Below are 144,179 nucleotides of genomic sequence, written 5' to 3' on the forward strand. Positions count from 1 at the left end.
ACTATAAATAAAATTCTCATTTTTAGTGGACGAAAATGTTAATACACAAAGTATTTATTTAGGCTTTGATTGGTAACATGTGGTGTTGTTGATTTACTTTGAGTTAGAATCTAAATCACTGATAACTCAAAAATGTTACCAATTATGCATCAAATTCATTTTTTTTTAATTTTAAATTTAATTTAAGATGTGTTGTAGTTGAGTTACAATTTTGACTTAGACCTTTTGTAAATTTGTTAACTCAAAACTTAAACTAACATCAATCAAAATTTCATGTTTCAGAAGTTAAGTTAAAATTTTTATTATTTTTCTGTCTAAAAATAAAAATGAAAATAATGAGTTTTCAAACTCCCGTGATCAAGTTACGTTTGCAGATTTTTTTTGTTTGCTTTGTAAGATTTTAGTTTTATTTATGGTTACAATTCCAAAATTATAGCAATGTGTAAGTTTGTTTTTCTTTGAAACTATTTATGAACATTTATAAAAATAATTTCGTAGTATTTTTTTTAATTTAAAGTTCATCCTATTATTTTAATTCAATTTATTATTAATATTAGAATAAATAGTATTATTAGTGACTATAATATTAAGAAATAATATATGTTGAAAATTACTTTTCAAATGTTTATACTTATTTAAAATTATTTTTATTTTTATTTAATTTTAAAATAGCTTAATGGTTTATTTATGTTTAGAAAATATTTCTCAATTTATACGTTTATATATTCAATTCTATTATTGAAAACTCATACTGCAACTTATACATAAAAAAAAGTATCAATCATAAGTTTCAATAAAATAGTAACTCTTAGTTTTATTTCAAACTTATCACATAAATTTACAGTTTATACTACATAGTTTTTATTCCAAGTTATATCGAATTACAAATCATACTGCAACTTAACTTTAATACTACATGTCACTAAATGTTAAATTTTAATAATAACCATGTAGAGTTGGCTTACAAAACCCTATCACTATATTTTAAGAATAATAATATGAGCTTTTTTAATAACAGTTGATCATAATGTCTCTGAGCTCTCTACTAGTCGGAATTATTAGGTTATTTACATCAAAATCTTTCATGCTCGACATCAAATAATCCACATTGTGAATTCTTTCAGTTCATATTAGTCAATGAATTTTTCAGTGATTTTAGAAATCATTATCATATGCATATCATTTTTAATTAGCAAATATTATTGAGATATGTAAATATCATGTGATATTGATAAATTGGCATTTGGAAATCAAAATTTTAAACACTATATAACATATAAATTTAATCAGATTGTAAGTAATTAAATCAAAGCATATATTAACTATATCTACTTGGTTATTGATAAAAAAAATATTGTAAATTTTGTACTTATATTTTAAAAAGTAATAAAATAATTATGATAAAATAATCAAATCTATTTATATAGAAATATTATACTCCATCTGTTTCAATTTTAAGTGTCATTTTGAGTTTGTGCAAACAGATTAAGAAAACAATTAATTTTGTATATTTCCTATATAAAAACACAATTACATATATACCTAACCATATTTCAACCAATAGAAAAATAAATTGTTAAACAAAATAAATAAATTTTGCTTTGAAAATCGAAAACGACACTTATTTTGTAACGAAAAAATTTCTGTACAACGACACTTAATATGAAACGGAGGGAGTAGTATTATTACCTAGTATATATCCTAGCATGTCAAAAATAAGTAAAATATTATGTTAAAAAGACCCACAAAGATGACGGAATTACGGCCAATAAGTCTTTGTAATGTTGGGTACAAGATTATTTCGAAGGTTTTGTGTCAAAGATTGAAAATTTGTTTACCAAGGCTAATTTCGGAGACACAATCGGCTTTTGTGGCGGGAAGGTTAATATCGGATAATATCCTTATAGCACAGGAAATGTTTCATGGACTGAGGACTAATAAGTCCTGCCAGAATAAATTTATGGCGATCAAAACGGATATGAGTAAGGCATATGATAGGATCGAGTGGAACTTTATTGTGGCTCTTCTTCACAAAATGGGTTTTGATCCTCGTTGGATTGACTTGATACTGGAATGTATTTCTTCGGTTCAATATAGGGTACTTATCAATGGTCAGCCACAAGGTCTTATTATCCCTCAAAGGGGCCTGCGGCAAGGGGATCCTCTGTCTCCGTATTTATTTATTATGTGCACTGAGGCATTGATCGCGAATATTAAGAAGGCGGAGAGAATGAAACAACTTACTGGTTTAAAGGTGGCAAGAGCGTGTCCAGCAATTTCTCATTTGTTATTTGCAGATGATAGTCTTTTCTTTTGTAAGGCAAATAAGGAAGAATGTCAAACCATTCTTAGGGTTTTAAAGGAATATGAGAATGTCTCGGGAAAACAAATTAATTTCCAGAAATCTTCAATTCAATTTGGACATAAGATTGAGGAAGTTAATCGTCAAGAGCTGAGAGATGTTCTGGGAATACATAACATAGGCGGTATGGGATCCTACTTAGGTTTACCAGAAAGCCTTGGTGGATCAAAGGTACAAGTTTTTGGCTTTGTACAGGAACGGTTGAATAATAGGGTTAATGGATGGACTTTTAGATTTTTTACAAAAGGAGGAAAAGAGGTAATTATAAAATCGGTGGTTACGGTCCTGCCAAACCATGTCATGTCTGTTTATCGGTTACCGAAGGCTACAGTTAAAAAGTTAACGAGCGCAGTAGCTCAGTTTTGGTGGAGTCCAGGAGGGAGTTCAAAAGGTATGCATTGGAAATCATGGGATAAATTGTGTGAAACCAAAGATAATGGTGGTTTGGGTTTTAAGGATCTCATGGATTTTAATACAGCAATGCTTGGTAAGCAACTATGGAGGCTAATTGAGAAACCAAATACTCTTTTCTCAAGAGTTTTCAAAGGACGGTATTATAGGAATGCTTCGCCCCTGGAACCGATCCGATCTTACTCCCCGTCATATGGCTGGAGGAGTATTACTTCCGCTAGATCTCTGGTTTGTAAAGGACTAATTAAAAGGGTGGGAACAGGATCATCTATCTCTGTATGGAATGATCCTTGGATCCCAGCCACTCGCCCGAGACCAGCAAACAAAAATTCTCACAACATTTATTCGGACCTTACAGTGGATTCCCTCATCAATCAGGAATCTCGTTCATGGAATGTACAGGCAATCAGGGATCTAGTGGATCCGAAGGACGCAAGAATTATTGAAAGTATTTCTTTAAGTAGGAACCAGATTGAGGATAGGAATGGATGGCATTTTACTAATAATGAAAAATATTCTGTCCAATCAGGTTATCAGGTTGAACGAGTTTACCCTGATAGGGTAAAACTTCCTGATTTTTATGGCCCCACAGTGGATATACTTAAAGCCTTCTGCTGGAAAATGCAGTGTCCACCGAAGATAAAACATTTCTTGTGGCAACTGGTCTCAGGATGTATATCGGTAATGAAAAATTTAAAGGCAAGAGGGATAAGAGGAGATATATGATGTGCTCGTTGTGGAGATCCGGAAGAATCAATAAATCATGTATTTTTTGAATGTCCCCCTGCACGTCAAGTGTGGGCACTATCCAAGATTCCGTCATCGCCCAATATCTTTCCTATCATCTCTTTATTTGCTAATATGGATCATCTTTTTTGGAGGGTGCAACCGAAAATGGATGATCATCAGTTTGCATGGATTCTATGGTATATTTGGAAAGCCCGAAATAACAAAGTTTTTAGTAATTTGGATATTGATCCGCGTGACACTTTAAAATTAGCTGAAGTGGAATCATCACTCTGGGCAGAAGCACAGGTAGGAAATGAACCAACAAGGGGGCTCTCGGTAAAAACCATTCCTCTCTTAGAGACACCAGGTCGATGGTGTTTTATTGATGGCTCATGGAAGGATAAGGATTTAATGTCAGGGCAAGGCTGGTATAGTACTTTACCGGGGTTTGATGGTCTTCTGGGGGCAAGGAATGTAAGGGCATGTCTCTCTCCCCTTCATTCGGAGGTAGAGGCTTTGATTTGGGCAATGGAATGCACGAAGAATTTAAGACAGTTACAGGTTACGTTTGCAACGGATTGTTCTCAATTGGTGAAGATGGTTTCGGAACCAGAAGAATGGCCAGCATTTGAAAGCTACTTGGAAGATATCAAGCTCCTCAAAGGAAGCTTCCTCAACTCAGACAACGTCCATGTACCTCGAACGGCGAATCTTCGGGCGGATAGCTTAGCACGTAGTGCAAGAAAGCAACTGTCCTTTGTCGTTCACATGGATGCGGAGTTACCAATATGGTTTACAGAGTCAACATGAGCCTGTAAATTTATTGCTGTCAAAAAAAAAAAAAGACATCTGGGAAAGCGAGGAAAATTTGAAGATGTGAAAGTGAGAGATTCATTGAACAAAAAAAAAATGAAGAGAGAGGGAGAGAAGTGAGGAGAGACAAAGAAAGCGAAAACGCTTTTATAAAACAGTTTCCTAAAATATGCTTAAAATTGACCGTTGAAAACGCGTCACTTTCTCTTGCACCTCCCTCTCTTCCCTCCCTTCCTCTCTTTGATTCCTTTCGTTTATGTTTTGACATTAAATTTAGATACCAAATCTAAAATAAAATTTACAGAAAGAAAAAGTCAATTCTTCAAATTTTCTGTTTTCATTTTTCTTTCTCGGAAGCGGAGATAATCTCTGGTTTGCATTAACATACGGCGATGGATCTGAGTCTAACTTTACGCATATTAGCAGCAGTTCTCATGGTGTTGATCCAATATGCTTGCGGGAATTTCGTGTTTAACGTGACGCATAAGTTTGCCGGAAAAGATAAGCAGCTATCGGAGCTCAAGTCTCACGACAGCTTCCGTCACGCTAGAATGCTTGCGAACATTGATCTCCCTCTTGGCGGGGATAGCCGCGCTGATTCAATTGGGTTATCTTCTTCTACATCCAAATTTGCGGTATCTGATCTAGATAGAATGTGATCTAACTTACATTATTGTTTTTGATTTGTTGTGTGTATTTCAGTTTGTACTTCACGAAAATCAAGCTTGGATCACCGCCAAAAAATTACCATGTTCAAGTTGATACAGGAAGTGATATACTTTGGGTCAATTGTGCACCTTGTTCCAAATGTCCTGTCAAAACTGATCTCGGTGTATGCTTGCTTCTTTCTGAACTTTGAGTCAATTTTAGATATAACATTTTATTAAAGATTTCAACTAATTTTTTTTACAAATTTAGGGACCTAAATTTTTTTTTGGCTTATGTTTATATAGTTTTCTTCAAAAATATTGAGGCCTAAAGCCAATGTTTCATTCGGTTTTGCCAAGGACCGTCATCCCTCATCATTCATATTCTCAACCTTTTATTGGTACGCAGATTCCTCTAAGGTTATACGACTCAAAAGCTTCCTCGACTTGGAAGAAAGTTGGATGTGAAGATGATTTCTGTGCCTTCATTTCACAATCAGACACTTGCGAGCCAAAGACGAAGCCATGTAGCTATCATGTTGTGTATGGAGATGGAAGCACAAGTGATGGGGATTTTGTCAAGGATAATATTACTTTGGATCAAGTCACTGGAAACCTCCGAACTGCACCCCTTTCGCAGCAAGTGGTTTTCGGGTGTGGAAGCAATCAGTCTGGGCAACTTGGGCAAACTGACTCAGCCCTTGATGGCATTATGGGATTTGGACAAGCCAATACCTCAGTCATTTCTCAACTAGCTGCCGCGGGTAATGTGAGGAGAATCTTCTCACATTGCTTGGACAATGTGAATGGAGGTGGAATTTTTGCTGTTGGGGAAGTGGAGTCTCCAATTGTCAAAACAACTCCTTTAGTTCCTAATCAGTAAGTGAGAGAGAGAGAGAGAGAGAGAGAGAGAGAGAGAGAGAGCTTAAGTTTATGATCTAGGAAGTAACTAACTACTCTCTCTTGTAATAATTTGATCCAACAATTTATTAGGGTACACTACAACGTCATTTTAAAGGCAATAGATGTGGATGGTGAACCTCTTGACCTCCCACCAAGCATAGCTAGTTTTGGTGGGAATGGAGGAACCATTATTGACAGTGGTACAACTTTAGCCTATTTACCACAGGATCTCTACAACTCACTACTTAAACAGGTGCCAAAATCTTTGTTTTCTCTCTATCTTTGTTTCTAGTTTATAACCACAGAGCCCTGACATGTTATTTATCTGCAAATAATATAGATTACTACTCGGACACCGGTCAAACTTCACATGGTACAGGAGACTTTTGCGTGTTTCAGTTTCACTTCCAAGTAAGATGACTTGCTTCCTGTTTCTAGCTTCTCTCTAAAGATCTGGATTATTACCTCTCTTTTTAAAAATAATAATAATTATTCAGTGATGTGCTAATAATATATTCTTCCTTCTACTTGCAGCACAGATAAAGCATTTCCGGTAGTCAATCTTCATTTCGAGGACTCGCTCAAACTTACTGTTTATCCGCACGACTATCTTTTCTCACTTCGTGTAAGTCAATACACTCCTTCCTACTTTGATGTGTTTATATCCCAACAGAACCTTCGTATTTTGTGTAAGCATTTTGGTCTGTCTCATCCACAAATTGAGCTCTCCCGAACAGGAAGACATGTACTGCTTTGGTTGGCAATCTGGTGGAATGACAACTCAGGACGGATCCGATGTGATCCTTTTGGGAGGTAAATTTCAAATCATACTTTCGGATATTTCTCATCTGCACTTGAAGCGATCTCTATATAGACTCACATGTCCTCCAGCATGATACATCCTTATACGATCATTTTTTGTGTTTTTTTGTTTTGTCCTAAAACGAAAGTTACATATGTTTGGTGGTAGAATTTAGATATAAACCATACCAAACAGCGCAAAGATTGATTATTAACTTATGGTCTCCCATGCATGTGTTACACTTGATTGGTCCGACTTCAAAATTGGTTTCTTCATATGTAGATTTGGTGCTCTCGAACAAGTTAGTAGTATACGATCTTGACAATGAGGTCATTGGATGGGCAGACCACAACTGTAAGTATCTAACACACTGAGAACAAGCACGACTGATCAAAGAAACCAATATGTTTTTTTGTGTGGGTTTGCTTAGGTTCGTCAAGCATCAAAGTGAAAGATGGGTCAGGAGCTGCTTACTCAGTTGAAGCAGATAATCTCATACAATCTGCTTCTTCGGTGATTAACAGAACATTTGTCCCATTATTGTCGATACTGATTTGGGGTTTCCTTTCATTTACTTCACAGTTTTGCTAAAACGAGATGGTTCATATGATCCTTTGTGGATGTCATTTGGCTTTTTAGGGTCATGTAATTTACAGACAACTAATTAACTTATTCTTATCAAAGATAAATACATATTGTATTGTTTTGGTCTACTTCTCGGCAGTAATTATAACATTGTACTATATGATAATCCTTGCGCATGCGCGGGGTGAGTTTTTAAAACTAATGTTTATTCATTAAATGGTTTTTACATTTTGCAACACTACAAACTTTATTGATTGTAAAATGACGAAGATAAATGTGTGTCTCTTAAATGTATCATCGTTGTTGAAGAGTTAACGTATTACAACTCATTTTAATGATTTTTAAAACTTCATATGAAAAAAAAAAAAATCTTAGCGGCTGACACAAATCACCAAAACCAAATAGTCAACATCAATTGTAAAATGACGAAAGGGGATTGAGTTTTCTATTCTCGATTTTTTTACTATTGATTCTCTATAAGTGATTTGATTTTCTACCTCTATAAATTTGTGGTTTTGTTCTCATTTCTTTTTCACTAATATGAGTTTTTTTTTTTAACTTCTTCTGAGAATTTAGTGAATCACATATGTAAAAAGATGGACATCTGTAAAAGTTAGTTTCACTCGAGATATATATCGAAGAATCAAATTTTTGAAAAAAAATAACTGGCAAACTCTATTCACAAGTTAGTGTTCAAATCTAATATATCAAGCTGTTATAAAATATATATGCAGATTCGAAATATAAATGTATGTCTAATATGTATTCACAAGTTCGGTCTAAAAAATAATCTAATTCTAGAACAACAACAAAAAAATTTTATTTTATTAACCTAAACTTTTGAGGTTTAGTTACTTAAGAGTATACCGATAAAAAATATATAATACTTTATTCTAGTATATGTAAACTATGTATAAATTAAAAATTATTTGATTTATTAAATGATAAACCAGAAAACTTATAATAACAGTTCAAATTTCTCATTCTTAAAATTATAATGGCTAGATAGGGTATTAGGGAGAAACAAATATGAGACGAATGATTAAATCTCTCATTCATCGAAAAACACTAGGAATAAAAATCAAGACTAAATTTTTTAATATGAGTGAAATATATATATATATATATATATATATATATATTCTTAAATACATTAATTAATTTTATATATAGCATAAAAATTAATATCTAAAATATATAAGATATTTTGAAGTTGTCCAAAATACTCGAACATATATACAAATAATCAAAAGAAAATGTCTAAAATAGCTAACCAATACTCAAAACACCAAAAATACTTAAAATTGTTATTGATTATCTATCCAAATATTTAGTCCAAACCAATTTATATGTTAAGTTTTGGTATTTTGATATACATTATTCAAATTTATATGTAATATATTATTTTATTTTAGATATTGAGAAATTGAAGGTATGCGTATGAATTAAAATTAAAAAAAAAATTAAATGGGTTATCCGAAACTGAACCAAACCTGAACCGAAACTTATAAATATTCAGATGTGGCTGGAATCCTTAACTCCGAAAACCCTAAATCCGAATAGATCCGAACCAAATTCGAATAGGTACCTGAACGCCACCCCTAAGCTTGCTTTTTTGGCAAAAAAGGCCAAGTTTTATTACAAGCAAAAGATGTTAGCTATTAGAGAACCAAACAGACAAAAGATGCTGACGTCCTTTGTTATGTCTTCAGGCAAGGGGTGTGTTCCTGATCAGTCTATCAATTTCCTTGATAACCGTTGCCACATTTGAAGGAGAAACCTGAAACCTCATGTTTCCTGTTGTTTTTTTCCGCCAAATGAGATTAACTGTTGCATGAGCTAAGAATTTTCGGAGTAAATTCTTTTTGAAAACATGCTAGTAGCCAAAAGCCAGCTAATAAAAGCAGGGACCACAGTTCCGTCGCAAATGAGCAATGGAAGAAAATGTGTTCCATGGTTTCATCACGTAGAGAGCAGAGAGTGCAAGAAAGGTTAATCTGAAGACCCCAATATATAAACCAATATGGTATTAACTGGGAGCCTATCATAATTAGCAACCCAGAATGTGAAAGAGTGTTTTGGCACACTGTTCTTAAATCATACTACTTTGAACCAAACTTTTGGAATTTTTCGCGCTCGCAAAGATTTTTCCATGTAGCATTAGTTGAGAAGATTGCTTTATGCTGATCTAGAGGCCCCTAAAAAAAGCAATCCGAATTACCCTAGTTGAGAAGACTATTTTACGCTGAATTTTGCTGAGAGTATTGCTAGGCTTTGTGGTATAAGATTGTAGTATTGACCACAATTTTGATTGTGTGAAGTGAACCCCATTGTGTGAAGTGAACCCCATTGTACAGATACGGTCAAACAATCTAGGAGCAGTAGGATTCCTAGGGAATAGCAGAAGGATGAACGTAGCAATAACAAGAAACCAGAAGCACATCGCAGTGGTGTGCGATAGCTCCACAATCTGTCAGATACATTCCTCTCAAGACTGATGTGTTACATATTAGGATATCCAGTTAAGTTAGATTAATCTTTGGTTAAGTCTCCTTTAGCTTAATCATAGGTTTATTACTGGTTTAGCTTCCTTTTACTAAACCATGTATGTATATATACAGGTTGTACGTACATTTATCAGATATGAGAGTATTTTACAACCGTATAAAAACTTTCTTAATATGGTATCATAGCTACTCAAGCTCTCTCTTCCGCTTTCACGGTGATTTAGGGTTCTCGAGCTTCGATTGAGCTATGATGAGTGCTTCCTATTGCCAATTGTTCATTCTTTTCATCTCCGATCTTCTGATTACGGTGTTCGAGACTTCTCTTTTCTTGATTATGTTTGCGATTCAGTTTCTTTGATCATTTCTTGTGTGTTCGTCTTGATTGCTCGTCTTCCTAATCCATTGATCGTCTCTTCAATCATTTTCTATGGCTTCTCCGGCTCACAATCGTTCGTCAGCTGAATTTGTTGATTGCGCATCATCTGGTAGATCAATATGAGAATCTGTACTTCCTCCATAGCTCGGATCATGCTGGATTGATCTTGGTTACTGATAGCTTGTCCTCTTGAGCTGAATTTCACTCTTGGCGTCGATCCATTCGAATGGTGTTGAATGTTCGTAACAAGCTCGGGTTTATTGACGGCACCATTCCTCAACCTCCATCTAATCATAGAGATTCTGGATCTTGGTCTCGCTGTAACGATATGGTAGCAACGTGGTTGATGAACTCTGTCTCAAAGAAAATAGGTCAGAGTCTTTTATTCATGTCAACCGCTGAAGCTATTTGGAAGAACTTGATGTCTCTTTTCAAGAAGGACGATGCACCTCGCGTATATGAGATTGAGCAACGCTTGAGTACTATCCAACATGGTTCTATGGATATCATTACGTATTATACTGAACTTGTTACTCTTTGGGAAAAGTACAAGAATTACGTTGAGATTCCAGCTTGTACATGTGGTAGATGCGAGTGTGACACTGCTTTGTTATGGGATGAATTGCAGCAGAGAAGCCGGGTTCTTAATGGGGTTGAATGAATCTTATGAACCTACTCGTTGACACATTTTGATGTTAAAGCCAATTCCGAGTATTGAAGATGTGTTCAATTTGGTCACACAAGATGAGCGTCAAAAGGTTCTTAAACCATCTACTCTACTTGATAATGTTGCTTTTCAGAATTTTGGCCATGTTGCTATGACACAGAATGTTCCTTTGGGAGGTTCGGAGACTGGAGTCTATACTGGACAGAGTTTATACTGGACAGAGTGATAATGCGGCGTGTGCAGCTGCTTTCTAGGGCAATCGCTATCAGAAGCATGTGTGTACTCATTGTGGGCGTATTGGTCACACGATTCAGAAGTGTTACAAAATCAATGGTTACCCACCATGTCATAAGATGCATCAGCGTTACTCTAGTTCTACGCCACAGAACACTCCGAAGAACCAGTTTCCATCTCAAAGCCAATTTCAATAATCTCAGAGTATGCAGAATACTGGTACAACTAATGCAGTCTCTACTACTCCAGCTTCTACTTCTCTTGACATCAATCAGTTTTCAACGGATCAAGTTCAGAGTTTACTCACTCAGCTGATTGCACAAACAAGAGTTAATGACAACCCTACATCCTCTTGTACAATAACAGAACATGGTTTCATGGCTTCTACATCTACTGCTGGTAATGTCTCAATTGTTTTTCCTTCTACCAATCTCCGTTTTGAAAATCATATCCTTACATTTCAACATCATTTCCTTTCTTCCTTATATTCCATTTTACCCCATGGATGTTGGATTGTTGACAGTGGTGCTACTTGTCACGTTTGTTCTGACCTGACATTATTCAGTGAGGTTGTTCCTGTAACAGGAGTCACAGTCTCTTTACCTAATGGCACTAGTGTACCCATAACTCACACGGAGACAGTGCATGTTTCTGATCATTTAGTCTTGCATAACGTTTTACATGTTGAATCATTCAAGTTCAGTTTGTTGAGTGTTAATTCTCTCTTACAAAATCATGATCTTTCGACTCACGTTTATCATGATTCTTGTTTCATTCAGGACCATATTTGGGACTTGACGACTGGTAGAGGATTACTTGTACATGGTCTTTACATATTGGAGCCTCATGTTAATGCTTTCTATGGATCCTTGGTTGATGGACATCTCTGGCATCAACGCTTGGGACATCCATCTTATACCAAGTTACAGCATATTCCCGGTATTCCTAAAGTTTCTTCTCCTCATTGTACTGTTTGTCCATTGGCAAAACAACGTTCTTTACCTTTTATTTCTAATAATACATTGTCTGCCCAACCTTTTGATCTAATACATACTGACATTTGGGGGCCTTTTGCTATTGAATCTGTTGAAGGATATAAATTTTTTCTTACTATTGTTGATGACTGTACTCGTGTGACTTGGTTATACATGTTACGAAATAAAAGCGAAGTTAAAACTGTGTTTCCTGATTTTCTTGATCATATTCATACACAATATCACTATGTTGTTAAGAAAGTAAGAAGCGACAATGCAAATGAATTGGCTTTCACAGATTTGTTCTTATCTAGAGGCATTATTCATCAATTTTCTTGTGCATACACACCACAACAGAACTCAGTGGTTGGACGTAAGCATCAACATTTGTTAAATGTAGCTCGTGCATTGCTATTTCAATCAGATGTGCCTCTCATATATTGGTCTGAATGTGTACTCACGGTTGTATTTTTAATCAATAGGACAGCCTCTTTGTTGTTAAACAAACTATCACCGTATAAGGCTTTATTCAAAAAGAAACCAGACTTTAGTTTTCTCAGATCATTTGGTTGCCTTTGCTATGTTTCTACTCTTGTTAAAAATAGACATAAGTTCACTCCCCGGGCTAATCCATGTGTGTTCTTAGGTTATGCCTTTGGTTATAAAGGATATAAGGTTTTCAACTTGGATACTAATATCGTTAGCATTTCTCGCAATGTCATTTTCCATGAAAATACATATCCATTTAAGAATGTTTCTCATTCTGAACCTGTTCCTGATTTGTTTTGTCCCTCTGTTCTGCTAATGCCTATACATGTTGCATTAGAATCCTATAGCTCCTTTGCATACATCATTGTCCCCGCATCCTGAAGCGTCATCTAGTGCCTCATTAGTGCAAGAGACTGTCTATTCCGACGCAGGATAACTTACGTTGAATAATGCTAGGCCTAAACGACATGCAAAAGCACCAGGTTGGCTTTCTGAATATCATTGCAATATGCTTCATAACCCTTCTCCATTGAGTCCTCATATTTCCGAGACTTTCAATTAAGCCATTCCTTTTCCTTTATCTCCGGTTCTTACCTATTCAAAACTACACCCATCATATAAATCTTTTGTTCTTTCTTGTACGATTGAGACTGAACCACATACTTTTCACGAGGCTGTGAAACTAAAAGTCTGGAAAGATGCTATGGGGGTGGAGGTTGTTGCTCTTGAGTACAAAGGGACGTGGACAGTTGTGTCTCTTCTGCCTGGTAAGCTTGTTATAGGCTGTAAATGGGTATATACTATAAAGTATAATCCCGATGGTACTATCTTGAAGTACAAGGCATGTTTAGTTGCGAAAGGCTACACACAGCATGAGGGGATCGACTATATCGATACATTTTCTCCGATGGCAAAGCTTGCTAGTGTCAAGCTTCTTCTGAGTCTTGCGGCTTGTTTTCGATGGAAGTTTACTCAAATGGATGTGACAAATGCGTTCTTACACGGGGACTTGGATGAGGAGATATACATGAGTCTTCCTTTGGGTTATACTCCCTCCAATGGAACTCCTCTTCCTCGTAATCCTGTATGCAGACTTCGCAAATCCTTGTACGGTCTTAAACAAGCCTCTCGCCAGTGGTACAATTGCTTTTCTGTTGTGGTCTTAGCTGCTGGATATGTTCAATCTCCGGTTGATAACACTTTTTTCATCCTCAAGACTCCTAGTTCTTTCACTGCACTTTTAGTGTACGTTGATGATATCTTGATTGCTTCTAGCAGTGATGTCGAGTTAGACGCTTTGAAGATAGCTCTACATAAAGATTTTGACATCAAGTATATGGGAACTCATCGTTTCTTTTTGGGTTTGGAGATTGCCCGTAACGCGTCTGGTATCTCTCTATGCCAACGAAAGTATGCTTTAGACATTCTCTCTTCCACAGGAATGTTAGCTTGCAAACCCGCGTATGTGCCTATGGATCTGTCTGTTCATCTTAGTAAGGACACATGGACTATGTTACCTTGTGCTAAGCCATATCAAGATTTGATTGGCCGTCTTTTATACCTTACTATCATGAGGCCTGATATCACATTCGCTGTGAAATACTTGAGTCAATTTCTCTCTTGTCCTACATACGTTCATATGCAGGCTGCTAATCGTGTTCTGAGATATCTCGAGTACAATCATGGTCAAGGATTGTTCTTTTCTGTTGACTCTGAAATTTGCTTGATAGCTTTTGCGGACTCTGACTGGGCGATATGTCTAGATTCCAGGCGATCAATCTCAGGATTTTGCATTTACCTTGGGAAGTCTTTGATCAATTTGAAGTCGAAGAACCAACAGACCGTGAGCCGTAGCAGCACTGAAGCTGAGTATCGCAGTATGGCCCTTGCTACTTGTGAGTTGTTGTGGCGTCACCAGCTTCTCCGGGACTTGAAAGTCATTGTCTGCACTTCTGCGAAGCTGTTTCGTGACAACAAGTCGGCTCTTCACATTGCAACGAACCCGGTGTTTCACGAGCACACCAAGCATGTTGAAATAGATTGCCACACAGTTCGTGATCAAGTGAAGAATGGTTTCATGAAGCTTTTCCATGTCTCGAGCTATAATCAACATGTGGATATCTTGACAAAGTCGTTATACCCCAGTCCATTTCATTCGATCATGCGACGTCTTTCCATTTCAAACCTTTATTCTCCATCATCGAATTCGGTTTGAGGAGGTGTATTAGGATATCCAGTTAAGTTAGATTAATCTTTGGTTAAGTCTCCTTTAGCTTAACCATAGGTTTGTTACTGGTTTAGTTTCCTTTTATCAAACCATGTATGTATATATACAAGTTGTACGTACATTGATCAGATATGAGAGTATTTTACAACTGTATAACAACTTTCTTAATATTACATGTGCTATTTCGGGAGCGCGAAGCATCCGGACCCTGGTAGCATGGGAGGTTCAGAACTATGCTTGGACAGAGTCGGGTCTGGAAAATATTGGGCAGAAACAAAAAAATAAATTGTCCATTATCTTCAAAAATCAGAAAAGCGTGACTAAAATACATATGACGTCCTTTTTTGAGAAAGGGCTTTACATATGACGTCCTTACCAGTAGAACTATATAAAATTCATGTTATTATTAGTCCTGTAAGTGTATATATATATATATTAGTTATATCTTGTTCAGTCGCAACGCACATGTTTTATTTACTTGTATTCATACCCCGCCCTGTTTGAACCCAATGTTGCCTTACCTTGGTTAAAACCCGCCAAATACAAAGTATGAGTACTGAAAAATTGTGTCAAATGTTTCCATGGCGAGTTGTTCGTTGTATAGGAAAATACAATGTTTTCAATTATTGTTACCACAGGAGGTAGTCTGCATATGAAAAACATTCATGTATATTTCATACAATTAGTTTATGCGGTAAACTATAATAAATTTTACCATAAGTCATTAGGTTATCTGTTGTGTCGTTTGGTGAAAAAAATAACTATTGAAAATTTTAACCATATTCTCCAAATTCACATTTTTAATTATTTTAGTTAGTTTCAGTATCACTTTAATGCTGAGTTAGAAGCATCTTTTGTTGGCTCTTCCAGCCCGTCCTCTGTTTTCTCTTAAAATGCAGTACTCTGGTTATGAGTTAGGGTTTAGAGATAAAAACAACTTTCTCAGCTTTGTTGGTTAATTAGTTGGATTGTACCAACTTAAACCAGCATTGTAACCAAACTCTCTTTTTTTTTTGATGTATAATTTTCACATTTCAACAAAAAAAGTTGATATGAGTTATCAGCAGAGGCAAAGCTAGTACAGTCACTATGGGGGCACACGCACGGGGGCGGACCCAGTCACATATCAGGGCACGTGCCCCATAGTAACGTTATACTTTTTGTTTTTAACACAATTTTGAGTATGTTAATCTGGAATATTTGGTTAAATTAGATCAATGGCGCCACATGCTACAACGTTTGACCATATTCATCCTTTTGTTATTTAATTTTTATTGTCAAACTTAACTTATATAATTACTCTTTGTTCTCATATTTATTTGTGTCATTTTTTGTTCCCTTAAACTTCATTAAATTAGTTATATTTGTCTAATTTGTTCAATTTTGTTGCGTAAATATCAATCTTGAAGTTCAAATTTCATATTTCCCTCATTCTATTTCTAACAAGATAAATATTTTATGTTTTATATGTATTAAAATATATTAAATTTTATAATAAATACATTATTTTTTTGTGATTAACTAATAGCAGTTAAGTAAATGTAATTATTATTGTAAGATTATAATTTTTAATTATTAACTCATATAAAATGTATTGAAAACATAAATATATCTTTAAAAGAAAAATTTTGTAAAACAATATTTTCAGAAACAAAAAGGAAATTTATTTAGCCGAAAGATTTATTGTAAGCATATAGCATTTAAACAATAATATAATAAAAACTGTAAAAAATATATATCATTGTGCCCCATATATTATATAAAATATTATTGTGCCCCATATATAATATTTTTCCAGATCCGTCCCTGCACATGCACCCATAATATTATTAATAATAGCTATTTAGTATGCAAACGTTCAACATAAATCAGTTGGTTGTGATGGTTTAATGCATAAGTGCACCCCCTCACTATCTCAGGTTCAATTCCCTCTTAGCCCATCTAAATTTCGTATATCTCATGCACCCGTTAGAAAATGATCCTTGCTCCGCCCCTGGTTGTCAGCAAAGAAAGTAATTTTTGTGCTCAACTCTACGAAAACGTTAAAATGTCGTTTGAACCACTAGATATGCCTCCGTTGAGAAGATTCAGAGATTTCAAGCACGAAGAACAGAAGGCAGGAGAAGGTAGAAAGAAATACTCGAATGCACATGTTTTTTTTTTTTGAACATAAACACATGTTATTTTTTGTTCATGTAGTATCTCCGATTAAGATAACCGAATCGTTTTAGAGTCTCATGTTGAAAGAAAAAAGTTTCAGTATTGTTGTAAATGATTGTAAGTGTAACGTCATAATGAAAACAAACAAGAAAGCAAATCAGTGCTAGTTATAAGTATGCCTTGATTTGGTCGCAAAGTAAGGTTTTCTGGACTATTTGTACCACGTAACAACAACTAACGACAGTCAAATGATTGTTTTGTTAATGTTAATGTATCTTCTTTTGGAAGGGAAAAAAGCTTCCTTAATTACTCTATAATGATTACAGTTTGGTAGATATGTTATCTTTGGAGATTGGTGGATCTACACGGTATTACTCGTCGCCCATCATTACTGTATATTTCATATAAATGTGTTATACTCCTCTATTTCAATTTAGTTTAACAATTTTTTTAGAAAAAAATAAAATGATGTTTTTCAATTTTTATATAAAAATGTTAATGTTATTTGATGTTTTTGACCATTTATATTATATTATATTATATGATTTTCTATTGGTTGAATTAGCTTTAGTCAATACAAAAAAATAAAATAAATAAAAGTTAACAATTTATTAACTGGTGTGGAAACTTTAAACACCAAGTAATTTGAAATAGAGTAAGTATGAATAACATCCATGTGTTAATTATTCCCTCCATTTAAAAATGTATGATATTTTTTAAATTTGAAATGTAATATTTTAATATTTAAAATTTAAAATGTAATATTTTTAAATTTATTAAAAGTTATATGATTACTCGTATTCAATAACGTTTCAGAATAAATGACTGAATTATTTTTTTTGGAAAAAAACTTAAAATGACAGGATTGGCTTATTTTTTAGTTTATATTTTGAATGATACTTTTTAGAAGAAAAAAGAAGTTGTTTTAACTTTATATATTTTAGCTAAAACTCTACACATTTTAAAATAGAGGAAGTACTGTATTAGGTAATTATCGAATCTAGAGAAACATAAATTGTCTTTTCAGTTTCTCTTTCAATTTTTTTTTTTGTTTGAACAACCCTCTTTCTAATTTCTATCATCACCGTTTTGTTTATTACGAAAAGTAGCCATGGGATGTGACACAACAAAAAAAGTAGCCATGGGATTGTCTTTATATGTTTCTGGTGGGAAAGCGATGGTTTATTGTAACCGAAGTGATAGTACCTACTGTCTACCATTTCCCATCTCTGAGAGCATGATTAACCCGGGGTTCTTATGATGAGGTTATTAGCGGAAGTTAAGAAACTGTTTCTTAACTTTTAACTAAAAAAGTTAAGAACCGGTTCTTAAAGAACTCGACTCTAAAATCTCAGGGTTAATCATGGTCTGAATATATCGAGTTTCACATGTTCTTCAGTTTCTCTTCTCGCATGGTAAGCTGATATCTTTTCTTATTCTTATAGATTCTCCATTTATTTATATATTTTAAATAAATATTTATATTAATATTATCAAAACACCGAACATTCTGTAGATGGGCGTTAGAACAGTTACAGTCTTCGGCATGGACAAAAGCCCGTAGATGGTAGATCTGAGAAATAGACTAGGTGTGTTTCCGACTTGTTCTTTGTAGCAAGATGTCCTCTACTTTCTTATTGTCTTGTTTTTTTTTTTTGCTAAAATCTACTTTCTTATTGTCGATTACCAAAACTAGTTTTTCTTGATATTTATTTATTGATTCGCTAAGTCCTTCTTCTACCCTCTTTGTATTTAAGAATAAAGTTAAATTAAAATATAGACTAAAATATAAAAATAGGTTGTAGAATCAATTAACAAAAACAAAGCTAAAAATTATTTTTCTTGATATATGTGAAAACCTAAAATCAGAATTTTCAAATCCATCTCTCAAATAGAGAGGAGTAGTATTTTCAATGATCATAAAAGAAATTTGTCAGTTTTTATTCGAAAATTGGAGCAAAATTGACTTTTTAGTATTTATTTCATGAAAATGTATTAACTGATATTTCATCATAACTTTGCTTGGAAATTTTCCATGTTCGATCTATTCTTCCTTTAAAATATTGTAAAAGAAGAAATAAATAAATAAACTTTTACTTTTAAAAAATAAAATAAAATAAAAAGACTTTTCCCTTTTAAACAGAAAAAGGCCGCTTGAAGTTTCAAATTAAATGATGAATGTGTCTGTCTAAATTCAAAAACCGTTTTTGTCATCTTCCTCTCAATTCTCAGATGATGAAAGTTTCAGACTCGTCTTCACCGACAGGAGTTCTCGAAGAGTTCTTCAGAACCGAAGAATTCGAAAGCTCCCAGACTACAACAACCAATAAGAACCCTTCCTCCTCCTCCTCCCGTTTCAGCAGGGTTGTTCATCTTCTAAGAAGCACGTCCAAAAAATCGCTAGAGAATCTGAAGGTCCCGTTTCAGTACAACAATTCCGTTACAAGCTCATTGAGAAGATGCAGTAGCTTGAGAGACAGTCTCAGATTTGGCTCCTCCAATGATTCTCCCGTTCTTGCACACTCTCCTCGAAGAATCTTTTCTTTTTCTGATCTCAAAACTGCCACCAACAATTTCGCTCCAGGTATATATGTCATACAATGTTAGGATTGTTGTTGTTTTTTAAGAAAATTAGAATTTCATATTATGATTATTCTTAGTCTAGTTATGAAGCCATAACTAAAATAAGTTTGACCATTAGTTGTAGGTAAATATTTTTGTTTTTTGAAATTGGGCAGAGAATCTAATTGGAAAAGGAGGTTACGCTGAAGTTTACAAGGGGAAGTTTTCAAATGGACAAATGGTAGCCATAAAACGGCTTATGCGTGGAAACAGCGAAGAGATCATTATAGATTTTCTATCAGAGATGGGTATAATGGCACATGTTAACCATCCAAATATAGCGAAGCTTTTAGGCTATGGTGTCGAAGGAGGAATGCACCTTGTTCTTGAGTTGTCACCTCATGGGAGCTTAGCTTCTATGCTTTATAGTAAACCCTCTTCCTTCATCACTACCCTTGCATGCCTTTTGTATTCAAAAATTAAAATAATTAATTGTTTGATGATGTGATAGGCTCAAAGGAGAAGATGAAATGGAGCATCAGGTACAAAATAGCTTTGGGAGTTGCAGAGGGCCTGGTGTATCTTCACAGTGGATGTCACAGGAGAATCATTCACAGAGATATCAAAGCCGCAAACATTCTTCTCACGCATGATTTTTTACCTCAGGTACAGTAGATACTTATTATATTTATTTTCAGTTCTTAAAATGTCTTTTTGTGTTAGATATGCGACTTTGGGCTTGCGAAGTGGCTACCTGAACATTGGACACACCATATAGTTTCCAAATTTGAGGGCACATTTGGGTGAGTCTGTGCATTAAGCATATATATGCTTCCTTGGGATAATTGTTCAGACATGGTTTATCTTTATTTCTTTCAGATATCTTGCTCCTGAGTACTTAACACATGGGATAGTAGATGAAAAGACTGATGTATTCGCCTTGGGTGTACTTTTACTAGAACTTGTTACTGGACGACGAGCTCTTGACTACTCCAAGCAAAGTCTTGTTCTATGGGTTAGTCCCAGAGAGCCAATATAATTGTGAGAGTTGAAATTCCACATCTGTTCTTATAGTTCATTAGTGTTTGTTTCTCAGGCTAAACCATTGATGAAGAAGAACAAAATTAGAGAGCTAATTGATCCATCTTTAGCGGGCGAATATGAATGGACCCAGATTAAGCTTGTGGTTTTGGCTGCTTCGTTATCAATCCAAGAGTCATCTTTAGAGAGGCCTGGGATGAGTCAGGTACATAGTCAACCAAACTGTCTTGTATAACAAGTAAAGATATCACCTTTGTTTTGATATTTTGTCTTAAAATTAGGTCGTTGAGATCCTCAAAGGCAACTTGAACGATCTCAAGTGCATCACGAAATGCAGAGTTCCCTTTTATCGAAAAGCTTTTAGAGATGAGAACATGTCAAGAAATATTGAGAAAATTAGATCTTGAAGAAAGGAAATGGATGAAACTCAACAAAGGGAAAAGAAGAGATATAGATGGCTTACATCATTTTTGAATAAAAATTCGTTATGCATCACTTGTCAACAAGATATTAATGGAAATGGTAAGCACATATAGTGAGTGTATTCTTTGTAAATTTTCTGTATTTATTGAAAGCATACAAGTATTGGTACTGAGCTAAAGCGAATAAAACCCTTGCTTTACGTTCCAAAATTATGTTATACTTATATTTCAGGGGCAACAGTTTAACTAAAAACGGCAATGGTGTAGTAGTTGGTGCTAAAACTTGTGTTACGGATGTGGTGGCTTTGATTTTATACTCTTACATTTTTATAGGCTATATATTTTATTGAAGGATTTAAAGTTGCTGGGCTTTAGGCGCCACGGACTGGCCTGACTTATTGCAGGCATTCTGACAATCTGTTTCAAAATTGGACATTTTTTTCCTTCTAATTTGTGTGCGCGTGAAACCAACACAAGTGTTACATATGTGTTTTTAACACTTTTAGTTTATTAAACAAACTTCTCAGGGATGGACACAAGTAAGATACTTTCCATTTTGGTATATTTGATATTTGACTTGTCCTATAAGAGTAATATAAATTCAGACTTGTACTTGACTTACTAAAAATGAGTATTTGTTATTTCGAGTACTTACTCAGAAATGAAATACTTGCAAATTACTTGCTACTTTAAAATACTTGCGAGTTATTTGCAAATATTTTTGAATACTTGAAAATTACTTACTAAATAATACAATAATACTCTACTATAAATAAATTTATATTTTATTTTGTTTATACTGTTAGAAAAATACGGAAAATATTCTAATTCAAATATTGTGCATATTGTAAAAAAGAAAGTGATCAGAAACATCGATATATACGGATATCTTTTGCTTTTCATAACAACAAAAATGTCTTCTATAGGCAAGTAACGAGTAATACAAACTGAGTAACAAATTTTTTTTCATACTTGTTACATTTATACTTGCAAGTATTACTTGATACTCGACTTGATAACGACGACTACTTGAAAAATCAAGACGGAAGCGGGGCGAGTAGCAAATATAAGATGAGTAACAAGTATTTGTGCCAAATTCTAATCGGTGATAATTATATATAAGGAAAAATCGTTTCTACGCTAAAGTTTTTCTGTACAAATCAAGATCAACGCAAATGTTACTTTTGATCAAATAAATTGATACGAATTAATTGGTATCAATGTGGCATCACATAGCTGTTATTAGAAGCAATAAACCTGAGTCATGCGACTTGGAAATTAAAAAAACGTACGCAAAGGTGTAACCATCGAAAAAATTAAGTATAAGGATGGTGTATCTTCCGGCCAATGTTTTTAAACCCGACCTGGACACTGAACCAGACAACTTGTCGGGTCGCTGGATTACTGGGTCGACCGCGGATGAACCGTAGACTAATAAATGAATTAATTTTATTATATAATAATATATTAGCTATGATAATAAAAATATAGAAACTAAAGTTTAATATTTTCTAAATGTTTTTTAAAACATAAAATAATAGTCTGGATATGTATATATTTTATGTTTTTTTAGACAATACTTAACTTTAGTTTTTATATTTTTATTTTTAATTGACATACAAAATATCAAAAAATAGTTTAGACTATTTAAAATTTTCTGTAACAAGGTAAGAGTTTTAAAATCTAAAAAAATCAAGACATAAAATTCATAAATATTTAAATGTCTAATATGAATAATAAATTAAATTTCAAATCCAAAATAAACCAAAAGTAAAAGATCATTGTGATAAATTGTCAATAACGAAAATAAATTAACACCAAATCACATCAGTCGTGCACTTCATTTTCTTCAGGTGGAGAAAATCACAAATATAAAACTGAAAAGTAAAAACATAACTTCTTTTTTATGTCATCACTTAACTTCTTAATTGAAAACTTAAAATATAAAACATAATCTAAAACCATAATTAAAAACTTAAAAAATAAAAGTTATTTATTGATTCAATCGGTGGTTAAACCGGTATCGGGTTCCGGGTTTTAGTGGGGGGCTTTTGCGTATTTTTACTGGTTTCTAAATATTGAATTTTTCACAAAGTCCAAACCGGATTTTTTTTCTGGGTCACCGGGTTTACCGGTTTAACCGCGAGTCAGGATCGGGTTTCAAAACACTGCATCCAGCCGTAGATAAATGAATGGACATAATAACAACTTATGTGAAATTATATCTTACGACTTTATAATCTTTATTCAAATGAATGAAAATTTAGGGATTGGAAAAAAAGAGAGAATAATTTAATGGAAATTGCATTCACCAGCCAAACAAAAAACCGTAATTCATTAATTAACTAAAATTCTTTACAAAATTAATTTTTTTTTATTTTAAAAAACATACTCCCTCTGTTTCTAAAAGATCTATATTTTAGAAAAAAAATTGTTTGAAAAAGATACATTTTTTACATTTTCAATGCATAAATTAATTGCAAATTGTAAACTTCAAAAAATATAATTTTGTTTATTAAAATTATATTGGTTAAAAGTTATAACCTAAAAGAGAAATACCCTAGGACAGAACTAAAAAAGTTTTTGTCACAAATATAGACTCTAAGGATCAAAATGACCAAAATGTTTTATTAAAGAGGTAAATATACATTAATACCCATAGGGTTAACTAATCCAAACCATAAAAAATAAATATTAAAAATTTGAAAATAAAAATTTTAAAAATAGTTTCAAAAAATATTTTCGAATTATAAAAAAAAAATTTGAAAAAGAAAAAAAAAATTCAAAAAGAAAAAAGAAAAAAATTTATAAAAATGTTCGAATTTGAAAACATATAATCTAAAACTATAATCTTTTTTAAAAAATTTTTATATATCTAAGGTATTAGAGTCTTTTTACTTATTAATTGAAACATGTTGGTTATTTTTCTCCTTGTGGAAAACTTGTTGTAATAAGAGCCATCATACAATAAGTAAAATGGAGATATAAGCATCAGTTAGGGTGTCCACGTCAGATTGATAATTCATACCAATTATAGAGTTTTAACTCGTCACGTCAGAAGAGTTTAAGACAAAACTGGTCATTCGTTTGGGCTGTGTATATATTTTTAAATGGCAACTCAAGCCCATCTAGCCTTTAGTCTCGGTAGCGTTGAGTTTTGATCTTCTGACTCTTCCACTTAATCGTCACAGCGTTACAACTCTTCCTCAATCCATTATCCTCTTTAATCCTTTGTAATTGTTTTGTTCCACCTTCCCCTCTTCCTCCTATATAAAGTGCTTCATTTGATCTTCAGTTCAACCCTGATCGAAAACCTCCACTGAAGAAGCTACTGCTACGGCCATGAAATCCAACGGAAAGTCTCCCGTCTCCACCGGGAAGTCACAATCTGTGAAATCTTTGGAACAGAAACCACTGTGAGTAAATTCAATAATTCTTTTACTAAAGTTTGAAACTTGGAACATTAATCTGTGAGTTGTGTCTAAATCTAGATGATTTGTTCGTTTGTCTTGGTATCAGACGAAATCAAGGCTACAGATGTTGATGTAATCCCCAAGATACCGTTATTTTGATCCAAATCGATCTGACGACCTCCGTTAGTGACGTAACTTCACATATACAAATATCATGGTACTTAAATACTCCCTTACACAATCGTGATATGCCTTTCTTAAATTATAAAGTTTTTAGTTTTTGATGAAAGACACCTTCTGGAGGCTGTTTCTGAAAGGGAATTCACATTGACGGTATGGTGTCAGGTGCCAACACATCACTCCCATACCTAATGATGATTAAGTTCCGACCAGGCTCTGTTTTCTTTTATATAAAAAGGATTGTCTTTTAAGTGTTTATGCAGGATGAAGAGAAGCGTAGAAACAACAGAATCTGTGACATGCTTTTCACAGCAACGTCTCATCGCCTTGCTGATTTCATCTTCTCTCTTGGAAACTATTGCTTGCAATTGAGTGACAGAGAGAGAATAGACGTTAAGCTGAAGATCACATCTGATCTCATGTTTGTCAATCAACTGAAATATAACTTTCCTATCTTTTCTCACTTCATGGTGGAGAATAGGTTTAATAGGGAGCATCACCATGGAGAATAGGTTTCTTTTACTGCTGCTCTCTTTGTTTTAATTGTGACTTGGAAGTTATCTTTTCATATTGATTTCTTTTCCCAAAACAACACATATGAGGCGTGAAAGTGCCAGTGTTGTCATCGTAGTAGTAAAGTACGTTGATCCAGCTGGTGAGTGGCATGACTTATTAACCTTCTTCTTCCATTATAATTAGAGTGCCCAAGTATTTTCCCTGTTAAACCCTTTGTCCCCATGTTATCTATTGAATGACAATTTGATTGCTCCTTTGTTCAATTAGACAAATCTTCTTTTTTTCTTGTGGTATGTAGGTAGTAATGATTCTTTTCAGCTCTTTGACAGTAGAAATACATTTAGCTCATACTTTGCAAGGTTCTTCTTCCCAATGTGCATGCAAAATTAAAGTTGCATTCGTTTCAGAGTTGCTGCTCCCGGATGTTTTTCTGTCAATAAAAGTGTTTCTTTTCTCTTTTACAGTATCTCTTTTATTTACAAGGTTCCACAGCTTACCACAACAATAGGGGTGATTCACAACGATAGAGATAATGTTGTAATTCTTGCACATTTTATTTTTTTTTGTCGCTTGACAAATTACAATTGTTGTCTTATTGCGGAATGTAAAAGAAATTGCAAAAGCTCATTTTTTATACAAGCCGGAAAGTGGTATAAATACTTTCTTTAAAGTTCACTTAAGTTAAAGAAAGAGGATAAAATGATCTCAAGGGATTGTGATGACAATGTAAAGCCTAACTAAAAGGTGAAGAAAAGTTAGTGTTCAAAAGTGTGCATATTTGTGGAATAGTCCAGTAAAGCTTATTCCAAATAGCTTTCATTTTTTTAGAAACACGTGAGTGTTGTTACGTATTTGCATGTAGAAAAAAAGATTTGACACCTTTCAAATGAGGTATATATAGAGAAGTATCTCTTGGAAGCTTTTGAGAAAGATAATTTAATTCAACCATTGTTATCTTTCAATAACCACTAGATCTTCTGCTGGCCAACTGAATGTATCATCCACTGTTATATTGGAGTGAGTGATTGACGATGGTAGCTTTCACTCGGAAACGATCTTATTTGGTTCACTACAAATCATAACATAGGGAAGAGGGGTTGACTAAGTCGAAGCTTAAGAACTCACTTTGGAGAGCGTTCTCTTTGAACTCCACAAACAATGATGTCTAAAAAGCCATGATTGTTAGGAATATATATATATATATATAAAGCTCTAGAAATCATGAGTAAGATGAAATCATGCAAAAAATATTTTTAGAAATCATATAATTTTCCAAAAAATAATTATGCTAACTAGCTAAGACTTGGTTCAAAAAGAATTATATATTACTTCGCGCATTCATTTACATTATATTAGGCAACAAAACCTATAAATTATGCAGCCTAATATTGTATGAAGCATAAATATAAATTTATATTTTTTGAAAATATATGAAATTTACTTTATCAAGAAAAAATATAAAATTAAACATGTTTTAGTAGTATTTTAAGGAATTTTTTTTTTAAAATAACAAAACATGCGTGCAATATTTTTAAAAAACGACAAATCAGCAAAATAATATGTTATAGTACTGGGTAATTCTATCTATGTTAAAACAAAACAACATCTCCAAATTATTTACCACTCTAGGTCTTTCTAAAATTAATTAAAAAAGTTTTACACAATTAACATGTTTTAAATACATCATAAAAATGTAGAAAATCTCTAGCCCATTAAACTGGATAAACCAGTAACCACATTGTTTCTCTTAAGTAAAACCCTATTGTTTAGCCTCATACTGAAAAAATATTTTAAAAAAACATTTGTCTCCCCAAAAAGGTGTGATCTTGCTTTCTTTCCAATCAGAGCCAGACAACTATTCTAACTAATTATATTTTATCCATAATAATTAATAATAAAAATTAAACTAGGAGGGACAAACTATTGAGAGCAAACTGCCTAATTTTATTGTAGACCAACAGAAAAAATGAAAACAAAATTATGAAATTTACAAAGTCTTAAATCTCATGGTACATCCAAGTGACATGTAATTTAGGGTGAGACCGCATCCACATATATAATACAGATCATTCAAGTAACAACAATACTCTCGATGAAAGGAAAATGTTTCCCATATATATATATTCATACAAGTACATTGACCATACATAACTTTACATAGTTAATGGTGCTATGGTATGTTTGGTTATGCGAAGTTTGTTTGGTTGAGAGATGGTGTATTTTTGAGTTATGGAAAGCGAGGGTTTATTGCCACCTCAAAGAGAAATATTGATGGTGAATCTATAGGCAGTAATTGTAAAGAAACTGAAATGTATTTGTTAAAGAGATGAAGTGGTGACTTAATGGTTTAAGGGAAGTGGAAATGTTGGACGGAGGTTGGAAGCTAGGATGAGAATCTAAGGAGGTTTCGTCGTTTTTGGTATGTATACATTAACATAGTGGACGACTAGCTAAATTTGAGTTCAATATGTGTATATTCGATAAAGCAAGTTTGCAGGCATGTAGTATATTAGATAACTCATCAATACAAAAAATACAATTATCGCTATGAGACATATAACGTTGGAGATAGTCCATTTTCAAACGAATATACTGTTCAAACCAATATAATTCAGTATAATATATATTAAAATACAAAATTATATACAAAATACAATCTTAAGATACGTAATATTTTATATTATTAATAATTATTTTCTTTCATCGTATATTCACATATAAGAATTTATATAAAAATAAAAATAAAAATATCAAATATGTATCATCTTACATAATTAATAATATTTGTTTGTTTTGATGTCACAACCTTTCAATGAAATTGTATGTTCTAGGTTTGCAGCAATAAAACTTAAAAAAAATAATAATGATAATATAGTTATCCAACAAGTAGATCTTTTTAAAACAATATAATTAGTTCATCACATTTGGAACAAATAAAAACAAAAACATCCACTGCCAATAAAATTCTCTAATAATTTAACGTGTAAAAGGAAACTGGTTGATAATAGTTGAAATAATATTGGACTACAAGGTTAAAACTCACAAGAATTGAAAATTTTAAAACGAGTTTGAATATCATTTAGTTAAGTTATTATTTTCATTATTTAGCCTGAATAATATGTTACAGTGAAAATACCCAAATTTAAGTGTTTAAACATATAAGCATTGTTTAATTGCTGCTAAAACATATTTAACCTTACATATTTAAACATACAAAAAATAATGAGAAAAAAACTGCATAGTATGTTTAAACATATTACATAGTCAAACAACAAAAAACAGAGTATGTTTCTCTTCGTATATTATATATCCTACGTAGTTTATATACATATAAAATTTTTGCAATATTTTATATTCACACAACAAAATTAATTGTAAAATTTTAAAAGTAATATCGGAAAACGATATAGTATTCTTAAAATATACGTCTTTGTAAAAGGGAGGAGTAATTGTAATTTTTTTGGAATAAACAGGTATTCAATCCATAGTTCCACTAATCTTCCGACTTCCGAGTCCAATCAGTAAAAACTTGACGAGTTTCTCTGAGAAATCCCGAAACAGCTTTAGGATGAGCAATTGCTGCTGCATTTCTCACAAATTCGCCGATGCAGCCTCCACTAACCCTCACAAAGTCGCCGTCACTCATTCCTCGGCGAGATTCATGTCGGATTCTCCTCAACCTCCTTCGCCTGTTCACGACGGTGACACAATTTTCACCTTCGCCGACCTATCTTCATCCGTAGATTCTCTCAGCCTTCGTCTCCGTCGCATTCTCGATGCTCCAGCCCAGAACGATCCTCAGCTCATCACACCACCACAACAATCATCTCCAGGTACAGATAAGCTGGAGCGTGGTGAAGCTGAGTCAGATGTATACATCCCAAAGGTGTTGGCCTTATACATGCCGCCTTCAGCTGAATACATAATCTCTGTGCTTTCTGTTTTGAGGATTGGAGAAGCCTTTTTGCCTTTAGATCCTTCTTGGCCGAGAGATAGGGTCTTGTCTATTCTTTCCTCTTCCAATGTTGCTCTTGTTATCGCCTGCGGCTCTTCTTTCGATCAGTTCGGGTGTCAGCCGCTTGGCAGATCGCACTGGCTTGTTCAAAGCAGCAGCGCCCACCCTGTGTTGTTCTTTTCCATGAGTGAGAGGTTGAGTGCTGAAACTGCTCGCCGCTCAAGCCTTGTTTTGCCTTGCAAGAAAGAGAGGCAAAGGAAGTTTTGTTATCTCATGTACACTTCTGGATCTACTGGAAAGCCTAAAGGAATATGTGGCACTGAGCAAGGTTAGGTTTCTTTGAGGCTGTTTCTGCGTCTTAAGGAACATTCGATAGTCTTATTACTTCTCTCTTTGGGATTTGTCAATAGATCAAATGTTTGACATTTAAAATGTGCCTTTTCTTTCTGATTTGAAAGGGGTTCCCATAGCTTTTTACATTTATTTCGGTGATTATTCTGTTATTCATTGTACATGGTATATTTATAGGGCTTAACACTAGTAAATAACTAATGGTAGTAGTAGTAGTAGTTTTTCACTTTTCTTTTTGTAGATTATTTGGATAAATTCATCTATAGTTTTCGTTTCTGATCTTCTTTTTCTCGTGAAAAGTGAATATCTGAAACTTCTGTCCTTTGATCTCCCAAGGACTTTTAAACCGTTTCATGTGGATGCAAGAGCACTATCCTGTTGTTGGAGAGCAGCAATTCGCTTTCAAGACTTCAGTTGGTTTTATTGATCATTTGCAGGAGTTTCTTGGTGCTACTCTCAATTCCACCCCTTTAGTCATTCCTCCTTTCACTCTCCTAAAACAGAATATGATATCCATCATTGATTTTCTGGAGGTAATAGTTATGGTTCCTTTTGTTTGGTTATGAAAATACAACCAACTTCTGTAGGTGTCATGCTGTTGAGATCCCTGTTTTTTTTTCTAATCAAAGTATTTTTTATAGATAATCTTGAGTCGTTTCTCATTTTTCTGTTTTTAATGTTCCATTTACAAATCGAGAAATTGGTTTAAGCATCTTCTCTAGGTTGCATATTGGGGATCAAATACGTAACTCAAAGCAATAAACAATGCAGAAAGTCCCACTGTATCTTATCTTAATCGCTGTGATGATAAATCCATTGGATACTATGTTGCATCATGATAGCTTTCTAGTTTCTTATATTTAACTCCAGTCTAGTCATGATTTATCCTTAAGAACAGCATATAGCGTTACTATATTTATTAGTTGGAGCAAAGTAAATCATTGTCATGATCAAGAACAGTTTTGTTGTTTAAGTTAAGGTTTCTTTCATTAGATTAAAACTGCTTTATCTTTCATTGTTTTACTTTTTGTTTCCATTCGAGTAATTGTCGTAAATTTTTTTTTATCCATGTTGATAGGCGTATTCTATCAGTAGGCTCGTAGCTGTCCCATCGATGGTCAGAGCTATTCTACCTACTTTACAACATCGTGGACATAATAAGCTCCAAAGTTGCCTGAAGCTGGTAGTTTTAAGCGGCGAAACCTTTCCTCTGAGCCTGTGGGATTCACTTCACAAGCTACTTCCGGACACATGTTTTCTGAACCTATATGGGAGTACAGAGGTGAGAAAATATGCTTATAATGATTTAATCTCAAGGTTCTTCTTAAGCTTTTGTATACTTTTAAAAAAAATTTAGCAGTGCCGGATAGTTGTTTTACCAGGCTTGTGTTAATGGTTTCAAAGGTGTTGATAAGTGGAGCTGGTTTTTGGTTAGAAAGATATTATATAATTTGAAGACTTCGTTGTTTTGCTTGTTTGATAATTAGGCTGAGGGTAACTGGTTGTAGCTAGCTGGTTAGAGTTCTGATAATATCCTTTCCACATTCTCTTGCAGCACTTCACAGAAATTGATTGTGTATCGATTAGCCTTTCATTGTGTAGGTATCAGGGGACTGCACTTATTTTGACTGCAGTAGGTTGCCAAAACTCTTAGAGACCGAGAAGATCGGTAGTGTTCCTATTGGCAAGCCGATTTCCAACTGCAAAATTTTACTTCTTGGTGATGAAGATAAACCGTGTGAGGGAGAAATATGTGTTGGTGGTCTCTGTCTTTCTCAAGGATACCTGCATTCCTCGATAGAGTCCCAAAGCTACGTGATGCTGCATAATACCTCACTCTGCAATCATTTAACCAGTGATTGTGGAAGTCAGCTTTATTATAGAACTGGTGATTACGGCCGAAAGCTTTCTAGTGGTGATTTCGTTTTTATTGGAAGAAGGGATCGAACTGTTAAAGTCAATGGACACCGCCTGTCCCTTGAAGAGATGGAAACAACTCTAGAACTAAATCCATATGTTACTGAAGCTGTTGTTATACTTAACAGAGATCAGACAGAGCTTGCTTCACTTGATGCCTTTTTAGTACTGAACAAGGAAACCAAGCCTGATGAAGATGTCATATATTCTATCAGAAATTGGATGAGAGAAAAACTTCCCTCGGCGATGATTCCTAACCATTTTGTTTTGGTGGAGTCACTGCCAAGTACTTCAAGTGGGAAAGTTGATTATGAAGCACTAGCAAGGTTGAAATGTCCTAGAAGTAGAACTCATGCTGAAGATATGATGCATATCAATGAAACTGATAGTCTACTGGATACTATTAAAAAGGTGTGAAAGCTTTCATCCTGTTTGTACATAAACTTTGAATTTCAATATTTGTTTGAACGTTTATGGCATTATCCTTGATTTACTATACAAACGAAAATATATAATTTCTTGATCTTCTGGTACAGGCCGTTTGTGATGCTTTAATGGTCAAAGAAGTTTCAGATGATGATGATTTCTTTGCCATTGGTGGAGACTCTTTAGCCGCAGCGCATCTTTCTCATAGTCTTGGTATTGATATGAGATTGATCTACCAATTTCGAAGTCCGTCCAAGCTTGTGATCTGTATGTCCGAGAAGAAAGGCAAGTTAAGAGAAGATATGCAACACAACACCATTCAGAAGCCAGACCACAAGACAGAGAGTCAGGATAGTAATGAGTTGGTTAGTAGACCTTCACGAATGCAGTGTGAGAACAACGTCTCTGCAAAGCGATTGAAAATTGATTCAGATCAGTTCTCTTCCAAAAGCATGAAAGATAAAATATCATGGTATTCAGGATATTCTGAAATGCAGTGTGCTTTCAGTCGGTGCAACAATGTACATTATCCAAACTCGTATGGTAACGAAGGGGGAAACCGAGAAAACTGGTCGGTGGAGTTGCCAAGGAACCAAATGGTCTCTATACAAGAGCTATGGAAAGTTCATATGGAGTCTTGTGTAGATGCCTCGCCCCTGGTTGTGTTGAAGCATTCCAAAACTTATCTATTTATTGGGTCTCACTCACGTAAATTTTTCTGCATCGATGCAAATAGGTATGCATCTTTAATCTTCGATATCAACGCATTACTGGATATAGTTAGAAGATGAGATGATTTGGGTTTAAATTCTTAGGCTGGACTTCTAACAAATGATACACTTTACTGTGCTAACTAGTGGTTCGATCTGTTGGGAGACCATTTTAGAAGGAAGGATCGAAGGTTCAGCCATGGTAGTTGGTGACTTTTCTCAGGTTAGTCTTTTGTATTGCTCGCTGTATCCTTTACAATTCAGTTGAACAGTTTTGGGGACATCTCCAATGCTAGGTCGTTATTGGATGCTACAAAGGAAAATTATATTTCTTAGATTTCTCAACTGGAAGCTTATGTTGGACATTCCAAGCAGGTGGTGAGGTATAATCCAAGCTACAAGTATATTTCTTAGATTTATACTTTGTTTATATACTTGTAACTTTAATTTCTGTGTCATATACTTTCTCATTTCTAGAAGTTGTTCTTAGATGGTTTAGCTGACTTAACACACTATGCTTTCCTTTTTCGATGAAGATAAAGTGCCAACCTGTGGTGCACACATCTTCACAACTGATATGGTACTATGGTTGATGACCCTTTCTGTTACTGTTTTATCTCACTGTGTGTTTACTTAAAAAAGCTTTATTTCATTATGTAGACCTTACATTCATACTTTCATGGTTACCAATGGTTGATTATGTTCTTCTTGTTTCTCATATATTATCCGTTAGCTACTTGAAAATTGTAATGGAAACTAATACGAGTGTGGAAATAATTATCAGGAGCAGCGACTGAAGTAAAAACTGTGTTTGCTTAAAAAGTTTTATTTCGTTCTGTAGACTGTATTTTGCCAAAGTTCTTCTAAAAGTTATCAACCACCAATCTTAAATTTTGCTCGATTCATGCAGGTGCGGATCACATGACCACACTCTCTATGCCCTTGACTATAGGAGCCAACGCTGTGTTTATAAGCTGCAGTGTGGTGGGAGCATATTTGCGTCACCTATAATTGATGAGGTGAAGTCTTAAACTACTCGTTCCACTTGGTTATGCAATAGTTGCCTGTCCAAAGCTAAAAGCACATCATCTTTAATGATTACGAGTTCTATTGATCTCACCTAATTCATCTTTAATGGTTGCTTCACCCAGGGTCATAGTTCACTTTATGTGGCTTCTACAAGTGGCCGCGTGACAGCTGTATCAATAAAGGTATGTGCCTTGGGATCCATAACCTTAGCTAAAGCCGTATGTGTTGTTACTTGAAAAGGGACAGTGTTTGATGATGAATTTCATTTGCCTTATTTTTATTGTATGTATGATATGAATAGGGCAGGTCAGATCTACAAAATATTCCTTGGAGTAATTGTTCACTACCAAATAATTTGGCCAAAACAGTGTCCTGCATGGTCTGGTCTGCCTTACTCAATAGAAATGTTTAGCTTATCTGTTCTGCATTACATTTTACTTGGATCTAGAAAAGAATCTGTTGTTTATCGATCAAATTTGGAGATGGAATTTTTTTATTCAGATAATGTTAGCAAATGCAGGATTTCCCATTTCACACCTTGTGGGTACTTGAACTAGAGGCACCGATTTTTGGTTCCCTGTCCATTATCCCGTCAAGCCGAAGCGGTATGTATGCTTTTCTTTTGCTTTTTCTATTTAAATCTTCATTATATTTCCTTGATTTCAGCATCACTGTTATTCTCTATTTTCTGTCGCAGTTATTTGCTGCTTGGTTGACGGCCAAGTTGTCGCAATAAGTCCGTCTGGAACTATTATTTGGAAGGTGTGTGTATAACATGATCTTAGTGCATTTCAGTGATATCATATAGCGTTTCTTTGGTTCTTATGCTATCTAGGAGATACTGAATGATGGTCGTTTAGGCATCTTTTGTTCCTGGCAATTTCTTTTGGTCTTCTCGCAGTTGTCCAACTACTCCGTTATTACTTTGATGCAGTATAGGACTGGCGGGCCAATATTTGCTGGGCCTTGCATGTCACATGTGCTTCCTTCTCAGGTATTTTTTTTGTGGTAAATTCTATGTGCTAATTCATGTAATCACTTGCTTCTTAAGTACAGCTACAATCTATCCTTGCTGACTACACGTCTATTTTTCTGCAGGTGCTCGTGTGCTGTAGAAATGGAAGTGTCTATTCACTAGAACCGGTACTTTCCTATTTTCTTTAGACGTTAATATACTTCACTTGTTGCTGTCTACTGTTTTTTTATTTTGTGAGAGAGAGGTGCGTTTTTTAAGATAGTGCAATAGACTTTATTTCCAAGCAATTACAACTATATCATGATGTCTCGCTATATTCCACAAGGACATTGATAGGGACGTTCGTGAGTATTAGTTGTTTTGGTACTCGTCAGGTCTCAATTCTTCAGTATCACGAGTCATGACTGTTTTGTGTAATTTGCTACTGCAGGAGTCCGGGTGTCATTTGTGGGAATACAATATCGGTGACCCGATCACGGCATCTGCATACATCAATGAGAATCTGCATTTTGAATCGCATCAGCTCCTTGTATCAGACAGGTATATGAATCTAAGCACATATGAATGTATTTAATCATCATGGATGTATGATGATGATACACATATTTTCTAGGTTGGTGACTGTATGCTCTAGCTCGGGAATAGTTCATGTCCTTCGCGTGAGAGCTAGTCTCAGCAGAGATTCACATGAATCAAAAGTAGGAGAAATAGCAAAGTTGGAGTTGCAGGCAGACATTTTCTCTTCACCGGTGATGATCGGTCGCCGGATTTTTGTTGGCTGTCGTGACGACTATGTGCATTGCCTCACTCTTGAGAGTTGCAGGTAGAAGAGGTTATACCTCATTTTGAAATGTTATATAAGTATATATAATCATGGAGGTTTTGAGTTTGATTCCGGAAAAGTCTTTATTAAATTTTGCTTAATATTTTAGAAATTCTGAATGTTAAATAAATTGTTTACTTAACTTTGAATGATCCTGTTGTACGGTGTTAACTATATTTTATTAAGTGGATTCGAAAAACGTGTATTGGGGAATAAGTCAACTTGAAAAAGATGTCATAAAACAAAGACTCATTCTTAGAGCATGATTAACCCGGATTTCTTATGATGAAGTTCTTATTAGAAGTTAACAAACTGTTTCGTAACTTTTAACTAAAAAAGTTAAAAACCGGTTCTTAAATAAGAATTTTAAGAACCGGTTTTTAGCTTTTTTAGTTAAAAGTTAAGAAACAGTTTCTTAACTTCCGGTAAGAACTCCACTCTAAGAACTTCGGTTTAATCATGGTCTTAGGGCACCTGCAATAGTGGACCTGGAGAGCTCGATTTCCAATGTTAAATTTTAATTATTTTATTAGCTTTTTTTTCTTTTTCGTTTAATTAAAAAAAATTAAAAACGGATCAATCGTAGGTCACCACGTATCGTGGGATTCACGACACAGTAACGAAAAGCACCTAGGATCAATCTTTATGTTAGGATTTTTAGGATTGATCTTTACAAAATTTATGTCCCACACTAATATTTTAATATTTCTTTTTTATGTATTCGAGGATTCTTTGTCGCACATGCTCTTAGTACACAAGACTGGATAGAGTATAAAAAAATCAACCCACTGAAGGACGCAATTTAAAGTTTGAAGGACAATTTCACTTGATCGGAAGGTCTTTTACTTTACTGAAAATTCACCACGTTGATAATGCGAGAGATAAAAAGGAAACGACAACAGTGTTTTGTGGATAATGTGAGAGAGATATCATATGACAGCCTCACAAATGATAAGCAGAGGCAATCAAAATCACATATGAATTTTTTGAAGAAAAATAATCTAATATCTCTCCATGGCGACGCATACTATGATCGCTCATTCCTCATCCTCTGCTCTCGCTGCTTCGTCTCCATTAAAAGAGACTCTACCACTCTTCACAACTAGATCTCTGACATTCCCGAGAAAATCCTCCTTCTCTCGTCTTCGGTTGAGATTCTTTGCCGAGAAACTTTCTCAGCTCGACTCCTCTAATGGCTGTGCCTCTTTACAAGACTGTAAGAAGTTCCTCCCTTCATCTTCCTTTCTTGAACCACTATGTGTTTGAACAGTTTGGTTCATAAGTCTCTCTTTTGGCGGATCCTTTTTTCCTTTTTCCTTTTTTGCAGCTGGAGAACATCTTACAGAGGAGCATGACACCAAAGAAGAGTCCTCCACTCTTAGTATTACAGTGGTTGGAGCCTCTGGTGATTTGGCCAAGAAGAAAATATTCCCTGCATTGTTTGCTCTCTTTTACGAGGGTTGTCTTCCTCAGGACTTCTCTGTTTTTGGTTATGCTCGGACCAAACTCACCCATGAGGAGCTTCGTGTCATGATCAGTAGAACATTAACTTGTCGGATAGACCAAAGGTGTTACGGAATATTCAAATTAATAAAATATAATATATATGCATGCTTTTTTAGTTATCTGAAAAGGAGGGGTTGGATCTCAAACAGGGAGAACTGTGTGGACAAAATGGATCAGTTCTTAAAGAGGTGCTTTTACCATTCGGGTCAGTATAACTCTGAAGATGATTTTGCAGAACTAAACACCAAGCTCAAAGAGAAAGAGGTTTATGTTCGAGACATTACATTCTTTTACAATTTTATCCTTGTTTTTTGATTTCATATTTTTTATATATATATATATATATATATATAGGAAGGAAAGCTATCAAACAGGCTGTACTATTTGTCAATTCCACCAAACATATTCGTGGATGTGGTAAGGTGTGCAAGCCTTAGAGCCTCCTCAGTGAATGGCTGGACGAGAGTCATTGTCGAAAAGCCATTCGGTCGCGACTCTGAATCATCTGGAGAGTTAACCAGATGTCTTAAACAGTATCTGACAGAGGAGCAAATCTTCAGGATCGACCACTATTTGGGAAAAGAACTTGTTGAGAACCTTTCAGTGCTTCGATTCTCAAATCTTGTTTTTGAGCCTCTTTGGTCTAGAAATTATATACGCAACGTTCAACTCATTTTCTCTGAAGATTTTGGAACCGAAGGACGCGGAGGGTAAGCTAAGCTTTTCATCCTCATTAAATATTCTCTCAACTTTACACCAAAAAAAAAAAAAATATTCTCTCAACTTCCATTTATTATCTTAAATAAATGTTTTAAAAAATTCGATTGCAGTTACTTTGATCAATATGGAATCATACGAGACATCATGCAAAACCATCTCTTGCAAATTCTTGCGCTTTTCGCAATGGAGACACCTGTGAGCTTAGACGCTGAGGACATAAGGAGCGAAAAGGTCAAAGTTCTGAGGTCAATGAAACCGTTGCTGCTTCAAGATATGATTGTTGGTCAATACAAAGGTCATAGCAAGGGAGGAAAGGCTTATCCTGGTTATACGGACGACCCAACAGTTCCCAAAAACAGTCTCACTCCTACATTTGCTGCAGCCGCTATGTTCATCAACAACGCGAGATGGGACGGTGTCCCTTTCCTTATGAAAGCCGGGAAAGCTCTGCATACCAGAGGTGCAGAGATCAGAGTTCAGTTCAGACATGTCCCGGGGAACTTGTACAAGAAGAATTTCGCCACAGATTTAGACAAGGCAACTAATGAACTAGTGATCAGAGTTCAGCCTGATGAAGGTATATACCTGAGGATCAACAACAAAGTCCCTGGTCTCGGAATGAGACTCGACCGAAGCGACCTTAACCTTCTCTATCGATCCAGGTAATAACAGGAGTGCATACTTTCTGTTTCTAAGATTTTTCATTTCTACTCTCTTTTTTTTGTGTGTGGATAGGTATCCAAGAGAGATCCCAGATGCATATGAAAGGCTGCTTCTTGATGCAATTGAAGGAGAAAGGAGGTTGTTTATAAGAAGTGATGAGTTAGATGCAGCATGGGATCTATTCACACCGGCTTTGAAGGAACTCGAGCAGAAGAAAATAGTTCCTGAGCTATATCCATATGGGAGCAGAGGTCCTGTTGGCGCCCATTACCTTGCATCTAAGTACAATGTGAGATGGGGAGATCTTGAAGATGCTTAAGCTTTTGACAGAAACATGGGATATCAAATAGATTTGGTGTTAATATAAAACAACTATTATCTTATTCATTACATAGATTTTGCCAAAAGCTATGTGTGATTTGTTTCTTTTCAACTAGTACATACATTTTGTTCAATAACCGATGGTCAAATGTTAGAGTTTTATAGTTAACTAGGATTCTAGGTGCAGAAATTCTCCAACATCAATACACCGCATCAGAACTTTACAATTGAAAGTCTCCCAGGAAATTCGTTTGTTGTACCCCCTTTAAAAAGTGTTGCAAAAAAAGATGCATAAATTCTACAGTATCCATAAAATACTGTTATTTATTTGATGTGCAATCATAGGATGTCTCTCGAATCTGGTATCATGCACTAATTCCTTCTTGTTCTTTTTCTTTGTTTTTAGGATTAGCCTGTGGAGCATCTCACCCTCTTTGTTGTTAGGCTTAGCAATGTAAAAACAATGTGTTTGACTGGGAAAGAGACTTCCAAATACAGTTGTAAGGTGTATATATATATATATATATATATTTATATAAGTATAACTATGGCGTTACATCATATATTCTCTCTGTTTTAAAATATGTATATCAAATAGAAATTAACTAATCGCAAAACACTGCATAATATAATTATTCACAAAACATCCAACAAACTAAAAAACTTGTATAAGAATATGAAAATATTATTTTGTTTTAGACAAAAAAAATTTCATTTATAAAAAAATAAGATTACAAATGTCAATATTCAAAACTCCCAAAAAGACAAATTATTACGTAAGTAAAAATATGGATCATACTGAGAAAGTACAACATGAAAAGTGATATTAACGATGCTTTTTGAATGAAGCCTTACTCGGTAATAAAATCAAAGCCGGATAAATGTCTTGTGAGATATTTTTTATTATGTATAGAATGTACATTAATTTTTAAATTGTATAAAATATTTTCTGGTCCATACAAATATCTATTTTATTATGGTCGATAAAATAATATATCTTATATATATTCTTAATAAGATGGATTACTCATTTGTATAAAAAAACTAGGGTAAACCCACTCTACGGACGGGCGAGTGAATAAACTAATAGTACACTTTTATTTCTAATTTGTAATTTACTTTTAATTAAAAGTAGGATCAGCGTGCTTAATTATTTTACAACAATTTAAGTATTTATTTTAATATTCATTTTATAAATTATAAATTTATATAATTATAATAAAATATTAAAAAATAATTATTTATTTTCTATCAATGTTTATTTTAGTTTAACTATACCAAAACTCAAAAAAAAAAATTAATTACATACGATTGAAGTAAGTAGAATAAAGTTATTTTCTCACTTAGTTATGGAGGAGGTTCTCCAAGTGTGCACCAAGATGATTAAAAGACTAAGTGAAATCTTGATCATCGTTCTTGCAAATTTTAATCTTGAAGGAAGATATAATCATTTTGAGACAACTATAATGAAATGCGCTTGAAGGACCAGTTAGTTAGTGTATAATCGAGTTGAGGAGTATGTCAACTCCTTGGTAATATTTGCTTTAAAAATGTTTGGGATTCGTATAGAATCCTGTTGTATTGGGCCGTACAAGTTCAGAATGTTATAATCTTAAACGGCTGAAGTTGGTAGTCATGTTGAAGCTCTAAAAGATATGTCTGATGTGAAACATTTTTTTATCTTCGTTTCTTCTGTGAGGAAAATACATCAGCTTTGGTAATTACTAGACCTTTTTCCGGGCTATGTCCGGTTTTTTTTTCCATAAATTATAATTTATTTTAAAATATTATGTTATTATATATAAATATATAGTATTGGAAACTATGATAAATGTAAATTATAAAGTTTAATTATTAGAATGCAAGACGTAAATAATGATAGAATAATTTATTTAAAATATTATCACAGCAAAAAAAAAAAGGTTAAAATTTAAATCATTTAAAATTTTGATTTCCTTTAATTCTTATGTTCATTCTATCTTTCTGATTCATATTGTATAATTAGTGGCTAAGAGTTTAAGTTCTTACCAAGAAAACTAATATTTCTAGAAGTATACATGAAAACTAAAATAGGGTTGCTGAAATTTTTCTTCCAATTTCAAAAATGTTGGATATTATAAATCGTTTTTTTTTGTAAATATCTTGATAAAAGGTAAATAGTTAACTGTTTATTGAGTATTTTTCTAAAATTTAACAAATGTCGAGAAAAATACAATATTTTTTGAAGGTGATTGGTAAGTACTCTAAATGCTTTCCAAACTTTTTTCCACAACTACTTTAATTTACCAGTCATGCTCTAAGTTAAAGGTACAATTAAATTGAAAAATAGATTGGCTATGAAAATAAAAATTTCTAAAATTTTATATTTAGTACTTTGAAATCTGCATCAATAGATTCTATAACTACAACAGAGAAACTTGCAACGTATATTCTAAAGCAAAAAAATTAAATTTTACAGCATCTACCAATCAAAGACTTCATGAGGTTCTTATGTTACTGAGACTAAATATCTCTACTAAATATTGTTCTCTGCTAAATATAAATTTTTTAAATATTATTAGTTTTCATGAGGTTCCTGTGTTTCATCATCGATTTTCCAAGAATGAAGATAGAAGACATTATAGATATTAGATACTAACCGTTGGTCATATATTTATGTATGCTGATACGTGAATTCTCCAATTGACCCCCATGAACGGAAAAATACATGTTAATCAACATCTTTTATGGTACAATCGAAATAAACTATTGTATGTAAATCAAATAATATTTTGTTAAAAATAATAATTTAGATTTGGGTTGTGATTTTGCATCGAGTTAGTTATTTATGAAATTTTTGTATTAAAATAATACAAAAAAATGCGCATATTACATATTTTAAAATGTTATTAAATTATAGGAATTCTAATTTTATTATAAATTTGATAAATTTATTTTTAAAAATAAAAAAAAATTCATAAATACTTTAAATTTGTGATGAAAATAAGACTAAACTAATTTTCTTAAATCATTTATAAAAGTTGAAGAATCATTTATAAAACATTTATAGAAATTTATAAACTCAACCTCATCATATAAATACTAAAAACAAAATAATAAATAATAATTACTAAACTGAATCTCAAATTCTATAATATTTTTGCTTGAAAGTAATATTAAAACGTATCTAAATTATGGTATTTTAAGCAATTTCTCATTATATTTGGATATTCTTTTCTAATGTGTTTTTCATTTTTTTAAATTAAATTCTTAAAACCTTCTGTATATATATTGTCTAAAAGTTTTGTCAGAATATTTACAAAAACTTTCCCTGTTTTGTTTGCTCTAACTTTTTTTACATTACAATTTTCGTTCTAATGCTTGTTTGCTTAGTGTAAATCTATAAAGTAATTCATAATCAAATACCGTGTGAATAGATTGGATATAATTTCAGTTTGTTCATATCCAATTTATTTTGCTGTATTAACTTAGTTTAAACTTCATTTTAAGTGTAATTATCTCTTCTTTTTAAAACTATTTATGTAAACATTGCATTATGACTTACTTTTAATGTTAACAGATTTGATCCACTTTATTTATTTCAACACAAATTGACATGCAGTCAAACATTTCGTGTACACACCGATATAAACTAACATTTTTTTAAAACATAGTTACACTATCAGGAATTCTTACTTTCGTGTTAACCGCAAAGACGATCTTTTGATACACTTGCATATTTTGCATTCTCTCCTTCTTAACTACTACGTCTACTATATATACTTTCAAGTTTTCTATTCTCTCCTACTCAATTACTATGCAAGTTGACAAAACAAAAAACATTAATGTGCATCAACATAGTAAAACGTCAGAGTATTTTCTTTCTTCTATATTCACGAGAACTTGGATCACCTCTGTTTTCTCAAATTATATGGATAAGCAAATGACGGGCAAGAATTGTCTTCTTTCTTTATCCTTGTCACTCTTGTTGTTCCATCTGGTGTTAAATCTCCTTTTATGACCTCCAAACTTCCCATTTGTCGTAGAAGAACAACATGTATTCATTGACTTTTATTTTCTAACCATGCCTTGTCTCAGGATCTAAATTTTTATGACAAACATATTATGTATAAACAGTTACTAAAAGAGAGAGATTTGAGGAATAAACATTGTATACCTCTAGAATATCCAGAACCAAAGTTTATGTTTATGTTTTCTCCAGTTTTCTCTACCAACCCATTTTCTTAATGCTCTGTTTCTTGTCACCTGAGCAAGAATATATATTTTCATCGACCTTTAGCAAGTGAAAAGATTGGCAATAGATAGTGAGAATACATAACATATTTACCTTAGCGACATTACTTGCTCCACTAACAACATGATATAGACCATCAGGTTTCTTTAAAACGACAAACTTGATTGAGGCAAACCTGTGACAATTTTATTATGTGCTTCTTTGAATCTCCAAAATATGCAGATAAACCTGCAAACGTAATTTGGAGTTATAAATCTCACAAATATAAATATAAATATTTTTTTTAAATCTCACAAATCTAAATATTTGTTTCCATCAAAATGGTAAGAAACCACCACCGGTAGAAGAATAAATTATAAGATCTCTTGTGGTTCCATCTTCCATAATGACCTGAGCAACAAAAGCTCCCAATCCAAGAGTAACTGCACCGTCTCTCTGTGTCCCTTCAGAGCCGCCACATGAAGAGGTGTTATTCCTCTATCTGATGCTCCGTTTATCACTTCGTGAAGAACACTGCACACATTTGAAAGACATTTTCAGGTAATCATGTCAACTGAAGCAATAAGCTTTAACTCTTTCAAAACACTATTAAACCTTTGATCAAATCCAGAAACTGAGGATTTGTTACTCTTCAACATGCTCCAGCAGTTGGGGACACTTGGTATCTACTCCGAAAGCAATATCCTGCTAAACCGAGGATGACCATTTTGAGCCGCAAGATACAAAGAGGACTCTATTGTTAGCTAATATGATATGTGATTCTATCAACCCGATTAATCAAACACAATCACTATGTCAATCTGTGAGAATAAAGTTTCTCAAATGCTTATGTTAGCACCAAAACGAATGAGAATCAAACGACCTCCCAATGACCATGTTGGCATGCTTGCATCAAAGTGGACTGTAGAAAAAAAAAACCCATATTAGGATCATCTTAATCAATTCATCATTATAAACTATATGTGGATAAAAACAACAAAACCCATATTAGGATCATCTTAATCAATTCATCGTTACCACAAAGGTCAAAACTTGTTAGAATCTCTGAGATCTTACAAACTGGGTTACCTCGTGGTGGCCTTGGGCGGCGGCATAATGGAGAGGAGAGTTACGGACACAAGGTGGAGTAGCGAGCAGCTTCCTATAATTAAAAACAATTTTTTTTTGCTATTCTCGTGCTTTGAAAGGAAAAACAGCATTTTCACACTATGTTATTTACAATTGCAGCACTGTGATATAAAAAATTAGGAACACTGAAAAAGATGGAGACAGATCCCAATCAAATGGAAGGCTTCCAAAACTAAAATCTACCTAGTGTTCCTCTGTCTGATGAAAAAGGCCAACAAAGTCAGAACTGACATGGAAATCTAACTTTCAAGGCGGAGCAGTAGATTCTGTAGCTCTCTTTCCTTCCTCCTCCTCGGTCCATGATCTGAGCAAATAACATAAGAGGATTCAGACATTCGGAAAGTCGGTTATGGACAGATTGAAACTCAATGGTTAGAGATCCGGATGCAAATAGTTTCTTTGACATAAAACATAATATAGTTTGGACTGCATAAGTAGTACCTAGCCATGGACAGAGATTTACGCTCCCCTCCAGTTCATACTGCAACTACGAAATGTTTTGAGCAGTATTAGGGAGTTGTATGGCGACATTGGCGTATATATATAGGGTTGAGAGGGGTAGTCGAATAGTAATTCGTGGAGTTGTTGTCATTGATTTGATGAATGCAAAAGAGATGTATTTAGTGGGAGGAGGAGAAGTTGAATGGCGATTTACAACTGAAAGGGAAGCTGAAAGGCGATGAAGTTGAAGGAGGAAGCGGAAAAGGCCAAAAGTTGAAAACCTTACTGCGACAAAAACTGAAGAAAGAAGGATGCTTTAGGAGATGAGACAACTGGCTACTTTCTATTGGTTTGAATTTTTAATCCTACGTGGATAGCTTTAGAATTGAGCATTAGGAACTTTTAGTATTGTAAGATAAGATTTGAAATATAGCACGTGTTACGCTATTTTCTAATTAAACTCAACATTTGGAACTGGCATAATGAAAGTAGATTGTTATTGTTTGACTAACTATATCTTGTCTGTGTGACAGTAATAGTCAGAAAAAAGAGAATGATGTTGCACAAAAAAGAGAAAAAAAGGAGAATGAGTTATCGGAACAAAATTCTTAGTTTCTGCCAATACAATTCCTTGCTTTCACTGAGTTATTTCTTCAAAGGTTCATATGTTGTTTTCCTTGTAGGTGACATAGTTTAGAATATAATTCTTCATGAACACTCCTGTCATTTCCTGCACACCACCAGTACCAAAAACATATGTTTTTATGATCAGTTTTCCAACGCGCTGAAGAGGCAACAGATCTTTCTCGACCTGTTAAAACAAATAATATATTAATTCAACACAATATACCTTTTTAAGGAAAATGTTGAGAAATAGGATATGTAACATAATATGTTTGGCAAACCTGTCCTGTTTGAATCAGACCCACCAATGCCCAAGAGGTTCGCACCAGGTTTGATCTTTCTCCCTTCTAACTCTATGTATCTCTGCATATCCAAAAACACTCAAGAGTTTTGGAGAGAGATTTTAAGGAACTTAATTTTTTACAACTGATTATAGAAGAGACATTACCTTTTCAGAGCAAGACAAATAGCTTTCTCCCCAACCTCCATTGATATTTTGTTACTTGAGAAGGAAGTCAACACCTTCACGCATAGCCAAATAGTTTTCATATTTTTTACCAGTTACTGCCAAGCCTCCAAGAGCAAACCATGTTGCATATGTGTAGCAAACTACCCAACTTCCATACCTGCAAATCGTAAAGAAACACTTCTTACACATCAGTAACTTCTCCTGACCATGCTCCGCCTTAGTTGTACACTCTTTATGTTTTAAGTTCAAATTTTTTTTGTAGAATGTATTTCATTAAAATTAATTTAAATAGCCAAACTCTGTCATAATGCATGTGTTTTACACGGCTGATTTGACATAGAATTTCTAAATTATGTTTGTCATATTGATTGTTGTTACCTCTGAATAAAATAGGGTTAGATTGTAAAGTGGGAGTAGCAGAGTTTGAGAGAGTGACCTGGAAGATGTGCTGGAGCTGTTCGTAATCGCGGAACTGGAACAGCTCTTGAGGTACCGGGCTCACAGGTTCTGTTATTTCGGTGAAGTCAGTCAAGTCACTGAAACGTATTGAAGGAGGAGAGTTGGACAGTTTTGAGTTGAGGTTGCTCGGCGTCACGTCGAACCTGCTCACCCCGTAAATCGAACAGGCCTTGAAAAAATGTTTGAAGGTATTCAAACGGTGGACTTTGACGCTGGCTTTCATAAAAGTATTCTGAATTGTAAAACTCATATATCTTCAAAAAATAAACCGATTGATATTTTTGTTCATCGGAATTACATGTACGTCCATGAGGAGTATGTTAGCTGGCAGCCTCTGTTTACATTCCTCAGCCGGTGTTGGTGCTTGCGTAAGCGGCTCTGCCTCCCAGAATCTAAGTAGATAAACTTCGGTTGTGCTACATCGCCAGGATATCAAAGAGGAGAAAGTAGTTAGCCATTATGCTATGTATAAGTTTCTAGTGCTAAGATAATTTTGAATAGTAGAATGATGAAGTTTATGGATTCAAGGCTCACCTATTTATAGCAGCAGATTCACCGACTTAAAGAAAAGGTAGATTCGTTGAATGAGAAATTATGGAATAAGTGGACCGTTTGCAGACCAACGTATAGATTCCTCGCGTCGATTCGAGTCACCCAAACTCTAGAAACTCCATTGTTAATGGCGACCTCAATGGATCCCGTTACGTTTCAGAGGAGAAGAACCTTACCAAACGACGCTAATGAAGCTCGACCCAGCGAGCTCACACACCATCCTGGAATTCCATTGTCAGAGATTGAATAAGGATGATGAACCCTAGATATGAAAGTCGCTATTCTTCATGATTTGAAGGCGAAGGTGAAAGGTTTACGACTTTTGTTAATTTTGGGCTCTAAATGGAGACCAAGGAAATGAGTGTAAATAGTGAATTCTTTATCATTGCTTACAATTTATACCATTTACAAGGAATATTTGTTCCTATGATTCATTTACATTCTTTAACATTTAAGGAATAATAGACTACAATTATTCTTTATCAAATTAGGAGATGAATAGTTTTTCCTTTTATTTTATTACTTTCATTCATGTTTTTGTTTAGATTTGGACATATGTCGACTCTTCTTCCCTCTAAAGAGGAAGGAAACACTTTTTTTTATTATATTAATTAAGTATGACTTACATTCATAAACAATCAAATCTCATTAGCACATTATTTTAAAATTTAAGAATATGCAAATATATATACATAGTATATACCAACAGAAATGATTATGATTGTTGATTCTGTATATCAACGAAAATGACCAATTTATAGCCATAAATAAAAGTCATGTTAGCATGCATATTCTCTAATTTGTGAAGATAATTTAAAAATACAACTAGATTTGGATCCACACTTTATAAACGCGGAATTCTTCACTCAATAAAATCGAATTAGAAAGAAATATACAAAAAAATTGTTAAGTATTTGTTTTTGTAAAAAATGAATCTAACTATATGTATAATTGTGTTGATTGTATGTGCTTCTGCATCAGTTTGTTCACCCTCTGTTTGTATCCGAATAGTCTCCTAAGTCTTAGGGAACTCGTCCAGCAGAACCATCAACTCTACATGCATGTTGTTCAAAACCATGAAATAAAACATTAGCTTGGTTAGTTCTTTGAAGTCTCATATTTATCTCAGCAATTTAGCCTCAAACTGTAGCTAGCTGGTCCCGGTTAATTTATTGGACAACATGTTCATCTATTATTGATTAATAACTAGATCCAGACCCGCACTGTGCGCAAGATTTTTTTTTCAAGTCTTCTTTACAGTTTTTAAATTAGATTATACGATAATCAAATTTATGGTTTATGAAACATATTTATTTGGATATAATATATTTTCTCTATATGTATAGTATTGATGTGTGTTTAAATATAGTATATAGATTGTACATGGTGTTCATATTAAACATATAGATAATCATCTATCTATCTATATATATAAAATCATGTTTATTCTCTCCCGGTGCAGCCACATAGGATGCCACGTCAGAAACTCGGCTCCCGTACGCGCGACACGTGTCCCTGTATGATGAAACTCATCGTTTCATTTATTCTGAAGTTTAATGGGCTTTCACGAGAGTCTTTGTTTTTGGTTAATTGGGCTGAAGAGATAAGCAAAAGCTTAGCCCATTTTTATCGCCACCTTCCTCAAGACGTCGGCACTAGATTTCTAGGGTTCTTTGTGTGTTTTGATTTTCATTCATCTCCGACAATGGAGGGAGATTCAGGAGAGTAATTTGTGATGAATCGTCATGTAAATTCCTTGGAGCGTGATGTTTCAGTGTCGTTTCGTCTCATGTTCTTCTCCAAGGAAGCGTTACAGGCTGAATTAATTCAATGCCATTAAAGAGGTTCTTAATTCCTTGACCCACTTCAACCACAATCTCTCATTCATTTCATCTTCCTCTCATTTCATCTTCCTCTCTTGCAAGCGGTGCATCTACAGCTATAAAAAGGTACATCTACATACCGTAAACATCATCCTCACAAATCTTAATAACAATTGAAACTTCTTTTATCAGTAGAATGGCGAATGCATCTCTCTCAGAAAAAAAAACGAGGATGATACAGAGGAGTAATCTGGGGTTAAGAGCGACGGTGATAAAGAAATTTTTGATCTGAGACCTGAGCTAACTCTGAAGAATCTAAAGAGGGTTAATCAGAGGTAAATATTACACTGGAAAAAGCAACGCTTGATCTGAAATTAAGATATGTCCTTATAACCTTTCTCTTAAATCATTTGGAATTTTTATTTTTGCTGTTTTAAAAGCATTAAGAGATTGGGACGGACCAGTAACAAAATGCAAAAAAGTCAATGGAAAATGCTCTATACTTAGATGAGATCATCATCATCATGTTCAATATCTCCAGAAGGCAAGTTGAGGCAAGTAATGAAACCATCATTCTCTGATTCACTATTTGCTTCAAATCTTAAGACTCTTTCTGATTTGGAAATTATAATTTTTACTGGAAATCCCTTTAAAGGTTTCGATGTTATCACCATGAAACTGTGTATTCTGTTCTTCAGAGTTTAAGGGTGTGTGTTTCTACTTGCTGTGTTTCAGGGTATTGTGAAACATCCTTTCAATGAGAAGTTATTCCTAGCTGCTACAAGGAAGCTTGAAGAAACATTAGCAAGGTTTGAACTCATCTTCACTCTAATTACATGCATTACATATGGTCAAAACTGCATATCTCCAGGAAAACTATAATTATTTATGTAAGATAAATTCTTGGACCCGTATAATGTTGTTTTTGTTAGTTATCAAGATTTCTCTAGCCTTCAGTTTTAATGTTGCTGTCTTGTGGTAAGTAAAATTGAAATTTGTTATGTTTGAAGTATTCAATATAGAATCAATCTCCCAGAATGAAAAATCTGAATCTATTTCTATTTTCTACTACCACTTACGAGACAAATGCCTTACTTGGGAGTGAGTAGCCAATAACCTAATCACCCAACATAATTATTAACTCTGACGCTATTAGGCAACACATTGTCTTTGCTTTGCTTTGGTAAGTCTAATCTGACTTGCTTTGTGTGTGTTAATAATTTCTAAGCTGGTTAAACAATATTTGAAGATATTATCATGAATTCTTTCAGGTACCAGTTGATAAGAGTACCTTCTAGAGGCTTCCGTAAACTACAAATTTGTAGATTTGTTTGAAGTTGTTAGGAAGGTTGTGTTTGTTGATTCAGTGAGCGACTAGGACAAGATTTCAGAAAACCACACCAACAAGATGTGACTCACCGAGAAACTCTATGAAACACACTCATTCCATCTTTGAGCACATGGCCTTCCTCTTAACACTCACCAATTACAATCTTTTGGAAGAGAAATCCCGAGTTCCATTGACATGCTGTGAATAGTTCCAAGACATCCTCTCTCAAATTAGTTTGGAGTTTTGAAATGGAGTTAGGAGAGAACAAACATTTGATTAGTGAAATCGTCACCTAACCAAGTTTATTTTCAAATCAATGTTCACATTAAAAATATCTAACGTATATGGTGACCACTTTCGTGTGTATATATTATTTCACATTTATGTTAATTGATTAGAATTCAGTTTGGAGCGTTCATCTCTTCTTTGAACTTGACCATTGGAGCCTTCTAACCATCGAAAGTTCTAAACTGGACGCTTGCATTACATACTAACAATTTTAACAGTCTACGGTGGGACCACCAGGAAAATAATAACCAGCTCACCACAAATGTAACAATCCAAAAATCCCACTATTCCTTCAATCTATCAAACAAAACAACACATCCTTCCTACCTTTAATCGCTTCATTCATACTAATGATACTTTAACCTCTTTCTGGAGAGAACTTCTAACGTAAGCCTTTCTCTTTTCTTCTTACATGAGCTTCAAAACATTGGAGAACTCTGTGAAACAGTGCATCCTAGTGAAAGTATGCATGAGCTACAAACTTTATGTACTCCCCTAGCAACATGTAACACGAACTAAGAAATATTAGTTATTTATTGTTTTTCTTAATTTAGTTAAGGATAAAATAAATAAATCAATAAAATATTGTATTGAAATTGTGTAGAAAAAAGTTTTATTCTACAAAGAAATTAAATTAAAACAGAAAGAATACTTGATTAACTACATTCAGTAACTAAAACGTCTTTTATAAAACAGTTCTCTTTGAATTTTCCCTGCAGATACTATATGAGTTTACATAATGAAAGCCGAAGAGAAAAATGAAAGCCAACAAAGAAATTTACATATTAGGGAAGAACCGTACAAATAGAAGTTGTAGAATATAATATGCTCGTTGTCAAAAAAAAAAAAAAAGAATATAATATGCTCTTGATTTCTTTATTTTGATTTCACTTTGCCACATTAAAACAAAAGCAATGACATGATTCTCATGTATATTCCTCTTGATCATTATATCTTCCATTATTGTATAAATACAAATACTTTTTTTTTTAGCAAAAAATACTTTTCTTTCCATCATTGTCTTAATATATAAATAAATCTATATAAGAAGATGTAAAAAGAGAATACGATTTCTAAAACCGCAATTAATGTTTTATAGTCAACCTTATGTATCATCATTAGCTTAAAGGTCAAATGATTACATAGTTCTATTTTATAAAATTGCAAATAAGAAACCCAATGATCCCCTCAAGCCGAGAACAAAAAGTTAAAGTGAGAACTCAAGTAGACAAAATAGAAGACTAATTAGATAACAATTAAATTTTATTTTAATTAAATTTATCTTTCACTAGCTGATGTATATGCTTTGGATATTAAAAATGATACTTTCAAATTCATAAATTAGTTTTATTCTTATAATACAGTGGCAATATAAATGTATTATATACACTCAAATAAAATCATATATAAATTTAAATTTACTCAACAACCACAAAAGTAATGACATGATTCTAAAAATACAAAACTAGAGACGTAATACAAAACAACATAACATACAACATATAAACACATAAGTAAAACATATGCGCTAAAAAATAAAAGAGAACAATACCACCAAAATAAATATAACATAGTTTCATTAAACCAATCTCACAGTTGAATTATAGAATTCGAATATCATTTTTAATCGAAACGAATGGTCAAGAATGTTGAATCACATAAAATATATAATCAAACACTTTCAAATAAATTATTAAGTTAAATAAAATACTTAAATTTTCTGCACGTAGCGTGACTAATAATGAAAACCCTTTAAATTCGTAAAATATGTTAGTCCAACACTTCTTCTCCAATTCAAACTATTTTTCAAAATCAAATTCACCAGTATTGTGTACTATAAATCATCTCTGGACGCATACGAAATAACTCATATCACAAAGTCAACCATGTTTGGTTCGAATGTGGGAACGAAAGTGAAAACAATGAATAAAGTGAAACACGATCTAGACATATTTAAATAGCTTATCTTGGTTGTCTTATATTGTTTTGTTCTAAAAGAAAAACTTCAGTTACATTCTGATTTAGTGCATTATCGTTTGACATAACAACTACAATATAAATAAAAACCACAACACAAAATTTGTTATACTCTGGTGATAACTTTTTTAATCAACATAAAATTTTGAAATGAAAATAGGATTATATATATTATATATAAATGGTGCATTTTTAATCAAAAAAAAATATAAATGGTGCATTTACATCAAAACATATTTTGGACGAAGTGGAACAAAAATTTGAAAAGGTACATTTTCAAACATCATGGAAAATAAGATAAATAATATTTAGATAATGGATCTGATTAGTTGGGTTGTAAATGCAGAAATTTTGTTGTGAGAACTCAGTTTGTAATTTTTAGTGACATAGTTGTAAGTTATCTGATCTTGAAAATAATACAATTTTAAACGTCTGATTTAGGAAAAAAACATAAAAATATATAGGATTGTAAATTTAAAGCGAGAGAATCCATTAAATTAAGTACAGACTAATTGGAAACAAACGTTATAGTCTTATAGATGGTTTTAAGTGAAACGAAACATGTCCACAACTCAACCAATTAAATACCACAACTAAAATTTAATTAATTTTTGTTTATTCTGCCTTTCACCTTATATATAATTTCAAAGAACAAAAAAAATTAGATACTAAAGCTTTTGAATTGCGTAAGACAAAAGCAAAGAAATGATTTAAAATTATTTTATATTTGTCTAAGCTACTTATATTTTTATAATAGATTCTAAATTATATATATATATATATATATATATATATATAAATATATATATATATATATATATATTAAAATAAACATGCTAAATATATAATCAAAATTAAAATTTAAACAGAAAACCCGGGCGTAGCCCGGGCCAACCCTAGTATGATATAATTGGTTTATTTTGGTTATTGATTGTAACATCTAATCGTATTAGTGCATACCTTTATGAGTTAATTTTTTTTTAAGTACATTTTTAATTTACTTTATAAAAAAAATATTTTTTTTTATTTTTTTTTTATATGATAATGTAAGCAACCTCAATATCATTTTTTTTTTAACCACACCTCAATATCATATTTTTATCTATTAATTATGTGATAATACAAATTCCAGTTCTCTAATTTTTATAGGTTTTATTTATGTAATATTTAAAAACGAAATAGGCCCACATAACATAAATTGATTAATTGGTAAGATCCATTAGTTTATAAATTAAATGTGTTTATGGATCAGGTCCGATATAATCTTAATTGATTATAGAAGAAAACATGGTTGTATAAACTATCCATCTGTTGGAAGAATTGTCTAAGATGAAACTCTCATTGAAATACGTAATACTAGGATCGGCCCGCCCTGCGGGCGGAAAGTTAATAATAAAAACTGTTTTACATAAACTTATATTAATTTTATGAAGCATTTAAAAATCATGTTGGATTGAAAACTATATTATAAAAAACAATAATGAATAGAATTCTGGGATCACATTGTTAGGGCGTCATTAGTGGTAAAATAGCAAGTAGAGTACCTCACTAATATTTTTATTATTATTTTTGTACATAATTTAGTTATTAATAATTTTAAAAATTAAAATAAAAAAACATGTACCACTCTTGCTCTTTTTTTTTATCCTTTCTCTTTCTTTTTTTTCAGCTTTTAATATTTTTAAATTTGTTAGAGACTGATGAATTTCAACTGATGCGAATGCCCTTATTTTTAATAAAAAATTTTGGTTTGGAATTAAAATGACAATATCCTTCATTATTCTATTTTTTCAGAGAATACAAAATTAGCAAAAAACAATTCAGAATAATATGATAATATATATATATATATATATATATATATATATATATATATATATATATATATATATCTTCTTATTATTCTTAATTCAATTTGACATAATAAAAGAAAATATTAACTTTAAATCGATAATAGGTGAAATTTCATGTTTACCACATTCATGGTGCCATTATTGATCTTTACCATCACTAAAGGGGCATTTTTAAAAATATATTTTCAATAAGTGGCAAAAGACTCTTATATCCTTGTTCTTGATATATATATAACAAATAATTATTTATAGTTTTATGTTTTCGAATTATACTTTTTTAAAATTCAAAATTTTTTATAATTATTTTTTTTTGGAATTGTTTTGGTTTATTTTATTTTATTTTTTAATTCTACAGATATAAGATATGTTCGGTTATTTATAAAATTTGATTCAATTCTCGTTCAGATATTTTGTTTTTTTGGTTCAGTTTGGACAACAAAGTGGGGAACCAACTAATATCAAAAACAAAATCAGGTTTCTTTCGGTTACGGGCGTTTCAGATTATTTTGGTTAATTTGAGTAAATTTTATTGATAAATTATTTTTTTCCCAGGAAAAAAATAGGTGATTTGAGTTTTTTGGATAAATTATCAGGTAGTTTATATAATTTTAAATAATTTAGGGAAATGGTATTCATATAATTCATTTTGGATAGTTCAGTTTATAAATAATAATTTTATGATATTTGTTACGGTAAAACTAAGTTTATTAATATTTTAGATTTGTAAATTATATTTCAAATTGAGATACTTATTGATTTTGGTTCGGTTCTCGTTTGTTTTTGATATTTTAGTTTCAGAAAAATATAGAATACATGATATATAGAAATTTACCTGATTTATGAAATTTGATTTAGTTTCGATTTAGTTTTTTATTTGGTAAGGTTCGATTCTTCAGTTACGGGTAAACACATGGCTAATTTCATGTGTGCAGAGCTTTGTAGTACTGGTTAACGGCACATCGATTTTAATGTTTGATCTCAAACCTCTCGTCATTCTATTTATTTATAAATTAAAATTGGGATACAATTATTGACCATATATTAACTTAGAAAAATAAATTGGCGGATGAATCAAATCTATTTTTCATTTGCTAGTTGACTATAGTAAGAATAATATTATTGTATAGACCCAAATAAAAGTTTAGAGTCATAAATAATAGAGCCTAAAGAGACCGACAAATAATTTAAGTGGTAAAGTAGTTTACGATGACGTGGATTTTTTTGTTATCTATCTATATATAATTGATTACGGCTGCTGGTTCAGAGGTGGACTTTGTGGGTTACCGGACTTGAAAAATTAGAGTTGTATAAGGCCCAAAATTTATAAGTCTGAAGCCCAAATAATGTTGTGACAGACATGTGTCGCCTCTGCAGCGAACGATTTTCCACGTGGCAAAGCAGGAGAGATACCAACATATTTATATATATATAGATTTGTGAGGATGATGATGTTTACGGTATGTAGATGTAATTTTTTATAGCTTTAGATGCACCTCTTGGAAGAGAGGAAGATGAAATGAATGAGAGATTGTGGTTGAAGTGGGTCAAGGAATTAAGAACCTCTTTAATGGCATTGAATTAATTCAGCCTGTAACGCTTCCTTGGAGAAGAACATGAGACGAAACGACACTGAAACATCACGCTCCAAGGAATTTACATGACGATTCATCACAAATTACTCTCCAGAATCTCCCTCCATTGTCGGAGATGAATGAAAATCAAAACACACAAAGAACCCTAGAAATCTAGTGCCGACGTCTTGAGGAAGGTGACGATAAAGATGGGCTAAGCTTTTGCTTATCTCTTCAGCCCAATTAACCAAAAACAAAGACTTTCGTGAAAGCCCATTAAACTTCAGAATAAATGAAACGATGAGTTTCATCATACAGGGACAGGTGTCGCGCGTACGGGAACCGAGTTTCTGACGTGGCATCCTATGTGGCATCACAGGAGAGTCACCAACATCTTTATATATATATATAGATAGATATATATAAGAAACGTATATTCTATTGTTCTTATACATAACCGACAATTATTTTAATTAGATTTGGAATCGACATTACCGGTTTGTTGATTGAACCATAGTTGGTTTGTTTTAAATATTTCGGTTGATGCATATTAAGTAGCGTGTATCCATCCAATATTATTGTAACACTCTAGAAAGGGTCCAAAACTAAATCAAAACTTTCAGCAGTAGATAAAAATATGACTCTAAATTAATAGAGTATACTAGATCTCAACCATCCAATATTATTGTTTTCATTTATTTTTATATAAACATTTTATTTTCAATTTTAAATTGGTATATAATATAATATATATGTGTTTATCAATTTTTAAAACATAATAAGTTTACGGTATATCTTTTTCATTGAATAGATTTTTTCAAACTTTCATATGTATTTGTATCTTCTTCTATATATATATTTTTGGAATATTATTTCATTATTAAAATCGTAACTCTTTATATAAAGATTAGTAAAATATTGTTTTATTGTTATATTCAAAGATATTGCAACATTTCACAAATTTAGAAAGTTCTTAAAAAATTAAACTTTTCGATTCATAGATTTATATTGTCGAGTAAATAATTAAACATTTAGTTTTTGTTTAATTTTTAAAATAAACTATATAGTTTATAATTTGTTTTCATTGGTTTAAGGTAGTAAAGATTAATCATAATATGATTTTTGTTATTTTAAAAAAATCTTTATAATTTTAAAAGTTAACATCGACAAATATTTAAATATTTAATATATGAATGCATAGTATTACAGCATTAAATTATATCTATTTAATTTATACTATCTATAAATCCAATGGATCATCTATTGTTTAAATTCAATTATTGATAGCCCAATAAAATTTTTTGGTAGACCCAAAATTTACCCAAAATTTAAATGATAAGATTAGATATTAAATGTAACATGATTTTTTAAAAATAAGTCTATTAGGTCTATTTTTAAAAAAATCACACATGAATCAAGGTTGTGAATTATGTTTTAATATATAAGATATATAAATAAAAAAAATAATTCATATGAAGTCATTAATGATACTAAGTAATCAGCAAAATAATCTAATATATTAAAAGGGGAGTACAAAATTAGACTACCCCTTTGTTTTCCACAATATTTACACTGTCATGCCACTGACCTATTAAATGAAGCTATATTTATGAATATTTTATCTTTTACGGATTAATTACGTTTCATAATTCTATTCTTAACAAAAATAAGTTCTTACTTTAAAGTTCACGTCTCCAGTGTTCACTTATTTATTCTTTTTTGTATTGAAATATCTATTTATGTCATTTACAAAGTAAACAAACATCTCCATATATCAAATGTACATTGGTTATATCATTATGTTTGAACCTCTTTTCCTATTATAATTTTACAAACCATACAAATCAATGAACAATAAACTTTTTTTTATTTAATTTATACAAACATACCAATATATATTTAATATAAAATTTTATATTTACAGTTTTGATACTAAAATTATCATCAACACCTAGACTTGCTGAACAAAGCAGCCCAAATTTGAAAATAGAAATTATTAAATCTTTGTTAATAAACATGATCCTACTTGCAAGGGATATTAGATATGCATATATTCAAAATCTTTACTATTTAATCATTATCAATATATAGAAAATCGTTTTCATAAACTGGATATTTTCAATTGCAGAAAATCTTTGGTTAATCAACAAAAAATTTGGAAACCAAATATATGCGCCACCGTAATCATGTTACCTAATATATCTTGCATATAATTAGCTAATAGAATCACTCCCGCCCCTAACCTTGCGGATCAATCAACATTTATGTTTAACATCTGCTTTACTAAAATAGAAGTAAACATACAATTTTGGATTGATTTTCAGAAAATTAACATTTACTGTTCAATTCAAAATTTTGATTTTCTAGATATTTTATACATAAATTTCTTTTTTTTTGTAAATTTTGGATTTGTGTATATGATATCCAATAAATATCAGTCATATAATTTACGGTAAAACGCAAAATAATATTTGATGTAATTAAACACATTATAATCTTTTAAAATGTTATATTAGTACGCACATTACAAATCTTGTATAACATTTATGACAAATGGAGATAAAAAAATAAAAATTGACACCCGCTCGAGTTAAAATTGTTTGTAATGTTAAAATAAGTATAGTTTTGTCGGTAATGTGAACATAAAATGTAAGGTTATTATATTTAGTTTCATGTAATTTTTTTTTTTAAATACTAAAATAAAAATCTCACCCATAATTTTAATACTGATATGAATTTTTAAAAATTGATATAAAATATTTCTCATTATCATTATATTTCTAAAAATTAATCAGTATTGTTTTAGAAAAATTAATCAATATCATATATAACTGACAAAACAATAGTAAAATATATAGTGAAAGCTGTTATAAAAATAGTCCAAATTAATGTTGCATATAATTGAGAATAAATTAAGCATTTTAATAAAATTATATTAGAATTGTTTTTAATGGTAAAATAAGTGACGTCAAAAAAGAAAAAAAAAAGAAAAGGTAAAATACGTATATTTTTGTAAGTATCGTGAACATAAAAGGTAAGGTTATTATATTTAATTTAATGTATTTTTTTTTAAAGTACGAAAATAAAAAGTTCAACCATAATATTAATACTAATATGAAAATAAAAAATATATAGTTTCATAGTCCAACAAAATAATAATGTAAAATAACCCGATAAAAACAAAATAACAGAAATGAAATTAGATAACTTATACTAAAACAAAACATATTAAAACATCTATACCGACATAGTAAAAATAGAACACAAATTCATTAATAATCGGATTTGAAAATTTATTTAACCCCCCCCCCCCCAAAAAAAAAATTGAAGTTGAGTCTCTTATTTGAAATGATAAAAACTGAAAATTAAAGTAAAATCATTTAATTAAAAAAAATGTGAAACAAATTATAATAGGACAAACTTAAATATATTTTTCTCAAATATAATAATAAAAAAATATATAACCTAACATGTTATTTATAAATTTTGAAACAGTAACAATGAATATCATATTTTTATGCTACATGCTTTTTTCTCAAAAAGTTAATAAATTGGCGTTTGTTTTTTGAATTGTTTAAATTATAAAATTTAAGAACAATGTATTACAAATCTATCCAATTCAAGAATAAAAAATATTGTGAAAAAAGTAAAATACTTATATTTTTAAGAACTGTTCTAATATAGTAACAATTATATAATTTCTAAAAAAGGAAATGGTAATATTTGTAGTAAAATAGTCAAAAATTAAAACTTAAAATTTCATTAAAATTTAAAATATATTTGTATTATTTCGTTCATTTGCTTACCCGACCGAAGAGCGGGACCAACCCTAGTCATGTATTATGACTTATGTAAATAATGAATTTTGCACCCGAAATGTTGGAGGAAAAGAGGGAGAAAGATTAAAATAATAAAAATACAACCCTTCACCATCATTAGTCGTGGGGCTCTCTCAGGGAGGTTCAGGTAAAGTGAAAGAAGCATCATCGTTGTCTTTGAGAGATAGAGCGAGCATAGCTCTATCCATTTCTGAAGACATGATAACGATAAGAAAGTAGAACTGAGAAAAAAGATTGAAACTTTAGAGATGGTCGGAAGATTGACTAAAGAGAGAGGCTGGTAATTTTTTAAGATCTAAAGTTCTTTGCGGGAATGAGACCACGAAAGAGAGCCCATTAATAACGTTGAGGCTACACCAAAACTATAATTTTTTTATTAATTTATAAAGATATTAATTTATCGATATACTAATTGAACCAAAAATTTAATTTGAGACTATAAAATTATATTATTTTATAGAATTTTTTAGTGTATATTAATTTATAGAGTATTAATTTAAAGAGGTTATACTGTATAGAAAAAATCTTGTACTTATTTTTTTTTTTTCAAAAATTTTAATACATGTTTTTGTTCTATAATCTAATAAAAATAATAGAATAATAAGAAAAAATATGTTAAAAAATAGACCAAATTAAAAAGATTAATTTGAGAAATTCATTAATCCTTGAAATATTTTTGGCAGTCATTATTCCTTTTACTTAATTAAAACAAAAACGAAAAGAATTTAATTATACAAAAAAATAATGAATTTTGCACCCGGAATGTTGGAGGAAAAGAGGGAGAAAGATTAAAATAATAATAATAAAAATACAACCCTTGATCATTAGTCATCGTGGGGCTCTCTCAAACTTTGAATTCATTCTTCTTCTGCTTCCATTGTTTCGCCCATCTCAAAAGCTTGGAACAACGATATCGCATTCCATCTATAGAGTTGTGAACACCCGAATCCCGTCGTCTCTAAAAGGTAGGCCGCATTATCATCAGATTCAAAGTTTTGATCTTTAATCTATGTATTTAAAATCGCTGCTTGTGTTCGAATAAAAGGATATGATTGTTGGGGACATGTATGTATATATTGCAGGGGAAATGTCAAGTTACGTAGGAGTTGTGGTGTCTGATCCATGGTTACACAGCCAATTCACCCAAGTCGAGTTACGTACCCTTAAATCCAAGGTCAATCAATCTACAATCTACAATCTACAATCTACAATCTACGTCCTTCCTTTCCTTTGATGTTGTTTTTATTTTGTTTCAAAAAAAAAAACTCTCCTTTTCGTTATTAGTTTAACTCAAATAAAACGCTCTTGGAACGTTTCACCGTTGGAGAGTTACCTCCTTTAGTGGCACCTTTGATGAGGATGAGATCAAATCTGTACTGGACAAGTCTTATGCCGATACTTCTGATCAAGAAGTCGATTTCGAGACTTTCCTCCGGGTCAGTCTGACTCTTTATCTACTGATAAGAGTGAGTTTTGAAGAGATTTTTAAACTAGCAATTGCTTCGGTTGATATGATAGGCGTATTTAAGTGTGCAAGCACGAGGAGTGGAAAAGTCAGGAGGATCAAAGGCTTCTTCTTCTTCTTCGTTCCTCAAAACAAGCACCACCACTGTTCACCACGCCATTAACGAATCCGAGAAGGCTTCCTACGTTTCCCACGTCAATAGTTACTTGAGAGATGATCCTTTCTTGAAGTCTTACCTTCCTATCCATCCCGCTACCAATGCTTTCTTTGATCTTGTTAAAGATGGTGTTCTTTTGTGGTATACATACATGCCTTTCCTCCTCCTTGGATTACTGTCTATTTTTGAAATTTCTTAGTGGTCATTCTTTGTTTCTTTTGTTTTGCAGCAAGCTTATAAATCTTGCTGTTCCTGGGACCATTGACGAAAGAGCTATCAACACAAAGAAAATACTCAACCCATGGGAGAGGAATGAGAATCTTACTCTAGGTCTCAATTCTGCCAAAGCTATTGGCTGCACTGTCGTCAACATTGGAACTCAGGACATTGCTGAAGGAAGAGTGAGTACTGATACATTTCTCTTTTATTTACATGACCTGCCTATTTTAATTACCCCCCTTCTTCTTTTTTTTCCCCTTTGCAGCCATATCTCGTACTTGGGTTGATATCTCAGATTATTAAGGTACACTCCTTTTCTAGGCTAGCTATAGGGATCTATTTGATGGTTTGTATAAGACTCATTAACGCCTCATCTTGTTGTTGTTGTTGTTTTTCAGATACAAATGCTGGCTGATCTCAATTTTAAGAAAACTCCTTCCCTTTTCCAATTGGTGGATGACACTCAGGTAATATATATACATTTATATATGCAATCCTTTCCACGAGGATGAAACTACATCAAATCTTCATGACGTTTTTGCAGGATGCGGAGGAGCTCATGGGACTGGCTCCTGAAAAAGTATTTGCTCAAATGGATGAATTTTCATCTCAAGAAAGCTGGTTATGAAAAGCTGGTTATGAAAAGCAGGTTACCAATTTTTCTTCTGATGTCAAGGTAATTTGAACCTCCTTCTCTTTTATTCTAACAAGCATTACAACTGATGCATTTTTTTTTCAACTTTCTCATTGGATCATAACCGTAGCTTTCTTTTTATATATGTTCTTTAGGACGGCGAGGCATATGCATATCTGCTTAATGCTCTTGCTCCAGAACACAGTTCACATGTGGCATTAGAGACCAAAGACCCCACAGAAAGAGCCAAAAAGGTTCTTGAACAGGCTGAGAAGATGGATTGTAAAAGATACCTTTCTCCAAAGGATATAGTCGACGGCTCTGCAAATCTTAACCTTGCTTTTGTGGCCCAAATATTTCAACACAGGTTGCTTTAAAAGTTTTAAGAGACTCTTTGCAGTGGATTAATAATCTAAATGTCCAAATGGTGTCAGAAAGCTGATAATAATTTCTGTTTTTGCTGCTATTTTTCTTTGATGCTGGAATGGATTGACTGGTGACAGTTCAAAGTCGACGTCATTTTCTGAGATGATGACAGATGATGTGGAAACTTCACGAGAAGAAAGATGTTTCCGCCTCTGGATTAACAGTCTTGGAACTGCTACTTATGTCAACAATGTTTTTGAGGATCTTAGGAATGGGTAAGCTCTGGAATTTTTTTTTATTAATCTTCTTGTATCTAACTAAACTTTTTCACGATCAGATGGGTTCTTCTTGAAGTTCTTGATAAAGTGTCACCTGGCTCGGTCAACTGGAAACACGCAAATAAACCTCCCATAAAAATGCCATTCAAAAAGGTTGAGAACTGCAATGAAGTTATTAAGATTGGGGAAGAGCTGCACTTCTCCCTTGTAAATGTAGCTGGTAACGACATTGTGCAAGGAAATAAGAAACTCCTTCTCGGTTAGTCCCTTCTTAATGTCACACTAATTAGATATTTTATGAAGCTCATCAGCTTAAGATATATCTTAAGTTGATTTTAATCGGTAGAACAATATGTACCATCAATGATTATGCAGCTTTCCTGTGGCAACTAATGAGATATACAATGCTCCAACTTCTGAAGAATTTGAGATCTCACTCGCAAGGTAAAGAAATTACAGATGCCGATATTCTATACTGGGCGAATAGGAAAGTGAAACGAGTAGGACGAACTTCTCAGGCTGAGAGCTTCAGGGTAAGTGTCAAACAGTTACGGATTTGATACCCATTCTTCAGATACCTAAGAGTTTGATGTTTGCTTCTCTTTGAGTCTAGGACAAGAATCTGTCAAGTGGAATCTTCTTTCTGGAGCTTCTTACTGCGGTAGAGCCAAGAGTTGTCAACTGGAGCCTCGTTACCAGTGGAGAAACAGGTAAACTATTATCACTGCGTATTTCTTCCCTATAATTGTTAAACTGTTTTAAAGAATGATTTCTGTTTGGTTGTAATTGATACTTAAACAGAGGAGGACAAGAAGTTGAACGCCACATACATAATAAGTGTTGCAAGGAAGCTCGGATGCTCCATATTCTTGTTGCCTGAGGACATCATAGAGGTAATACATCTATCTACGTTGAAACAGGCATGGATGTTTTTCCGGTTTGTTTCTGAGTCAATTTACTTGTGTGAAACAGGTGAACCAGAAGATGATGCTTATTCTGGCTGCTAGCATCATGTACTGGAGCCTCCAGCAACAATTAGACACAGACTCGAATGTCTCGGAAGATGCTACTGACGAAGGCGATGCAAACACTGTTACTGGTGAAATCTCCAACTTGTCCCTTGATGAGGCTTCCGAGTCCTCTCTTGTCCAAGATCAAGAATTATTGACAAAGGCAGATGAGGATAAGGATGAGGTGGATGGTGATGGTGATGGTGAGAATAATAATGATGCTTAACGAGTTTGAATGGTAATTTTATTGCTGTTTCTTTTTGGGTTTTGCCTGAGGTAGTGCATTGGATTTTTTGATTGGCAATGCAAGACAGAAAAAGGATGGTTTGGTGTATACAAACAAAGAGGCTTTGTACACAATATAAAACTTGTGTTACATGAACCTCTACTTTGTTTGATGCATTTGGTAATTGTGCACATTCTGTGAATTGCCTCCTCCAATAGTCTTATTATTCATTTGAACTTAAATATTGATTCAAACATGAAATACAAGAACGAAATACATAAGGTGGCTGAAAAACTAGAAATGCCCATAATCATAAGACTAAAAATGGAAAATTAGAACTCAAATTATGGCCACTATAAAAGACTAATAGAACTCATAACTAAAACCCAAAATAGCAGTAAATTTTGGAAAATGTTATAAATCATGGAGTGGATTGCCATTAACCAGGCCCGGACCGAGACCGACCCAATACCTAGAAGATGGAGAAATGGCTGAAGCCTAGAGAGAGGAGAGAGATAGCCGACTTTAGGAGAGAGATAGCCGACTTTAGGAGAGAGAAATGCGGCCACAAAGCTTGGAGAAAAGGAAACCCTTTCCTTTTCCTAGTAGATGTAATCTTTCCATTATTATGTATTAGTAGTTTTCCTAATCCTAATGAGTTTAGGTTTTGGATACTTTCCATTTATCTTCATCTTGTAATTCTTATATAAAGGAACCCACTTGATCATTAATAATAACAGAAATATTCAGTCTCTAAACACTCTATTTACAACACGATATCAGCACGATAGACTCCAAAACCCAGAGACAAAATCTAACCTAAAATCCGTCACACATAAACCCTAAATCAGGCGCAACTTAAAATCGATTTATCTCTCAAACCATGAGGAACCAGAAGACGAGCCACATATCAAATTGAAAGTCTTGACGATTCGAATCCATCAGCGCAAACCGTTCGTCGATCCGATCTCAGACGCGCCCACACTCGCAGAAACAATACTCGGCGCCGTCTTGGTCTTTTGGAACCCTAATCCCGAAGAACCCTAAATTGTTCTTGCTTACATTCCGGCTTGCAAACTCCGATCAAGCTCAACTCCGATCAAACTCAGCTTCAGACATTCCCTGTCTGTGATCAACGTCCTCAAGCCTCAGCTCAGCTTGCGTCCAGCTCAGACCAAATCCCCGACCAGACGCAATCGTCCGCGAGAAGAAACAAGCTCGCGATAGCCCTCGGCAACGCGACCCGACAGGAGCTGTCCCGCGTACGTTCGTCTCAGCTCGTCTCTGATCTTGGAGGTCCGGTTTCTACAATCTGCAAAACAAAGATGTCGAAAATCTCAAACAGAGACTATGCAGCCCTTAATCTCTCCGGAGATAACTACATGCAGTGGGCGCTAGATACAAAGATCAGTCTAAGGTCAAAGGGACTTGGTGATACTATCATCAAGAGCAACAATGAAACCGATAAGAATCGGTACATGGCTATAGGTATTATACGCCATCACCTCATTGAAGGTCTAAAAGATCAGTACATCACGATGGAAAATTCACTAGAACTTTGGGATGCTTTACAGCATAGATATGATCACCAGAAAACGGTGTTACTTCCAAAGGCTAGAAACGACTGGAAGAATCTTAGATTCTTGGATTATAAGTCGGTGGATGAGTACAATTCAGTCTTATTTAAGACGGTCTCGATGCTGAGACTTTGTGGTGAAGTAGTAACCGAAGAAGACTTACTTGAGAAGACTTACTCTACATTCCATTCATCGAATGTGATACTGCAACAGCAGTACAAAATGAAAGGCTTCGCCACATATACTGATCTGATCTCGTGCCTGCTTCTAGCCGAGGCAAACAATAAGCTCCTGATGAAGAATAGTGAAGCTAGACCTGTTGGAACTGCACCATTACCGGAAGCTAATGAGATTGAAAAGAAAGAACCCAACGAGTGCAATTACGTCCAAAACAATAAGATATCACACAGCAATGGCCGTTGTGGTTACAAGGGGCGTGGCAGTGACAATTACTCGAACAGCCGAGACAACTACTCGACCAGCCGGAAAGGAAACCACAATAACCGTGGTCGTGGTTCCAATTATGGCCGTGGCCGAGGTAGTTATGGCCGTGGTCGAGGCGGCATATCCAAACCGTCTTACTCGACCAAATCCGTTTGTCACAGATGTGGAATGGGAAACCATTGGGCCAAGAACTGTAGAACCCCTAAGCACTTATGTGAGCTCTACCAAGAAAGTCTGAAGAACAAGAACCTGGAGGCTCACATGGTTCACGATTCCGGATATGAGGCCGATAATGATTCCGACATTGCTAAAGATGACCAGATGGACTTTGAGACTTCTGATTGTCTCAATGACTAAATTTCGATACGACTTGTCTTATTGCTTTATGATTTGCTTTGATGTGTCACGATTTTATATATATATAATAAGAATTGATTTTGAATTCATTATCTTGCCTGATCTTACTTGAACATATAAATGATTTTAAAGAGTTGCCTAAAGGGCATAAAACCAAGTAAGAAATCATGAATGGGTATAGTAAGCATAGTAAATAAACTATGGCTAAGGCATTGCCTTAAAAGGCATTATACACACCCAAAAGAACATGTGACCCATTGAAGTTATAATGTATGGTTTCCAAGTAGAAACAATGGGTAAGGAAGGAAACGAGTTCCTTTAGACTTTAAGAAAAATAAAACGCCTAAGACCTTATAAGTGGTCGAGACTATACCTATGATCTCTACTGATTTAAAACTATGCTATAAGATCAGTATTATAAGAGGCAAGAGAAGTGGTGACTATACTGATATATCCCACGAAATTTTACACTATATGGCATGATAAGATTAGCCATCCTAAAGTCTAAACCTGATGCAAAGATTGAAAAGGCACGGAGTTATTCCGTAAAAGATCTCACGTTCCAAGCACCACGACCTTATAGTATGGTCATGAGGGGGAGAGAGGATAAACCCATGATCAATACTACAAGTTCGTGTACCACTATGGTCTAAGACCATGTTATATGGCTCGGTCATTACTCGGCCATAAAGGACCATTCCTCGGCCGTAGAGGCCATGATACAAACGGCCAAACCGAAGAGGCCATTACTCGGCCGAAGAGACCATGTTATGATCGGCTGCAAAGACCATCACCTATACACGGCTTGGCCACGACTTGTATACGCATAGTGCAGGCTTGGCCGCACACAAGCCATTACCTATAAAAGGTTCGGCCATGTAAGCCATTATCTATAAGACTAAGATTCTAAAGTCTATAAGCTTGGAGACATTATGTTTTACATGTATAGAATGATAATATGATCATATGCATCAGGCCATATAAGTGAGCATAGATATTCCCATCTCAGATTGAATACGGGTCATAAACCAGACATACACCATCTTAAGAGATTTTGAATAAACCACCACATACATACATGTGCCGTCTAAGATGGAACCTCAGAAGAAGATTGGGAATATATAAGAATAAGATCTTCTCCACGAAATAAAAAGGACCGAGAGCCAAAATATGGGTGATCAAATAGTGGCCAGGTACGGATTGCATGAAACAAATGAATCCGAATATTAAAGGAGAAAGATTATAAGCTGGAAAAAGAAAGTAAAAGAATGATAAGAATGGTTTTAACCATCATTGTCTTGGCAAAGATCCTCGGATTAGAGATTATAATTTAAGACCTCCAAAGAAAGATTATATAAAGCTAGCTAATTGAGAAGGTAATCGAAAATGCCAGACACTGACCCGAGAAATGACTAACCAGCTTAGCACCAAATCAATGTCCTAGAAGAGACATAATCAAGTTGCCATAGAGTCTATACAAGATAGACCAAGTGTTCCATAAGATAAAGGAATCTCGGATAGAAAAATGGTGCATAGAATACAGATCCGAGATTATAAGAGAAACCATACCAGACATTGAGAAAAGGATGCTCAGCTACATATCTAAGGTACCAAACCATGTAGTCTTGGGACGCCAAGCTACAAGGTAATAAAGGTCCTGGATAATAAGATCTCAAATCTATAGATCATGTCTGGAACATAATGGAACCACATGAAAGTGTCGACACACACACACATTTGTATAAAGATACATAAAGTTATAGCACTTGAACACAAAGAGATAAGCGAGGATCATGAACCCACGAATGAGTACTCATACAATCATAAAAGATCATAGAGATTAGAAAAGATAAAACGTGGAGGTTCAAAGTATCTAAAAGAGAGATGGGCGTATTGGCCATATACATATACAAAAACGCCATCGGATCAACCAATGAAATAGATGGATCTTGTGAGAAGTAAAGAAACCGTGAGAGATGTACATGATGTAAAGGTGTTCATGTTTTCCTACTAACAGCATTCGATTATAGCTTGTTACACAAGGTACTTACAAAAATCAAAGGAACATATTATAAGGAGATAAACTCCTATATGGTGGATGCTGCTACAGATTTTCGAAATTGAAAATGGTCTTGTCATAAGAAAGATATTAGATACAAATGATGTAGTAAGCAGCATATGGATCACTGGATAAGATGAAAGAACAGCTTCGTTCCTAAGCTGATTCATGGACTGAAACATAAAGCAGCTGCATATAGTATGTAAAAGAAATTGATCACGCATGATCATTGATCTTGGAGTTGTATAAAAGACAATCCAATACAGTCCATATATTTGAAATTCCTTGTGATTATACTAAACCTAAAAGAGGTTAGTAGGCATAGAATAAATCTATGTGGGTGTCCGACCAAAAGCGTCCGGCCCCGGCTCTTCAAATTAAAGATGTCTGACTCTGTCCGTCTAAGGGCGTCCGACTCTTCAGCAAAGAACGTCTGGCTCTTCTACTAGACGCGTTCAGCTTTTAAGACTAAAAGGCGTCTGGCCCTTCTTCTTGATCACGGGCTAGTAGAGACAAAAGATCAACCAGATACAAATGTATTGTAGTCCTTAAGCTTGTGAAAGCCGAGATTCATGACCTAATAATATATACTTAGCATGTGATATGATCCACATCAACTAAGGTCATGAGACGCCATCATTAAGATAGGAATGCAAAATGAATACGGCTTTACCTAAGGCAAAGAAATCGATGTCCACATCCATGAGAGTGTTCGGCCATAGAGCCATAATAAGAGATTATAAACTCACAACAATGATCATTGATCTTGAACACTCATGAGACAAGTAGTGGACATGTATAGACGAGGTCTATGACCCAGACATGGATCGGCCAGATCGAGACATAGGTTCATGATAACCATGTCTAGTACACTGTCCATAAGTACTTGGTTTATCCGACCATAGTAAAGAGTTAAGAGTAGACGATCACGTCTAGACTATGGACACATGCAAACACAATTTGCAAAGACCCAATAGTGATCCCCGAGAACAATATGGTTCACATTGTTAAGCACACATGCTTTACCGGGACACTCAATGTCAAGAGACATGAGAAACGACCGAAGAGGTCAAAGTGGTCTAGATATGGCTTAGTAATGAACTTGCCCGATTACTCCCTTCCTACATATACAGGAAAGATCACGTATCAGATGCGTAGAATGTAGAACCTACAGTGAGGTTCACATCAGGGGGAGTAGTGCGTGTTGTACTCTTTTTCCTTCATCATGGTTTTGTCCCACTGGGTTTTCCTGATAAGGTTTTAATGAGGCAACATGAAGCGTACTACAAATCCTGTATGGTTATGGCATCCAAGAGGGAGTGTTATAAATCATGGAGTGGATTGCCATTAACCAGGCTCGGACCGAGACTGGCCTAATACCTAGAAGATGGAGAGATGACCGAAGCCTAGAGAGAGTAGAGAGAGAGCCGACTTCAGGAGAGAGAAAAGCGGCCACAAAGCTTGGAGAAAAGGAAACCCTTTCCTTTTCCTAGTAGATGTAATCTTTCCATTATTATGTATTAGTAGTTTTTCTAATCCTAATGAGTTTAGGTTTTGGATACTTTTCATTTATCTTCATCTTGTAATCTTTATATAAAGGAACCCCCTTGATCATTAATAATAACAGAAATATTTAGTCTCTAAACTCTCTATTTACAACAGAAAACACAAAATTTAAAATAACCAAAATCAGCTGGAAGCTAAAACGGGAGTGCTAGACGAAAAAAAGGAGGGCTACCAACCAGGAAACAATTGACAGCATTTGAGAAGCTTGACAAACAAAACGAAAGACATAAAAAGAGCTTTAGTGAAAAGATACTGTTGAAAACGAGATAAACTTAACTTGCAATCAAGTACCGGCTCTAAGAGCAGCCGCATTAATGAACCCCCGGTTGGGGTTCATAATTTGAATTTTTTATTATTTTTTTTTCATTTTTCGTTTGATTTAAAAAAAAAAAAAAAAAAAAAATGACCAATAGCGGGCCGCCACGTGGCGTGGGGTCCGCTGAACAGTAACGACCCGGGTTCATGCAGAAGAAGCGCGGCGAGACAGAGTCGTGACTGTAGCATAATATAATAATTTTTTTTTTCGGGAAGCGTGTGAACCCCCCTAATAAACTTCCAATGCTGGTACCCTAAGCATGTACATATGGTGCAATTGCATAGGATCCAGTTTTATTTTACATATTTTTTTTATATTCAAAAGCAGGCGCAGTTCAAACATTTATGAAAAATATAAAAAATTAATAATGGGCCCTAAACTAATAAAAAAAAATTACAAATAAAAAAAATTTGTAATGTAAAATGTTGAAATCTGGTCCATTACCCTAAGCAACTGCTTATATAGCTTATCCTCTGAACCGGACCTGTTCAAAGGTCCACTTAATTTAAATTATAAATATTCTTACACTACGATATGAAAATATATGTAAAATTAGGGTCTATTTTAATATTTGAATAAGTTCCATTGAAATTTAAAGCTGACCCTACTCAAACCATTTTTTCACTGAAAAGAAGTTGGTAACAATTCATGGATCCACAAGATGATCCACCTTTGCCGAGAAATATCACTAAAACCACAACTCTCAACCAAAATTAAGAAGATTTCAACAAATTAAACTCTTGTTCTGCACTTATATTCAGTTTTCTTGTGTTTGAGATTTCTCATTGAAACCTTAGTTTTGGATCTGTTTTGGTGGGATAGGGAGGACCATATTGTAAATCATATTCATACTCACTTATATTCATTTATTTCTTTTTTACTTTTTTTTGAAAAAACTTATATTCATTTATTTAGACTTAAAAAAATTATATTAATAATTTTTATATGTGGATTACTTCTTTGTAAAAGAGTATTTTTTCAAAGGTTTTATGCATAGAATAAGCGATCGATCGTATTGACAAAGTCATATTGAGAGATGAGGCTTGGTAATTCCAGGTATAGGGAGTGATATATGCACCATCCTGGCTGTCGATTCGCTTAACCACTGTTAGAAAATCTCTTCTCAATGAAAGTCGTGTTGACAGACCCGCTTATGCTTAATTACAGCAATTGACAAAATCACGTCTTACGAATGGAAGATAGAAATCAAAGCTTATCAAAGATCTAATAAGGTCTGGAAAACTTAAGAACTTAGAAAAGCATTAGAGAGAAAAACTTAGACAGAGTTTTTTTTATAAAATTATTTGATGATATTTCACAATGGGGTATACACATATTTATAGGTGAAAATAAATCGCTGACATAAGCGTTTACCTCAGCGATTACATCATCGCTTCCATCACGCTTACAAAAGTTTATAGCAATTACCTCATCGCTTACATCATTATTGATTATTTTAAAACACACTTATTTTAAATAATTAAATATTGCTAATGACTTACTTAGTGGTCTATCTAGAACTCGGTGATGTGTTTATCGCAACATCCGTAGTGATCGTCTGGATATGTGTAATATTCTTCTGGTTTTTCGTAAGACTTCTGCGGATTGTCGTTGACTTCAATGTTGAAATTTTTTCCGATTTATCAATATTCATTGAGTCATCAGGGAGCTGTGAATCTTGGAAGTATTCTGGCAGGTAGTCTTGGGACTAAGGCTCGTTCTTTATCATCTTCGAGACCTCTGGAACTGATGGTGGATTTGCTTGTTTTCCATGAAAAATTGAAGATCTTCGCCGAAGCTCATTTGGTAGTCGCTTGGATAATAAGTCCAATTTGGAATAAAAGGAATATGAAATGTTTGTCTGGCATTGTTAAGACGGAATGCATGAGTTTGAAGGTTTTCATATGCTTTGCTGTCGTTGATGTTAAAATATGGTCGAACTCCTCGTTGATAGCCGTTGTGAGGAATGAAGGTAGGTAGCGCATGGATCTTGTCGGTTTTGTTGTTGATTTGAACGGGACGATAGAAAAAGTATATTGTGCGAGGATTAAACAAATGTAAGAAAATTTCACTAAGCTGCTATCATTGTTGTGTTTTCCCTCACTCATATCTATCAAACTTAGTTGTTATCATATATCTTAACGCTTGAAAGCGGTAATCTCCGAAAGCTTTAAAATTGTAGAAAGTACATTTGGGTTTCTTTTTTGAAAAAATTGGAAAATAAAGACATTTTATACTTCGATTTGTCAGAATAGGACTTTTTGAAAATTCTGTAGGTAAGTAGGATTTATAATTTTTTAAATACCATATTGCCCTCAAATTAGCATAGTTAAGATTTATATAATTAATATTAATATTTCGAAATATATTTAACCACTTTTAAAAAAACAAAAAAACAAAAAGTAAAAACAGAAAGTAAAAATAAAGGAAAAACAATAAAAAAAGTAGAAACAAAAGTCGATTTACCCTAGAGATTAACAAACCTCTCTCATCTTCTCCGCCGAAAGCTTGAAGCTCCTCCAATGGCGATTTTGGGTAAGAACAAAGCCAAATCGTTTCTTCACTCTTTAACTTTCATTTTTCATCTCTAATCTAGTTATTTTCGTCTTTCTCTTTGTTATCAGCCTGAAGAATTGGAGATTTGTTCTTACTCTACGACATCATCGGACGCTCTTCTTCTTCTTCCACCATCAATTTCATCAACATCTCACGTTTCTAAGAAGGTGAGTTTGCGATTACTTGTTTTGATTCTCTTAACCCTAGATTTCTTAAAGTTTCTCATCACTTAAATCCGATTTCTCTTATTTCTTAATCTAAATTACTTGAATGGGTTGATTAATCTCCTTATACATTACGCAATTCATGGATGTTATTGTTTGGATGTTTTGATTTTAGTTTCTTATCTTCGATTTTGGTCCTTTTTTGAAAGAGGGAAAATTGACAAATAGATTCGTTTTTGTTGTTTTCCGATTCAAAGGTTTGGTTTTTTGTCAAATCTTCTTCTTTTTTTGTTTGTGCTCTGATTATAAACTTCTTTTCTGTGATTGTAGGTATGTCTGAGGAGTTACCAAAGCGGTTGTTTAAGCCGGGTGAAGAGACCCAAGTGCATCAGATCAATAACAACTGCAAGATGGTACGCTATTTCAAAAGATTGATGGAGTGCTTTGATCGTGGGTAGACATCCCTGATTGCTTTAGCAATTGACGCATGTCTATCTGACACAAAAGCTAAGTCTTTACTATCAGGAATAACCACACTCAACTGTCTGAAGAACCACTCCCATGATTCTTCATTCTCTGAATCAGCAACTCCAAATGCAATTGGATACAAGTTGGAGTTACCATCTACAGCTGTAGCAACAAGTAGAATTTCTTTATATTTATTTTTCAGAAAAGTTCCATCAACAACAATCACCCTACGCATATGACTGTGAAATCCTCTAACTGATTGCCCAAACGACATAAATAGATACATGAATCTACCATCCTTCTTAGTGTCATAGTGAGTGTGTGTACCAGGATTAGCTTCTTTAATCATATGCAAATATTTTGGTATCTTTGCATAACTTTCGTCTGGTATACCTCTAACAGCTGCAATTGCATACTCACGAGCTTCCCAAGCGTGCCAATAAGTAATTTTGCAGCTATGTTCTAGCCTCATAAACTGAATGATGTCGTTTGCTTTGGGGCCATCATTGGCATCATCAAATCGATGTTGTATCAGCTTTCCAATAGTTCTTGCCGACGCCGTTTTTCCGAAGTTGCTTTTCTTTGAAGGAGCACATGAGTGTATACCCACACACTTATTGATCATGAAATATGTAGACCTATCAACACATTCCGCACGCACAGTCCAGTTGCACGTATTATCCTTACATCGTATAGACCACCACTTTTTCGTTGATTTGGTAACAAGGAAATCGTAATTATTCTTCATCGCCCAAATTTCCATTGTTGCCTTTAGGACACGTTTACTTCGGAAAAGTTGATCTTTCTTCACGAAATCTGTGTTCCCAGCTCGGCTTTCCTTTTCACTATCGCCATACTTTTCACTCTTTGAACCAGCATGACCGGAACCATCCTCAACGACATGATTCTTCCTTTTATCACAACACTTTTTTGATGGTTCTGCAAAATCTCCCAGATTTATGTCAGGAACTTCACCTTCCTCAACATTACTTGAATCACACGGTTCCTTATTGAGATCGATATTGACTCGTTCCTTTTTCTTTACACCAGTACCAGTACCAGAGAACGTGACACACAAGGTTGTAGAGGAACCCTTCTTTGCGTAGCCCACAAAGTTACACACTTGTCGATCATTACTGATACTAATGGGAGGATTTACTCTTTGATTGACCATCTCATAACTGAACTCGACATTAACCAAATTAGGGTCGACCCCATAATCTTCACACACCATGATCTTGAGTTCCTCCAGTAAAGTAGTAGTTTCTAATGTCACCGTTCGACCACGCCTTTGTTTGTCTGCCAAGAAACTCCACTCGTCACTGAAACTTGACATCCATACACCAGATTTAACGTAGATTAGAACCATCTTGTGTTGGTTGATAGAAGAGATTTTTGTCGATGAAGAAGAGAGAGGAACAAGGAACGAGGGAGATAGAGATCGTGTGAAGAGAAAAGGGAGAAAATCGTGGGGGGGGGGGGAGATATTTAGGAAATATTTAGTTAGGATATATTTAGGAAAGATATGATCACGAAATTTGGAAGTTTCCATTTTTACTTTATTTGGCAAGAATATACATCATACGTAAGGCATAAATATGTAGAGAGAATGGAAACTACATTCTGCCTTAGGCAGAAATATGTAGAGAGAATGAAAACTACATTCTGCCTTAGGCTATTATATAGTAAAAGGCAGAACAAGGTATGACTTGTAAAAAAGAAAAGGTATTTCACTGACTCTAGGATAGAACTTGTAAAAAAGCCGTAGGTAGACTGAAGATATCAAGATAGAATATTACGACAAAAAATCTAGCTAAGGTAAACTATTGAAGAAAGTGTAGTTTATATTTTCTATCCAAGGTAAACCTATGTACAATACTTTATATTCGATTTGTAGACTACGTAGATGGCTAGAATAAGTATTCTGTTATAGCTTTGATATTAAATAAAACATAGTTCCACAATTTTTAAAAATTAAATTTAAACATAAAAGTATATATACTTTGGTTTCCAATGATTCTACATTTTTTTATATTTTTTTACCTAAGTTTACTATTTTTTCCATAACACAAGGGCAAAACCAGTCCAAAACGACCAAAGTCTTATTTTGACAAACAAACTTCGAAAATCTCTTGTTTTTCCAATTCTCCCTTCTTTTTTTAACAGAATACATTTGGGGTTTCAAAGTATTAAGAAAGATGAAAAGAAAAACAAGAAAAGAGACGTGATGTAAAAAAGTCATTTTTACTTAAGAAACAGCTACATCTAATCTAAACACACTATTTTTTAGTGATTATTTTTGCTGACTTTTTAGACTTACACTTTACTAGCTTATCCGCTATATTTGAGAACATGTTTACAGTAGGGTATCCACTAGACCTGGAACTTTTATCCGAGATCCGGATTCGATTCGAGATTCGATCCGGATTCGATCCGAGATTCGATCCAGATTCGATCCGGATTCGATCCGAGATGCGATCCGGATCAAATCCGGATATCCGGAGTGGCCGAATCCGGATCCGGATAGTAAAATGTTGGATCCGTCAAAGTCGGATCCGGATCTGGATACCTTAATTTTTTAGTCTGGATATCCAGATCTGTAAGTTTTATTAATAACTATTTCAAAAATAGTAATATCAATATATAAAAATTAATTTTTAATATTTTTTTATAATAGTATATATAAATTTTATGTAAATTTTGTAATATTATACATAGAAATAATTAAAAACATTATATATTTTTTATTTTTAAATTATTTTGAATATTTTTTATATATTAATATTATTTTTTATTTATTTTAAGGATCCAAATCTGGATCCGGATATCCGCCGGATATTACAATTTTTAGAAGGATATCCGACACCCGAATATCCGAGAACCCCGGATCCGGATAAGGATAGTAAAATTATGGATCCGCCGGATAAGGATCCGGATCCGGATACCTTAAAATTATCTGGATATCCGATCCGTCTCAGGCCTAGTATCCACCATTTAATATCCATACATATAAAAATTCATGTATTTCATCACGCTAGCTTTATTTTTTTCTTGTTCATGGAAACTTGTACACCATTTCGTGTCCATCAATCTTATCCACTATTTATTTTCTGTAAAATCTATCCACCATTTCTTATTTACAAAACTTTATCTACACCTAATAGTTTCAGAAATCCATAAATCTCATAACTAAACATAATTCCTAAGAATATTGAAATTACATCTTTAGAATAATGGATTCACACTTTTTCATCGAAGAATTGCTTACCATAAGTGAAATTTGCATTTTATTTATATCCATAATCACTTAGATTGATTTTAATGGTGAATTCAACTTTTAAGGCTTAATTCTTTTGTAAGAAAGAATGTTAAACCTTTTGTGCCTCAGTCAAATTGGAATCCTATCATCGGAAGAAAGAAAGACGGTGATCATGCTTTGAGCCACCATGCTTGAGCCGCAAAAGATTTAAGAAAGAAAAAGATTCTATAGTTATGGATAATAGTATTTGTAAAAAAAATTTATCTAAAAAAATTCATACTTAAAATGAAGAAGGTGAAAAAGGAAAATATAGTTTTCCCAAAAGTATTTTAAAATTAACAAGGTATTAGGTGTTGACAAAAAAAAACAAGGTATTAGGTATGTATAGCGTCGAAATATCTTAAATAATTGTTTTCCGACATCAAATCAAAAGACGAGTCTATTAGTCAAACCAAAAAATTTCTAAATCTAGACCACAATAAAATAACTAACGTAAAACAGTTTCCTATCAAATTGTCTTAAATAGTTATAATGTATATTTATGGAATATGAAAAATATATAAGTAAATCCTTTATATATTAATTGAGGAGCATTACAATTTTTTGAGTGTAGCCACATATCATCACAGAATTATTAGAAAATAAGTTGGTCCATCTAAATATATATTATACTTTTTATTAAATTAACTATCAAATTGATTAACAATACATGAAAAATTGCAAATATTTATAGCTATGAAATCTTAATTGGTTATTTGAAAATCCTTAGTTAGTAAAATATGGAAGTTCGTACTATTTCAAAAACAATTGCAGATATTTGTAGCTATAGTTAGAATATATTTAAATGTGAGTAGTTAGTAATAGTATAGATTAAGAGAAATATATAAAGTATAGTTTTTTAAAAAGATTATACCTAGAATTAAGTTGAATCCAACTTTGTGATTCTATTTTAATAGATTGTACATATTAAGATATATGTTATGAAAATAAGATAAACTAAAACCATTTTGAAAAGATAAATGGTAAATAATTTTTTTTGAAAAGATCAGTGAACACAACTTCTCATTCTATATCACATTAAAAAATATCATATTACTATTAGTCAGAGTGTTTTTATGTTATTCTAAAAAAAACGAACAATAGGATAACAAAAAGAATATACATAAACTGTCATTCAAAATTTATACATGTTTTAAGAAAAAAAAAATTTACACAAGAAAGCTTCATGCTTAATTTGAAAGGAGTAACTATTATTATAATACAAATTTAAGTTTCATCCCGCGGAAGACGCAGATTATCACCTAGTTCACACTTATCTATTAATAATAGCAATCTTAATTAATTCCAAAGGCTGTGAATCCTACTTATGTTGGAAGGTTGTGTCTTTTCTAAAATAAGTCAATAAGGGTTGTGTCTTTTCAAAAAGTTCAATGTTGGAAGGTGGTGTCTTTTCTAAAAATTCATATAAATATCTTTTAAAAAATGAAAAGTTGTGACTATTCTTATAATTATCTTTTCAAAATAACTACTTTTAAATTGGAAGAATGTGACTATTCAAATTGAAGAATCGTGACTATTCAAATAGATTTTTAAAATCTATAAATAGTCTTTGACATGCGTTTCTTAAAATAAAGTTTTCACTTATCGAGCTAATAATAAAATGGTGGAAAAAAATGTTCTGAGTAGTTACATAGTTATAAATTTTTAGAAGATATTCAACAGTGTAATTGAAAAATATATTTAGTACTAAGATTATTGATTAATTATTTTTACTTTTGGGTTTTGAAACCTTAATATTTACCATATGTGTATATATAGGAAAATATAAATAAGATTGACAGTCATAATAATTATAACTGTAAAAGAGAGGAGGATTCAAATGAGACTGTGAGATGAAAACTGGGAAGATGAATGAAGGATCAAGTAAAAACTAGGCAAGAAGTCATCTGAATACAAAGGAAACTAAAACAAAGAAAACTAATTTAGTGAAACCTGGGAAACAAAAAGTTAACACAAGTGCTGAACGGCCAACAAGAAACAAAAAAATGAAAGTTGATTCTTTAAGTGTTCTAAAACGTGCTAGGCGTTCATTACACGTTAGATGACTGTATAGCGTCTAGTCGTATAGGCGGACGCCTAAACGGGGTATATACGGATCTATACTTTTACATAAAATATAAGTATAAGAATAATCTATATATATAAAAAAATGTTTGCCTCTCTCCTGTTGTGCCATGTCACTAATTCATTTTCTCTGTGTATGACACGTGTCCAACTTTTTTTTTCTCTCTTTTCGTATGGTTTGGTTGGGCTTCACGGGTGGCTTATTATCTGAGTTATTGAAAATTATTATCTGAGCCCAAGTCCACCATCATACTTCTTCTCCTACCAACTAAATTGAGACGAGCCAGCACAGAGTATGTGACATCCTCACCTGTGATCCGCATCACTTGATTAAATTCTAGAAACTTTGTTTCAAAAACTCCAGAAAAATTGGTTAACTCAATATTGTCTCTGTTTTTTCAGACTGAGAAAAAGCTGTAAAATTGAACCAAACAGAAAAAAACTGACACTTTATGTTGATGAAGTGTGAATCAAATCCCAATTTATCAAGTTAAACAGAGAAGAGAAAAGTGAAAGAAACAAACTAGGTTACAAGCGTGAAAGAAGATGACGGAGGAAAACGAAGTAGGGGAGCAAGACGAAGCAGAATTAAATGAAAAGGGAGTATAGGTGGTGAGGAAGAAGATGCGGTGAGGTGGTGATGGTGAAACAAAGAAGATGGGATGAGGAGGTGTGAAAGGAAGAAGAATAGGTTTTGTCGGCTGGGTATCAAAGGTATATTTTTCTTTTTCTTTTTATGTCACTTAACCATTCGTTTTATGTACTAACTCGAAATTAAGTCCATTAATAACCCAATAACAAAAATTCACTGATCCAAATAACTTTTGTTAAAACAAAAAACTAAAGTTCATTAGTACAAAAATATGGGTAATCTAGACGCCTAACAAACATGACCACCAATCTTAAAATAATACATCAAATGATTTATCATTTTAAAATCATAAACGTAGAATACATCATAATTTATTTAAAATAACATAACTAATAAATTTAGTTATACTACTATGACATAATAAATTTTAAATTCAACCTAGATGTAAGAGACATCTAATGTCTGAATTTAAAACCAACTTCGATTAGACATGACAAATCTAAAGCGGAATCTATAGGAGTAATAAGCAAAGAAGAAAGATTTGGTGAATCGAAGATGAGAGATACGATGTCTATTTATACAAAAATCTCACCGCCTATGCGACGCGACGACCGCATTGAAGGCACATCGTGGAGGTAATAATAAATGAGAGTTAAGTATCGTCTGAACCGTTACCGGAATCGCAAATCAGGACGGAGGCGATGGTGTAATCGCGAGACGCGATCTAGGGTTCTTCACTTACGGGCCTGGCAAATGAAGCCCAAATCAAAAGCGCGAAAAGGAGTGAAGAAAGCGCGGTATGTGGGGAAGCGAGACACGCGTCAACTCTATATCAAAAGAATTTACACGTGGACATGACGGGAGAGACTCAAACATTCTTTTATATAATTAGATAATAATTTTAATATTTTATTATACAAAAGTCAATAATATTAAATACATTATATTTATAAAATAATAAATATTTATATTTAGTCAAAAATATGTATATTTAATACAAGATCTAGCTAATTGTGAATAGAAACACAATCAATCTATCTATAAAAATAAAATAAAATTTGGACTCTTCTTAGAGAGTCAATTCAACATTTCATTTACCTCATGTTGACACATAAGCATTTTAAATAATAATCATCACGCTATTTTGTTTTTCATCGGATCTAATGGTTTTTGGTTTTATCGATTTAATAAATAAAATGAAATGAAGTGTAGAACCATTTGTAATTCGTTCTAGCTTCCACTTTGATTAATTGATGTCCTATTGGATTTGTTCGGTTTGGTATTGAAACTTGATTCAAACCGGACTTAGCTTTAAAATAACATTACAATTCAAATTCTATCTGTATATAAAATGAGTTAACATTGTATTTATATATTAAGTTTCTTAAATATATGCATATAAATTAAAATAAAATAATATTTTTAATTAAATCCGGTTTTATTTATGTTGATGTGTCAAAACGTAGATTCTATGTCATGTTGTTGAAATATTACAAGAGATTATATTCCCATTTATTTCGTTGTAAATATTTTCCTAGCTTATATAAATAAAATTAAAAAAAAAACAAAAATGGTTAAAAATGATAATTTCTGTACAACAATCTTTGACTAACAAAAAATATATAGATATGTGCATAATAAATACATAGTTTACGCTATAAATAAGATTAAAATTTCTGCAAAATATTATGTAAAAGTTTTAGTACTTCAGTAATGGAAATCAAAATATTATGCATTTCAGGTTTTTCAAAAAAATATGTTAGTTGTTTTAGGAAAATAATCCTCTCTGATAGAACAAAATATATTTAATTTAGTTTGAATGCAACTTTGGATCTCTTCAAAGAAACCAAATTTTACCAATGGGTCCTCCAAATCTTAACAACAAAAACATCTTGGTAGCTGATCTCGAATAGAACATAGAAATCATTATGAATCTCTTTCCCCATAATCTGAAATTCCATGCTAGAGATGCTCATATTTGTTTCTAACAAACAATAGAGCTTATTTTACCAAAACTGAGTATCAACCAATAATGAAGTTAAAAAATGAGACCAATGAACACCATGAACAATATTCCCAACCCAGGATTGCCAATTTCTCACCAAGATTGAGATTTTCTTTTCGTAAAATTATGCAAAGGTCTTATGGCTGGCGAGAACCTCAAAAAGAGTCATATACATTAGTTGTTAGATACAAATTATTCAACTGCAAATGACATAACAACTCACATGGTGATGCCAAAAATTCAAAACATAATTTACTTACAAAAAAGCTAATCAACAACTTAAATTAATAAATTTTAGAAAGAAAAAAAACTTCAATTAATATAATAGTATATCTCAATACCAACAAAATGTTCATTACGCGACGTCTCTATATTGAAAAAGAAGTGTTATAGAATTAATATGATCTTTATAGTGAAACAAAGAAACTGTCATCTCAATAATCTGGAAAATCGAAACCGTGATTGTTATCACTATACACAAATGGAGAAGTTCTTGGAGTTGGTTTTACGCTGAGTAACAAGTGTCTACACTCATCAACCACTATTCAGTTTTCACACTTTCCGGTTTCAATGTTTATAGTAATATTTTGATAAGATTTGCTTGACTACCTTTTTCACATTCAATAAAATTTTACTTTTAATAAGAGAAATGCAACTTTAAACAATCACCACATCGACTCCAATAGCATGACGAAAGACTATGATTTCAACATATAAATTAATTACTCTTATAACATACACAAAACTTTTACCCATAACCCAATCCTTCCTAACCTAAAATATTACAAACCACAAATAATCCACCAAATATGGGATCAATTTTTTGTAAAAGGAAACAATATGAAGACCATTTGAAGCCCTCATAGCATATCAATGCCACATCTCTTTAGCATAGAAACAACTATCTTTAACATAGAAACAACTATTGTTCTTTTTTTTTGCTAAACAACTATTATAGACAAGCAAAACATATCTTATCACATATAATTCTTCCTCACCTAAAATTTTTTAAAAAACAAAAATCATTATCGTACATATTTTTTGCAAATGCAAACCTAAAACAGAAGACAAAAAATCATACAAAATAATAATAACTTAGATCATAAGTAAAGTATATCCCGCCCGTAGGGCGGGCCGGCCCTAGTATATATATATATACATTATTTTTGAAAAAATTGAACATAAATCTATTTTAAATCCACTTTTATGTATAAGTATATAGTTTAACATATATAAATAGTTTTAAATTATAAAACTTAAAGCCATTTTAAATATATAAAGATGATAAATTTAAAATGATTTTGCAACAATTATACTAATATCTACAATCATATAAATACATAAAAGTAATATAAATAATAACATTAATAAAATATAATAATAATATTAATAGTTTATTTTTTGAATATTAATGCTTAAAATCCGCCTAGACGTCCGCGTAGACCACATAATATCTGTCTAAGCGCTATTATTCGCCCAAATTATATAAACCCGCATAAAACACTGTATAACATAAAACAGTACGGCCGACAACCGACAACCGTACGACGCCTACACTCCGCCTAGACGGGCGCCTAGACCGTATTTTAGAACACACACATAGACATTGTCTATGGAAGTATTTGTAATTAAAACTTACATTGTATTTAATATTTTTTAAAAAATATTAATTCTTAAGGATTATTTACACATAACTTTTTTTATGTTACCAATTTTAAAATCAATTCCTGCTAAAGAAGTAGTCACATTTTTAAAGATTATAATTACACGAGGCACTTCTGCATTGTCTGTAAACTTGTCGAATAGATTAAATCGATAGATAATAGTTACATGTGGCTGTACTGCGTGTTCTACAAAATTCTTCCTTTTCATAAGTCTCCTTCTTCTTAACTTCTTCTCTAAATTGATTTTACACTGACGGTTCGAACATGCTATTGTAAAGATATAGAACAGAAAATCTCCAGAATAAAGTATACCAAACTAGAGATTCATAATAACATTTAAAAGAACCATTACATATAATATTTATTTCCCTTATTAAAACGCTAATTAATCCAATTTATTTATATCAATATTATTATTTTAATGATACAAAACGAGACGACGATCGCAAGAACACAAATACCTCCTCTTGATCTCGAAACAGAGAGAAACGAAACAAAACATCCATTTTATGACGACATCAAGCATTTGAACTTTACCTCCACAGTAAAGACACTACCCAGGTGCTTGGTGTCTCCCTAACTCTGTCTCTTCATCATCACTTAAACACACCAGACACATCTAAATTGGATTTAGAAATTCTGGCCTACACAGCAGCAGTTTCTTCAAGTATATTTTTGGGTTTCTTTTTATTTTACTACTATCAACGCGTCTTTATTATTTTTTTTTTTTGAAACTTTGTTTTTTTAAATATGGAAGTTTTATAGTTATATTAAAACACATGTTATTCTACCTAACTTACCAAATAAAAAGAGCGAGAGATCATGCGACGTGATCATTTGTGTCTATGACACGAAACGATTTGAATACTAGTGCTTGTATGAAGTTAATTGTTTGTAAAGAAAAGAATATAAGTTTTTTTATAGTTAAGTTAACAGTTAGATAAATATAATTGTTTGTAAAGAAAATCATTACTTTATTAATAGATATATATATAAAATTAGTTATGATACTAGCTAACCCCACGTTTTGTGATTTTAACAAACAAAGTGAGGTTAATGTTTGGATTGACTTATGTAGTTACGTTATAATTTTTTATTTAAGAAGTCCAAATGAAATGAATAGTTGCATTTTAAAGGGTTATGTCTTTTCACTAATTAGTTTAATAACCGTTTCATTCCTCAGTAAATGTAAATTGTTAAAAGATCATGTTTTTTCACCAATTAGTTTAATAATTGTTTCGTTCCTCTATAAATACAATTTGACACTATGTTTTAAATTCAAATTTCCTTTCATTAATTTACAAAAAAATAACTGGTGAATAAGAGATCGTCAACGAGTTAAACAAAATGGACATACATCCAGGTAATTTTCCACTCAAAAAAAAAAAAAAAATATATATATATATATATATATATATATTTGTTAAACCAAAATTGTCAGTTTAAAAAAAAGTAAGAAGCAGAAAATCTTTTAGTTTTTAATAATAAGAAAGTATACAAATGATTATTTTTTCTTTTTCACTTGAGTATATATGTTTATATCAAATTCGTATATTACGTTATTTTTGGAAGTGAAATTTAGTTGTTATGATTATCTTTGTATTAAACACATATATTGTTGAAAAAAAAAAACATATATATTAAAATATATAAATATTTATTTTTATAAAATGAGTTTCCGTGCGACATCGCACGGTTTCTTACCTAGTCCTTTTAACATGAATTGGCTATTTCACTTTGGCAATGTGATAAACGGTTTTTTTTGGCGCAAATTTTCCAAAAATTAAAGGTTTAAAAGAAAATAGGAAAAGTATCATCTGATAACAAATTTAAAAACCAAGGAAATATATGTAATTTAAGAAAGTTCCTGATTTGGCTAGAACCAGAGGAAAAGCAGAGAAACTAAGCATTTCGTCTAATACAATTTCAGAGAATACCTTTAGATGTGAATTTTCATAAAGCAGGTAAAACTGTGGGCTGTAATATGTTTATGTAATGTTTCTAGTAATTTGTATTAGGGAAAAAAAAAATTCAATTCCTGAGAGAGGTTTTCAGTGAAATTGATAATCTTCCTTCCTGATTAGCTTGAACTTGATTCGAACATAGTTTGGTAAGCTCCTCGTTTCCTTTGATTCTAATTGTCTCTTACGCCTTGATTTTTTTTACTTTTCAACTCTTAAAATTAGGAAATTGGAAGTATTACTATATTTCAATCATTGCTTCTCGTTACCTAAAGTGTTTGATTTTGATTCTCAGTTGTTGTTGTTCAGAGTTAAGACGAATCTATTTCTCAAACTCTTAGCATTACCGATTTTGTTCATAGGGGAATTTCGATTAATAACCAAATAAATTACTAGGAATTTGATATATTCTTTGAGTATCTATGGTTGATAATGCCATTTGTATCTGAATATTATCTTTCCAACTGGTTCTGTATCACTAGACCTGACCATATAGGTATCTCGTAGTTTTGATAAGAGATTTAAGAAATTTAAGAAATTCATGAAATTTAAGAAATTACTTAGTGGTCTATCTCGAACTCGATGATGTGTTTATCGCAACATCCGTAGTGATCGTCTGGATATATATGTAATGTTTTTCTGGTTCTTCGTAAGACTTCTGCAGATTGTTGTTGATTTTAATGTTGAACATTTTTCCCATTTTATCAAAATTTATGGAATAATCCTCCCCCCCCCCTCCCTTTTATTAAGCAGGTGTTATAACTATACTTAAAGGTTTTCTTTTTAATATATTCTTTGATGTTTACTTGTCTCTTTACCTATTTATACATTTGAATTAGACGCAGCGACAATGCCGAAGAACAAGGGAAAAAGGGAGGAAAGAAGGAAGCTGACGACGAGAAGCGTGAGTGATCTTATCTTTAAAGAAGATGGCCAAGAGTATGATCAAGTCCTCGGTATACTTGGCCATGTGCATTGACAGGCACTAAACGTCGTCTCTGCCTTACGTACTTGTTGGTCTGAAGCACTACCAAGATGACAAAGCTGATGGTGAGCTTCCCGTCTTAATGAAGGCATTGTTGGTGAAGATGACGATAAGGATTACATCGAGTTTGGATATTGATAGGATCTAAGTTTGTTTTGCATGGCCTGGTTACTGCTTGTAATATCGACACCCTCTGAAAACATGAATATTTCTCATATCATTTGATCCCCCAAACAATTTACAGAATGTTGTTATCAGATTCGTAAAAACAAACAGCAAAGATTTACAGGTAACTCTATTATCATCTTTAGCTGCTGCTATTTATCTTCCGCGAGGTTTCTTCGTGTTCATTTCCCATTTTGGGTGCGGTCTTGGCCTTCTTAGTTTGTTGTTGCATGTCTTTTTTCCTCGCCTGAAGCTGCAAAAGAAACATGAACCACGTAATAATGGCTTCTCAGTATGTATGAGAAACTTGTATATATGGATTGTGTGTTTTTTCTGCTTTACCCTGTTATGCCTTCTCTCGTTTTTGTAGCTTGGAACAGATTTGCTAGCTTTAACACTGCTCTTTTCTCTCTGCAAGTCTTCTGTTTCCTCTTCCGATATGCTTTCAAATTGGAGAGGAATATCGTTGGAGGCACAACTCTCCAACTCGCCACCTATACTAGTACTAAAAGATCTATTCTTTCTAACCAATCTTTGACTTTTCACCGTCACATTTGCTTGAATGTTTGTTCTGGCCTCAATCTCTGGTGCACGAGTTGCCATCCAGCGCTCTAGCCAGCTCCAACCGATGTTTGATTCATCTTCACTGTTGCGTTCTACTTGCTTCTTCTTTGTGCAAATCCTTAGCTTTATAAACAAAATGCTCTTTAATATTTGAGCAAAAACATGTTGTTCCTTTAGGTTTCAATCAGAGATCATCAATTTTTTTCAGTAGTACCTGCTGTGAAAATGCATATGCAAGTGCTCTCTCCCGTTTTGTCATTGCTTCAATTCTGCTTTGAATCCTCGACTTTGATATGGTACTGCTCACTGTGCTATCATCCCACTCTTCCTGTTGTTATGATGTCATCATGTTATGTTTTTCTTTTTCATTTTTTCTTATATACATTGGTGTTATGAACCAGATCGTGGATGACTCATAACCAAGAGATTATGATTTGTCATCTTTCAATTTATCAATGACGGTGTAATCTCCTATATAAGGAACCTCTATGTTATGAATAAAGAGAGACTTTTCCATTATTTTTATAACACGTTATCAGCACAAAACTCTAAATCCCTAAGCTAATACCCAAATCGAAAAAACCTGAAATCCTAACCCTATCCGGCGATCCGACGAACCCTAAACCCCGACCGCGTCTCTTGTTCCCGCATCTGTTCCAGCTCGCATATGTTCCAACTCGACTCCCCGATCAGCTTCAGCCCAAGGCGTTCCTGATCCTAGCTCAGACGTTTGCGACCCGAGAGCAGCTCCAGCACGCGACCTCTTCCTCGTTCGCGACAGCATCAGACAGCTCGCGTCCCATTCGTGTCCAGCTCGCGGCTCAACTCCTTTGGTGGTCCGATTCAACAATCATCTAAGTTTAAAAGGTAATTCAAAACCTAAGAACCCATAATCGAACATGGATTGATTAATAAAGAATGAAACCCTAAAACCCTAATCTTTATGAATCAAAACCATATGGTAATAGATCAAAAATCCTAATTGAGTAAATCGAAGCTCTAAAACTTCGATACCCCAAACCCTAAATCATGTTCCTGCATGATTAAAACCCCAAATCGGTTTTTACAAGTTAAAATCCGATAAACCCTAACCCTATATCTATAAACTCTAAATAATATAAGTATCAGAATTAATTATACTATAATTATCAAATCACATATTAAAACCCTGATCGAATATTTTGAAATCAAAACTGTTTTCGGTTTTGATCATTGAGGTTTTAAATCTGATTGAATCTGATGCTATGTTGCTAGAATTGTTTGACCGTTAATTTGATAGATTTATTTTCTCATCCTGCTTGGTTAATTGTTCATCTGATTTAAAATTGTTTAAACCGACCAGCCTGTTAAAACATTGATTGAATCTGATAGGTTGCTAGCTTGCTTTGCTTATATAATCCGATAGGTTGATAAATTGATTGAGGTTTACTTGTTTAAAATCAGAATAATCTGATTATTATCACCTTTGCATGATCTGATTGTTTTAAATTGAGGTTCCATAATTCCACTCCTGTACATATAGAATCAGTATGCTAGGTTTGCATTATAACCATATGGCCGCATGAAAACATATAGAAATTACTTGTTTGGTCGATACTCTTCCTTGATAAATCTGTGTGACTTATTATGCATCATATATCACTTTGGCCGTGTGGCCTTATTACATTATATCACCTTTGGCCGTGTGGCTTGTTTGCTTATTAGAAATGTATTGACTTGATAGCATGTCTTGTTTATGGCCGTATGTTAAATATTTTATGAGATCTAAAATTGATTGATATATGATTTGAGATGTCGAAAATCAACTTGGATTTTGCTGCCCTAAATCTCTCAGGAGATAATTATTTGAAATGACACTGGATACTGAGTTTATCCTAAAGTCAAAGGACTTGGTGAATGAATCACAAAAGGCGATAATGCCAAATGAGAAAGATTGATACAGAACAATATTAATTATTAGCCATCATCTTATTAAGAGTCTCAAAGATCAGTATCTGACTATACAGAATCCTCTAGACCTTTGGACAGAGTTAAAAAAAAATCGAGATATGATCACCAAAGAACAGTTATTACCAAAGGCCCTATTTGATTGGAGGAATCCCAGAATCCAGGACTATAAGTCCGTGGATGAGTCTATTGCTAGCTGGGCAAAATAATGGATTAATGATGAGAAACAATGAATTGAGACCTCCTGGATTAACCCCATTACCTGATACCAATAAGGCCGCAGAAGGAAAAAAAAGGTAACTACGTCCAGAATGATAGACCACACGGCCATAGCCGTGGAGGGTGGAAAGGACGTGGCCATGGCCACTATAACACATTTGGCCGTGGGAATCACTATGGCATAGGTCGTGGGTATCAACCCAATTTGAGCCATGGTCAAGGCAGTGGCCGTGTTATATCCTTTAAACCACAAAGCTCGACCAAATCAGTGTGCCATAGATATGGAATGGAGAACCATTGGGCTAAGATATGAAGGACTCCCAAAGAGAGTCTGAAAGGGAAGAATCCTGAAACTCAATTGGTCTATAAAGATGGTGAAAATAATTTCGAACATGATCAAGATGATCTTATGGAATATGAGACTTATTATTGCCTAAAAGAATCAAGTTGATAATCTGATTTCGACATCAAACTTGTGTGATTGCTTTGCTTGTATGCTTTCTCTGATTTTTATCTCCTTGAATTTTATTTCTATTACATTGTCTACTTAGATTAAATGAATGAATGATATTTCTATATGAGTACACTAAAAACGTCAATATAAGTACTAAAGCAGGTATCGCCAGTCTGAAAGAAGACTATGGCTAGGCTAATATATTATTGCCTAATGGTATGCATCTAGAAATCAGTGATGCCTTATATTCAGCCAGCTCTAAGAGCAAGAGCAGCCTATTGAGTTTTAAAGATATAAGAATGAATGGTTTCCATATTGAAACAATGGGCGAAGAAAACAAAGAGTTCCTTCAGATATATGTATAAAATCGCCCAAGGCCATAATAAGTCCTAAAGACTATATCTGCATTCTCTACTGACCTAGACTATGCATAGGTCAGTATGATAGAGGCTAAAAGCCTACGAAAATATACACTTTATGGCACGACCGGATTGGCCATCCTGGTCCAAACGTGATGCAAAAATTGATATTCAAAAGGCACACATTAAAAGATAAGAAGAGTTATCCCAAAGAATCTCAAGTGTATAGCATGTACACAAGAGAAACTCATTAGGCCATCACCAGTAAAACGGCTACGAGCCCCTTTTTCATAAATAAAGACTATATGTCTAGATAATACTGGTGAATACATGTCCCAAGCGTTTAAATGATTATGGTATGTCCATGAGGGTAAGTGTGGACAATTCTGTAATACATGTCTATACCAAGAACGGCTTGGCCGAAATCTTTTAAAACGCAAATAACTGATTGATAGACCATAGCTTATGAGGTTAAAACTCCCATTCACAGCTTGGGCCACACGAAATTTACATGCACCTAAGTTAATACGCATCAGGCCATTTAGTGAGCATATATATCCCCTATCATAATTATTAACGGGTCAAGTGCCAGACATACCCCATCATAAGACATTTGGATGTGATGTTTATGTACTAATTGCTCCACCACAGAGAACTAAGATGGGACCTCAAAAGGAGGATAGGGATATATGTTGGATATGATTCTCCCACAATAATAAAGTACTTTGAGCCAACTATGGGTGATTATATTTGAGGCCAGATACACAGATTATTTTAAGACCAGGAGGAGAAAAAAAATAATAAAGCTGGTAAAAGAATGGTAAAAAAAATAAAATGGAATCAACCATCAATGTCTTGGCAGGATCCTCAGACTAAAGAATGTGAAATAGACGTCCAAAGATTATACATTTACAAAGCTAGCTAATCAAATGCCAGACACATTTGCTGACCTGAAAAAGAATGACTAAGTCATATATAAACCAGCTTGTAAAGCACCAACGAATTTGATGTCCAAGAAGAGACACAGTCAAGTTGCTACAAAGTCTAGACAACATATGAAACGTGGTAGACCAATAGGTTCCAAAAGATAAGAATCCTCGGAAACAAAAGAAAGGTGCAGAGAATGATAATCAAAATCCAAATCCGAGGTTACTAAGGAAACCATCCCAGACATGGAGATAAGGCCGGCCGGCTCTAAGGTATAGGTACCAAACAATGTAGCTTGGGACGCCAAGCGGCAAAGTATTAAAGGTCCTGATAATAATGAATCTCAATCGATTATATCATGTCTGGAACATAATGGAACCAATAAGAAATGTCGACATAAGATAATTTATTTGCATACAAGGTAGCACTTGAATTTATGAATATAAGCGAGGATCATGAACCCACGTCAATATAAGAGTGCGCACTCGTAGAACAGATTGGATTGAATGGAAACGTGGGGTTAAATATTTTAAGGAAGAAATGCGTATTTGGCCATATGATTAAGACGCCATATGATGTTAAAACCAGTGGATATAAATGGGTCTTGTGAGGAATAGAAATCGTGAGATATAAAGCTGATGTTGCACAAGGATTCTCACAAAGACCAGTAATAGATTATGAGGAGACATACTCCCATGTGGTGGATGCAACTACTTTTAGATTTCTCATAAGTCTGGCTATATAAGAGAGAAAATTAGACTTGCAGCAAGTTGATGTAGTGACTGCATATTTATATGGTCCACTGGATAATGAAAGTACTAGAGGGTATTGAGCTGAAAGTACAGCAAGTTCTCAAGAACAATATTGATAATCATCAAAGTATATGATCTGAATATCCTAGGAACCTCTGGATACAATTTCCCAAACAATTGAATATCTCAAGAAAGAGTTTGAGATGAAAGATCTTGGAAAACAAAGTTTTGTTTGGGATTACAGCTTGAGTACATTAACAATGAAATCCTTGTGCATCAAATAGTATATACAGAAAAGGGTACTCAAGAGATTTAATATGGACCAGTCTCACCCATTATCTAGTAGATGGGTGTGAGATCACTTGTTTTAGACACTAATCCATTCAGTCCAAAGGTGGACGATAAAGAAGTCCATTTAGTCTTGAGATGGACGATGTAGAAGTCTTGTTTTAGACACTGATCTGATTGGTCCATAAGTAGGACGATGAGGAAGCCTTTGATTTTGGTTTATTTTGTACAAACCAGCCCAAAGAGGGGTTATTTGGTTTTGTTGATTTGTTTTCACACAGGTTATGTTTTACACATGGTTGTACACGCATATCACAGCAAGATCATCCAAGATTTCGTGTGTGTGTATTTGAGGTCGATGACTCAATATGTTCGATCAGATTGTGGTATGGCTGATGCTAAAGAAGAACCAACTATCATGTTCGAAGACGAAACATATTTTGCCCAAGATCTTCATCACCCACGGATTGCAGAAAATTGGAGAGGTCCAAGGGACCTTCAGTAATGTCCAAATCACGGGGAGTAATGTGTGTTGTACTCTTTTTTCTTCACCATGGTTTTGTCTCAATTTGGTTTTCCTGGTAAGGTTTTAATGAGGCAACATTAAAGCACATTACAAGCTCTAAATGGTTATGGCATCCAAGGGAGAGTGTTGTGAACCAGATTGTGGATGGCTCATAACCAAGAGATTTTGATTTGTAATCTTTCCATTTATCTATGACGGTGTAATCTCCTATATAAGGAACCTCTATGTTATGAATAAAGATAGACTTTTCCATTACTTTTATAACACGTTATCAGCACAAAACTCTAAATCCCTAAGCTAATACCCAAATCGAAAAACCCTAAAATCCTAACCCTAGCTGGCGATCCGACGAACCCTAAACCCCGATCGCGTCTCTTGTTCCGGCATCTGTTCAAGATCGCGTCTCGATAAGCTTCAGCCCAAGGCGTTCCTGATCCTAGCTCGGACATTCGCGACCCGAGAGCAGCTCCAGCACGCGTCCTCTTCCTCGTTCGCGACAGCATCAGACAGCTCGCGTCCCGTTCGTGTCCAGCTCGCGGCTCAACTCCTTTGGTGGTCCGATTCAGCAATCATCTAAGGTTAAAAGGTAATTCAAAACCTAAGAACCCATAATCGAACATGGATTGATTAATAAAGAATGAAACCCTAAAACCCTAATCTTTATGAATCAAAACCATAGGGTAATAGATCAAAAATCCTAATTGAGTAAATCGAAGCTCTAAAAGTTCGATACCCCAAACCCTAAATCATGTTCATGCATGATTAAAACCCCAAATCGGTTTTTACAAGTTAAAATCCGATAAACCCTAACCCTATATCTATAAACTCTAAATAATATAAGTATCATAATTAATTATATTATAATTATCAAATCACATATTAAAACCTTAATCGAATATTTTGAAATCAAAACTGTTTTCGGTTTTGATCATTGAGGTTTTAAATCTGATTGAATCTGATGCTATGTTGCTAGAATTGTTTGATCGTTAAATTGATAGATTTATTTTCTCATCCTGTTTGGTTAATTGTTCATCTGATTTAAAATTGCTTAAACCGACCAGCCTGTTAAAACATTGATTGAAACCGATAGGTTGCTAACTTGCTTTGCTTATATAATCCGATAGGTTGATAGATTGATTGAGGTTTACTTGTTTAAAATCCGAATGATCTGATTATTATCACCTTTGCATGATCTGATTGTTTTAAATTGAGGTTCCATAATTTCACTCCTGTACATATAGAATCAGTATGCTAGGTTTGCATTATAACAATATGGCCGCTTGAAAACATATAGAAATTACTTGTTTGGTCGATACTCTCGCTTGATAAATCTGTGTGACTTATTATGAATCATATATCACTTTGTCCGTGTGGCCTTATTGCATTATATCACCTTTGGCCGTGTGGCTTGTTTGCTTATTAGAAATGTATTGACTTGATAGCATGTCTTGTTTATGGCCGTATGTTAAATATTTTATGAGATCTAAAATTGATTGATATATGATTTGAGATGTCGAAAATCAACTTGGATTTTGCTGCCCTAAATCTCTCAGGAGATAATTATTTGAAATGGGCACTGGATACTGAGTTTATCCTAAAGTCAAAGGACTTGTTGAATGAATCACAAAAGGCGATAATGCCAAATGAGAAAGATTGATACAGAGCAATATTAATTATTAGCCAAAAAAGGTAACTACGTCCAGAATGATAGACCACACGGCCATACCCGTGGAGGGTGGAAAAGACGTGGCCATGGCCACTATACATGGCCACTATAACACATTTGGCCGTGGGAATCACTATGGCATAGGCCGTGGGTATCAACCCAATTTGAGCCATGGTCAAGGCAGTGGCCGTGGTATATCCTTTAAACCACAAAGCTCGACCAAATCAGTGTGCCATAGATGTGGAATGGGGAACCATTGGGCTAAGATATGAAGGACTCCCAAAGAGAGTCTGAAAGGGAAGAATCCTGAAACCCACTTGGTCTATAAAGATGGTGAAAATAATTTCGAACATGATCAAGATGATCTTATGGAATATGAGACTTATTATTGCCTAAAAGAATCAAGTTGATAATCTGATTTCGACATCAAACTTGTGTGATTGCTTTGCTTGTATGCTTTCTCTGATTCTTATCTCCTTGAATTTTATTTCTATTACATTGTCTGCTTAGATTAAATGAATGAATGATTTTTCTATATGAGTACACTAAAAAAACGTCAATATAAGTACTAAAGCAGGTATCGCCAGTCTGAAAGAAGACTATGGCTAGGCTAATATATTATTGCCTAAGGGTATGCATCTAGAAATCAGTGATGCCTTATATTCACCCAGCTCTAAGAGCAAGAGCAGCCTATTGAGTTTTAAAGATATAAGAATGAATGGTTTCCATATTGAAACAATGGGCGAAGGAAACAAAGAGTTCCTTCAGATATATGTATAAAATCGCCCAAGGCCATAATAAGTCCTAAAGACTATACCTGCATTCTCTACTGACCTAGACTATGCATAGGTCAGTATGAGAGAGGCTAAAAGCCTGCGAAAATATACACTTTATGGCACGACCGGATTGACCATCCTGGTCCAAACATGATGCAAAAATTGATATTCAAAAGGCACACATTAAAAGATAAGAAGAGTTATCCCAAAGAATCTCACGTGTGTAGCATGTACACAAGAGAAACTTATTAGGCCATCACCAGTAAAACGGCTACGAGCCCCTTTTTCATAAATAAAGACTATATGTCTAGATAATACTGGTGAATACATGTCCCAAGCGTTTAAATGATTATGGTATGTCCATGAGGGTAAGTGTGGACAATTCTGTGATACATGTCCATACCAAGAACGGCTTGGCCGAAATCTTTTAAAACGCAAATAGCTGATTGATAGACCATAGCTTATGAGGTCAAAACTCCCATTCACAGCTTGGGCCACACGAAATTTACATGCACCTAAGTTAATACGCATCAGGCCATTTAGTGAGCATAGATATCCCCTATCATAATTATTAACGGGTCAAGAGCCAGACATACCCCATCATAAGACATTTGGATGTGATGTTTATGTACTAATTACTCCACCACAGAGAACTAAGATGAGACCTCAAAAGGAGGATGGGGATATATGTTGGATATGATTCTCCCACAATAATAAAGTACTTTGAGCCATTTATGGGTGATTATATTTGAGGCCAGGTACACGGATTATTTTAAGACCAGGAGGAGAAAAAAAAAATAAAGCTGGTAAAATAATGGTAAAAGAAATAGAATGGAATCAACCATCAATGTCTTGGCAGGATCCTCAGACTAAAGAATGTGAAATAGACGTCCAAAGATTATACATTTACAAAGCTAGCTAATCAAATGCCAGACACATTTGCTGACCTGAAAAAGAATGACTAAGTCATATATAAACCAACTTGTAAAGCACCAACGAATTTGATGTCCAAGAAGAGACACAGTCAAGTTGCTACAAAGTCTAGACAACGTATGAAACGTGGTAGACCAATAGGTTCCAAAAGATAAGAATCTTCGGAAACAAAAGAAAGGTGCAGAGAATGATAATCAAAATCCAAATCCGAGGTTACTAAGGAAACCATCCCAGACATGGAGATAAGGCCGGCCGGCTCTAAGGTACAGGTACCAAACAATGTAGCTTGGGACGCCAAGCTACAAAGTATTAAAGGTCCTGATAATAATGAATCTCAATCGATTATATCATGTCTGGAACATAATGGAACCAATAAGAAATGTCGACATAAGATAATTTATTTGCATACAAGGTAGCACTTGAATATATGAATATAAGCGAGGATCATGAACCCACGTTAATATAAGAGTGCGCACTCGTAGAACAGATTGGATTGAATGGAAACGTAGGGTTAAATAGTTTAGGGAAGAAATGCGTATTTGGCCATATGATTAAGACGCCATATGATGTTAAAACCAATGGATATAAATGGGTCTTGTGAGGAATAGAAATCGTGAGATATAAAGCTGATGTTGCACAAGGATTCTCCCAAAGACCAGTAATAGATTATGAGGAGACATACTCCCATGTGGTGGATGCAACTACTTTTAGATTTCTCATAAGTCTGGCTATATAAGAGAGAAAATTATACTTGCAGCAAGTTGATGTAGTGACTGCATATTTATATGGTCCACTGGATAATGAAAGTACTAGAGGGTATTGAGCTGAAAGTACAGCAAGTTCTCAAGAACAATATTGATAATCATCAAAGTATATGATCTAAATATCCTAGGAATCTCTGGATACAATTTCCCAAATAGTTGAATATCTCAAGAAAGAGTTTGAGATGAAAGATCTTGGAAAACAAAGTTTTGTTTAGGATTACAGCTTGAGTACATTAACAATGAAATCCTTGTGCATCAAATAGTATATACAGAAAAGGGTACTCAAGAGATTTAATATGGACCAGTCTCACCCATTATCTAGTAGATGGGCGTGAGATCACTTGTTTTGGACACTGATCCATTCAGTCCAAAGGTGGACGATAAAAAAGTCCATTTAGTCCTGAGATGGACGATGCAGAAGTCTTGTTTTAGACACTGATCTGATTGGTCCATAAGTAAGAGATGAGGAAGCCTTTGATTTTTGGTTATTTTGTACTAACCAGCCCAAAGAGGGGTTATTTGGTTTTGTTGATTTGTTTTCACACAGGTTATGTTTTACACATGGTTGTACACGCATATCACAGCAACATCATCCAAGATTTCGTGTGTGTATTTGAGGTCGATGACTCAATATGTTCGATCAGATTGTGGCATGGCCGATGGTAAAGAAGAACCAACTATCATGTTCGAGGACGAAGCATATTCTGTCCAAGATCTTTATCATCCACGGATTGCAGAAAATTGGAGAGGTCCAAGGGACCTTCAGTAATGTCCAAATCAGGGGGAGTAATGTGTGTTGTACTCTTTTTCCTTCACCATGGTTTTGTCCCAATTGGGTTTTCCTAGTAAGGTTTTAATGAGGCAAAATTAAAGCACATTACAAGCTCTAAATGGTTATGACATCCAAAGGGGAGTGTTATGAACCAGATTGTGGATGGCTTATAACCAAGAGATTATGATTTGTAATCTTTCCATTTATCTATGACGGTGTAATCTCATATATAAAGAACCTTTATGTTATGAATAAAGATAGACTTTTTCGTTACTTTTATAACAATTGGTTGGTTGTTTACCTTTATCCTCAGAACTTGAGTGTTGTTCTTGTGTAATGTTCTTACTCGTTTTCTTCCAAGGAAAGGTGTTTTCACGGAACTACATGTCTGAACTTCTAGTGATGTCCCCATGGATACTTTACCTTGTGATTCCTCGCTTTCCTCCTTATCAAACGTTTCTTCCACTTCTTTGTTCCCACGTTTTGCCTGAAACGCATCCTATGAATCATTGGAGTGCACATAACAGAAGAAGAAGAAGAAGACAAAGAAGGAAAAAAACAAAACCAGGTAACTCCTGAATGCTGATTGAATTATGATTGCAGCGTCTTCTTCGAGGAACAGCTTAGAGATTAGAGTAGTCTGATGATGCCTCTTTGGTATGTGCGTCTCTGTTGCTTCTTCGCTTTGTTCTTCTTTGTGTAAAGGCTGAGTTACTGAAACCTCTGAGTTCTTACCTGATACAGAATCCTCCTCCTGATGTAATTTCACAGAAGCTGAATCTTGGATAGCCTGAACCGAATCAGAACTCAGTTGCTGGGATATTGTAAGAAGAGGGTCTAGAGAATCTTTTATTGATCCTGAGTCATGCACAGCGAGAACAGAGTTGAATTCATCTCCACAAAGGTATGATCTTACAGAGCTCCATCTTTTCTTCTCTCCTAGATTGCTTCTTCCCTGAAACATTACAAAATTTAAACATAATAAATGTTTAAGCAAAAGCAAGAGTGATGAATTATTTACATTGTTGGTGTAGTCATGAGTCCCAAATGATTTGTTTCTGAAGAAAATGCTTCTAACTAGTCCTCCTGTAACACCCATCTCTCTCTCTCTCTCTCTCTATGTGTGTTTCTGAACAATCCTGGATAAAAGGAACTTGGGAATTGAGAAATGGGTACACACATGTGAGGTTGATTATATAAAAGCTGGGTGTAGAAGAAGAAAAAGAAAAGTTGAATTATTTTAGAATCAAAAACCACATGACTCATTTACAAAGAGTACATGTTAAAAAAGAGATTCAAAGGAAAAAAAAAGCTGAAGTATAAGCGTATAGTGCAATAGTTATGATTGTGATCCAGAAGAAAAGCATCTCTAGTTTTGTTTATTTTAATTTAGTTTTGATCGAAATCGTGAGTTTTTGTGGTCTCTACTTCCGATTACTTTGCTTTGGAGTGGCACATGGAGAGCATCGCATTGGTTCTTTTCTTATGCAAACGGCAATTTCACTCAATTCACCCTTTTTTATTCCCTTCACTGTCACATTGCTCTCTCTCTCTGCTTTTTCTTCTTTTTCTTCTTTTTCATTGGAAATGGAAAAGTTCGTGGTACGGTTTACTCCGTCTTTTTAATTTCTTGTGCCATGTAACTCTCTCTTTTTCTTGTCGGCAACACATTTGTATCAAGTCTAGATAATTAACCCATTTCGAAAATGCAAAGAAGGGCAAATTTTGGGTCGAACAGACCAACCAAATACTAAACACTAAACCTTTTTTTTTGTCTACCAATTCTATCTACTTGGATCAACGGAATACTATAAATTTTGATATAAGGAAATTTTGATGACAACTAAAAATCAACATAAAGTGAACTATTGTTTCTAGCTTGCTTAGCTAGTTATCCACTAAAGAGTTGGCCTGTCTACTTATTAACTGAAAAACGGTACTGCCCTTGACCTAGCAAAAAGATGTAAGTTTGGATAATAACACTCTTTGGAGGATCATATTTCAAAGATGTGTGCTCAAGACCTTGATATAGAGTTACAGAATCACCACAGAACACTACCTTGCAATATGCTAATCTTCTCATCTAGAATATATCTTCCTTCAAAGCCATGGCTTGTGCCTCAAGAATGGTGCCAGTTACTTCTATTGATACAGAGATCCTTTAATAATCAATCTCCGCTAAGCATCATAAACAAAAGCAGGTAGAGAACTTTAAATTCACATCACCCTTTAGGATCAATCAAAGTAACACATAGATTATTAATTAAAAAACATTAAATTAAATAAAAAATAGCTACAAAAAATAAAAATGCTAATTTTAACGACGCTAACGCTTCCAGCTAAACCCTAAACCCTAAATCTTAAATTCTAAACCCTATATCCTAAATTCTAAACTCAAATCCAAACCCCTAAACTTAAACCCTATACCCTAAACCCTAATCTTAGACCCTAAACCCAAATTATATACCTTAAACCCAAAAATAGACTATAAACCTAAACCCTAAACCCTAAACCCAAGTTTTAGACCATAAACCCAAACCGTAAACCTTAACCCAAACCCTATAGCATCTAAGTTTGGGGTTTGGGTTTAGGGTTTACCATTTGAGTTTTAGGTCTAGGATTTGGGTTTAGAGTATAGGTTTTGGGTTTAGGATTTACGGTTTGGGTTTAGGATTTACCGTTTGGATTTATGGTTAAGGTTTTGGGTTTAGGGTATATAATTTGGGTTTAAGGTTTACGGTTTGGGTCTAAGACTTGGGTTTAGGGTATAGAGTTTAGGTTTATAGTCTAGTTTTTGGGTTTAGGGTATATAATTTGGGTTTAGGGTCTAGGATTAGGGTTTAAAGTATAGGGTTTGGGTATAGGGTTTGGGTTTAGGGGTTTGGATTTGGGTTTAGAATTTAGGGTATAGGGTTTAGAATTTAAGATTTAGGGTTTAGAGTTTAGCTGGAAACGTTAGCGTCGTTAAAATTAGCGTTTTTATTTAATTTAATATTTTTTAATTTATAATCTATGTGTCACTTTGATTAGTCCTAAAGGATGGAGTGAATTTAAAGGTTCACTTCCTGGGGTGAACCAAAATTTTGTTCATTTTATATCGACCTTGATGAACGCTCACTGAAGACAGTTATCCTTGGTTTCACTGAAATCCCTCGTCACTAATCTTGGTCTTCTATTGGAGAGACTCTTTTGTACAAGTTTGTCATTCTATATCAAATTTATTGTTTTGGTTGCCTAGTTGGATTGCTATAAAATAGGGTAGGCAAAAGTTATTCGACTTTTCGTTATGTAGACATCAGTGGAGTATTGGTGTTGAGAGAAAATTACATTCAACCGTTTCATCCCAAAAGTGCTAACCCTCCACTTAAATTCTCCAAAGTTTGACTTGTTCTTTGAGAGTTAGTTTGCATGGAACCATGATAAGCGAGAAATGAGGTTTAGCAATTTTTCTTCTTATTAACTTTGGTGAATTAATAGGTAAAGTAGTACAAAACTAAACACATCATATATGTCAAATTTTAATTTTTTAAAAATAAGATTCTAAAAAATACAAACAATCCTATTTAAAAAATACAAACAATACTATTTAGATTCAAACATGATTTACAAATTTATATTCATTCATTTATATTGGAAACAATTCAACTTTAGTAAATGTAAATTTACATCATTTAGAATTGTTTATAATTACAGGAGTTTAATTTATTTTGTATCAATTTTAAATTACTTTTAAGATTAAATATACAAGAAGACTTTTTGAGAAAATTTATTCATATAAGACTTTTAAAGAAGACTTTATCTATGTAAGTAATTACATACCAATTCGTAAAAATACCAAGGAGCTAATAATTGATATTTAACTATTCGTGTCTTAGTGTTCAAAAAAAAAAAAACTATTCGTGTCTTATAAAACAAAGCTAGGCCTAACTTACTTACCATCTGAAGTGACTCAAGAAAAGCCAGTTGTCAGTCTATAACACCATCTTATAAAGAACCTCTTACGAGGCAGTCAGAAATCGTACGTGTTAGCTTGAGGGACTAGAAGAGAGCTCAAAGAAAAAATCTCCAATTGCTAACTAATTAATCGTACGTACGTGATAGTGATGTGCATCCTCAACAACTCCACCGCTTGGTGAATTTCTTATTTATCTTTTTCTGCTTCTTTTTAGTTTGAATCCAACGTGAAATGTATCTTAAATTAATATCTTGTAGCTTACGTAAAACCGGTGCGACTATAAATAACAAGAGGTGTTGTATAGTCAGTTGCATAGCAAGTACTAAAGTTGAAGACGAAGACGTTTATCGTATGGCTTATTTTATTAGCGGCTGTTGTCGTGACCGTCGCCAAAGAGGCTTCCGTGGAGGACAAGAAAGGTGTTTAGTATTCGTTTATTTTAATTTTAAAAGACAAAACTTGATAGAATTCTTGTTAAGATGAAGTATTTGAATCAGATGCTAAGAAAGTAGAGATACCGACCGTGGAAGGAAAAGGAGAAGCTGCCGCTGAGGCAGTCGTTGAAGAAGAGAAGGAAACCAATTATGAAGTTGATAACCGAGGAGGAGGAGGAGGATGGAAGGGAGGCGGTGGCCGAGGGGGAGGATGGAAAGGAGGCGGTGGTAGAGGCGGAGGATGGAAAGGAGGCGGTGGTGGTGGAGGATGGAAGGGAGGTGGTGGTGGAGGTGGAGGATGGAAGGGAGGTGGCGGTGGTGGAGGATGGAAAGGAGGTGGTGGAGGTGCTGCCGAGTTGGACACCGAGGAGATAAATGGTGGTTCAGAAGATGTACAAACGTATAGAGGCGGCGGTGGCCAAGGTGGAGGATGGAAGGGAGGCGGTGGCCAAGGTGGAGGATGGAAGGGAGGCGGTGGCCGAGGTGGCGGTTGGAAGGGAGGCGGTGGCCGAGGTGGCGGTTGGAAGGGAGGCGGCGGCCAGGGTGGAGGTTGGAAGGGAGGCGGCGGCCAGGGTGGCGGTTGGAAGGGAGGTGGCGGTCGAGGTGGTGGTGGCGGTGGAGTGTAGAGTCAACATCTCGACTAATAACTACAAACTAAATAATAATACGTATAAATGTAAGTGAACTATCATAAATAACGTTTGATGCACGGTTAATTAGCCGATGCATAGCTACATAGCCTAGCCCGAAGCTTAGAGGTCGTGTAAGTAATATCTTTTTCTCTGCGTATAATCAATAGTTGCTGTTGGGTTAATTTTATTTAACCTATCCACCACACTGTTACACTGAAGAAGATTATTAATATTGAGCTTTACGCAAAAGTAACAGAAAACAAAAGGTTTTTGTGACGAAAGTTTTATCTTACTTGCTACGTACCTGATCGCAATCCTCATACTGATGAAAAAAAATGAGAAAATCTGAATTGAGAGTAAAAGAGAACGAAAAAATAAGGAAGAAGGAAAAGTTTTTTTTTTTTGAATGAAAGAAAGGAAAAGTTAAAATATTTGGTTCGCCAAGTTCTTCTGCATTTCTTTAAAGTAAAAACATATATTCATAAACAGCATAAACTAGAAAATCTTTATTTTTATTTTTTTTTCTTTTCACTTAATTGGTGTGAAATAGAAGGGAACAAACTCAGAGGGCGGAGCACAGATTGGACGATGGTGGTGGGGGCGGGTATTCTTCCTTTTTGGTTCGGAAGTAGAGAATAAGTTTATTTGTTTCAATTGCAAACTTTTGAAACAAGATGCATTATTTGATGTAAAACAGTTTTTCGGTGAACATAAATTTAACATTCATTTAAAAAATTTTATAATTTTTTGACGGGTGGTTATTTTCCTAAATAACTTTTGAAAATAGCGTTTGTCCAAATTTTTTGTTGAAATTTAGTCAGTAATCTGTTTGAAAATTTCTGACAAATAAACTCCTTTGAGAATTTTCAGTCTGCTAGAAATTTATCAAGAATTTTCAATTTTTTTTTAAAAGTAAATAATTATATAATAACATAAATCAAATTTAAAATTATAAAAATTAATAATTATATCATAGATAAATAAGTTTTTAAATTTTTAAATAAAAATACATATAAGACACAATTATAAACTAAATTCCTAACTTAACAGCCTAAACTAAAATATCCTAAATTAACAAATCATAAACTAACTAAGTTAAAATTATAAAAATATTTAATAAATTTAAACAAATTACAACCGTTTTTAGTTAACAATAGTTTCTAAATTTGAAAATTTGTATAAAACATTTTTTTAGTATTTAATATTTTAAAAACCTTAACAAAAATGATAAATCTTAAAATACAAAAACTTCCAAAATGTGAGTATAGTTTTTAAAAGTATTTGGAAAATTCGTAGAACAAAATAATATTGTAAAAATTTTTGTAATATTTTTTTCTAAAATATGAAAAGATTTTTTTTATATATTGAAACATTAAAAAAACTTTTATAATTTGTAAGAATATATAAATGTTTTGGAAAACATTTTTTAATTAGCTTAATATTTTTCATTTCCAGACATGTTATGTTTATAATTCAATATATATATTTTTTAATATTTCACAAAACAAAAAAAAAATTCTTTTTTTTAACTACCATTGATTAATACGAGAAAGTCTTAGATAGGCAGAGACAAGTTTGAGTTAAAAAGCGGAAATTTGGCTATCACATCCGTTTTTAAAGGTCAAGCTCCTAGGGACAAAAGAAAAAAATACATAAGAAAATAACTATGCTAATGTCTCGATATCCGAATGGATTCTATAAAACTCGACTGGAATTATCTTTTGAAAGGAGTGCGTTGAGGAGCACTTGATTATCTGTTTGGAACCAGATATTAGAAAAATGGAGAGATTTTGCCTGAAGGAGGGGCAGAGCCGTGCTTCAAGTGTATCCAAAAAGGCTTTCGCCTAGGGCCCCCAAAATATATAGTTTTTTTAGGGCCCCAAATTTCCAAAAATTATTAGTAGTATATTGGTTTAAGTTTGCCATTTATTATTCAATACAAGTTCAATTATCTACATTGCTTTTTTAAAAAATGAGTATTTTATTTTATTGTCAATTTTCCAAATTGAAAAAAAGAATATATGTTTTATATGTCAAACTCCTAAATAAAAAGGAAAAAGTGCAGTTATACTTAATATATTTGGTTCGTAAGTATTCTACGTGCAATGTTCACATCAATCTTTCTCAAGCAAGCACACACGTCTTCTTTCTTGGTTCTCAATCCTGTGCTACAGGTGTCTCTTATATTATCATCAGTTTTGTTAAAGTGGTGAATTTTTTTATTTTTTTATTTTTTTAGTTTTCAGTCTTTGTTGATTTAAGTTTAATTATTAATTTCAGAAAATATGCCTCCAACAAATATATAAGTCTTTGTTCATATTTCAGTCTTTCTTTTTTTCGGAATTATAGAGAGAGAGGCTTTGAAAGTGCAAAAACAAATGTTAAAAAATTGCAGAAGCTATGAAGATTGAAGTCACATTCCCAACACAGAAAAAGCGTGTCATCAAAAGGAAAAGGTTCTTTGATGAGGAACCAGAGTTAGTTGATGAGTCTGTAGATCTATCTCCGGAAGAGAGCTTCAGAACTTCTTATTTCCTCCAAGTCATGGATCAAGCTCTTTATTCTCTTGAAACAAGATTTGAGCAATTTCAGAAGTATGAACAAACATTTGGTTTTCTCTTTGATTTGGAGAAACTGAAATCAGCGAGTGAAGATAGTTTGATGGCATCTTGTACCAATCTTGAAGCAGCTTTAAATCATGGAAATCATTCTGATGTTATTGGGGATGATTTGTGGTTTGAACTGATGGTTCTAAAAGAGGCATTGCCACAAGATTACAAGAGACCTCTTGAAGTTTTGAACTTCTTGAAAGGAAAGGAAGAGTGTTATCCAAACTCATGGATTGCTTATCAAATATTATTGACGATTCCAGTTTCTGTCGCCACTGCTGAAAGAAGCTTTTCCAAGTTAAAGCTAATAAAGTCTTATCTTCGATCAACCATGTCACAGGAAAGGTTAAATGGTATAGCAATTATATCGATCGAGAGAGAATTAGTTAGAAATCTAGATTATGATAATTTGATTAAAGAGTTTATTGAAAAAGAGGGAAGAAAAAATTTGTCTTAGTTTTTTAAAGTTATTGTCTTAATATTTTTTTTTCAAATATATATTGTACTATGATAAAAAAAATTTTATAAAAGGGTCCCATTTTTATATTCGCCTCAGGCCCCATTAAACCTTCGCACGGCTCTGAGGAGGGGCTCACAGACTGACAGTGCCTCCACCGTCAGGGGTGAAGCGACGAAAGCTTCCACTGTAGAGCCTTGCCCTCGTACATGCTGTGATAAGTCGGTATAATGCCAGCCACATCCTGTAATATTGTCTTGAGGTAGCCAAACCGCATCAGAGCTACTCATTGGAAAAGAGTGTGGCACGTGACACGTACTGTTAATATAATTCTCATGTGAAATGCTTACACATATGAAAAATGAGTAGCTCTTTTGGTTTAAATGGCTACATTGTGTTCCACATGGCCAATTCTAATTTCAAACCCTTTAAATTGTCTTTCTAGTTTCTACTCTTCGTCTTGACAAAAAAAATTTCTACTTTTCGACACATTTTTAATTACTTTTTAATAAAATACTTTTCTTTTGCCCTCATTTTTGCTACCTACGATTATTTTTTTTTGTTTTTCAATTTTCTACCCATTTTTAATTACTATTTTCCAAAATAATTTTCTTTTTTTTTTCTTCTCTGGTTTACACAAAACTATTTTTCTTTCTTTATAATATTTTTCTTTTCTTTTCTAATACTAAATTTTCTATAAAAATCATTTATTCTAGTAGATTATTTCTACTATTTTAATTTTTCAATACTTAGATTAATAAAACTAAAAGGAATAAAGGTTGTAACTATTATATGCAATATATAATTTATAACATTACTTAAAGTGAAGATTTAAAATTGTGAAATTAATTACCAAAATATATATATATATATATATATATATATATATATATATATATATATATATATATATATATATTCTTTTCAATTATCAAAAATATAAAAATTATTATTTCTTATGGCTCATTTAAAGATAAGATGTAAAATTCTAGTGCCTAATGTAAGTTTTTGTAAAAAAAAAATGAAATAAAGTCCAATTCACTTAATTATTTAATATTTTAATTTTATATATATATTTTAATTTATTTATTATGCCACGCATTAAAAAAATTTCTTGATCCGCCCCTAGTCATGCCTTGAGTAATAATATGAGAAGGAGCTACACGCAAGTCCGTACAGCAAAGCTTTTACATGCCAGAGATTATAAAATTTATAAGAGCGCCAAGGTTTTATAATTTCACCTTAGTCTAGTGGATGTTAACCGATTCTCTTGACCTAAACTTCACAGGCTTGACACCCAATTCTTCCTTTTTTTCCTTCACTGATAATAATAACATTTTTCCTTTTCTAACGAAAATGAAAATTAATTTTGATTCATTTATACATACAAACGATTTGATAACTTGTTTTAATAATCTAGTTTCTTTTATTATACACTAGGTTAAGATCCACACTTTGCACGGGATAGAACATTACATATACAAATTATTTTTTACGTATTATTATTTATTTTGCATTTTTACATATTATAAAATAATAAAATAATAAATATATATTAAAAATTTGATAAGTCAGTAACTATTACATATATAATAAAATTGATGTGATTACATAAATAAAAACAATCAGTTTTTTTTTTTAATTTACAATCATTTTATTAATTCAAATAATCATTTTATCTATTGTATATGGTCTATAACTAAAATTAAATGATATTAGCATATATATACTGTATTTTTAATATGGCTATCTATTAAATGAAGATTTTTATGCATATGGCTTTATGATCATTTGAATTTTTTTGTAACAAAAAAAAATAAAACACTGATAACATAATTTTCAATGTGAAATGTTTAATAGTTTAGTAATTTATAATCATTTAAAAAATTTCCATGAAAATTTCATAACTAAAATATGAAGTTCTCGGTATTTTTTAAAACAAATTCTGAAATTAAAATATTTATGTATTTTTATATAGTATATAGTTTAATTTGAATGACATTAAAAATATCTTTTAATCTGAATATTTATTAAATGAGACTTTTTACTCATATAGCTTTATAATTAGTTGTATTTTATCATAACAAGGACGAAAGTATGATATACTCTTATTAGAGAAATTTTAATCTGTCATACTCTTAATGAATCTAACATACTCTTTATTTAATCTATACTCTTAAATAATGTGGTTAAAGTCAATTATATACACTTATTTCATTTAACCAATCAGAAGATGTTTCTTTTTCTCTTATCTCTCCTATTTAGTTCTCTCTCTCTCCTTGACCACCATTGTTTCAGACTCTCGTTTTCCATTTGACTCAATTCGTACCCAAGACTACATTAAACAATTTTGACAAATTAGAAGTGTACATTCATATTCAAGAACTACATTAACCACTACATGTGTACCTAACACTACATGTGTACCAATTGATTCAATTTGTACCCAGCAGTAATGGTATAACTTTTTATAACTTAGTAAAACTACATTGATACAACTGGTATAACTTAGTATTTGCTGAACCGTAAAACTTGGTATAACTGGATTTGCAAAACTGTAGAAGAAAAATGAAATTATGATATAAAAACTTATATATTTCATGAAATTAAATATTTTATTAGATGATTAAATGAGAACTGATTATAGGAAACTAAATATAGATGGTACAACCATAACTAAGTCTCTTGAGTACAATAAAACTAAGAAAAATGAAAACAATAGAAAAGTAAAACTTTGACTTCAATTTTTTTTTTTAAAGTTCCCAGTTTTCCTCCCGTTTTTAAACACTCTGAAGTCATGTTGGCAAGTATAAAAACCATTTTTTGTTATAAATCAATTGATGGATGTCCATAACCGGCCCGATCTATTAGAGGCCCAAACCGCAGGAGAGAGAGAGAGGACAGAGAGTCGGCCGAGTATGAGAGAGAGGCGGCCAAGAGGCGGCCAAGAGACTTTCCATTCTTCTAGTTTTCCTAATTTACTTATGTTTATGATTTGTAATCTTTCCTATTCTTGTATTTCCATTTATCTCTCTTGTAACCCTTATATAAAGGGAACACTTATTCATTAATAACATACAGAACACGTTATCAGCACGAAACTCTAACACCCTGAGCCTAAAACCTAGTCGATAAAACCCTAAACCTAAACCTAACCGGCGATCGCATCTAACCCTATCCCCGATCGCGTCTCTTATTCCTGGAAGGCGTTCCAGCTCGTGTCCACCTGATCAGCTCCAGCCCCAAGGCGTTCCTGATCCTAGACGACCTCAGCTTCCCGTTCACATCAGAGCCGCTCGCGATCCTGACTGCAACAGCTCGCGTTCCCCGATCAGCCGCTCGCAACCTCAGCACCGTTTGCGACCTGATAGGAAGCAGCCAGCTCGAGTCCGTTCCAGCTCGCTGTCCAGCTCGAGGTTCTCTCTTGGTGGTCCGGTTTCTACAATCTACTAACCTAAGGTAATTCAAATTCTAAGAACATGAATTGAATCTGGTTGATTGTAAAGAATGAAACCCTAAAATATAATCTCTAAGATAAAGCCATAGGACAATAGATCAAAACCCTAGATGAGTAAATCGAAGCTCTAAAAGTTCGATGAGTAAATCGAAGCTCTATAAGTTCGATCCCCAAACCCTAAAAACGAGATTGATCCATTGATCAATTAAAATCAGAACCTTAAAGGTTTTGAATCTCAAATCAAATCCCTTTGATCAAAGATCAAATTTTCAAAAATCACTAAACCCTAATTCAAAAAATATTGATTGATTAAAACTTATTGATTGATTGAAATTGAATTGATCATCCTGAATTTGAAATTTCTTGTTAATCAAATCGAAACCCTAAAAACCCTAATTCTGAAAATCGATTTTGATTGTTTGAAATTGAACATTGATTGGTTGATTTGATCACCTAGAACTATTGTTAGGAATGTTTAAACTCGAATCTAATTGTTTGGCTTGTTTAAACTAAAACCCTAATGACCTAGTTTAAGATTATTTTAAATCGAAATCTAAAACTACATATTAGGTCAAACTGTTCTAGACTTGATCATACTCGTGGGCGTGTGGCCTTATTGCATTCATACCATAATAATCTGATCATATTGATTGATTGCAATTGCACTTAGAACTTATTCTAGGAATGGTATGGAATCAAATCAAATAGCCGTATGGCTTGTTCTTTTGTTTGGCCGAGATTTTGCTTGTCTGATTGCATCATGTATGAACTGATAGAAACCATTTTAGGATTGCAATTACATGTTAAACTATATGCATAAGAGTTAAACCGATTGCATACTTGGCCGTGCGGCTTGCTGATTGGCCAAGAGGCATAGATCTTGGCCGTTAGGCTTGATTGATTGATTGTTTGAACATAAAACCCTAATCGTTTAAACACTAAAACCTATTCCTAAAAGATCTAAAAAATATTTCAGATATCGAAAATCAACAACCTTGATTTTTGCTGTCCTAAATCTCTCTAGAGATAATTACCTTCAGTGGGCGCTTGATGCTAAGATCATCCTGAAATCCAAAGATCTCGGTGAATGTATCACCGAGGGCAATAATGCCAGTGAAAAAGATCGATACAGAGCCATCTTGATCATTCGTCATCATCTAGCTGAGAGTCTCAAGGATCAGTATCTAACCATTGAGAATTCACTAGATCTTTGGAAAGAATTGAAATCGAGATATGATCACCAGAGAACGGTGATCTTACCAAAGGCTCGGTTTGATTGGATGAATCTCGGGATCCAAGACTATAAGTCTGTGGACGAGTATAACTCTGCACTGTTTAAGATTGTTTCTAAAATGAAACTGTGTGGTGAAAGTATCACTACAAGAAAACATCAAGGATTCTGAGGGAAAAAATCGTCGGAATTTCGTCGGAATATCGTTATTCCGACGCAATTCCGACGAAATACGTCGTCGGAAATAATTCCTCGGAATTTCTTTTTTCCTCTGAAATCCCTCGGAATTTTCCGACGGAATTCCGAGGAAATAAATTTCCGAGGAAATTCCGAGGATCCCTTGTTTGTCGGAAAAGTCCTCGGAATATACCGAGGTAGAACTTCGTCGGGATAATTCCTCGGAAGTTCATCGATCGATGCGTGTTTGGACATATATACATCGATCGATAGGAGTATACCGACGGACTTTTTCCTCGGTTTATTCCGAGGAACTGTTCCCTCGGTATATTCCGAGGGATCCGTTCCTCGGAATTTTCCGAGGGAGTTGTCCCTCGGAAAATTCCGAGGGAAATGTCCCTCGCTATGTTTTTTAAAAAAAACGGAACAAAAACGCATCGATCGATGTAGTGAAAAATATAATTAATTTCCTCGAAATGTAAAAAATATTAATTTTTTTGAAAAAATAAAATTTCTGAAATTTAAATTCGAAAATATGAAATTAAAAGTAAAATTGAAATCATACTAATTAATATTCAAAGTTTCACAAATAAAAATAAAACATTCCGAGATTGGGGAAAAAAAAACTACGGGTCTGGCACGTCCGGGAACACCTCGTTCGGGTACATCCTCTGCATCATCTCCATCATTTGCTGGTTCAGCCTCCTCTGTGCCTCATAGCCCGCCTGTTGAGCCGCCATCTGGGTCTCCAACAAAGATATTCGATCATCTTTGTCCTTCAACTGAGCCGTAAGTACTTCTGGATCAACAAAGGGCGGTGGTGCAGAAGAAGGAGGAACCGACCGGGTGCGACGACCCAAACCGAACAAACGTCCCTTCTTCTTTGGAACCGACTGAATAGAAAAAAGCCAAATTTAGAAATTTAAACCAAGAAATAAATGAATTGAACTTAAAAAAAAAAAACTTACGGATTCAACGATTTCGTTGATTCGAAACCGGGACAAGTTGGTCGAAGCCGTCGAAGCGTCATCCTCGGTTTGAAGCTGAGACACTTCGTCTACCACCTGAGTTTGGACCAGGTCGACCACGTCCCTCACAAGACCGTCATCAATCTGGCCGGTCTTCTTGTTGGTATACGCCCTCCTCATTAGGGCGAGATCATCGACCGGCTCGCCATCATTTTCTTCCGCCTTGAAAAAAACATAAAATTAAAGAAACATTAGAAATTAGAAGAAATGCACAATAAATTTAAATTCTGAAACTCAAATAATTGAAGAAAAAGCGGTTGAACTTACCATGCGATCTCCGAGAGTGGCAATAGATTGAGCACCCAAGTTATGCTTGTAGATGCCCTTCCCTTTACGGTCGCTCCTGCGGTTGGTGGAGTTGGTGGAAGAAGTTTCTTTCGTCTCCTCCTTATCCCAATGCGCACACAACTCCTTCCAGACCGTATCGTTCATCGACTTTGGGACCTTTTAATTAAAAAAAAAAGAAAAAGTTTAATAAATTAAAAAATAGTTTAATAAATTAAAAAATTGTTTAATAAATTAAATCGAACCTTATTGATTTCCCACTTCTTCTTCCACTCGTGGATCTGCTTCCCATAGTTGTCCATTACTTTATGGACGAAGTGGTGATAGATAAAGAGCGTCTCATCGGAATTCCAGTTGAACTCTTGCTGAAAAAAAAACACAATTAGTAGAAAATTTATATTAAAGATTAAAAATATAAGTAAAAAATTAGAATACTTACCGCAAACTGACGAAACCACAGAACCTGCTTGTCGGTTGGGAAGTGAGTGAAAGTCGGATGTCCACTGTCGAGGGCCGAGTACATCATACGGTTGATCCATGCGCTGATCCCGTTCCCGGATCGGTTGAACCTTATTAAAAGAACAAACGGTTAATAATGAATCCAAATTTAAAGAAAAAAAAATGTTTAATTACCATGTTTGACCCCGTCCATGTGGATACGGAGTGAGATACGGAAGATGGTCACGACCGGGCTGTTGAACCAACTCCGCAACCCTCATCACTCCCGGAGGACCCGGAGGAACAGGAGCGGATGCAGCAGCGGGAGCGAGAGGAGCATGAGCGGGTGCAGCAGAGGGAGATGTATGGTTGGAGCTGTGGGGCGAAGGGGAATCCTGAAAATGGCTGGAATCCCGAGACTGGCTCCCCGTACCACCACGACCACGACGCTGTCGAGGCCGGGTCTGATCATCATGAGACCTGTAAATTAAAAAATATATTTAATAAATACAGAAATATATAAATTAATTTTTTTTATTAAAAAAAAATCCCAAATAATTTAATCACAGAAAAAGATTTATATATATTAAATTTTTTTAATAAATATATAAAAATAGTTCTAATAAACAAAAATAGTTTTAATAAATAAAAATTGTTTAATAATTAAAATGTTTTGTAAAATCCAAAAAATCGAATTTATATAGAAATTTTTTTTGTAAAATCCAAAAAATCGAATTTATATAGAAAAATCGTTTTGTAAAATACAAAAATCGATTTTATATACAAAAATGATTTTATAAATACAAAAAATAAAAAAATTATAAAAAAATTCTAAATCAATTCAACAAAACAAATTATTCAACCAAATCACAATTCTAAACCTATTATACAACCAAATCACAATCCTAACCAATCACCCTAACAAAAATCTATCAAAACTACACAAAAACCTAACAAATAGAACCTAAGAGAGTGGGATAGGGTCCTTACATGATTTGTGTAAGAGAAGAGGGAGATCGCCGGAGATATCGTCGGATTTCAGGGGGAAATCGCCGGAGAGAAAGAGAGGAGTCGCGCAGAGGAAGAAGAGAGAAATGGGGAAGAAGAAGGGGCTCGTGGTTATAAAACCTAGGGTCCGACGGACATTATCCGTCGGAATTCCGTCGGAATTCTAATTTCAATTTTCGCGAAATATTTGCCCGGTAAAATGAAAATATTCCGAGGAAATTCCGACAGATAGTAAAATATCCGTCGGAATTTCCTCGGAATATTCCGAGGAAATACCGAGGAACTAGTGTTTGGGGTTTCAAAACATCAATTTTTTTTGCCGTATTTCATTTCTTATACAATTGTAATGCATACCATTGAGGATTCTTTGTATACATGAGCATAAACCATGAAATAACAAATTTCAAAACTAATTGAAAGTATTCCCTTTACCGTTCGTTAAAAGGTATAAGTGTTTCTCTTATGTTGCGAGATTTCGTTCATACAATCGGAAAAGTGTTAATTATACGGTAAGGAACAAATTTTTGACTTCATAATGAACGTAAGACACTTAATAAGGGTTATATAGGTGTTATTCAAACGGCAAAACGTTGTTTTCGGTTTAAAAACCCTATTTCCTCGGAATTTCCTCGGATTATTCCGAGGGAACTCCGACGAAACCCTCTTCTTCCTCGAACTAGTGTTTGGGGTTTCAAAACGTAATTTTTTTTAAAAAAACGCATCGATCGATGCGTTTTTGAACAAAAACAAATCGATCGATTACTAAGATGGCCCGGGCCGTAAGATTGTGATCGATCGATGAGAGTATCCCATCGATCTATCGACAATCTGAATTGTTCCTCGGAATTTCCTCGGAAAATCTTGTATGTTTTTTTAAAAATGCATCGATCGATGCGTTATAGAACAAAAACGCATCGATCGATTACTAGGATGGACCGGGCCGTAAGATTGTGATCGATCGATGAGATTAACCCATCGATCTATCGACAATCTGAATTGTTCCTCGGAATTTCATCGGAAAATCTTGTATGTTTTTTTAAAAATGCATCGATCGATGCGTTATAGAACAAAAACGCATCGATCGATTACTAGGATTTACGGGGCCGTAAGATTGTGATCGATCGATGAGAGTAACCCATCGATCTATCGACAATCTGAATTGTTCCTCGGAATTTCGTCGGAAAATCTTGTATGTTTTTTTAAAAATGCATCGATCGATGCGTTATAGAACACAAACGCATCGATCGATTACTAGGATGGACCGGGCCGTAAGATTGTGATCGATCGATGAGAGTATCCCATCGATCGATCGACAATCTGAATTGTTCCTCGGAATTTCCTCGGAAAATCTTGTATGTTTTTTTAAAAACGCATCGATCGATGCGTTATAGAACAAAAACGCATCGATCGATTACCAAGATGGCCCGGGCCGTAAGAATGTGATCGATCGATGCGTTATAGAAACAAAACGCATCGATCGATGCGTGTTCGGAAAACAGAATTATAAGGCAAAACCCGACCTTTTTTGGATCTAAACCTTAGAACTCTCATCCCCTCCGATTTCCCCTATAATTCGCCCCCCCCTTTCTCTCTCTATAATCATCCGATTTGAACAATTTTGGGCTCTATTCCACTTGATTTTTCGAGCTCTACCTGATTCCTACACTCGTCTTCACCCTAAGACAGGTATACTCCGCGAATCTCCACATTCTGAAATCGTGTTCTTGAGCAATTTTTTGGGTTTTGTGAATTTCTTATTTCCGTGTTGATTCCTTGATCAAATATGCATGAAACAGATGTTTAAACATGGAATAGAACACAATTGTCTGTGATCAACGAGTTTGGAACATGATTTGAGATGATTTAGGGATAGAGAATTTTTTTCAATTTCGTTTTTTTTTATCACAACTCGATTTTGCTTTTCATTTTCATGTTCAGCTTTGCCTTCTTAATTGATTATAACCATGTTGAGAGCAATGATTCTATTTTGTAGAGAATGAAGCGCACGAAAACATCAGCAAAGAAAAACACACAAGAAGCGGGTTCGTCACAGCTGGAGAAGCAAAGGCCAAAGAAGTGGGATAAGTCTGATACCACCCACTACAACAACATGAAGAAGGTAGCCGTTCCGGCTACACAACTAGCATGTCCTGAGACGATGACAATATTGGGAATCAAAGCAGACATTGAAGGACTGTTCCAGAACATGGGTCTAGGCCAACTATGCAACCTCAAGGAACCCACTTATCCGGAGTTGGTACGCCAGTTCATAGCATCCGCATACGTCACCCGTCCCGATGATAGCCATCAGGAAGGTTTTCTGGCATTCGTAGTGCAGAAAGTATACTATGAGGTATCTTTCACAGACCTCTGCGGACTATTTGGATTGAGTGCGGGGGAGAGGACATATGGTCTTTATTGGACTTCAGAGCTGTTGAACTTCTGGGAAACGATTGGCACAGGGGTTTATAGATCTTCTCAGGCAAAGGAGTCACTTATCCGGAGCCCAGTACTGAGATATGCGACACGCCTCATTGGCTCATTGCTATACGGGACAACCACAGCCGCATCAGTCACGCAATGGGAGTTGTGCCTCCTGTACCAAGGTGTGAGGCATTTGCTACCGGCATTTGGAAACTCTACATTCCCACCTGCTACTGCCTTCAACATGGGAGCGGTGCTGGCCGCAAACTTAGCAGGATACAAGGGGAAAGTAACCAAATCCAAGAGCAATGCATGTGGATTTGGTGCAGTGATTACTCGGATCCTTAGACATGTGGGTGTAGACTGTGAGAACCACCAGGTAGCACTGGACAGATCGAACAACATTGCTTGGAACTACCTGGATGTCATTTCTCTAGTAAGTAAGGAGTTCATAGCTGGTCCCCACTCGAGGATCGATCGGGATGGTCCTTACGTCTACGTATTCCAGGACCGAGCGAAGAAAACACTCTACTGCCACCTGCCTCAGATCGGCCTGACTGCTCTACTTTCAGAGGCTGCAGTTGAGTTTCTACCCCCTGCTACCGCACTAGTAGACAAGCCATCCTTCTTCACGCCAAAATATCAGACCAAAGGCAAGGGCGTGGTTGATGAAGAAGGACAAGATGAGGCTGCACAAGCCATTCCAGATGATTCACAACCCCATCAGCTACTCCCATCAGACTCCAGCCAGTACAAGCTGCAAGAGCTTCCACCGAACGCCACTTCGCGCCAGCAACAACATTGGAGAGATCAGAGCATAAAGACAAACAACGACATGCTACACAAGATCTGGGCTGCCATTTCACGTATCAGGCCGTGTCGTTGCCAAAAGGATGATGTAGTTCATCGGGACAACTCTCCATCCAGCTCTGGTTCGGGTTCGAGTGGTACACACAGGGTAAGAAAGAGGTCCAAGAGACCCAACGATGCAGGAACATCTGGAGCAGGAGACGAGGAGTAGGAGCTATCACCGGCTATTTTATTTTCTTTTCTATTCTAACGTTTTATGGTCTTATTTTCTGTTAATTTTGAACTGAGTTTTTTTTTAGGTTTCTTAATTATGAGTTCGTATTTCTTTTACATGGTTTCTTTGTTTTATTTGGTTGTGTTTTGTGTAGCTTTTAATTCGTATTCAGCTTTGCCTTGCTAGATAAACCAAATAACTATTATCCAAGGAAAGAGGTTATATCAAGTGTTCCTCGGAATTTCCTCGGTATTTCTTAAAAAAAAAAAAAAAATAAGTTCAATGGTAGTCTGTTTCCGAGTCATCATCACCAGATGAATCTGAATCTGGATCTTGGTGAAACTCTCCAATTACTGGTTCATCCTCTACGTGAACGACGGCTTCCTCTCCAAAGTCGGTTAAATCGACTACAAGGCCAACTCCAGCTAAATCTTCTGCTGCACTACAGTTGCCGGATGTGCTTGGTTGTAGTGGGTCTTCCAGCTCAGAACTTCCCTGAACTCGGCCTCTCGGGTTGAGTCTTGTAACAGTAACCCATGGATCATCTCTGTTCCTTACCCGGGGGTACTTGATATAACAAACCTGTAACATTTAGAAAAATTATAAATTAATACACATGATGATGAATCATTCTGAATAATTAACATTTAATTACCTGATCGGCCTGGGAAGCAAGAATGAAAGGATCATAATATTGCAGCTTTCGCCTCGAATTTACTGATATAACACCAAATGCATCTGTTCTCACACCTCGATCTGGGGTGTTGTCGTGCCAATCACAATAGAAAACAGTACAGCGCAATCCAACCATGCCCAAATACTTGATTTCCAAAATCTCATGTATGTGTCCGTAGTATACATCATCTCCTGATGCAGAACAAACGCCAGCATCATAAGTCGTACTCGAACGTCTCCTCTTCTGAGTTGTGAATGCATATCCTCGAGTACAAAATCTCGGATATGACTTCACAACAAAGTTTGGTCCAACGACCATCTCACGTATCCAATCGTCAAATGTTTCACCTCTGGCCAAACCAGCAGACACCTATTAATAGCACATATATATATATTATATCAATAAATGTGAATTAGTATAAATATGTGATAAAATATATTTTAATTTGTTTAAAGCACTCACATAAGTAAACATCCATCCAGTAAATTCTCTCTGCTTCATTTCTTCTAGTTCGTCCTCTGTGGCGTATCTATACTCGAACCGCTTTTCTGCCATGAAAATCCTGTATATGATGACAATAATGTAATTAATTAAGATTTAAATTTCAACTTGTTAAAATAAAAATTTGTAAGCTCATTTATTTACCTCTCATATTGAAGAACGTCTTCGCAGTTGGTGAGCAAATATGTTTGCAAATGACTGCGCTCCTGCTCAGTAAGTCGACGGTCCTTTGGTTTTCCGCTAAGTCGTCCAACGTCTGTGAAAATGTCTGGAACCGTAACATGATATGTTGCCCGTTCGCCTCTATCATCATGCCGAGCAGGTCTTCTGTTTTTGGTCTGAACTTCTGCTGGAAAGTAGTACTCGGCAAAGTTTGAAGTTTCTTCATTGATCATCTGTGCGACTATAGAACCTTCCACCCTACTTAAATTTTTCACCATCTTCTTCAAATGGAACATATACCGCTCATACAGATACATCCATCTATACTGCACAGGACCACCAAGTTCCAATTCTCTTGCCAGGTGAATAACAAGATGCTCCATAACATCAAAAAATGAGGGAGGAAATATCTTCTCAAGGTTGCACTGAATCACGGCTATGTTAGTCTTCAAATTTTCAATACCTTCAAGAGTCACTGATCTCGTGCATAAATCGCGGAAGAAACCACTTATCCCTGCAATTGCTTCATGAACATTTCGTGGTAATATTTCCTTGAAGGCGAACGGAAGGAGGCGCTGCATCATTACATGGCAATCGTGGCTTTTCAAGCCAGTAAACTTTCCTTCCTTTCTGTCGATACAGTTACGCAAATTTGATGCGTAACCGTCTGGAAATTCCACATCGTTTGAAATCCAATCAAAGAACGCATCTTTTCCCGCTGCATCAAGTCGGTATATGGGAAAAGGAGCCCTACCATTCTCATCAACATGAAGTTCTGAACGAGCACATATATCGACTAAATCCAGTCTTGACTTCAAATTATCCTTTGTTTTACCTTGAACATTAAGGATCGTGTTCATGAGATTGTCAAAAAAGTTCTTCTCAATATGCATGACATCTAAATTATGCCTTAGCAGATGATCCTCCCAGTATGGCAGATCCCAGAAAATACTTTTTTTGTGCCAGTTATGTAGTTCTCCAACAGCATCTACCGGAAAACGCTCATGTCCACCGACTTCTGGCGTCCTTTCTGCACCAAAATCTCTTAGTTGTATCTTCAAATCTTTCCCACAAATTTCCGGAGGTGGACTGTCAAACACCCTCTTGTTCTTCGTAAACAAATTCCTACTCCTACGATATGGATGATCAGGTGGTAGGAATCTCCTGTGACAGTCAAACCAACACGTTTTCCTTCCGTGCTTTAGTTGGAAAGCATCAGTGTTATCTTGACAATATGGACATGATAGCCTTCCATGCGTTGTCCATCCAGACAACATACCATATGCTGGAAAATCACTTATTGTCCACATTAGTACTGCCCGCATTTGAAAGTTTTCTTTACACGAAACATCGTATGTTTCAGCACCTTGAGCCCATAGTTGTTGCAACTCATATATTAGTGGCTGAAGAAACACATCAAGTGATCTCTTAGGATGCTCTGGTCCGGGAACGAGAATCGAGAGAAACAAAAACTCTCGTCGCAAGCACAAGTTTGGGGGGAGGTTGTATGGTGTAAGAATGACGGGCCATAGAGAATACTGTCTTCCACTCTTGCCAAACGGACTGAAACCATCAGTACATAATCCAAGGTAGACATTTCTTCTCTCATACGCAAAGTCGGGATACTTTGATTGGAAATGCTTCCACGCTTTTGCATCTGAAGGATGTCTGATCTCACCATCTGTTGAGTGCTCCGCATGCCATCTCATTGGTTGCGCTGTGCGTTCAGACAGATACAACCTCTGCAACCTTTCCGTCAAAGGTAAATACCACATCCTTTTATATGGCACTGGAACTCTTCCAATTGTATCTTTATAACGAGGCTTTCCACAAAATTTGCATGTAACCCGCTGTTCATCCACCCTCCAATAAATCATGCAGTTGTCGCTGCATACATCTATTACCTGATACGATAAACCAAGACCAGCTACGAGTTTCTGAACCTCGTAGTATGAACCAGGAGCTACATTATCCTCGGGTAGAATACCTTTTACAAAATCAGCAATCGCATCCACACAGTCTTCAGCCAAATTATAATCTGTTTTAATGCCCATCAATCTTGTAGCAGATGATAAAGCTGAATGACCATCTCTGCAACCTTCGTACAATGGTTGCTTTCCAGCATCCAACATATCATAAAATCTCCTAGCTTCTGCATTGGGTAAATCTTCCCCTCTAAAATGATCATTTACCATCTGCTCAGTACCTACACCATAATCTACATCCGTTCTAATTGGTTCTTCTAATCTAACCGCTGGCTGAGGTTCACTAGTACTACCATGTTCATAATCAGTTTCCCCATGATGATACCAAATTTTGTAACTTCGTGTAAACCCACTCAAATATAGATGAGTCCAAACATCCCACTCTTTAATAACCTTTCTATTTTTACAATTAGAGCAAGGACATCTTAACATACCTGTTTTTGCTTCCGGTTGTCGGTGAACTAACCCCATGAATTCAGTTATACCTCGTTGGTATTCTTCCGTAAGCAATCTCGTGTTCGGATCCAAATGAGGTCGATCGATCCAAGAACGAAAATAATTTGAAGAAGACATCTTTTTTATGAATCAAATTCGTGTGTAAATAGAGTAAGAGGGAGGATGAAGATATGAAGTGAATGAAGAGGAAGAGGAGTGCTTGTATTTATAGTTTAAATCCTGCCGACATACCGAGGAAATTTCGACGGAATTCCGACGGACAAAACTAGTTCGTCGGAATTTCCTCGGAATTTTGTAAAATCCCCCAACGGCTCTCCAACGGCTATAATATTTCCTCGGAATTCATCGGTTTTTTCCGAGGAACAGAGTTTTCCTCGGAATTTCCTCGGAATATTCCGACGGACTGTAGTTTCCTCGGAATTCCGTCGGTATATTCCGAGGAAATTCCGAGGAAACCCAATTTTGTGTTTCCTCGGAATTTCCTCGGAAATTCCTCGGTATATTCCGAGGATTTCATTTTCCGTCGGAATGTCCGTCAGAATATCGCTGTTTTCTTGTAGTGTATTACGGATGAGGATATGCTTGAGAAAACCTTTTCCACTTTCCATGCAAGCAATATGATGTTACAACAACAATACCGTGAGAAAGGTTTCAAGACCTATGTTAATCTTATTTCTTGTCTCTTGCTCGCTGAGTAGAACAATGAATTATTGATGAGAAACAGTCAGATGAGACCTCTTGGATCAGCTCCACTACCTGAAGCACACACGACATAGGACAATAAAGAGTCCAACCACGTTCAAGGAAACGGCCAGCATGGCCGTGGTCGAGACAAATCGAACGGACGTGGCCGCGGTCGAAGATCTTTTGGCCGCGGGCGAGGGAATGGTCGAGACCATGGACAGGCTCATTTGGAAGAGGCCATGGTCGCGGCCGTGGATCTACATTCAAACCCCAACACTCGACCAAATCATCAGAAAAATCTGTGTGTCATAGGTGTGGAATGAGCAATCATTGGGCTAAGATTTGTAGGACTCCCAAGCATCTAGTTGACCTCTATCAAGAGAGTTTGAAAGGGAAGAATCCTGAAGCCCATATGATATATCAAGATGATGAAAATGATTTTGATCATGAAAAGGACGATCTTATGGATTATGAAACTTCAGATTGTCTTAAAGACTGAAGTTTGATTTCGACATTTGTAATCTAAATTTTGGTGTTCTTTGATTTGGTGTTTTCATTTCCAATGTTGTCATTTCTTTGAAACTTAATAATAAATGAATGGTTTTTATAAATGAAGTCTCTAAGCCACACGATCTTAAAACCAAAAGATACTTCATAAACCTAACTCTGAAAAACGCCAAAATCTCCACCATTGCGGGTATAGCTAGTCTCATAGAGGGTCATAGCCAGGCTAACATCCTGTTGCCTATGGGTACACATCTTGAGATATCAGATGCCTTGTATCCACCCAAATCTAAGAGAAGTCTATTAAGCTTTAAAGACATTCGAATGAATGGCTTTCATATTGAAACCACGGGCGAAGGAAACAAAGAATCCCTTTAAATCTTTGATATCGTCCATGGCAATAAGAAAGTTTTAGAATCCATTCTCGCACTATCTACTGGTCTTTACCATGCTAAAGTCAGTATGATCGAAGTCAATGCCACTTTTAACAAAGAAGCAATCGACAATTTCACTCTAAACTCAAACGGCCATTCTCTTAAAGAGAAACGAATCATCCCTAAGCACCTATCTTGTGTTGCTTGTTCCCAAGGGAAACTAATTTCTAGGCCATCACCAGTTAAAATCACTAAGGAAATGATAAACTTGGCATTTGCCAGGTTACTTGCTCAGATAATTTGATTACGAGCTCATTTCCAGACTATACGTCTTGGTAATACTGGTGAATTCACTTCCCAAGCGTTTAATGATTACTGTATGTCCATGGGGGTAAGTGTGGAACACTCCGTGGCACATGTACATACACAGAACGGCTTGGCCGAATCATTTATGAAACGCATACAGCTCATAGCTCAACCATTACTCATGAGGTCGAGACTTCCGGTCTCAACGTGGGGACACGCGGCCGATATTCCCCCTTACAATTGCTTACGGGTCACGAGCCAGACATTTCCCATCTAAAGACATTCACCTATGCCGTTTATGTTCCAATTGCTCCACCACAGAGAACAAAGATGGGACCTCAAAGGAGGATGGGGATATATGTTGGATTTGATTCCCCCACGATTTTAAAGCATCTCGAGCCAACTACGAGTGATTTGTTTAAAGGCCAGATACGCGGATTGACATTTCAATGAATCCGAACTTCCAACATTAGGGGGAGATAGCAGTAAAATGGTAAAAGAAATTACATGGAATCATACATCCTTATATTGGCAAGATCCTCGGACTCAAGAATGAGATTTAGAAGTCCAAAAGATTATACAAAAGCTAGCTTAAACAATTGCCAGATTCCGTTACTAACCCGAATAGAATGACTAAGTCATATATACCAGCTGCTAATGCACCAATAAGAATTGATGTTCAAGAAGGACACAATCAAGTTGCTACTGAGTCTAAGGCACGTTTGAAAACGTGGTAGACCAATAAGTTCCAAAGATAAGATCCCTCGGATATTAAAGAAAGGTGCTAATAAATCCGTGGACGAGGGAATCCTAGACATGGTCGATCCTAAGATGGACAAACTTAAAAGCCACGGCCATGGATGAGGAAACCATAAAAAAATGGTTGTACCTAAAGTGCCTAACAATGAGGTTTGGGACGCCAAGCTTCAGGGTACTGAAGGTCATAATGAAACCTCAATAAGTTATGTCATGTCCGGGACACAAATGGAACAAGAGAAAGAATGTCAACATTGATGATATATTTGCATGCAGTGTAGCACTTGAGATTATGAAATGAATGAGGATCATGAACCCATGTCTATACATGAGTGCACTCTACGAATCAAATTAGATCAAATGGAAAGGGGACGTGGAGTTAAGTTCATTAAGAAAAGAGAGGTTTTGGTCCCATAGTTCGGACACCTCTAGATGTGAAACCAGTTGGACAAAAATGAGTCTTTGTGAAAGAAATGATACATGGAAATATAGCAAGATATAAGGCACGGCCATATGCACAAGGATTCCACAAAGACCAGGAATCAATTATGAGGAGACATACTCCCCTGTGGTTGATACAACAAACATTTAGATTCCTAACAAGTCTGGCCATAAAAGAAGAAAAATAGACTTGCGGTTAAAGGATGTAGAAACCGCCTACTTGTATGGTCCACTGGATAATGAGATATATATAAAAGTCCGAGAGGGTATTGAGTTGTCAAATGCAACAGGTTCTCGAGAACTAAAGTATACAAGCATATGTTAATGATATAAAATTTCCTAGGAACCTCTGGAGAGATTTCCCAAACGGTTGAATACCTTAAGAAATAATTTGAGATGAAAGATCTCGGGAAAAATGAAATTATGTTTGAGATTACAGCTTGAGTATATAAGTGATGGAATCCTTGTGCATCAAATGGTATGTACAAAAAATGTACTCAAGAGATTCAATATGGCCGATTGCCATCCTCTGACCAGTCTCATGGTCGTGAGATCTCTCGGTCTGGACACTGACCCATTCCGTCCCAAGATGGACGATGAAGATGTCCTAGGTCCCGAAATGCCATATCTCAGTGCCATATGAGCTTTAATGTATTTGGCAACTCACACACGGCCTGATATAAGCTTTGCCGTGAACCTACTATCTAGGTTTAGCTCTTTCCCGACCCAAAGGCACTGGAACGGGATTAAACATGTTCTTCGTTACCTGCAAGGAACGAAAGACTTTGTTCTATATTATACTAACCATAACAAAGATGGTTTAGTTGGCTTTGCTGATGCATGATATCTATCAGATCCACATCATGCTCGATCACAGACAGGATATGTCTTTACACATGGAGGTACGGCCATTTCATGGCGTTCCATGAAACAAACCATCGCGGCCACATCATCCAATCACTCGGAAATATTGGCCATACATGAGGCCAGCCGCGAGTGTGTTTGGTTGAGGTCGATGACACAACACGTCCGAGCTGATTGTGGGATGGCCGAGAGCAAAGAGCCAACCGTGATGTATGAGGACAATGATACGTGCATTGCTCAGCTCAAGGACGGTTACATAAAAGGTGATTGGACGAAGCACATATTGCCTAAGTTCTTCTTCACTCACGAGCTTCAGAAAGCCGGTGAGGTTTAGGTCGTCCAAGTACGATCAAGTGACAATTCAGCAGACCTATTCACCAAAGCACTTTCTACCTGCACGTTCAGGAAGCTCAAGCATCAGATTGGGATGCATAGGCTGAAGGACCTCCACTGAGGTTCACATCAGGGGGAGTAGTGCGTGTTGTACTCTTTTTCCTTCATCATGGTTTTGTCCCACTGGGTTTTCCTGATAAGGTTTTAATGAGGCAACATTAAGCGTATTACAATCCATGTATGGTTATGGCATCCAAGGGGGAGTGTTATAAATCAATTGATGGATGTCCATAACCGGCCCGATCTATTAGAGGCCCAAACCGCAGGAGAGAGAGATAGAGGAGAGAGAGTCGGCCGAGTATGAGAGAGAGGCGGCCAAGAGACTTTTCATTCTTCTAGTTTTCCTAATTTACTTATGTTTATGATTTGTAATCTTTCATATTCTTGTATTTCCATTTATCTCTCTTGTAACCCTTATATAAAAGGAACACTTATTCATTAATAATATAAGAACTTACAGATTCTAAATCCTAAGTTTCACAACATTTTTAGATTTTCCCATTTATACTATCCTCCTAATTCTCTCAACTCCTTTTTCCCTCATTCTCTCTCTCTCTCTCTCTCTCTCTCTCTCTCTCTCTCTCTCTCTCTCTCTCTCTCTCTCTCTCTCTCTCTCTCTCTCTCTCTCTCTCTCTTTGCATAATGAGCAATTGGTCGGGTTCCTCTTCCACGAGTAGTGGCCGGACAAGAGTCAGAACTCAAGGGATTGCTATTAGGTGTTTCTGTCAGAGCTGGTCCTAGAATTGGAAAGGCCAGAAGCAAAAAAAAAAAAATATATGGCCACTTTTTTAAAAAAACAACATAAAGAAAAAACAAAATATGGAATGGTGCCCACTTGTCGTCAAACCTATGTACTGCTGAAAGTGTGTACCTATCAGTTTACCGCTAGACTAAAGAGGATATCTGTAATTTGTGGCCGAAATTAATAAAAAAAATAATTGGCTGGCACTGGTTTTTGCGGCGAGGGTGTCATCAAGCTCATCTACAAATCCAATCCGAACCCTTGCCGCCGATATTATCGATGTCGCCATGTGGCTCAAAGGAGGGTAAAACCATTTAGCTTTAGATATTAATGTTTCAAGTTTTCTAAACCGCAATTATTTTTGCTCTTTTTAAGCTTATGAACGACAATCATGTCTTCAAATAGGTCGATCATGCATTCACGGATGAGATACAACAGTTGGTTTACCAAGTTTGTGCGCTAGATAAAGAACTTCAACTTCTTAAAGAGACCATGAGAACTGAAGGACCCAATAATGAAATGGTAGTTGTAGGTTATTGTTTAATTCATATTGTCATAGTTCTAGGGATTTGGTTGTACAAGTAATTTGAACTTCTATCAAGTTAATGCAACTATGACTTACTCTACAACCTTGACAATAAAATTCTAAACTTGTTTGCTTGTTTACAAGTATAGACATATTATTCTAATAATTGTAAGCATATTTGTGACTTGATTTAATTATTAGCTTCTATATCTTTTTGGGGTTTCTCTTTCCAGAGCCACAAGCCGGCGTGATACAAGTTACACCCTGAGGCACGATGATACAACCCAAACTCAAGAAAAAAGAGAAGTGAAAAAAGGCTAGAAACATACTACTTTACTGGAGACTAAATATGGACTTCGAGAACGATGAAGCTGATCTGAACCGAAAGCACGATTGAGAGGAAAAGCGAAAAACACCTAAATTATTAGAGTTGAGCTGAAATCTCCACCACCGTTCCCTTAGGAACCATATAAACAAACCAGCAAAATTACCACTTCTTCCAATAAAAGAAGCCACCAGAGAACAAGCCTTCAACTCGAGCAGCCAAAGAAGAGACACATACACGGTTGGCGATCGACTACTCCAAAACCGTCGCGATTGAGACACATACACTTTTAAACTACGATTATGGAAAAACGATTTTATAGATATAATTTCACCCAAAACTATTTTAAACAAAAAAGGAAACGTAGGTAAAAGAAAGAAGGGAGGTTTCCTTAGAAAATTTTTTTTCCTACGGCTGAAATATCATCGTTGAAGTTTATAGCACAAAAGAAAGTAAAAATCAAATGATAGCTAATTTCGAACCTGAGACATGAATAATAAATACTCAAATGTCTAACAATTGGTTTGATGGCGATATAATAGATTGGCCCCTAAGACATTTACAAATCTACCGGCCTTAAGCCCATGCTTGACCATCTTGTGGTCAGGCCTGGCTCTGATCCAGACTGAACCACCGTATACAAAAGCTTTGTTTGCATACTTAAAGTCCCCCACTAAGTTACTTTATAAAATTGCAGGACTTCCACTTCTTATAACTGGATCCACCATCAATATATATGTTCATATCTTAACCAAACGAATATCTTTAAGCATGATCTTATTGTACATAATCTCCATCAGAAAAAGAGTGTGCTTCGTAACTGTTTTGAATCTAAATGTCACATTAAGTCTTTTCTTTTAAGGTTTACCAACTAAAAAAAAGGTTTACCAACTCAATTGATAATTCATATAGCTATTTTTTTCTTCGAAATAAATTCTCATCTATGTCATTTTACTAACCAAGTTACAAAAACTAAATTATTTATTTGAGAGTTCAATGGTATTAGAAATAATAATTTTAAAAGTTGATATGTCTTTTATTTACCATGTGGTAGACTTGATTAAGTTTGATTTATGATTGTAACTCAAAAATGTTACCAATCATGAATTAAATTTACTTTTTTTTTTATTTTAAGTTTGATTTAACATGTATTGTAGTTGAGTTACCATTTTGACATAGAACCTTTATAAAATTGCTAAATCAAAACTAAAACCAACATCAACCAAAATTCTATATATTAAAAGTTGATTTAAAAATTTAAATGATTTTAATTTCTAAAAAATAAAAATGAAAATAGTGATTTTCGAAATCTTCTCTGTGCCAAGTTACTCTATTTAATTGTGTGCTAGTCAAAGATTTTTATAATCTTTTTTGTTCCTGTTTTTTGAATTATTCAGACTTTTAGCTAATTATTATACAAAATCTTAAGCGTTAATTTTATTTAATAATTCAAAAATACCAAACACAAAATTAGTGTGGGTTCACGTCACTTTCAAAACCCAAAAGATTAAGGTCTATTTTCTTCTGTCTTCTTCTTTTGCTTGCAAAAGTTATCTTCATTTTTTACTTGCAAAAACTAATAAGCTTAAGTCTGTTTTTCTATCTTCTTCTTCATATTTACTTCCAAAAGATATTAGTCACCTTTTTAGGTCTAGACCCCTAATTGCATTAGTCTAAGAATTTCAGAACTGGGATACTCTTTTTATATATATCTTGTGTTTTTATAAGAGACCTTTTATAACTATATTGTATCCAAAAATATACTTTCAGCTTCTAATTAATAAGATCTTTCATTGCATTGCATTGCATTGCATGTGGATGTAGTTCAGTGGTGAACCAATTGAATTTATGTATAATTTATCTTTCTTCTTTTTTTTATATATATGTTTTTGCATTATCTTGTTGTGTTATCATATATAAATGGGAGACGGACAAAATGTTAGGACCACCTGTTAGACGTTTATATGGGGTAAAAACATAAATCCCTTTAGGTTTAAGAAAACTGCAAGCTCGAAAAAGTGATGTTACGCATTATTTTTAAATAATGACCATTTTACCCAGAGCCGTGCGAAGGTTTAATGGGGCCTGAGGCGAATATAAAAATGGGACCCTTTTATAAAAATTTTTTTATCATAGTACAATATATATTTGAAAAAAAAATATTAAGACAATAACTTTAAAAAACTAAGACAAATTTTTTCTTCCCTCTTTTTCAATAAACTCTTTAATCAAATTATCATAATCTAGATTTCTAACTAATTCTCTCTCGATCGATATAATTGCTATACCATTTAACCTTTCCTGTGACATGGTTGATCGAAGATAAGACTTTATTAGCTTTAACTTGGAAAAGCTTCTTTCAGCAGTGGCGACAGAAACTGGAATCGTCAATAATATTTGATAAGCAATCCATGAGTTTGGATAACACTCTTCCTTTCCTTTCAAGAAGTTCAAAACTTCAAGAGGTCTCTTGTAATCTTGTGGCAATGCCTCTTTTAGAACCATCAGTTCAAACCACAAATCATCCCCAATAACATCAGAATGATTTCCATGATTTAAAGCTGCTTCAAGATTGGTACAAGATGCCATCAAACTATCTTCACTCGCTGATTTCAGTTTCTCCAAATCAAAGAGAAAACCAAATGTTTGTTCATACTTCTGAAATTGCTCAAATCTTGTTTCAAGAGAATAAAGAGCTTGATCCATGACTTGGAGGAAATAAGAAGTTCTGAAGCTCTCTTCCGGAGATAGATCTACAGACTCATCAACTAACTCTGGTTCCTCATCAAAGAACCTTTTCCTTTTGATGACACGCTTTTTCTGTGTTGGGAATGTGACTTCAATCTTCATAGCTTCTGCAATTTTTTTAACATTTGTTTTTGCACTTTCAAAGCCTCTCTCTCTATAATTCCGAAAAAAAAGAAAGACTGAAATATGAACAAAGACTTATATATTCGTTGGAGGCATATTTTCTGAAATTAATAATTAAACTTAAATCAACAAAGACTGAAAACTAAAAAAATAAAAAAATAAAAAAATTCACCACTTTAACAAAACTGATGATAATATAAGAGACACCTGTAGCACAGGATTGAGAACCAAGAAAGAAGACGTGTGTGCTTGCTTGAGAAAGATTGATGTGAACATTGCACGTAGAATACTTACGAACCAAATATATTAAGTATAACTGCACTTTTTCCTTTTTATTTAGGAGTTTGACATATAAAACATATATTCTTTTTTTCAATTTGGAAAATTGACAATAAAATAAAATACTCATTTTTTAAAAAAGCAATGTAGATAATTGAACTTGTATTGAATAATAAATGGCAAACTTAAACCAATATACTACTAATAATTTTTGGAAATTTGGGGCCCTAAAAAAACTATATATTTTGGGGGCCCTAGGCGAAAGCCTTTTTGGATACACTTGAAGCACGGCTCTGATTTTACCTTCTAAAACTTATATATAAAAATGAGGATTGCAAGTCCATGTTTGGCTTACTTGGCATGATCAGGGGCAGCCTGCCTATATACCTTATAACCAGGACGACATAGAGAATGGGGCAACGAGATATGGATCCTAGGGCCCAAACATTTTTGAATAAAAATAATATTAATTAGGAAAGCCCAAAAAATTTAAAGTGTTCAGATATACTTGTAAAAAAAAAATTTTTACCCAAAGATCCATAAATAACTTCCGTCCTTGCTTATAACTTTTTCCGAGTAGCATATTCTAGAAGAAGACCAAACCTTTAAATTCACCTCTTTTCTTTTCTTTTTTTTTTTTTTTTTTTTTTGTTGAATTCAATTATTATTATTAAATTCACCTCTTTTCTTATTATCAATCAATATCATATAAATTAATAGTAAAATAGATTCATTTTATTTAAAAAAATCTGAAATAATTAAAAAAACATAATAACGCCAATTTTAATGATGATAACGCCACTAACTAAACCCTAAACTTTAAATCTATACCCTAAACCCTAAACCTAAATCCTAAACCCTAAACCCAAACCGTAAACCCAAAACCCAAACTCTATATCTTAAACCCAAATCCTAAACTCTAAACCCAAACCGTAAACCCTAAACCTAAACCCTATATCCTAAACCAAAATCCTATATCCTAAAGGTTTGGGTTAATGTTGATGTTGTTTCATTAAGGTTTAAGATTTGAGTTTAGAGTCTAGGTTTGGGTTTAGGATCTAGGGTTTGAGGTTAAGGTCTAGGGTTTGAGTTTAGAGTTTACGGTTTAGGATTTGGGTTTAAGATATAGGGTTTGAGTTTAGGGTTTAGAGTTTGAGTTTAGAATTTAGGGTTTAGGGTTTAGATTTAAGGTTTAGGGTTTCGAATTTAAGATTTAGGGTTTAGTTAGTAGCGTTAGCGTCATTAAAATGAGCGTTATTATTTTTTTCAATTATTTTAGATCTTTAAAAATAAAAAATAATATATTTTATTATTAATCTATGTGGCATTTTGATTGGTAATAAGAGGGGATGTGAATTTAAAAGTTCAGCTTAGGGGTGAAGTTAAGTTTTGTTCTTCTAGAAAACTTATCAGACCTAATTTCGTTTGTTACAAAACTTGAACGAAAAAATAGAGTTCAAGTTTTGCTTTTTATAATATCGTAATAAAAAATGTCGAAAATATTAATGAACCAAGTGTTTTTCTGTTACACAGATGAACAACTCAACAACTCGTCCGTATGGATATGGTTAAGTGGTATGTGAGTCATGGGAATGTATTAAAACAATTTTTTGAGGGTTTTGAGCCTTACTTGAAACAAAAGCACAATTATGTGGAAAGTATGGATTTGAGATTCGGCCAAGACAGTTTACATGGTAATCATTTCAAACTCGGATGAAATAGTGTGATGGCTCTTCAAACAAAAGGCAACACTATAACACTACATGCATTTCTACTCGAGAGCTGTGGGAACCGAAATTCGCACTGTCGATTTCCGTTTAAATAAGGAAACTAGGAAAACCCTAATTTCCCAGAGGTCCCAGATATCTGCCAGTACCACACGCCAAACAATCAGAACACAAGAATGACAAAGATAAACTATAAGAAATCGAAAAGAGAGCAAAGTAGATCTTATTCCGAATTCGCGTTTGAGCGTTACAATAAGGTAAGAGCCTGGCCTACGAGAGCTGTCGGCGAGATTCCTAGTTCTAAACCCTAAGACGGCAATAACATAGTTGAGTCGCAGCTCGAATAACAAAAACGGAAATATGCCTAAATCGCTCTAAGTGCTAAGTTTTCTCTGAACAAGTCTCTCCCTATGCCTCTCGCCTAGGACTCCTTATATACTGGCTCCTAGGTCAGTTTACGCTTTTCCTCTTCTGCCTTTAAGCCGCCATAGCATAAAAATGGAGATATTCCATTTTTTCCGATCTTCGTAATTATCTTCAAAATTTCGTATTTATCCGCGGAAACTTGACTTTTATCTTTCCTTGTGAACCAAGCGTAAACCGTCATGCGGCTTACGGGCTGTTGGTTAAGAAATCGTAATTTGGGCCTCGAGTCATGTCTTAGGTCCCTTTGGGCCGTCTTCTGACTCGAAGCGTTTATTACGGCTTCTATCGATAAAGAATGAACTTTCCGCGGTTTTTACGGTAAAGTTTGATCGATAACTTAGAATGGCGGGGAATGTGAAATGGGTTCGCTACGGTCTTCGGGAGATAGCATCGAAGGGTAGACGAGAATGCATGGACAAATGTTGTATCGACGTTTCGGAAGAGCTCGGTCGCTACGTAGCGACCGAGCGGAACACGCGTTCGGTCGCTGCGTAGCGACCCTTTTCGAGCTCTTGTCCGATGACTCGTGTTTCCTCCGCAAAGCTTTTCGTAAGGAATAATCTATTTCGAAAAAGTATTTGTCGAAGAAGGTTTTTCGTTTTCTTCTTCGGGGATTTGGACGTTAACTTAGTCGCAACCAGTTTCGACCCCCAATAGTTAGCCCCCCAGCTCGTTAGGATCGTGGATTTCTAGTGAGATCCCAATGTGCGGTATGGAGAGTTCGGACGAGATTGGTGTATTTGGGCGAAGTTCGTGTCCGAAAATCCGCAAGTAAATAGTAATTTCTCATGCCTATAAGAAGGGAGGTAATTTCTTCACAATCTTTACACTTACTCATTCTCATATAGAGGTTTCTTGAAAAATTCTTTCTTCTTTCTCTTTCTCTCTATCATTTCCTTCTTGATAAAAAAAAAGAAAAACACGAGATGTCGAGTAAGAAGAGGAGTTCGAAGAAAGGGTCCTTGCCCGCGAACGTTTCTGAAGAGGTCCGTGTGCCAAAGATGTAATTCGTTCCTCATTCGGTAGACCCGGCCGAGAACGAGGAATGGTGGGTGGCGTGTTATGGTTCGATCACGCCTCCCAAAGAAAAATCGTTCCCGGTCATGAACCATCGCCCGGTGGAGGAAGGTGCACCAAGTAGGTGTACTAGCGAATTCCTCGAGGTCATGCGGTCGTTCTACCATATTTCGGACGCGGTGGAGTTCATGGTTCCTCGTCAAGGAGAGCGCGCTAGTAGTCCCCCGGAGGGTTACTTTACTTGTTACGAAGCATTCGTAGTGCGCTGTCGTTTGTGGTTCCCGATTCCCAAAATAAACGTTTGTGTGTTGGATCGTTTTGGGGTGGCGATAAGCCAACTGAATCCTCTTGGCATCCAACACCTCATTGGAGTCCTGATCCTGAGTTACGAGCATGGTCTCTCCCTTACCGTCGATCACTTTGAAGCGCTTCTTCGGTTACAGATCATCAAGGATACGGACACGTACAGGCTGGTTCCTCGGAACTTCATGTCAGTGGTAAAGGGGTTTACTTCTATCTTCAACTCGTGGAATAAGTTTTTCTTCTTCGTTCGTGTAGACGCCGCGTCCATTAAGGAGAGTTGTATCACATTGTTCCGGAGGTTGCCGAACGATCGTCCCTTCATCGATCCTCTTGCTTCGTTTCCTGAGGACATTATTGCGGTGAGGGATCTGCTCAGGAACGGTCCTTTTTTCTAGACATCCTTTACGCCGAAGAGAGTTCGAAAGGCGCTGAGGTTTGTGCATCCTAGTCCTGCTTTGGGCGGAGAAACAAGGAGTGATTCCGAGCCTGATGACCAAGGTCCCAACGCTGCTCCCACGATTGCGACGGGGCTGAATTCTTCGAAGGGGAAAGATATTAACCTCGGTGACCTGGAGTTTTCGGAGGACGATTGCATGCCTCCAGGATGGGATCCGGACCTTGCTTTCGGCGATGGAAGTGGTAAGAGCGAGGTCCCTATTCCGGACTTCGATGATTTCTTCGCTGGCCTTCCGTCGGGCTTCGATGCTCCTCTGGCCACGAATGAGTCGGGGAGGCCGAAAGTCATCGCGGAAGGATCTCGTATCATCAACGGGGTATAAGCTTTAAGAATTTTGACGATCGTTATTATATTTTTTTTTGCTTATAACGTGTCAATCGGTTTTACAGGGCTTGAACTTGCTTGGATCGGCATTGAGGCGAGCCATAGAGAGGCCATGATCTATCACTTTAAAGCAGAGAAGGCGAAAAAGGATCTTGCTTGCATGCGAGACGAGATGTTGGCGCGAGACGCTCAACTCGCTCGTGATCATGCCAGGGCTGTTCGTAGGGCGGAACGGAAGGGCAAGAGGCAAATTGTCGAGGTGATGAAGACTCGCGCCTCTCAATTCCAGGTTGAGTACGGGAACCTCAAGGACGCTTTCAACTCGCTGGGCGACTTCCGTGAGTGTCGCGGCTCAGTCGGGAGCTTTTGGAAGACGCGGGCGGATGACTATGTTTTCGAGAGGGAGATGGAGTTAATGAAGGGTGGCATGAAGGATCATGCTCACGCTGAGACGCTCACTTCTCCAATCGATGGGAAGATTCAGGGATTCTGGGATCCCATCCCGGTTTCTCCTGATACCGTAGAAACCACGACTGATTTTGCCGGTGACGATGAGGAAGTGAACTATCCCGCGGATGCATTCAGAGCTTCCTTGTCCGAGAATTTTAACTTTGATCTGTGAGTGTTTGACGGGAAGAAGTTTTTCCCTTATCTAGTATTTTGCGGCCGAGTGTGGCCTTTGTTCATATATGTCCGGCCGAGTGTGGCCTTCGAACTTTGTATGGGCCTGTTTTGGCCGTTTTTATTTTTATCGGGACTGGCCGTTGGTGGCTTTGAACCCCTACCGCTATGCAGTTTATATAATGGATGTTTGTTTGAGTTACTTTGTTTCGGGTGGGTTTGAAGTAAACATGAGTTGTCTTTTCATATTTAACTTCGTTGAGGCGTTCAATCTGTTAGTTTGTTCGTGAGTTTTTTCGTGAGTTTTTTCATAAAAATTATTTATTCTTACGGACTTTTGGAAACGTCAAGATATGAACGGAGAGACATGTTTTAGTTTCTCATATCGTTTAGATATCATGTCTTGAGATGTCTAAGACCAATGCGATGGGTTTAGGGCAAGACCTAGGTTTACTCTCGGTTTTAAGGTTTGTGCGGTGACTAGCCGGCTATCAATTTTCCTGTTGCGATTTCTACCTGATTCGTACCAATTTAAAGTCCGCGATAGGTTCTCGGCTTATATGACTTGTATGGCATGAATCGAGCATCTTTCCAGAGACAATTTTTAAGCCAACTGGAAGTGCTAGACCAAAATTTTGGATTTTTTTTGTAGCGCGCTTTTGTCCTTGTGTTTGACGTTCGAAGATCAAAAGAGTGATCAAGTTGCGTTTGTTTAAGACGGCTGATGTGTTCGTTGGGGCCAATCGACGAACGGAGTGTAAGGTTTTTGTGGTCGCGTTCGGACAATTTGTTCGTATCGTCTCGACGTTTAACTTGGCGACGTCTCGCAGTTATTTCGAAGACTGTACGAATATTTTCAGTGCTGAAGAGTGATTGTTTTGCGATTTTGGGCCGTACGAGGCTGCTGAAAAGAGTATTAACGTTTGTAGATTTTCTAACCGTGTTCTGAGACTTTTTCGTTAATTGAAGCGCAAGTGTCTCAAAAAGGAGCGACGCATATTGTAGTAAAAATTTTCGAAATCTCTAAAAAGCTCGATTACAATAACGCATCTTTTCCTATGTGGGAGTATACGAGTATACACACCCACTCCCCCCCCTTTTTAGAGAGGGGGATAGCTGAACTCGTCTTTCGACGAGCTGCCTACGTACCTCTTTCGAGAATCAAGCCATCTCGTAGTTCTATTTTATGCCGCGAGCATTTTTACTCGGCGATTGTCGCCGTGCTGACCGCCTTGATCGTGATGACCGTGGCCGGGTCAGCGTTCTCTTCCGGATGTTCCAGTTGAGTCGTAGTGGCGGCTTCGGACTCGTGCTGAGTTTCGAGACCCGAAGCGTTTGCGTCAGCAGACGATGTTAAATCATCTTTTCTTGAAACGTTTTTGGTCGAAGATTTATCTATCTTCGTGCGTTTGCGATTTTCCGTTGCAGAGGTCGTCATCTGCCTTAACTTGTGCTCTGCGAGGAAGCACAGTCGCGACTGTTTCTAACATCCCCAGATAGTTGCGACTCTGTTTGGGGTCGGGAATTTGACACCCAGGTGGTACGTCGATGGAACGGCTTGCATGGCGTTGAGCCATGGGGTTCCCATGATCACGTTGTACATGGCAGGATGATCCACTACCGCGAATTCGAAGATTTTTGTGATCTCCTTGGCCATGACTGGTAGCTGAATCGACCCGATGGTCATCGATACTTCGCCTGAAAAGCCTGTGAGCGGTTTCGGCGTTGGAGTTACTTCTCCAAGTTCGATGCTCATCCGATTGAGAGTGTCGCGGAAGATTACATTGACCGTGCTTCCCGTGTCAATGAGTACTCTTCCGAATTCCAGATCTCGTATGACGAGGTCTATGACGAGCAGATCGCAGTGAGGTTGATCGATCCCGCCGGCTTCCTCCTTCGTAAAGGTGATTGAGCAATTCTGATCATCTCGGGTAGGAGACCATGTAGGCCAGTTTGCGCTCGACTCCGCCTTCTGCTGGTAAGCCTTGATGGCCGAAACCGTATCGTTGCAGAATTGCGATCCTCCAATGATCATGTTGACTTTGCGACGATTGTTATCGTTCCCCTTGTCGTCTTTGAAGAGATCTCTCCGCGGGAGGATTTCTGTCTGGCTTCGAGGGGCAATCGGTTTCCAGGATGAGATCTTTCACGCAGGTCACTTCCGAGAGCTCTCCAGCTAGTAGCTTCGCGGCCAGCCTTGCTCCCAAAACTTTGCAGTTAGTCGTGAAGTGTCCTCGGGACTGGTGGAACTCGCAGAAGGTGTTTTCATCATATCCTTGATTGCGAGTCCACGTATTACCCGTGGTTCGGCCCTGGTCCGAGCCGATCGCATAATTGTGCGGTCCTTGGAGATCTTCCCCCTCGTGATGGACGTACTTGTCGTTACGAGGGTTCTTCTTCTTTGTTTTTGGATCTACATCGTTTGAGGATGGTCTCGCCGACTTATGTTTTTGCGATAAGACATTCATTTCTTCCTCGATCATGATGTAGTCCGTCGCCTTGTGGAGGGCGTCCTGGATCGTCCGCGGTTTGTCGAGGGATATCCATTTTCTGAATTTCGACTTGTACCAGAGCGCCTTTCTAAGCGCATCGATGGCCACCTTGTCGTTTATCCCGCTGACCCTGGACATTACCAACTTGAATCGGCTGATGAACTTGCGGATGGGTCGTCTTCCCTCTGGGACAGACTCCAGAGATAGACATCGGAAGTTTCTCTATCTATGAACATAGAGTATTGCTTGAGAAATTCCGATGCGAGCTGTCGGAAACTTCTGACAGAATTTCGCTTAAGGCGTGCGAACCATTCGAGGGCTGCTCCTTCTAGATTCTCGACGAACAGGCGGCAGTAGCCAGCGTCTTTTTCGCCGTCCTTCAGCCTCGTTCTTCCCATCGTGATGTGGAAAGCCTGAAGGTGGGCTCTCGGATTGGTCGTACCATCATACTTCAGTACTTTAATTTTTCCTGGATCGGATACCTTCATATCTGAGATGCGAGTGGTGAAGGGGGTCTTCCGAGCCCCTTCCAGCAGCCTGTCGATCTCGGGGGCTGCGCTGGTAGTGTGATGGATTTGGAATTTTACGGCTCTTTCTTCTGCCGCAGTCTTGGTGATATAGATGCGATGATCGTGGATATCCGACGTCTCGCCAGCAGATTTTCGTGCTTGTCGGCATTTACTGCGAGTGAGCTCGGTTTACTTTTCAGCCAGCTCTTCTTGTTCGTTCCAATAGAGGATTTCCTCCTCTTTTGTCATTGGCTTGTCGAACGGAGAACTTTCCCTAGCGGATCGGCTTCTGGTCCTCCTTGGATGTCTGTCGACGTCCTCATCAGTATCGTTGGAGACATCGCTAGGATCCAGGTCGACTTGCTCGACTCCGTTGTCCTCCGAAGCCTTCGCGGTAGGCGAATGACTTTCAGGGTTTCCCTTTTCGATGGGAGATTTCTCGCTAGGGTATTGACCCGAAGGTCGTTCCTGCACGGCTCCAGGCCTGTCGAGTGGGGTTGCGAAGTCGAGTCTTTTCCCGCGGACTTTAGTGGTTCCGCGGGGGCGGATTACTCGAGTCCTTGCCGTTAAAGTTTCAACTTGTTTGGTCAAGGTGCTCACGAGCTTATCCTGTTCTTCCGACCTTTTTTCGTAGGTGGCGAACATCATTTTAAAATCCTCGAGCGCCGCGGCGTTGGCTGGTGCGTTGGCCGCGGATGCATCCGCTGCGGGAGTGTGGAGATCAGTGTCGCTGCCTCCGTTAAGAGGAGTCTGCACGTTATCCGTGTCGTCAGTTGACATGTCTGGTTGAGCGTGATGTGGTTGAGAGTTAGATTGATCCGTACTCCCCCTCCTTCTAGCGCCAAACTGTGGGAACCGAAATTCGCACTGTCGATTTCCGTTTAAATAAGGAAACTAGGAAAACCCTAATTTCCCAGAGGTCTCGGATATCTGCCAATACCACACGCCAAGCAATCAAAACACAAGAATGACAACGATAAAGTATAAGAAATCGAAAAGAGAGCAAAGTAAATCTTATTCCGAATTCGCGTTTGAGAATTACAACAAGGTAAGAGCCTGGGCTACGAGAGCTGTCACCAAGATTCCTAGTTCTAAACCCTAAGACGGCAATAACCTAGTTGAGTCGCAGCTCGAATAACAAAAACGGAAATATGCCTAAATCGCTCTAAGTGCTAAGTTTTCTCTGAAAAAGTCTCTCCCTATGCCTCTCGCCTAGGACTCCTTATATACTGGCTCCTAGGTCGGTTTACGCTTTTCCTCTTCTGCCCTTAAGCCGCCATAGCATAAAAATGGAGATATTCCATTTTTTCCGATCTTCGTAATTATCTTCAAAATTTCATATTTATCCGCGGAAACTTGACTTTTATCTTTCCTTGTGAACCAAGCGTAAACCGTCATGCGGCTTACGGGCTGTTGGTTAAGAAATCATAAGTTGGGCCTCGAGTCATGTCTTAGGTCCCTTTGGGCCGTCTAAGCGTTTATTACGGCTTCTTTCGATAAAGAACGAACTTTCCGCGGTTTTTACAGTAAAGTTTGATCGATAACTTAGAATGGCGGGGAATGTGAAATGGGTCCGCTACGGTCTTCGGGAGATAGCATCGACGGGTAGACCGAGCGGAATGGACGCTCGGTCGCTACGTAGCGACCAAGCTTTGGCTCGAGCTCGGTCGCTACGTAGCGACCCAGCGGAACACGCGTTCGGTCGCTACGTAGCGACCCTTTTCGAGCTCTTGTCCGATGACTCGTGTTTTCTCCGCAAAGCTTTTCGTAAGGAAGAATCTATTTCGAAAAAGTATTTGTCGAAGAAGGTTTTTCGTTTTCTTCTTCGGAGATTTGGACGTTAACTTCTTTTTTCAACCCCAACACTGAACGGAGCCGATATGATATATTAAAAATAAAACTCAATCGACTAACTTTACCAACATCTACTTAACATAATTCTTTATTCATCCTCTAAACATTATTTATAATATGATTTGCATATGTCTTATCCCTAAATTCATTTTCAACAAATGAAAGGTGTCATGCTTTTGAAAAAATATGTGACATGACATAACTTAATTGTACTACATACATTTTTAAAGATTTTATACTTTTAGAAAATAAAAAATATAATTATAATTAATAAAAAATATAATTATAATTAAAAATATAATTAAAATTAATAAAAATTACTAAATATAATTACAAACATAATTTTTTACAATAGTTATATATCAAATTTTGTATATATATAAAATCAAAACTAATTGTAAGTGTGCATTAATAAATACAAAACTAAAACAATACCAATTAAATAATTAAAATTGCTGATAATTAAATAATTAAAATTTTATTTAAATTTATTGATTCATTATGTTAGTTAATAAAAACTTTACCAGTTTAACGTATTTTAACTAAAACAAAATAATTCAAAATTTATTAAAATTTATATATTTAAATATATACCTATTTAAAACTAGGTAATAAGAGACACATTTAAAATTAGTAATCATTAAATACAATATAAATAAATAAATATTTTTTAAAAAATGTTATTATAAATTTATTTAAATTTAAATAAAATCAAATTGAAATAGTTAAATAAAATCAAATTAAAATTGTTAAATAAAATCAAAGAAACGAAACTATAAGAATGCATTTATAGTTTTAGTTTTTGCCGTCAGACCCTAAAGAAAATATAAAAGGATGAACATTGCCCATCATGAAGTTTTGAGTTTTTTCAACAATGCAAATGAAAAGAAAAAAAAAGAATCGTTATAAATCATATTGTAGATGTCAATAACCGGTCCGGTCAATGACCGGCCCAATACCTAGAGAGAGAGAGAGGCGACCGCAAGAGAGAGAGAGAGAGAGAGGCGATTTAAACTTACAGAGAAGGGGAAACCCTAGTTTCCTTTTTCCTTGTATTTGTACACTTTCCATATTTATGTTTTTCCATGTATCTCTTTGTAATTCCCATATATAAGGGCACCATATGTTATGATTAATGATAAGAACTTACAGATTCTAATCCTTAAGTTTACAACACGTTATCAGCATGATAGCCTCTAGCCCTAAGCCCCACAAAATATTTTTCAACTCAGCCGAAAGTCATCAAACCCTAAACAAAAAGGAATCTGCCTCGGAAGTTCAAAGAGACCGTTCTCCCAAACCGTGAGGACCCAGAAAACGATCAAGATATCAAATCGAAGCCCTTGCCGAGACGAATCAGTCAGTGCAAACCGCTTGTCGATCTGACCACCAACGCACCCTCACGCACAGATACAATGCGCGCCGATTTGCTTTGGAAACCAAATCCGATTCCAACAAGGATTTTCTAACCGAACTCAACTCCTGTGCAAGATAAGTTTATCATACCTTAGTTGATTCATGTTATCTTGTTAGCTTATGGCGTTCATGTTATCTAATGCTCCTCGTGTTGTTTCATGAGCCGTGGGAATTAAAATCTAATATCAACAAGGAGTTCAAGCCGAGAGGAGTTGCTGCCCGTGTGATCAAACTCTCTTTTCCATTCAGATCAAAAGGAGTTCATAGCTCGTTCGCGACAGACGATCAAGGCGTTCCCGATCAGACGTTCGCGACCCGATAGAAGTGACTCGATTCATTCCAGTTCGCGTCTCCGATCAGCCTCAATCCGTTCGTGCTTCCGTTCGCGACAACATCAGCTCGCGACTCGATCAGCACGTTGGACAGCTCGCGTTCTGTTCCTGATCAGCTCGCGGTTCATCTCTTTGGTGGTCCAGTTCAACAATCATCTAAGGTTAAAGGTAATTCGAAACCTAAGAACCTATAATAGAATTTGGATTGTTTGATAAAGAATGAAACCCTAAAATCCTAATCTTTATGAATCAAAACCATAGGGTAATAGATCAAAACCCTAATGAGTAAATCGAAGCTCAAAAGTTCGATACCCCAAACCCTAAATCGAGATTGATCTATTGATCAATTAAAATCGAAATCCTTAATGGTTTTGAATCTCAAATCAAAATTCTTTGATCTAAGATCAAAATCGAAACCCTAAACCCTAATTTGAAAATCATTTTGATTGTTTGAATTTGAATCTGAATTGATTGTTTTGATCACCTAGAACTGTTGCTAAGATTGTTTAATCTCGAATTTGATATTGAATTGATTGAAACCCTATTTTGATAGCCTTGATAGTTTTAATTAAAATCACTTGATCATATCATATCTTGGCCGTGCGGCTTGTTGCATCATTCATACATAAACTGATCACATTGATTGATTGCAAATACACTTAGAACTTTATGCTAGGGTGGTATTGAATTGAAATCAAATAGCCGTATGATTGATCTTTGACTTGGGCGTGTGATTGATGTTTGTGCATTGCCGTATTGATTGCATCATATGAACAGATAGAAACCATCTATGCTAGGATTGCAATTACACAATGAACTGAATGCATTAAAACGAACTGTTTGAATCCTTGCCGTGCGGCTTGTTTCCTGTTTTGGCCGTGAGGCTTGTTTCCTGTTTTGGCCGTAAGGCTTATTGCTTTGTTTGAACATTGAAATTAATCCTAAAGATCTAAAATTATCAATCTATGACTTCAGATGTCGAAAATCAACAACTTGGATTTTGCTGCCCTAAATCTCTCTGGAGATAATTATCTTCAATGAGCGCTTGATGCTAAGATAATCCTGAAATCCAAGGGACTCGGTGAGTGTATCACCAAGGACAATAATGCCAGTGAGAAAGATTGATACAGAGCCATCTTGATCATTCGCCATCATCTAACTGAGAGTCTCAAAGATCAGTATCTGACCATTGAGAATCCTTAAGATCTTTGGAATGAATTGAAATCGAGAAATGATCACCAGAGAACGGTGATCTTACAAAAGGCTCTGTTTGATTGGAGGAATCTCAGAATCCAGGACTTTAAGTCTGTTGGGGTTAAAAACGGTTACGACGAAGTTAACGTCCAAATGCCCGAAGAAAAAAAACGTAGAAAACTTCTTCGACAAATACTTTTTCGAAATAGATTCTTTTTTACGAAAAGTTTTGCGGAAGAAACACGAATCATCGGACAAGAGCTCGAGAAGGATCGTTACGCAGCGACCAAACACGCGCTACCGAGTTCGAGCCAAAGCTCAGTCGCTACGTAGCGACCAAACGTCCATTCCGCTCGGTCGCTACGTAGCGACCGAGCTCGAGCCGGAGCTCGGTCGCTACGTAGCGACCGAGCGTAGCGACCGAGCTTGAACCAAAGTTCGGTCGCTATGTAGCGACCGAGCTCTTCCGAAACGTCCATACGACTTCAGTCCGTGCATTCTCGTCTACCCTTCGATGCTATCTCCCAAATACCGTAGTGAACCCATCTCACGTTCCCCGCCATTTCTAAGTTATCGATCAAACTTTACCGTAAAAACCGCGGAAAGTTCATTCTTTATCGAAAGAAGCCGTAATAAATGCTTCGAGTCAAAAGACGGCCCAAAGGGACCTAAGACATGACTCGAGGCCCAACTTACGATTTCTTAACCAACAGCCCGTAAACCACATGTCGGTTTACGCTTGGTTCGCAAGGGAAAATAAATGTCAAGTTTCCGTGGATAAACACGAAATTTTGAAGATAATTACGAAGATCGGAAAAAATGGAATATCTCCATTTTCATGCTATGGCGGCTTAAGGGCAGAAGAGGAAAAGCGTAAACCGACCTTGGAGCCAGTATATAAGGGGTCCTAGGCGAGAGGCATGGAGAGAGACTTTTGGAGAGAAAACTTAGCGCTCAGAGCAATTAGACAACTTTCCGTTTTTGTTATTTTGAGCTGCGAGTCAATTAGGTTTAGCCGTCTTAGGGTTGCTAGAACTAGGAATCTCGCCGATAGCTCTCGAGCCCAGGCTTATACCTTGTTGTAAATGCTCATACGCAAATTCGGAATAAGACTTCTCTTTGCTCTCTTCTTACGATTTTTATACTTCTTCGTTGTCATTATTGTGTTCTGATTTGCTTGGCGTGTGGTATTAGCAGATATCCGGGACCTCTGGGAAATTAGGGTTTTCCTAGTTTCCTTATTTAAACGGAAATCGACAGTGCGAATTTCGGTTCTCACAGTTTGGCGCTAGAAGGAGGGGGGTACGGATCAATCTAACTCTCAACCACATCACGCTCAACCAGACATGTCAACTGACGACACGAATAACGTGCAGACTCCTCTTAACGGAGGCACCGACACTGATCTCCACACTCCCGCAGCGGACGCATCCGCGGCCAACGCACCAGCCAACGCCGCGGCGCTCGAGGAGTTAAAAAAGATGTTCGCCACCTACGAAAAAAGGTCGGAAGAACATGATAAGCTCATGAGCACCTTGACCAAACAAGTTGAAACTTTAACGGCAAGGACTCGAGCAATCCGCCTCCGTGGAACCACTAAAGTCCGCGGGAAAAGACTCGACTTTGCAACCCCACTCAACAGGCCTGGAGCCGCCCAGGAACGACCTTCGGGTCAAAACCCTAGCGAGAAGTCTCCCGTCGAAAAGGGAAACTTCGAAAGCCCTCCGCCTCCCACGAAGGTTTCAGAGGACAACGGAGTCGAGCAAGTCGACCTGGATCCTAGCGATGTCTCCAACAATACTGATGAGGACGCCGACAGACATCCAAGAAGGACCAGAAGCCGATTCACTCGGGAAAGCTCTCCGATTGACAAACCAATGACAGAAGAGGAGGAAATCCTCTATTGGAACGAACAGGAAGAGCTGGCTGAAAAACAAACCGAGCTCACTCGCAGTAAACGCCGACAAGCGCAAAATTCTGCTGACGAGACGTCGGATATACGCGATCTTCGCGAATATATCACCAAGACTGCGGCATAAGTAAGAGCCATAAAATCCCAAATCCATCACGCTACGAGCACGGCCCCCGAGATCGAGAGACTGCTGGAAGGGGCTCGGAAGACCTCCTTCACCGCTCGCATCTCAGATACAAGGGTATCCGATCCAGGAAAAATCAAAGTACCGAAGTATGATGGTACGACCGATCCGAGAGCTCACCTTCAGGCTTTCCACATCACTATGGGAATAGCGAGGCTAAAGGACGGCGAGAGAGACGCCGGCTACTGCCGCCTGTTCGTCGAGAATCTTGAAGGAGCAGCCCTCGAATGGTTCGCGCGCCTTAAGCGAAACTCTATCGGGAGTTTCCGACAGCTCGCATCGGAATTTCTCAAGCAATACTCTATGTTCATAGATAGAGAAACTTCCGATGTCGATCTCTGGAGTCTGTTCCAGAGGGAATAGGAACCCCTCCGCGAGTTCATCAGCCGGTTCAAGTTGGTAATGTTCAGTGTCAGCGGGATAAGCGACAAGGTAGCCATCGATGCGCTCAGAAAGGCGCTCTGGTACAAGTCGAAATTCAGAAAATGAATATCCCTCGAAAAAACGCGGACGATCCAAGACGCCCTCCACAAGGCGATGGACTTCATCATGATCGAGGAAGAAACGAAAATCTTATCGTAGAAGCATAAGTCGGCGAGATCGTCCTCAAAAGATGTAGACCCAAAAACAAGGAAGAAGAACCCTCGTAACAACAAGTATGTCCATCACGAGGGGGAAGAACTCCAAGGAGCGCATAATTACGCGATCGGCTCAGACCAGGGCCGAACCACGGGTAATACGTGGACTCGCAACCAAGGATATGATGAAAACACCTTCTGCGAGTTCCACCAATCCCGAGGACACTCCACGACTAACTGCAAGGTCTTGGGAGCAAGGC

General features: G+C 35.2%; 8 protein-coding genes, 4 long non-coding RNA genes and 2 pseudogenes across 18 annotated transcripts; 10 read left to right on the forward strand and 4 right to left on the reverse strand.

Moving 5' to 3' along the window:
- Positions 1-4,639: 4,639 nt before the first annotated feature.
- Positions 4,640-7,629, forward strand: LOC106418887 (aspartic proteinase 36-like). Its single transcript, XM_013859623.3, has 9 exons — positions 4,640-4,922; positions 5,018-5,147; positions 5,372-5,841; positions 5,956-6,118; positions 6,206-6,276; positions 6,400-6,490; positions 6,603-6,678; positions 6,950-7,021; positions 7,098-7,629. The coding sequence occupies exons 1-9, from the start codon at positions 4,708-4,710 to the stop codon at positions 7,256-7,258; spliced, it is 1,449 nt and encodes a 482-aa protein (XP_013715077.2). The 5' UTR covers positions 4,640-4,707; the 3' UTR covers positions 7,259-7,629.
- A 2,732-nt stretch (positions 7,630-10,361) lies between these two features.
- LOC111208925 lies at positions 10,362-11,028 on the forward strand. Its single transcript, XM_022708587.1, has 2 exons — positions 10,362-10,775; positions 10,837-11,028. The coding sequence occupies exons 1-2, from the start codon at positions 10,362-10,364 to the stop codon at positions 11,026-11,028; spliced, it is 606 nt and encodes a 201-aa protein (XP_022564308.1).
- Positions 11,029-18,728: 7,700 nt separating this feature from the next.
- Positions 18,729-21,121, forward strand: LOC111197875 (receptor-like cytosolic serine/threonine-protein kinase RBK2). Its single transcript, XM_022707970.2, has 7 exons — positions 18,729-19,470; positions 19,625-19,876; positions 19,960-20,114; positions 20,172-20,251; positions 20,328-20,463; positions 20,545-20,694; positions 20,771-21,121. Exons 1-7 carry the CDS (start codon positions 19,065-19,067, stop codon positions 20,894-20,896), a joined length of 1,305 nt encoding a protein of 434 aa, XP_022563691.1. The 5' UTR covers positions 18,729-19,064; the 3' UTR covers positions 20,897-21,121.
- Positions 21,122-28,471: 7,350 nt separating this feature from the next.
- Positions 28,472-35,412, forward strand: LOC111208630 (putative acyl-activating enzyme 19). 5 transcript variants are annotated; one of them, XR_007327365.1, is made up of 17 exons: positions 28,472-29,303; positions 29,663-29,859; positions 30,405-30,608; positions 30,929-31,654; positions 31,780-32,405; positions 32,527-32,602; positions 32,676-32,762; positions 32,916-32,959; positions 33,290-33,398; positions 33,531-33,590; positions 33,710-33,787; positions 33,929-34,013; positions 34,106-34,170; positions 34,348-34,402; positions 34,507-34,551; positions 34,815-34,924; positions 34,998-35,412. XR_007327365.1 is itself a non-coding variant. In XM_022707869.2 (17 exons), exons 1-17 carry the CDS (start codon positions 28,589-28,591, stop codon positions 35,209-35,211), a joined length of 3,501 nt encoding a protein of 1,166 aa, XP_022563590.2. In that variant the 5' UTR covers positions 28,475-28,588; the 3' UTR covers positions 35,212-35,412. The 5 variants fall into 5 exon arrangements, 3 of the variants coding, with proteins under 3 accessions (XP_022563593.2, XP_022563590.2, XP_022563591.2); XM_022707869.2 differs by having other exon boundaries at positions 28,475-29,303; positions 34,343-34,402; XM_022707870.2 differs by lacking the exon at positions 33,710-33,787 and having other exon boundaries at positions 28,475-29,303; positions 34,343-34,402.
- A 717-nt stretch (positions 35,413-36,129) lies between these two features.
- Positions 36,130-38,586, forward strand: LOC106418922 (glucose-6-phosphate 1-dehydrogenase 1, chloroplastic). The gene is made up of 6 exons (XM_013859654.3): positions 36,130-36,423; positions 36,535-36,775; positions 36,863-36,977; positions 37,068-37,423; positions 37,544-38,095; positions 38,169-38,586. Exons 1-6 carry the CDS (start codon positions 36,222-36,224, stop codon positions 38,413-38,415), a joined length of 1,713 nt encoding a protein of 570 aa, XP_013715108.2. The 5' UTR covers positions 36,130-36,221; the 3' UTR covers positions 38,416-38,586.
- Positions 38,587-44,700: 6,114 nt separating this feature from the next.
- LOC111208689 lies at positions 44,701-46,874 on the reverse strand. Of its 3 annotated transcripts, none has more exons than XR_007327368.1 (6): positions 46,307-46,874; positions 46,071-46,188; positions 45,750-45,988; positions 45,293-45,470; positions 45,126-45,207; positions 44,701-45,031 (listed from the first exon to the last, which is right to left on the reverse strand). It is a non-coding gene; the product is annotated as an uncharacterized LOC111208689 (long non-coding RNA). The 3 variants fall into 3 exon arrangements; XR_002660607.2 differs by having other exon boundaries at positions 45,750-45,984; positions 46,307-46,869; XR_007327367.1 differs by having other exon boundaries at positions 45,750-46,188.
- Positions 46,875-47,458: 584 nt separating this feature from the next.
- Positions 47,459-48,702, forward strand: LOC111209166. The gene is made up of 3 exons (XR_002660907.2): positions 47,459-48,273; positions 48,340-48,482; positions 48,588-48,702. It is a non-coding gene; the product is annotated as an uncharacterized LOC111209166 (long non-coding RNA).
- A 175-nt stretch (positions 48,703-48,877) lies between these two features.
- LOC125591376 lies at positions 48,878-49,895 on the forward strand. The gene is made up of 2 exons (XR_007327369.1): positions 48,878-48,956; positions 49,419-49,895. It is a non-coding gene; the product is annotated as an uncharacterized LOC125591376 (long non-coding RNA).
- A 9,925-nt stretch (positions 49,896-59,820) lies between these two features.
- LOC106434677 lies at positions 59,821-63,562 on the forward strand (annotated as a pseudogene).
- Positions 63,563-64,117: 555 nt separating this feature from the next.
- Positions 64,118-66,970, forward strand: LOC106434687. The gene has a single exon (XM_048765527.1). It carries the CDS (start codon positions 64,686-64,688, stop codon positions 65,736-65,738), a length of 1,053 nt encoding a protein of 350 aa, XP_048621484.1. The 5' UTR covers positions 64,118-64,685; the 3' UTR covers positions 65,739-66,970.
- An 11,393-nt stretch (positions 66,971-78,363) lies between these two features.
- On the reverse strand, positions 78,364-79,283 carry LOC125591377. The gene is made up of 2 exons (XR_007327370.1): positions 78,775-79,283; positions 78,364-78,560 (listed from the first exon to the last, which is right to left on the reverse strand). It is a non-coding gene; the product is annotated as an uncharacterized LOC125591377 (long non-coding RNA).
- A 2,449-nt stretch (positions 79,284-81,732) lies between these two features.
- On the reverse strand, positions 81,733-83,834 carry LOC125591378 (annotated as a pseudogene).
- Positions 83,835-85,655: 1,821 nt separating this feature from the next.
- Positions 85,656-97,948, reverse strand: LOC106434676 (protein IQ-DOMAIN 33). Its single transcript, XM_013875537.3, has 6 exons — positions 97,591-97,948; positions 97,135-97,524; positions 96,871-97,056; positions 86,401-86,514; positions 85,965-86,309; positions 85,656-85,875 (listed from the first exon to the last, which is right to left on the reverse strand). Exons 1-6 carry the CDS (start codon positions 97,666-97,668, stop codon positions 85,765-85,767), a joined length of 1,224 nt encoding a protein of 407 aa, XP_013730991.1. The 5' UTR covers positions 97,669-97,948; the 3' UTR covers positions 85,656-85,764.
- A 208-nt stretch (positions 97,949-98,156) lies between these two features.
- Positions 98,157-101,788, forward strand: LOC106434685 (ctenidin-1). The gene is made up of 3 exons (XM_048766764.1): positions 98,157-98,171; positions 100,841-100,943; positions 101,022-101,788. Exons 1-3 carry the CDS (start codon positions 98,157-98,159, stop codon positions 101,582-101,584), a joined length of 681 nt encoding a protein of 226 aa, XP_048622721.1. The 3' UTR covers positions 101,585-101,788.
- Positions 101,789-144,179: the final 42,391 nt, after the last annotated feature.

Source organism: Brassica napus, chromosome C8, assembly GCF_020379485.1.
Source record: "Brassica napus cultivar Da-Ae chromosome C8, Da-Ae, whole genome shotgun sequence".
Lineage (NCBI taxonomy): Eukaryota > Viridiplantae > Streptophyta > Magnoliopsida > Brassicales > Brassicaceae > Brassica > Brassica napus.

Bases quoted from the DNA above. Each gene is read 5' to 3' on its own strand.
- LOC106418887 (XM_013859623.3), top strand. From the start codon at position 4,708: ATGGATCTGAGTCTAACTTTACGCATATTAGCAGCAGTTCTCATGGTG. The intron at 5,148-5,371 runs GTATGCTTGCTT...ATTGGTACGCAG, and splicing joins CTGTCAAAACTGATCTCGGT to ATTCCTCTAAGGTTATACGA. The intron at 6,679-6,949 runs GTAAATTTCAAA...CTTCATATGTAG, and splicing joins CGATGTGATCCTTTTGGGAG to ATTTGGTGCTCTCGAACAAG.
- LOC111208925 (XM_022708587.1), top strand. From the start codon at position 10,362: ATGGTGTTGAATGTTCGTAACAAGCTCGGGTTTATTGACGGCACCATT. The intron at 10,776-10,836 runs GTTCTTAATGGG...TTGATGTTAAAG, and splicing joins AATTGCAGCAGAGAAGCCGG to CCAATTCCGAGTATTGAAGA.
- LOC111197875 (XM_022707970.2), top strand. From the start codon at position 19,065: ATGTGTCTGTCTAAATTCAAAAACCGTTTTTGTCATCTTCCTCTCAAT. The intron at 19,471-19,624 runs GTATATATGTCA...GAAATTGGGCAG, and splicing joins CACCAACAATTTCGCTCCAG to AGAATCTAATTGGAAAAGGA. The intron at 20,695-20,770 runs GTACATAGTCAA...TCTTAAAATTAG, and splicing joins AGAGGCCTGGGATGAGTCAG to GTCGTTGAGATCCTCAAAGG.
- LOC111208630 (XM_022707869.2), top strand. From the start codon at position 28,589: ATGAGCAATTGCTGCTGCATTTCTCACAAATTCGCCGATGCAGCCTCC. The intron at 29,304-29,662 runs GTTAGGTTTCTT...TGATCTCCCAAG, and splicing joins AATATGTGGCACTGAGCAAG to GACTTTTAAACCGTTTCATG. The intron at 32,406-32,526 runs GTATGCATCTTT...TGTGCTAACTAG, and splicing joins TTCTGCATCGATGCAAATAG to TGGTTCGATCTGTTGGGAGA.
- LOC106418922 (XM_013859654.3), top strand. From the start codon at position 36,222: ATGGCGACGCATACTATGATCGCTCATTCCTCATCCTCTGCTCTCGCT. The intron at 36,424-36,534 runs GTAAGAAGTTCC...CCTTTTTTGCAG, and splicing joins CTGTGCCTCTTTACAAGACT to CTGGAGAACATCTTACAGAG. The intron at 36,776-36,862 runs GTGTTACGGAAT...GATCTCAAACAG, and splicing joins ACTTGTCGGATAGACCAAAG to GGAGAACTGTGTGGACAAAA.
- LOC106434687 (XM_048765527.1), top strand. From the start codon at position 64,686: ATGTCGAAAATCTCAAACAGAGACTATGCAGCCCTTAATCTCTCCGGA.
- LOC106434676 (XM_013875537.3), bottom strand. From the start codon at position 97,668: ATGGGTGTTACAGGAGGACTAGTTAGAAGCATTTTCTTCAGAAACAAA. The intron at 86,310-86,400 runs GTACTACTGAAA...TTGTTTATAAAG, and splicing joins CATATGCATTTTCACAGCAG to CTAAGGATTTGCACAAAGAA. The intron at 85,876-85,964 runs GTAAAGCAGAAA...TTTCTTTTGCAG, and splicing joins ACGAGAGAAGGCATAACAGG to CTTCAGGCGAGGAAAAAAGA.
- LOC106434685 (XM_048766764.1), top strand. The intron at 100,944-101,021 runs GTGTTTAGTATT...TATTTGAATCAG, and splicing joins TTCCGTGGAGGACAAGAAAG to ATGCTAAGAAAGTAGAGATA.